At 44.6% G+C, this 123,426-nt stretch overlaps 3 protein-coding genes and 1 long non-coding RNA gene across 10 annotated transcripts; 3 read left to right on the top strand and 1 right to left on the bottom strand.

Annotated features, from left to right (window-relative positions):
- The first annotated feature begins 1,749 nt into the window (after positions 1-1,749).
- SLC35B1 (solute carrier family 35 member B1) lies at positions 1,750-9,799 on the top strand. 3 transcript variants are annotated; one of them, XM_036451713.2, is made up of 9 exons: positions 1,751-1,978; positions 2,695-2,798; positions 3,387-3,517; positions 3,804-3,834; positions 4,396-4,553; positions 5,676-5,802; positions 6,555-6,661; positions 6,802-6,955; positions 9,641-9,799. In XM_036451713.2, the coding sequence occupies exons 1-9, from the start codon at positions 1,773-1,775 to the stop codon at positions 9,691-9,693; spliced, it is 1,071 nt and encodes a 356-aa protein (XP_036307606.1). In that variant the 5' UTR covers positions 1,751-1,772; the 3' UTR covers positions 9,694-9,799. The 3 variants fall into 3 exon arrangements, with proteins under 3 accessions (XP_036307607.1, XP_036307606.1, XP_036307608.1); XM_036451715.2 differs by having other exon boundaries at positions 1,837-1,978; positions 3,412-3,517; XM_036451714.2 differs by lacking the exon at positions 2,695-2,798 and having other exon boundaries at positions 1,750-1,978; positions 3,412-3,517.
- A 9,590-nt stretch (positions 9,800-19,389) lies between these two features.
- Positions 19,390-26,985, top strand: LOC118726649. The gene is made up of 3 exons (XR_006742465.1): positions 19,390-20,991; positions 21,223-24,800; positions 25,254-26,985. It is a non-coding gene; the product is annotated as an uncharacterized LOC118726649 (long non-coding RNA).
- Positions 26,986-28,446: 1,461 nt separating this feature from the next.
- On the top strand, positions 28,447-98,767 carry LOC118726307 (speckle type BTB/POZ protein). Of its 5 annotated transcripts, XM_036450863.2 has the most exons (12): positions 28,449-28,709; positions 56,366-56,424; positions 66,759-66,810; positions 77,589-77,732; positions 78,449-78,570; positions 80,376-80,527; positions 80,650-80,777; positions 88,172-88,349; positions 91,355-91,410; positions 91,884-92,006; positions 95,828-95,970; positions 97,523-98,767. In XM_036450863.2, the coding sequence occupies exons 4-12, from the start codon at positions 77,655-77,657 to the stop codon at positions 97,665-97,667; spliced, it is 1,125 nt and encodes a 374-aa protein (XP_036306756.1). In that variant the 5' UTR covers positions 28,449-28,709; positions 56,366-56,424; positions 66,759-66,810; positions 77,589-77,654; the 3' UTR covers positions 97,668-98,767. The 5 variants fall into 5 exon arrangements, with proteins under 5 accessions (XP_036306760.1, XP_036306757.1, XP_036306756.1 ...); XM_036450864.2 differs by lacking the exon at positions 66,759-66,810 and having other exon boundaries at positions 28,448-28,709; XM_036450862.2 differs by lacking the exon at positions 56,366-56,424.
- Positions 98,768-117,387: 18,620 nt separating this feature from the next.
- On the bottom strand, positions 117,388-121,833 carry NXPH3 (neurexophilin 3). The gene is made up of 2 exons (XM_036451379.2): positions 121,389-121,833; positions 117,388-119,107 (listed from the first exon to the last, which is right to left on the bottom strand). Exons 1-2 carry the CDS (start codon positions 121,440-121,442, stop codon positions 118,403-118,405), a joined length of 759 nt encoding a protein of 252 aa, XP_036307272.1. The 5' UTR covers positions 121,443-121,833; the 3' UTR covers positions 117,388-118,402.
- Positions 121,834-123,426: the final 1,593 nt, after the last annotated feature.

Here is a 123,426-nt window from a genome sequence, read left to right as displayed (position 1 = left end):
TGTGATGAATCCCACTGTGCTCCTGAGGGAAGGATAGAAAGACTGAATACGTTTACCCCAAAGACGAAGAAGGAGACCATGTGGGATTGGGAACCAGATCATTTGAATCCAGTGCCCATGCTTCTAACCTCAGCACTGTCCCGCTTGTTATTCCATCCCTATTTATTTTAGGCGAGGAAAGGATTCAGTGGGCAAGGGAATTGTTTGAAATCCAGCTGGTGAAGAGGCAGAGATGGGAACTGGAACCTAGGTCTCTCCCAGCTGCTGCTCGGGGCCCTGTAATCACTGACTGATTCAGTGGGAAGACACAGTGCAAGGGCTAATGTATGGAGGTCTCTCCTCCCCTAGTAATATGAAGGAAAGAAAGGATTGAGGACAGACCCCATCTTCTCTCTCTTACCCCTCCCCCTTTTATTTGGCCTATTCCCTAAAGCCTGATTAGTCAGCCCGGCCTGGAGTGATGGGTGTGGTGCTGCCCCGAGTTTCCTTCCTTTGCCCGAGGCTGTGCCAAAGGAGCAGGCTGCTGAGAGGGGAGAAGGAGCCCAGCTGGCCAGGAGTGCAATGAAGTGGGAGTTGGGGGTGGGGAGTGGAAAGACCTGGGGTCAGTCTTGCCCTGGTTCTTGGTGCCAGCAGGTGGATGCCCCACACTTGGGTAAGGGAGGGGTCCAGCAAGGAGCTCATTAATAGGAGGACAGAGGATTTGCTCCATTGTTGGTAAGTTGTAAGACCCCAGAGAGAATGTACTTCAACAGCTTCCATCTCCACCTCCTGGTTGTGAGAAAATAAGATTGGGAGTGAGAAAGTAATTAATGCTTTCGCACAGCACACTTTACAATTTTTTAAAAATATATTTTATTGATTTTGTACAGAGAGGAAGGGAGAGAGAGTTAGAAACATCAATGAGAGAGTCATAGATCAGCTGCCTCTTGCACACCCCCTACTGTAGAAGCACATGCCCTTGACCGGAATTGAACCCAGAACCCTTCAGTCCCCAAGCCGACGCTCTATCCATTGAGCCAAACCGGTCCCGGCCACACTTTACAATTTATAAAACACTTTCACAAACCTCGGCTCATTTGATCCTCACTGCAGTCAAGAGGTGACAGGGTGCTTTTAGTAATTACCCCGAATCTACAGACAGAAAACTGTGGCACGAAATTAGGTGACATACGTAGGTTGCCCTGCCTTTGAGTGAAGGAGAGGGGACAAAAGCCCTGCCGCCCTCAGGCTGCCTGGTGAAGTGCCCTAGGAGGAGGCTGCCTGTCCTAAGCCGGCCTTGAACATTCTTCTGTAGAGTGGGGGTAGACGCTGGGCAACGGCTAGGGGGCGCTAAAAGCTCCACTAAGCATTTCAAGCGTTAGGACCCAGTAGAAGCCTGACGGCCGGCCGGGAAAAAGACTATTCGATTTGCCCAGTCGCCCGCCCCGCCTTCGCCCCGCCCACCTGTCAGTCTTTACACGGCACAGCCAATCGGCGACCTCCACATCCTTCTACATCATCACTCCGCGCCCGCATAATTTGTAGGTCTTCCCGTGGAGCTCGGGTTGTAGTTGTCCTCGGAGTTGCCTGATTGTAAAAATCTCAAGGGCAAGCCATTCACCTGGGGCAGCTGCCTCCCTGGCCTCTAGAGACGAAACCAAGATCCCAGGGTGTTTTGCTTTCCTTAATAGTGGTTTCTGGGTTCTGAGGAGTTTCCCCCTCGGCAGCCCTGAGCTGGCAGTTGTGGTGGTGGCTGTTGGGCCCTGCTGCGCGGGCTGTCGCATGCAGCTCCTATGAGGCCCCTGTCGCCGGTCGGCGATGTCCGGCTGGAGCTGTCGCCGCCGCTGCCGCAGCCGGCTGTGAGCGGGTCTCCAGTGGGGTCTTCTGAGCGTCTCATGGCCGCTAGCAACTCCCTGGTGCCCGACCGGCTGCGGCTGCCGATCTGCTTCCTCGGCGTCTTTGTCTGCTACTTCTACTATGGGATCCTGCAGGAAAAGATGTGAGCGGGTCCCCGGGTGGGGAAGCAGACATCCCCCGGTATCCTACCCCCCTTCCCGCAACCTGTGGTGGGGTTCGCGGTCCTCACGCCCCTGCCTTGGGTGTTCCCTCCCGCCCTCCCAGCACCCCAGCACCTTTGCAGCGCCGCTCAGCCGCCCCAGATTTCCAAAATGCGAAAGTTGGTCTTTGGATTCTGGGGACCTGGTGATTTTCCTTCCCTTGATTCCTTTTCCCCTATTGGTTCTAAGGGCTTGGGGTTTACTGGTTGGGATTTACTTCCATCCCCATCCCCATCTCACTCCCACCCCCATCCCCATCCCCAACAGGTTTTCGTGACCTGTGCCGGTTCCTCTTTGGAACTCCCAGATGCTGCAGACAGCTGACTCTTTCGCCCTCGGTCTTGCTGCTGTAGCCCAAAGCCCTTCTGCTGCCTGGGGTATCTCGTTTCACCATCTCATTTTCTACGTTTCTCCTAACTCCATCCTTTAAGGACATTCTTGTCCTAGGCTACAGGGTTCGCAGGCTGGGATGTCTTAATTTCTAAATCCAATAAGGTGGGCCCCTTTTGTAAATGAGCCCAGGGATCCTGAGCAAACTCTCCCCACCTCCAGCAAGGCAAGAGAACGTCAACATGTGAAGCACCTCTGGGCATACTAGATGACACTGAAGGAAACAGACTGATTCCTCCCCGTTCTTTTTCGTGTGTTTCATTCCTAGAACAAGAGGAAAGTATGGGGAGGGAGCCAAGCAGGAGACGTTCACTTTTGCCTTAACTTTGGTCTTCATCCAATGTGTGATCAATGCCCTGTTTGCCAAAATCTGTGAGTACCCAGATAGCATTCTGGTAGGTGCCCCCTCCCCTTTGTATCCGGGACGTTAGGCAGTGATCCAATCTTAAGGTCTAACTCTCAGGATCTCCCACCACCCCCTTAGCACTTACATGGCCTTTCTGTTGAGTCTAGAAAAATCGTGGCTTTGGAATGGAGTAAAACCCTGTTTCCCTAAGTTAGACCAACGGAGTCAGATGGGCAGAGAATGGGTCCTTTGTATCACAGATGCCCATTGAGAAAACTTAATTTTTCTTTGGCCCTTTGGTTTTCCTTTATGTGTCAACATAAAGCATGTTTCGAGCTTTCTCCCTGTTTCCTGAGGCTAACAGCAGACTAACTAGTCCCTTGGACGGAATGATTCAGTGCCCCACCTCTGCCCTGCATGTGGTCTTGTGTTAGGCTTAGGTGGGATTGGAGAGCTGGGTAATCTACAGGTATTTCCCAGCGCAAGAGGACAGAATTAGCATGTACTTGTTTTATTTGACAGACAAGGTTTTTTTTCATGTGGCTGCAACTTCTGCTCAGTGGTCCCTTCTAGGCCCACCGTCTTGCCTGTTTTCTTTTTTTGTCTTCTCCCAGTGATCCAGTTTTTTGACACTGCCAGGGTGGATCGTACCCGGAGTTGGCTCTATGCTGCCTGTTCTATCTCCTATCTGGGTGCCATGGTCTCCAGCAACTCAGCACTACAGTTTGTCAACTACCCAACTCAGGTGAAACCTCAGGATGGGATGAGGGTTGGGTCAGAAGTTATTTGAAAAGGACTAAGGATTTTTCCCCTCGGGTCTGTGACTTAAATAAAAAGCAAGTGTGTTTGAGGAAGTTAGAGTGCAAAGAGCCATAGACCTAAGGGTTAGTGGTGGTGGGTTGGCCTCCATAGGGCTGCTTTTTTGAGGCTGCAGTCTCTGATGCAGGCCCACACTCATCTTAATGCAGCGCTTAGCATGGTACCTGGCAAATCACAGATGCTCAGAAATTATCTGCTGAATTTAATTTCAGGTCCTTGGTAAATCCTGCAAACCAATTCCAGGTAAGGAGAAGAAGATGGTCTCCCATCTTCCATCCTCTCTTCCTATAATAAACCCTCACCTTCTCTGCGGGAGCTCTGAGTCTCTGCAGGCTTCAGCTTCCCATTATAGCTCTCTCCAGGCCTTCCCCCCCTCCTTCCCCCTGCCATCCTTCCTCTGTGTCACTGCCTTTGGTGTTGGATATATACATGAGCTGGGAGCTAGAGGCTCATGGTCAGTCATTTTGGTGTCCTATGTATTTCCATTGTCACCCTAACTTCCATTTTGACCATCAGTTACTTTCTCTCAACCTTTCACTCTTCTTCGCTGCACCCACCTTTGCCCTGTTCCTTCCTGGACCTTTCATTTGGTTATCTACCTTTCCCCTGCCTTATATCTGTGTTCAGCCCTGTTGCTCAGTCGGCTCTATCAAGGTGCCAACCTCATACCACACCCTCCTCTTATCCTCTGTAGGCCTTCCTTCACGGACATACTTTTCTCCCATGAGTCTGTTCTTGGCTCCTAGGAGGAGATTATCAGTGTCCTCGGGTTCCTGAATTTCCCGTTCTCTTTCTTCCCTGCAGTCATGCTCCTGGGAGTGACGCTCTTGAAGAAGAGGTACCCGAAGGCCAAGTACCTGTGTGTGCTGCTCATTGTGGCTGGCGTGGCCCTTTTCATGTACAAACCCAAGAAAGGAGTTGGGGTGGAAGAACACACAATTGGCTATGGAGAGCTGCTCCTGGTATGTGTTCCCGGTGGGAAAGGCGCCATTTTCAGTCATCTTAACCAAGGAAAACCCCCACCGAGCAGGCAAAAGGCCCGTTACAGGTCTTGAGAGAGGTTGTGGTGTTCCCTGCCTCCATTTTTGGTCTTTGTCTCTTGCTACATGACCCCTGGCTTTGCTAAGGCCATCGTAGGGAGTCTGAAATATTTAACGGCAGCTCAGCTCTCCTGGGAAAAGGATGACACTGAGGCTTATGTCTAAATGCTCCTGTGACTTGACAGAGATCTGAGAACAAAGAGTAAAGGTCTCTCACTGTGGCTTTCTGAGAAACCTGAAGCCAGAGTTAAAAATCTATAATAAAAGTATAATATGCTAATTAGAAAACACACACACACACACAGCCCAACGACCTTCTGGGTGCCAGAGGGAAACCTGTGCTGGCTGCCAGCAGCCGGGGAGAGGAAGGCCTAGTCTTGCACGAATTTCGTGCCTCGGGCCCCTAGTAATACTATAATAGCTATTGCTTGCTGTATATAGGCGCTGTTTCAGGTGTTTTACATACTAATTGATTAATTTCTACAATAACCTCATAACACAAATAGTATTATCTTCATTTTACAGATGAAGAAACTGAAAAAGGTTAAGTTACTTGCCCATGATCACATGGCTACTAAGTGGCAGTTAGTGGCTCACATTGCTCAGATTTCTAACCCAGGCTGTGTGACCACAGAACCCAGGCTCTCAAGTGCTGTCTTCCTTGCCAGCAGGCTGATGTGCTGGGAATAGAGTTCCTCTCTCTAGCGTTAATGGAAGAGTGTATGTGGCTCACCACAACCTGTCCTCCTCCTTGCACGCCGGGCTCCCTAGCAGTGTGTCAGAAAGTGGTAGGCTTCCTGCTCTGTCCTGATTACATTACAGCCATATGGCTCAGGTAGCCTGTCATTCCATGCCGGGGGGACGAGGGAGCTTGCATGGTGTCTCCCCATCCTCCACCCAGGACCAAATGGCAGCATTTTGTCTGAGGACTCTGTCTTAAGGCAGCAGCTTTCTGAGGAGTCTCAGAGGTGAGAGTCCTGTGTCCTGGGTCAGGGAGGGGCACTGTTAGCCGTCTCGCCGCAAAGTACAACCTTTCTTTTCCAGTTGTTATCTCTGACCCTGGATGGACTGACAGGTGTTTCCCAGGACCACATGCGGGCTCATTATCAAACAGGCTCCAACCACATGATGTTGAACATTAACCTCTGGTCGACATTGCTGTTGGGAGCTGGTAAGGAGCAGTTCTGCTGTTCTTTCTGTGTGTCACCAGAGGGCAGGCTGCCCTCACTCAGTCGATCTCTAGCTCAAATGACAGTTGCTCACTTTGCCCAAGCCAAAGTCCTACCTTGACTCTAAGATGCCCTGTGTCCAAGCCCCCGAGAATTGTCCTGGGTAAACCTTCACCGCACGCTCGGCTTGCTACTCGTTCCTGGCTCAGTCGGGGCACACTGTGCTAAGTAACATGGGGGAGCACAGCGATAGAATAAGGGGTGCTTAGGAACTCTCCCTCTTCTAAGGGAGGTAAGACACTGGCATGTGGTCTGTGTTGAATATAGTTTGAAAATGAATGTATTTGCTTGTAGGTCAGTACTTCATAATCTTCTCCAAATCTGGGCACATATAGAAAGTATATATATATTTTGTAGTATAACAAAGGAGGCTGCTGATGGCTGGCAGTAACCAGTGCTTGGGGCTGCCTTGAACTAGAGATGTGTGGATCAGTATCTCCACAACATCTGAGGATCTCTGCTTTCAACCGCTTTCGGCAGAAGTAACTCGTTCATTATCAAGCCTTTTTAGGAAGAGCCTTAGTTTCTCTAGTCAGAAAAATAGAAAACGGATGCCCGATGGGAAGATAAAGGTTCACTCCATGCATTTCCCACATCCTGTCCTCTCTCAGAGTACTTCATTGGGCCTTGTGCAGGTGTAGGCAAGGGTATGGCACCCAGGATGCACCCTTCACCTTTTGACATGTCTCCCTAGCAATCCTGTTCACCGGCGAGCTCTGGGAGTTCTTGAGCTTTGCTGAAAGGTACCCTGCCATCATCTATAACATCCTGCTCTTTGGCCTCACCAGTGCCCTGGGTCAGGTGAGTGCTTTGAGAGGGGGTGGTGTGGCTGGGAGAGGAGCGGTGGCAAGATTAACTCTAATATCCTGTTTCAGACTTCAGACCTTCTGGCAGATACCCAAGAACCAACCCAACCCTCCCTTCCTTCTGTCTTTCTCTAGAGCTTCATCTTCATGACGGTTGTGTATTTTGGTCCCTTGACCTGCTCTATCATCACTACAACTCGGAAGTTCTTCACCATTTTGGCCTCTGTGATCCTCTTTGCCAACCCCATCAGCTCCATGCAGTGGGTGGGCACTGTGCTTGTGTTCTTGGGTAAGTTCCATGCAGAGCAGGCATCTCTGAGCCATACAGAGAGGGACAGAGCTTTATTTTCCCTCTCTAAAACTTACTTGTGTAATTATAACATTTATTTAGTTATTATATAGAAAACTTAAAAATTTTAAATTCAAGTATAGTTGGCATACAATAGTGCATTCATTTCAGTTGTACAACATAGTGACTCAACATTTTTATACTTGATGATGTGATCACCACAATAAGTCTCATAACTGTCTGTCATCATGCCAAGTGATTACAATATTATTGCCTCTTTTCCCTATGCTGTACACTACATCTCTGTGGCTTATTTTATGACTGGAAGTTTGTACATCTTATTCCCCTTTACTTTTTTCACTCATCCTCTGTCCCCCATTCTCCCCTCCCCCCTTTGTTTACCATCAGTTTATTATTTGGTTCTATGAGTCTGTTTTCGTTTGTTTGTTTGATTTGTTTTTTTTAGATTTCTCATATAAGTGAAATCATATAGTCGTTGTCTTTCTCTGTCCGACTTGTTTCACTTAGCATAACACCCTCTGGGTCCATCCATGTTGTTGCAAATAGCAAGATTTCTTTCTTTTTTTATTATTAACATTCCTGTGTGTGTGTGTGTGTGTGTGTGTGTGTGTGTGTGACATTTTCTTTATCCATTCATCTACTGATGGACACCTATGTTGCATCCATGTCTTGGCTATTACAATGAATGTACAATTGATTTAGTGTTCTTATTTTCTTTGGATAAATATCCAGAAGTAGAATTCCTGGGTTGTAAGGAAACTTTTTAATCCAGTCTTTCTAATAAGCATTTAATTTTAGTGATTTTCTTCCAGTGACTCAGGTTTCCCCAGAAACTGAACAGGGTAAAATTATTATATTTATTCTGTATTTATGCTTTCTGTGGGTGAGTTGAGAGAATGAGCTTAGAAATTTTGACTGTTTCTTTCAGTCTTGCTGTAATACACACACAGAGTCATCAAGACAGCACTGTGAGAGTGTGTGTGTGTGTGTGTGTGTGTGTGTAATTACCTGTGTCTTGATGATTTTTTTTTTTTTCATTTGATGCCATTCTCTTTTCTCCGAGGGAGCTTTATAAAACCCATGTTTAGAAACTAGTTTTATTTAAAGCCCCAATTTTGGAGAATCAAGGCTGAACTTTTTTTTTTTTTTTTTGCATATTTTTTAAATTAAATTATTATCTGTGTACATATTTTAACATTGCTCCCCCTCCATACATACTCTCCCTCCCCAGAGTTTTGTGTCCATTAGTTGTACTTATATACATGTATACAAGTCCTTCTGTTGATCTCTTATCTCCCCCAGATCTCCCTACCCTTCCTGCTGTAATTTGACAGTCTGCTTGTTGCTTTATTGTCTCTATATCTATCTTTTGGTTCATCGGTTTATAATGTTCTTTATTATCCATAAATGAGTGAGGTCATGTGGTGTTTCTCTTTCATTGACTGGCTTATTTCACTCAGCATGATGTTCTCCAATTCTATCCAGGTTGCTGCAAATGATGAGAATTTTTTCTTTTTTATGGCAGAATAGTATTCCATTGTGTAGATGTACCATAGTTTTTTGATCCAATCATCTGCTGATGGGCACCTAGGCTGTTTCCAAATTCTAGCTATTGTAGATTGTGCTGCTATGAACAAAGGGGTGCATATATCCTTTCTGATTGGTGTTTTTAATTTCTTGGGATATAATCCTAGGAGTGGGATTACTGGGTTAAATGGGAGTTCCATTTTCAGTTTTTTGAGGAAGCTCCATACTGTTCTCCACAGTGGTTGCACCAGTCTGCATTCTCACCAAGAGTGCACGAGGGTTCCTTTTTCTCCGCAACCTCGCCAACACTTGTCGTTTGTTGATTTGTTGATGTTGGTTATTCTGACAGGTGTGAGATGGTACCGCATTGTCCTTTTGATTTGCATCTCTCGGATAATTAGTGACTTTGAGCATGTTTTCATGTGCCTCTTGGCCTTCCTTCTGTCTTCTTTTGAAAATATTCTATTTACGCCGAGACCGGTTTGGCTCAATGGATAGAGCGTCGGCTTGGGGATTGAAGGGTCCCGGGTTCGATTCCGGTCAAGGGCATGTACCTTGGTTGCGGGCATATCCCCAGTAGGGGGTGTGCAAGAGGCAGCTGATCGATGACTCTCTCTCATCGATGTTTCTAACTATCTCTCTCTCTTCCTCTCTGTACAAAATCAATAAAATATATTAAAATAAAGAAAAGAAAAAAGAAAAAGAAAATATTCTATTTAGGTCCATTGCCCATTTTTTAATTGGATCATTCATTTTCCTTTTATTTAGTTGTATAAGCTATCTATAGATGTTGGAGATTAAACCTTTATCAGTGATAACATTTGCAAATATGTTCTCCCATACAGTGGGCTTCCTTGTTGTTTTGTTGATGGTTTCTTTTGCTGTAAAAAAGCTTTTTATTTTGATGTAGTCCCATTTGTTTATTTTCTCTTTAGCTTCCATTGCCCTAGGGGCAGTATCAGTGAAGAAGTTCTTTTGGCATGTCTGAGATTTTGCTGCCTGTGGATGCCTCTATATTTTTATGGTTTCCCGTCTTATGTTTAAGTTCAAGGCTGAACTTTTCTCTCCCCCTCCCTAAGTCATTGGTAGGTTTTCTTTTCACCCACAATTCTCAGCTCATTTTCTCCCTTTCCACAGGTCTCGGTCTCGATGCCAAGTTTGGGAAAGGAGCCAAGAAGACATCCCACTAGGAAGAGGGACTACCTCCAGCGCAGGACTATTTAAGTTATTATTTCAAACAGTAATATCTCTTAGGAAAATGGACACAATAGGGATAAACGACTGGGTTTGTCTGTTTTTTGTGTTGTTTTTTTTTAAAGGAAGCAAAATCACATATTCTGAAAAGAAAGAAAAAAAAAGCCTTGGATTTTAACAAGTGTTGGCAGTTTCTGTTCTTGATGACCTGAGCACAGCCTAACATACAGAAAGAGGAGCATGTTACCCTTTTATTATTAAGATTGCTTCTGAAACAAGTATTATAGGCAAAACTCTTCCAAAAAAAAAAAAAAAAAAAAAAGAGCCCTGACTGGTGTGGCTCAGTGGATAGAGCGTCAGCCTGCAGATTGAAGGGTCCCAGGTTCAATTCCAGTCAGGAGCATGTACCTTGGTTGCGGACACATCCCCAGTGGGGGCCGTGCAAGAGACAGCTGATTGATGTTTCTCTCTCATCAGTGTTTCTAACTCCCTGTCCCTCTCCTTTCCTCTCTGTAAAAGAAGAAGAAAAAAGAGAGAGAGAGAAAGAGGGAAGAGGCAGACCTTGATGCCCATTCCCCTGCTTCCTATCAGGTGTGGTTACCTGGTTGGGTGGTTAATTCCTTCAAGAGCCTAACCATTATAGGGAGGAACTTTAATAGATTGCATCCTCCATCCCACAGGTGAGAGTCTCAATGTGCCAGGAGAGGTGGCTGGGATAGGGCCATAGAATGTAAAAAAACACTTTCTCCAAGAAAAAGAAATATTTCTTCTGGTGGGGAAATATTTCTTTAAAAACAACTATATATATTCTCGCCTGAGGAAACTTCTCTGGAGGTTGGGGTAAGCTGAGCCCAGAGCCTGAGAGTCTGCTGTTTTCCCGTTTTCCCACAGCCTCCCCTTCAGCCAGAGCTCACCGAGAGCGGAGACCCAAATGTGTGTCATGAACAGCTCTGGAAGGTCTGACTCCCCTCCATCTCTGTCTGAGTCCACCTGGTCCCCTCCTGGGGGGGCTGGATTAATCCTTCCTATCCTCCTGCCCCCTTCAGCTGCTAACGTACTGCAGTCCTCTGCCGTCCTGGCTGAGCCAAGGTGTCACCATGCTAGCTTCTGTCTGTTGCTGGTGGAAGGCATAGTGGCTGAGTCCTGGCACAGAGCCGCGGCTGAGTTTTCTGGGTGGCAATGGGGGGAGAAGGCGGAGCGTGGACCAGAGCCACCTGCCTACTGCTGCCTTCAGAGTTGGAAATCGCAGTCCCCCAGGGACCACATTTTACACATGAAAGTGCATTTCCACCAGCTGCAACTTTCCCTCCATCTGTTCAGCAGCCCCGGCCCTGGGCTCTCCAGATGGGAGCCCAGCCTCCTTCCCGAGCCCTGCCTTGCCACCCCCCGCCCAGCCTTTCAAGCCCGGCCTCGTTCACACTCATCCCCCTCTCTAGGGGCCTGGGTGTCCTGCAGCTCTGGCCCTAAGGCCCCCTCTCGTTTTGAACCTGAGAGGTACATCTACTGAAATGCCTTCGCCCCTTACCCTATATATATATTATATATCAAATATTTTTATTGATTTCAGAGAGAGGGAGAAAGAAACATCAGTGATGAGAGAAAATCATCAATCAGCTGCCTCCTGCATGCCCCTTACTGGGGATCGAGCCCACAACCCAGGCATGTGCCCTTGACCGGAATTGAACCTGGGAAAAACCCCCCCCCCTTTTCTTTTTTTAAAAAAATATATTTTATTGATTTTTTACAGAGAGGAAGGGAGAGAGAGAGCTAGAAACATTGATGAGAGAGAAACATCGACCAGCTGCCTCTTGCACACCCCCTACAGGGGATGTGCCCGCAACCAATGTACATGCCCCTGACCAGAATCGAACCCGGGACCCTTCAGTCCGCAGACCGACGCTCCACCACTGAGCCAAACCGGTTTCGGCGAACCTGGGACCCTTCAGTCTACAGGCCAATGCTCTATGCCCTGAGTGAAACCAGTTAGGGCCCCACTTTTTTTCATCCTAAAAGTTGCATTAATTGCTGATGATTCTTCCAAACTGTCTTCTCCTGTGAATCAGTTGGGTAGTATGTTACCAGGGGCAGAGGCCTACTGTTTAAACAACAGACATTTTCCCAGCTATCAACACTCCCCTACCTCTACCCTGCCATTTCCAACTAGCTGTCTCAGACATGCCTGATACTAGCCACCAAGAACAAGACCATTCTCAACAACCCAGCATGGCTCTCACCTGTTTCTAAAGCAAGCATGTCCTACCAACAGTGGGCTAGGAGACAGGTTCTGGTGTGTCCGTCCAATCCCCCGTCCACCTAACACTCCCTTTTGTGTGCCGCATACTGTGAAATGCTAGGAGCTCCAAAGCAGAGTAGGACCTGCACTTGCCCTTTAAGGGTTTATAGTCTAATAGGGAGATGGGTAAACAAATCGTTGCATCTCAAACACTCAGGAGTAGCAAGGAAGGGAGGTGTCTGGGCACGGTGAGGCTTGAGCTGCAGAGAGTGTGGGAAGATGAAAGGAGGGAGTGAGCTTTGGATCCACTGCCAAGCAGAGCAAAGGGCTTTAAGCTGCCTGGCTTCTCTCGTGCTTCTCCCTCCAATCGCTTCAAGTGAGAGCGCAGGCAGAAGGGTGGCTCTGCAGTGAGACATCTTCCAATCGAACCGGGAGACATTTGGAAATGTGTGAGCTGCCAGCTTGTTCGGGGTGGCGTACTTCCCTGCAGGCTCATGGGAACAGAGGGCCAGGTTAGACGAGTCGGTAACACTGTTAGGTCCAATAGGGCCAATACAAACGAAATGCCAGACGAGTTCAAACAAAAGTATGTTGATCCCTAACCTTGGGCGGCCCGACGCCTCGTGTTTCTAAAGATCAAAGGACTTGCGTGTGCAGTTAATTCTCGCTTTGTGTGGAAGGGAGGGAACCAGCACAGCTTTCCCCAGACACCGTTCTCCGAGTTTGAAGTGTATTGTACTCTGTCTATTTTGGTCAAACCATCAGATCCACCTCCTCAGCTGTTTGTCTTTGTTAATCCTCACCTGAGGATATTTTCCTATTGACTTTTAGGGAGAATGGAAGAGGGGGAAAGACAGAAACACCCATGTGAGAGAAACATATCGATTGGTTGCCTCCTGCACGAGTCCCGAGTAAGGCCCAGACCTGGGAGGAACCTGTAACCAAGGTATATGCCCTTGACTCGAATTGAACCGGGAACCTTTGGTCTGCAGGCCAACACTATCCACCGAGCCAAACCAGCCAGGGCAAGCAGTTTTTCCATGTCACGTACACCTTAGCCTCTGGCAAGGGGAGTGACCCACAAACGTGATTTGGGATAAAACCGTGGGGAAAGCTGTTCCAAAATTAAACTTGAGAAGAAACAAAAATTATACATGGTTTTCCAAAGGCCTTAAAGGGGCAGGATTTCAACACTGGCTAATCTCGAAAGAGGTATTTAGGAATGGATGGTGTGCTTTCTCACGGCCGTGTGACACCCTCCTGAAGAGGACAGCACTCATCTGCACCTGCAGAAAGGAAAAAACAAGTTAGGGGAGCTTGGGCAACCTGCGGGAGGGGCGTGTCCCTGAGAGGTCAGCTAGAACGTAAGATTCCCTGAGTTCAGTGTCTTGGACCTGCCCCCTTAGAGAAAGGTGACCAGATGTCCCGATTTTTAACAATTTGCCCCGTGTCCCACAGAGGGACTTTTTTAAAACGCTGAGGGACGAGGGGCAAATTGTTAAAAATCGGGCTGTCTGGTCACCTTAAAGAGAAGGGAGCAAAGCTCCTCAGGAGACACATTGCCTCTGCAGCCTGTCTGGTCCCACTTGCAGTTAGAACAGTCTGCACATTTGTGAGTGTGCCGGTCACTTCCCCCAGATGCCCTGGCGGAGCAGAGAAATTGTCCCAGGTCTCTGCGGGATCGTTGGGCCCTTCCCACTGAGAACACGCCAGCTGTCCTCAGGAGCAGCAATCTAGTGTATTTATTGAGCTCCTCCTCCCCCAAAGCTTTTTAGTCCGTGACATTTTATCCTTACAACACTCCTGGGGAGAGCCGGGGCTAGGAACAAGTCTCCCCACATTGGAAACTGCATTAACTGAAGGTCACCCGACTCTGGGGGAGGGCAGGGCCCCAGAGTGAGTCCGCTCACTGCAGGGCAGGTCAGCGAGCTGAGCCCAGCTGTTTGGATTTCCCGGTCTAGGAGAATTTCCGAATAACTTGATGCTGCTTTTTTAATCTTCCTAAGAACGTTCGAAACTAATATCACCATTATGGCTTAGGAAAGGACACTGATAACTCTTAAAATTATAGCCGGTTCAGTGCCATCCTGTGCACCAAAAGGTCGCTGTTGGTTCCTGGTCAGGGCACGTACCCAGGTTGTGGGTTTGATCCCCAGTCGGGTTGCATGTAGATAGTATAGATGTTTCTCTCCCTCCCCTCTCTAAAATAAATAAAAACATGTATTTTAAAATTAGGAAAAGCTACCCATTTCAGAATAACAGACCTTTCCTCCAGAGAAACGATGGTTGGAAATCACACTACCACACAGGAAAAAAGATAAATTATTTTTTTAATTGCAGAAAATGTTCAATGTCAAACATCCTATGGGACTACATGGTTGGGCATTTCATTATGATTGTTTGATACAACTAGGTCAACTTGGGTCTGTATTCCATAATGGAGTTCACTGGAACCGGAATGTTCCATAAGCATGCTGACAAAGATGGAAGCAACCTGCAAAGAGTTTTTGCATCATTTAGCACACACCGAGAGTGCAAACAGCACCCCCTGACCTAGCCCACTCCTGCCTTCCCTCTATAGGGCCAGGAGCAGGCTGTGGGGGCCACGGGGCTTCCAGGGTAGGGCAGTGAGAGGGAGACTCAGATCCTCTGCTCCAAAGTCTACACACACCCACCCCCACCCCCTGCCGAATGTTCAGGCCATGGTTTTGCTCACCCAGCTGAGAGTATCCAGAACTTAGTCTGGAAGGTTTCACCCACTAGTGAAAGCCAATTTCTGACAGGCACGGCTCTCACACTGGGAACCAGTGGGCTATGCCTGCCATGGCAAGGAGGATGGGAAGGGAAACCAAGAGAGTCTTGGAATGACAGGTGATTTCATTCAGTGCTTCCACCTGGCTGAGGCGCAAGTCCATGTGGGCTGGTGGGCCTTCTGTCCCCATACGCCTGCCCTGTTAGTGCTGGGGGAGGGAGGAGGTTCCAGGCATTTACCAAGGACCGAAATGGACTCTTCCTTCTGTGTTTCATCATGGCATGTGAGTGACCTGAGCTTTAGAAGCTCCGTGTTTCAGCTTAGGTCCCGAAGAGCACCATTTCCTCCTCCGGATCCGGAAGTGCCCCATTCATACCACATCCCTAGAAGGAGTGCATCCCTCTTACATGAGGGCTGGGAGCTCCCTGAGATTTCATATAAAAGCATGTGTGTATGAGCAGTGGCACAAGCGCTCACACATGTGTCGAGCTAACAGGTTCATTTCTCTAAAAAAAAGAATCCATGGCGCTCTTCAAATTCTCAAATATACAGGGTCCTGTACTAATGGGACTCATTTCATTACAAGTTATTTCCCAAATAGAGGTGGATCACGCACCACTGCAAAATATACTACCAGTAGTAAGAAAGCATCATCTCCTGTACTGCTTATATGGAGGGAGGGGGTTGAGGTTGCAGAGATACCCAAAGAGAGGAATGCATCCAATTTTATTTCTGCTTGTCTCCCAGCTCCTATACACATTTTATCTAGGATTGTCAGCGTTAGTAAAGAAAAATAAAGGATACCCAGCTAAATTTAAATTTTAGATAAACACAGTTTGTTAGACAAACTTATACTATAAATTGTTGTGTATTATTTGAGACATACCAAACGTTTTTGTGTTATCTGAAAATTCAAATTTAGGCAGCATTCTGTATTTATCTGGCAAGACTGTTTGTGGCGTTAGCCATTGTCACATACATCCTCACGGGCCACTTTTCCTAGGAGCAGGCGGCCCTCTGGACACACCACGACTCAGAATTGTGTGCGCAGGGCTTCCAGATGCTGTTTTTCAGGCCAAGCATCATTTCCCTTTTGGTCCCCAGAGGTGCAAGCCCAGACTTAGTCAGCAGGGGGCACCGTTTTCTTAAAGTAGATCCCCGTGTAGCGCAGGGGCCTTAGAAAGGTAATGGGGAGCTTCGACTTGAATTCTATTTGCAGCCTCTGTCTTTCTCTGGAGCTCACTTCTCTCCACCCACCACTCTGCCAGAGTTCTCTCTGTGAACCAAGCATCGGATCCTGTCACTTCACTCCTTAAGTCACTTTCCAGGTTTCCCGGGTACTTTCTTACCGCGGCACCCAAAGAGCTTCAGGAACCCACTGGTGTTTATTTTCTCTGCTCAGCTGCTGCTGCTTCTACCCTTCGTGATCCCACTCACCTCGCACTTCCGGCACCTCCATTCACAGGCACTATTTGCCGTTTCCCTGCGCACTATTTACTATCATGCCTTTGTGCCCGCAGTTCTCTCTGCTTGGAATTGCCTTTTCCACCTGGTGCTTCTCGTGACTCCATTCATTCAGCACATCTCACAAGTCTGCATTGAGACCAACTGCTGGGGATACTGTGAAGATGGCCTTCCCTTGTGCCTCTCACAAGGGGCGGGGGAAACAACAACTATTTAAATCAATGGAGTATTTGGACCTAGTTCAAGGGTTAACTCATCTGACTTCCTGAAGCAGAGATAATGTTTCTCTACTCTGGACCCTTTGATGCCTTTTCATTTTTAGGGCCATGTGTTCTCACACCTGCACAATCATTGCAGGGAGCATGAATGGATGAAGAGCAGTTGAATTAATGGTGAAGAGTGTGGGTGGGAGATGGGGGTATGTAGGCTGTGGCAAACTGAGAATACCTTTCCCATCTAAAGGGGATACTTTTGCCGAAGCCGGTTTGGCTCAGTGGTAGAGTGTCAGCCTGAGGACTGAAAGGTCTCAGGTTCGATTCCAGTCAAGGGCATGTACCTTGGTTGCGGGCACATCCCCGGTAGGGGGTGTGCAAGAGGCAGCTGGTCGATGTTTCTCTCTCATCGACGTTTCTAGCTCTCTATCTCTCTCCCTTCCTCCTCTCTGTGAAATATCAATAAAATATATTTTTTTAAAGAGGATACTTTTCCTGAAACCTGTTTGGCTCAGTGGATAGAGCGTCAGCCTGAGGACTGAAAGGTCCCAGGTTCGATTCCAGTCAGGGCATATACCTTGGTTGTGGGCACATCCTCAGTGTGTGTGGGGGAGGGGTGCAGGAGGCAGCTGATCGATGATTCTCTCTCATCAATATTTCTAACTCTCTATCCCTCTCTCTTCCTCTCTGTAAAAATCAATTTTATATATATATGACACGTTCACGTCCATCTAGTTGTTGTTAGACTTGTTTTGTGTTTTTGAAAATATATTTTTATTGACTTCAGAGAAGAAGGGATAGGGAGAGAGAGAGAAAAACATCAATAATGAAAGAGAATCATTGATTGGCTGCCTCCTGCATGCCCTACACGGGGCATCGAGCTCACAACCAGGGCATATACCCTGACCATGACCTCTTGGTTCATAGGTCGATGCTCAACCACTGAGCCACTCTGGCCAGGCCCAGATTTGTTATTTCAAAAGAAAATGGAAATACTTGTTTCAATGTGAACTTTTCCAATTTTAAAAAATTCCTTGTCAGCTACACTAAACATGCCTGCAGGTCAGATTTGGCCTGTGGCCACCATCATGTAACACTCTATTTTGTCTTGCATCTGATTAGTACTCATAAATACTTTCTTCCCTGAGACTGTGTCTTTCCCTCCCAACACAATGGCTGGCACATGGTAGGTGCCAGTCACACATCAATTCATGTCGGGGGAGGGGCTGAAAGAAGGGAGGAAGGAAGGAGACAAACTGGGAACAACAGTTTCATTGATGGGAGTTTTTATTACAACTGCTTTGGGTGTGGGGCACATGGAACAAGAAAACTCGGAACTATTTGAGTGTGCGTGTGTGCCTGTGTGAGTCCCCATGTGAGCAGGTGTGACAGCTGAAGCATGTGTCTCAGAGCCACTAGCTCCTTTCCTGACGGGCTCCCAAGCCATCCCTCCCCATTCTTGGCGGGCGAGGGGGAGAAGAATGCAGGCTCTGGTGGCCTCCTGGCTTCTGTCCAGAGCCTGCAGTCACTGGCACAGAGATCAGAAAGAGCTTATATGGGCTTTTGGCACCAACTGAGACATCCTTGGGGGAAGGTGTCTGGCAGCTGTTGCCACCCACTGCCTACCCGCTGGAGTGCCCACTGCATAGCAAGCAGTTGTGGGGATCAAAGTAAAATGCTTTCTCTTCTCACTTGTCCAAAGTGAGATTGTCGAAATGACCCTTCACCCTGCAGTGGGGATCAAAACTCCCAGATTAAAGGGAAGCTGGGATGGCTTAGACGGCCCATCACAGCGCAGAGACAGAGCAGGGGCTTGGCCCCTGGAGCAGCCTGCTGATGGTTGGTAATAGTATGCTGTCCATTTTTTGTTTGTTCTTTGATTCCTCACTCAAGGACTTTTTTTTTTTTTTTTTTTTTTTTTTTTTTTTTTTTAACATTGATTCCAGGAAGAGAGAGAGAAAAATCAATCTATTGCCTCATGCAGGTATCCTGACCCCCACCCAGGATTGAACCCTTAACCTAGGTATGTGTCCTGATTGGGAATTAATTGAACCCTAGACCCTACAGTGCTGATCTAAACACCGAGCCACACTGGCCAGGGTTGGCTGTGTGTGTGTGTGTGTGTGTGTGTGTGTGTGTGAAGAGAGGATGCTGCCTTGAGCACACACAGAGCATCCTGTATGTATTCTTGCTACCCCAATGAATATGGACTTATCTTTGGGAAATAGACACCTGAGATTTAGAAAGTATACTTGGTCTAATTTTCAGAAGTAACTAGGTCGTTTAGGAATCAGAGCCTGCATCTTGGCTCTGAACTCTCACGTGAGGCCTGGAAAATACAATTTTCTGAATCGGAGAGGATGGAGGGTATTGGCCAGCTTGAAGTACACTGGAAGCACTCATTAAGCTAGACTATGGAAATTTCTATCCCATGATGCTCTCTCTGGTGAGAGGTATCTTGAAAGCTAACACCGCCTCCAGCCTTCAGCGTGCCTCTTGCTTCCCACCAGCACTTGGCCAGCCAGAAGCTTTGAAGCAAGACTTTCCAGGAAGCAGTCTCCTATGGGCACCGCTGACTCAGCCCAGACTCCGAGCTCTAAGCCTGGTCCCTGTCCCAGAGTAGCAGGAAGGGGCAGTGGCACATAGGGGGCTGTGACCCTGGGCTGTATGTGCTGCTGGGAAAATGGGGGGAGGGGGGTCACAGAGAGAAATGGGGCATGGACCCAGAATTGTTTGAGACTCATAGTAGTTTGAGCCCCTGGCTGATGTAGCTCCATTGGCGCATCAGCCTGAGAACCGAAGGGTCCTGGGTTCATTTCTGGTCAAGGGTACATACCTGGATTGCAGATGCCCTGCCCCGGTTGGGGCTACTTGTGGGAGGCAACTGATTGATGTGCCTCTCTCACATCAATGAGTCTCTCCCACATCAATGTCTCTCTCTCTCTCTCTTCTCTCCCTCCCTGCTTCCTTCCACTCTAAAATCAATGGAAAGAATGTCCTCCAGTGTGTTTAACAAAAACAAGAACAAACACACACAAAAAAACAAACAGTGGCTTGAATCCAGTACCCTTGAATGAAATCTATCTTTCCTGAATTCCCAGAGGCAGGGTGGTAGCAAATTCAGTACCTTGAATCTGGGAGAGAGGACATCCTTTGATCTAGTCCCTGGCTCTCATTTCTGATCTGCTGTGGGGGGAGGAGATGACTATCTCTCTGGGGCCTCCACCTGACTCTCCAACCTCCTCTTTCCCCAAATGACTCCACTCGGATTAAAGGGAATTCATGCTCCCTCTCTCCTCTGCTTTCTCCGCAGACTACCTGATTCCTTCCATCTGCACTGCTGCTTCCTGCTTCCCTCCTGCCTCCCCTTCCTTCCTTCTAACCTTCACTGACATTTTCTGTTTCTCCACGATTTCTCTCCCCTCCCTCATCCCCTCCAACTCTGATGGTGAATTCTTTCCCTGGCACAGCCCTCCACTTGTTCGCCAGCCCTGCTGGGTTGCTTTCCTCATTTCTGTAGCTTCTGTCCAATTATTTCTTTAGCCAGGCTCATTGGGAGCCCTCTCCTCTGGCTACTCTGCCTCCTTTCTTCCTGCTGCTAGCCATGCTAACACCCAGGATTCGGATCCATTTGGGGAAGGGGTGGGAAGCTGGTTTGACTAAACTGGGGGATGTTTGGCGATTTGTTCTGTGTTCTGCTCTGAGGGCCCCAGCATAGTTAAGAGAATCTTAGGGGAGACGACACCATTTCATAGGCCATTAAGGCTGCAGGACCTGGTGTTCAAGAACGTGGCATCAATAGCCTTTTTACAGTCAGCCCATCCTTAAAAACAAGGGCCCCCTGATGGGAAGGAGTGGAGGCCCTTGCCATGGAAAACAAAGCTGTGACTCAGAGGCTTCGCGTAGATGCTTCCTCGCTCGTCCACGTTCCTGAGTTTAACGTCTTTGGCTTGGGAATTCACTTTGAAACTTTTCCAACAGAGACAAAAATAGAGCTCATAAATGCCATCACAGGCGCTTTTTAATAAGGTGGCCTTTTAAGGGAAGACTGGGCTCCCAGCACTGGGTGTGAGGCAAGGAGCCTCGTGAGCCAGTGCTCGGCGTTCTCAGGCTGCTGACCAGGCTGCCGACCAGCCTGTGGCCAAACAGGGGATGCAGGAAGAGGAAGCCGCTGGAGGTTTCTGTGCCTGAAACTACAGCAACCAAGTTCCTGAAAGGAATGTTTATTTTACTCATTCATCCATTTATTCATCGCACAAGCATTTCTCTGAATATTTATTATGTGCCAGGAATGCTGCTTGGTGCTGGAAATACCACAGACAAACAGAAAAAGGAATTCCTGTCTCCGAGGAACTCACTGTCTAGTGAAGGACACAGAGAGGGTATCAGGCAACCAAAATCAGGAGGTATTGCCATGGGAGGGGAATTTGGGGAGACATAGCTCAGAGTTAGGGGATGTGCACAGCTTCCTGGAGGAACAGATGGATACACGAAAGCCTGGAGAATCAGCAGAGAATTAACCTGGGGGAGGTGGGGGCAGGGGAAGGTATGGAGATGACTGTTCGGGGAAGAAGTAACAGCATGTGCAGAAAGGGAGAACTTGGTTTACTTGAAGAATTGAAAGTAGCTCTGTGTGTGACTGGAAACCATATTTTTAAAAATACATATTTTATTGATTTTTTTTTACAGAGGAAGGGAGAGGGATAGAGAAACATGAATGAGAGAGAAACATCGATCAGCTGCCTCCAGCACATCCCCTACTGGGGATGTGCCTGCAACCAAGATACATGCCTTTGACCGGAATCGAACCTGGGAACCTTCAGTTCGCAGGCCATCGTTCTATCCACTGAGCTAAACCAGTGAGGACTGACTGGAAACCATATTGCTAAGTGGCATTGGGAGAATAAGAGAGCCCCTAGAGACAAAGGCATGGTCACTGGTAAAGCCTTTCACTCCTGTCAAGGAGTGTGGACTTCATCTGGAGGGCAGTGGGAACCAGTGAAGGGTTGTATGCAAAGAAGTGACTCAGCCAGATTGGCATTTTAGCTGCAGAGCAGAGAATGAGCTAGAAGTGGGAAGGCAGGTGAGGAGGCTTCTGTGAAGACCTGTCAGGAAGATGGAAGTAGACAGGACTGGGAGATAGCTAAAGTATAGGATTGTCTGAACTTGGTGTTGAATTAAAAGTGGGCTTGAGAAGTCAGGAATAATTCCCAGTTCCCAGGCTGGAGCTACTGGGTGAGACAGAGAGCAATGGAGGAGAAACCAGTTTTAGATCTGCTGACTCTTCGTGTCTATGGGATATCCGACTGAAGATGTCAGGTTGGTAGTGGGGTGTGTAAATCTAGAGCTCTAGAGAAAGACCTGGCTCAAGATAGATTTGGAATGTTCTTCAGCAGATGGATGGCAGTGGAGCTGTGAGAGTGAATGAGCGATCTCGAGGCAAGTGAGGACAGTGTGAAGAGGAGAGGAAATGAACGGAGTCCAAGGAAAGCCGATATGCAAAGGATGGCCAATGGAAGCAGCCAAAGAGGCAGGAGGAAAAACCAGGGGCAATGGTCTTCTGTTGCTGGCCTCCAGCACTCATTTCCCGCTTTTTCTGCCAAGAGCGCTCTGACCTTCCTTTGGGGAATTCACTCCTCCCACATTCCCAATCCTGTGGTTTGGATCCTGGGGCAGAGAAGCTGGCTGGTTCTGCCTGACCCTCCTAACTCACTTCCTACAGCTTCCCACTTGTTCTCTATTCCAACCACATTAATATTCCTTGAGTTTTTTTTGTTTTGTTTTTAAACCTTGCTCTCTGACCTTAGAATCTTTATCTCTCTGGACTGCTTTCTTTCCTCATTCCCCTTCTCTATACCCTCTGTCTATTAACCTTCCCTCAGGGTTCATACCTGTGCTCAAGCCTTTTCTAACATTCCAGATAAGACCAGGACATTCATTCATGTGTTCATTCATTCACTCATTCATCTTTACTACTAGTAAGCACCTCTGTCCTTGTATTAGCACCGTGCTGAATGCTGGGACATTATGGAGAACAAAATAGACAAGGTCCTTAGGAGGCTGACAAATGAGTAAGGGAGACCAATAATAAACAAGTAAATACTCAAAACAATTACAAAATGTTGTTAGTTTTGTAAAGGAAGTAAACAGCGTACCTTGATAGAAAACAACAGAAGGTCCTTATCTTGGATTGGATGGATGGTCAGAGAAGGCTCTCTGCAGATGTGAAAATTAAACTGAGATCTGAGAGCAAAGGCAGAACCAGCCATGTGAAGAGCTAGGGAGAGTGTTTCGGGAATAAGGAACAGTGAATACGAAGGCCTATGGAGGGAAAGAACTTGATGGGCTCTAGCAGTTCTAGAAAAGTGAAGATGAAGAAAGTGACACAAGATGTGGTTGAATATGAGAATCTTGTGGACAGTGGTACAAAGTTTGGATTTTATTCTTGTTACAATGAGAAGACATTCAAAGGTGTGACTTAAGTTTTAGTTAGGTTGGCCTGGATGCTGAGTGAAGAAGGGATTGAGGGTTAAACAAAGAATTAGGAAGACTAATTAGGACCCTCTCATTGTGGTTCAGGTGAAAAAGGATTATGGCTAGTTGTTGGAAAGGACTAGGGAGATGGAGAAAGTGGGTGGATTTAAAACTAGAATATATGGGAACACCTAATGGATTAGATATGAGGTATCAGGAAAGAGGGGGCAAGGATGATGCTTAATTTCTGGCCTGAATGAGTGTAAAGAGAACCAGACTGGCTTGGCTTGATCTGCCCCAGCCCCCTTTGACTCCCCTTGGAGACTCTGGGACAAATCTACAGTAGCCCAGAGCTTGAGAAGCAAGAATCATTTGAACACCATTGGGATGGGGAATCTTTATGGTTCCTTCCAGTTTTGAATTTTATTTTTTATTTGAAACTGAAAACTCTCTGTGAATAGGGATAATATTTCTATTTCTTTTGACTTCTGTAGTTACATAGGTGGAGCTCTATCCAGGGAGCATTCAGTAAGTGCTAGTTGACTGTTCACTTTGGCACCGACCTTCTATAATTGAATTTTAGATTAAATTTCCTTTTTAAAATAGGATTCTAACGTAGAGTAAACTTTCAATTGAAATCAATTCATTTTGATATAGTAGAGCCATGGCAAAGATAATCCAAACTGTAAAATGTAAAGTAATTTCTATTTGAGTTGAGTCAGAGGAAAAAAAAAAATGTGTTTGTGCTAAACTAATTCTCTACATTTAGGTAAAGGTTATTTTAGGGCAAATGCCAACAGGTGGTGGACCAAACCCACTCAGAACAGGACCAAAAAACCCACGGAAAAGAATTCATAACAGTGAATATAATCTATATTTTTGGTAATATATTTTTTGTTGAAAACATATTAATTCACTAAAGATTTATTTTGAAGCAATGACTTCAGGCAATTTTTAGACCTGTTTTAAAGATGAATGAGACAGAGATGGAGCTGTGTTGTCAGTCGAAGACCAAAAATCAAAGAAAAGCTGAACTCAAGCTTACCATTTTCTTTTTGCTCTTTCCCACTGCTGTTTCTATGCAAAGTACTCCACTCTTCAGTATTCTGTTTCCTAGCCATCTTTCCAGGTTGAAAACTCAGAATGTCATTATCTCTAAGCACACCGATCAAATCCTCAGATAACTACACCATTCCAAGCCTTTTGTTTTATTAAAGAGGGAAGTAAAGTAACAGAATGCCTTTTATATGCCAAGCACTCTTGGACAAAGGTCGTGCTGTTCCATGCTGCGAATGACCCTGTAATGAATGTCCCATTTCACAGATGAGGATGGGAGGATTGGCAGTCCAACATCTGACCCACTTCCTGTGTGGGATGAATCTGCTGTTGTACTTAGGGTCCTTAAAAAGGAGTACTGGATATTACTCCGTGGCCACTGGGGCAGTGAGACCTTTCTTTGTTGCCCAATGTGGTAATCAGGTCTTGGCCAACAGGGTTCTGGGTTTGTAACATGGGGCACAAAGATGGCAGGAAAATTAGACATCCTTTCTAGTGGCAGAAGTTGTGGCCAAGAGCCTGGTGGCGACACTTTGGGACAGTGCCCAGCAGTTGAAATTCCTGGCCAGAATGTCCTGCTAAGGATTGTTCTTCCTCTACTAGACTTTGGTTTTCAGCCGAATTTCCAAGTCTGATTCTTCAGCTCCTGTCAATTCTGGATGCTGGAAATATTTGTTCGGTAAATTCCGGTTTGGGTTGGTACAGCCAGAGTTGGTGCGATTCTTACACCAGAAACCCTGACTGATCTGTGAGGAAACAGACTCCTCAGTCAAGGAGCTTGTTCAGGAAGCCGGCTAGCAAGTGGCAGTGTTCTGGCTGAGTAGTCCAGGTTGTTTCTTTGATTTCATGTTTCGAACAGAGAAAAGGAATGAGTATGATGCACAGATTAAAGGGGGGCTTGAAGACCAGAAGGTACTTTATGAAAACTTACCCTAAAAAACCCCCACCACATTCAGTATAAATAAGTGGGATCTACTTTTTACCAGGGACTGTGCTATGTTCAAATAGTATCTCAGTTAATCTTCACAACAATATATGTTGGGCATTGTTTTCTCCATTGTTTTGATGGAAAAACGGAGGCTCAGAGACATTTGTCCAAGTTTATATTATAGTAAGTGCCAATGCTGGGTTTGAACTTATGTCTCCAGATAAGGAGGCCAGATCTCATTCATGAAGCCACGCCTGCCTCACTATGAAATTTAATCAATCAATCAATCAATCAATCAATCAATCAATATTTTTCCATTGCTAATCTCTATTAACCCCATGGTGGTCCCAGAACAGCCTCCTCAATGTGTTCATGTTTCTTGGTGTGTGGTCTTACACCTGGGTCCCAGGCTTTGTCACCTGTCTTTGTTTCTTTAGACTGGAGACCCCCAGAGCACAGGACCGTGCCTCTGCTAACGATCTTCCTGTATATCCATCTCTAATGTCCACTCGGAGCTCCGCCATGGCAGGCCACTGGGCTGGGCGTTCAGTGACCAGTCAACTGAATAAGTACAGAGAGGAGAGGACTTCATTTTCCAGCAGCACTTACAACCAAAATGGGAGTTTGTACTCACCTGTTTCACCCTGTCTCCACCTCCCCTGTGCCTCCAGCACGCTTTTGCTTACTGGACTGTAAAATGGAGCCCAACTAAGGTTCTGGTTGGCAGAATAAATATCAGATTTCTCGGGGTCATTTGGGACACAGTCCTTGCCCAGACCTGGCTCCTGATAGCCCATGAACACTTTGTCTTTTGTGTTTTGGAATTAAGAAAACGAGTTCTGCGTGTTTCCTACCATCACAAGGAGCAGTGCATTGAATCGGTGCCATTGTAAGCTTGATTGTTGTTGCATAGATAAAAGCCTCATTAAGTCCCTCCTCAGGAGAGAAGAATCTTATTCTGAGGACAGAGTTTCTAGCGGTGGGGTGGGGGCTTAGGGGCTTCTTGCTTGTCATGGTTGCAACAACAGAACAGTAAATGCAAGAAATAATTAAATACCTGCACTTTCCCCCCTCAACACCCCTCCCCCTCCCCCACCCCACAGACCTCGTCAAGAGGCTGGGTGAGTTTTTAATTAATGCTGCATTTTCAATAAATCCGTATCTGAATGTGGTGCCGATTTTCCCTGGATAAGGAAAGATAATAATGAGAATCCTATTTTTTCAGTCCCACACTAAAGGGATGCCTAGTATATTTAATCATGCTGTAGAAATCCTGGCAGCTTTCTCTGAGCCCAGCCTCTGCTCTAATTACATTTCTAGATTTTAGTAAATTGAAAGAGAAAATGTAGGAACAAAATAATTAAAACCGAAGAGGAAGTGCATATTAAAAAGGAGAAGCTGTTTAAAATTCTTCCACACAGTGCTTCCAAGGACATCCACAGTCATTTAATCAGATCCACACCAAATCAAAGTCCTTTGTACAGAGGCTGGTGGTAGCACGTCGCAGGTGGGGGCGGTAGGTCCTTCCAGTAGCATTGCACCAGGCTACAGATGGGGATGGGACTCTTAGGTCCTTCCGGATCTCTGGGGATTCAGAGCCAGCCCAGACAAGCTGCGGGCAGACTCACTAGCACCGAGCGGCCCCCTCCCAGGCCCCAGGCAGAATATAACTAAACTGTAACGATTAGCCCAAATTAGGAGTGTATTGTCCTTGGCTCCAAGTTTTCTCTTTTTGTAGCCCCTTCCCCATCTCCATGCTCCTCCCTCCAAGGAATGAGTCCTCCTTTTCTTTCTTTGCTGCCATCCTATGACTTCTCAAGTCAACAACTGAGCAGCCTCAGGACACCAGGAGTCAGTCACGAGGAGCGGTTCCTGGGAGACCCGTGGGGCACTGTGGATTTTCACAAGGACCGAAAGAAACCCTTGCTGGCGTCAGCTCCAGGAATGTACGCTGATGATGATGTTAAGTGAGATCTCATGGAAAAGTTTCCCAGCACCAGCCTGGTAGGTGACAAAAGCTCTTTTTGTGTCACGAGGGCGGGCACGGTCACTACCACACCGTTGTCCAATGGAGGGTGTTCTCTTCGTGACCAGGGTAACTGAAATCAGGCTGGGCAAGCTCTAGGAGTTCCGTGTGCTGTGTCCGCGACTCCTAGAACCATGGTCAGCAAAATGGTGGCTCTCCAGCCACATGTGGCTCTTTGGCCGCTTGAGTGTGGCTCTTCGGCCGCTTGAGTGTGGCTCTTCCACAAAACACCACGGCCTGGGCGAGTCTATTTTGAAGAAGTGGCATTAGAAGAAGTTTAAGTTTTAAAAATGTGGCTCTCAAAAGAAATGTCAATGGTTGTCCTGTTGATATTTGGCTCTGTTGACTGAGTTTGCCGACCACTAGTGGGATGCCTGGGTCTGTGTGCATTATGGGAAAGTGGAAGGCAGCCTGGTGCTGTTAGGGGTTTCTTTCCAAACCACGGAGGCTTTGCTCGGACATCCGCCACCCGACGCCAGCACGCAGGTGGCAGGAGATGGGGAGCCCAGGCCCCCAGCAGCAGGGCTCCCGGAAGCTGCTCCCGAGGCGGGGCCCACAGGCCGACATCTCAGGATTCACAGGCTCATTCGGTTGTTCTTTTGAGCAGGGGCCTCCTCAGGCATCTGTGCGTTGTGTATATAATGATCTCATCTAAGTATTATGCAAAAGAGACAGTGCCTGCTCTGTATTATTTGGCTTGATTCAGTAAGAATGACTTTTTTTTTTTAAATATATTTTATTGATTTTTTACAGAGAGGAGGAGAGAGGGACAGAGAGCTAGAAACGTCGATGAGAGAGAAACATCGACCAGCTGCCTCTTGCACACCCCCTATCGGGGATGTGCCCGCAACCAAGGTACATGCCCTTGACCGGAATCGAACCTGGGACCTTTCAGTCCACAGACCGACGCTCTACCGCTGAGCCAAACCGGTTTGGCTAAGAATGACTTTTAAAGTTTAAGCTAAAGAAAAGAATTGTAGCAATGATGAATAAGACTGTCCATAAGACTGTAACGGGGAGATGACTTTTTTTTTTTTCTTTTCTTGCAGGACCAAGACACTCAGACTTTTTTCTTTCACTAAACACAGGAATCACTGATGATCCTGGGGAGCTAGGACATGAGGCCAACTGGTGCCCGGGACAGCACATTGTCACCCAATCAGCTTCCTTTCAGGTAAGCCACTTTGAGGGTCCCCCCCCCGCCCCAAAAGTGGTCCTTCTTAGTTTTGTTTCCAACTGCTAACGTTTAAGTTACTTACAAGCGTCTCTTAAGTCTGAAAAACATCCTGACAGTTGGTTAGGAAAAAAATTAGGCAGTGCAAGTAAAAGTCATCGGTAGTTCAGAAATTACTTGCAAACATAAGATTGCTGTTGCGAAGCGCCTTTATGGATACGCTGCCCACGCCGCCCTCCCCTCAGCGCGCCTCTAGTTGGTCCTCGCACCTCGGGGGCCCTGCTCGGAGTTCCCGCCTCTTCCTTCCGAGGCTCCTAATTCGCTCCTGACCTCCGCCCGGCGGGACCCCCGGGGCGCATGCGCGCAGGGGCGAGTGGGCGGAGCCTTGAGGGAGAGGGCGGGGGACGGGAGAACCCCGGGAGGGAGTAGAATGGAGAGGCCGCGCGGGGTGGGGCTCGGCGGGTGCGCGCTCGCTGCGTTGACGTGCTGACGCCACGACGCCCCGGCCGGTGTGTGTCCGGATTTGTGTGTGTGTGTGTGTGTGTATGTGTGTGTATGTGTGTGTGAGTGTGCGCGTTCCGAGTGTGTGTGTGTGTATTTGTGTATCGGCGGTCCCGCAGGTCCCGGATGTTGCGGACAGTATGAGGCGAGCGCAGGGGGACGGGGACCAGCAGCTGTCGCCGCCGCTCTGAGGTGAGTTGGGGGGGAGGAGAGTCGAGGGAGAGGGTTGTCGGAGTGGGGGGCGCCTCCCTTAAGAGGTGACTGACCCCAACTCCCCGCCCGCCCCCACCCCCCCCTCCCGCCACACATAATACTCTTCTCTGTCCCGTATCTCACATCCCGGGTTACGTGGCTTGTAAATGCCAGAGCCTCACCAACCGTTCCTTCTCCCAATTCGAAGCATCCAGGAGACACAAACGCGCCCCCTGCCTTCAGCCCCCCCACATAATCTCCCCAGTCCCATCCCATCCCCCTTGCCGAATGGAGAGCTGTCGCCTGCGGCGAGATGGGTGACTGCGCATGCGCGAGTGTGAGGAGCTCGGGGTGCTTGTTCGCTGCGCTCGGGGCGCATGCGCACCACTGGGTTGCAGGGACCTGCGGGATAAAAGAGCCCCTTGACCACGCGCCCGCCTCCTTCCCAGGCAGTGGGCTAGACTGGCTGCCGGATGGCGAGCCTGTTGCTCCTGTCCCAGGGGGAGGGTTGACGTTCTTTGAGGGGCTTGTGGACAAAGCACTGTTTGCATCCGGGGTTGCCCTAGAGACTCACAGGCTACAGACGCTTCCCAGAGCCAGCGTGCCCCGCGCTGACCCTTCCTTTGAAACTGTCACTACAACTTCTAGTTATAGCATTACTTTTCTTTACGCCCATGCTGTACCTTTAGCGCAGACATCCCCTACACGTTGGAGTAAGTAGGTGCCCAAACCCATTCAATTACTGTGGCAGGGGATTTTGGAAGGGCTTTCTGAGGAGGTCTAAGGGTCATAAAAAAGAAAGCAAGAGGGAGTTTCCTTTTAGCAAAACTCTTAATTATCTGCACAGAACTAGTTAAGGTATAGATCAAGAACACACAATCTAAGGCTTCGAGTAGTAGTTGTAAATCCAGATGTCAGTGTCCTCTCATCTCCAGCCCTCTTTTATTTGTGTGACCTATTTACCTCTTTCGGTGTCAAAGAAGATCTTCCTTAGCACTTTCGTTTTAGCTGTACATTATTGATGCCCTGGGAACGAACATCACATGAAAACAAAAGCAATCTGAAACCACTGGTGGATGGTATCTTAGTCAGTGCAGGTTTTAACTCTTGGGTAACGAGAGTGCGAGTAACAAACAGCAATTTAAAACTAGGAACTTTAAAGTACAGTAATATTTCAGTGATCGAGGCCCTGGGTTTCCTGTTGGCCGATTATCCATGGTCCTTTAATTTCCTCCCGTGTTGCTACTCTTTTGCATACTTTGCTGTTTCTTACCTATGTCATCAGAACAGGGTGAGGGAATGCTAAACTCTTAAAAATGGAAGGTGTGCTGAAAAGCACTGAAATGAATAACTCAATTGTTGGACACATGAGGATTGGGGAGGTGCGTATTTTTTGTGTGTTTTTCCCCCCCCAGTTATCTTTTGCCAACCACGTCATCTATGTGAATAATTGGGAATGGGATATATTAGTAAGCCTTATTTTATGTTCTTTTTCCTTTGTGTTCTTTCTTTGGTATTCTTTGCTCAAGGCTTTTTCAGCTGCCATTTTTAAATGTAGGACCTTATGTTCTTGGGCTTTAAAGTATATATTCCTTTTTCACTTCCTCATTTAACTCTGGCCTTTTGCATTGTTCAGCTGCCTTTTGTGCTGTTTTCTGTTGCCATATGGTTGCAGTGGAGCCAAGAGATGACACAGAGGAAGCATAGGAATTTGGGGGCATACGTTATCCTTGCCCTGGGAAAGAGGTGGAAACTCATCCATTTCCCCCTTAGGTAAATATGAGGAGTGCTACATCATTGTGACAACCCCCACTTAGGTATCCATTTGGTACTTCAGTGACTTCTCCTTTTAGAGCTCTTCATAATGGTTAGTTGGTACTTGAAGATGGTTAATGCTGTCTGTGTCCAGACTTTGCTCAGGCTCTGGGCTGAATGTCGAAGTGAAACTATTGAGGTAACCAGTGTCCATTTCTTTTCTCTGTAGGCTTCTGTCCTTTAGAATGCTTTGTTTTTATGTGGAAACATTTCATCTGGTTCAATGTGAAGCCCCTTTTAAAATTGTTATGATACGAAGGCATGATATGGTATTAGGATTAAGATGGGTATCATTAGATAATTCTTACTGGTGCAGAGCCATGTTTAACAAAATAACTCTTTAAAATGGGTAACACATGTACGTACTTATAAAACAAAATTTATAAGGTACTCAGAGAGAATGAAAAATCTTTTTTGTACTATCCTCCTTTCATCCATCTAGTTACCCTCCTCAAAGGAAATTGTTGTAACCTGTATCTTATTTACCCTTTCAGAGATAGTGCTTTTACAAGCACATACAACTACATATTCTTTGGTGCTTTGGTTAATTGTTGTTTTGTGCAAATGGTAAGAAATTATACCCATTTTTCTGTACTTTGCTTTTCTCATTTAATATATATCTTATTATGTACCTCTTTTTGAAAGCTGGTAGGTTTTCCATTGTATAGATATACCATAATTCATCCAGCTGTTTTTATTGGATACTTAGGTTATTTCCAGAGCCGCAATTAATTCCTTACTTGTAGTTTTTATGTACATGATGTCGGGTAAATTCATAGTGGAAGTGCTTTCCATAAAGGTTGTATGAATTTATATTCTTGCTAGCAGAGTATGAATCTGCCTCTTTCCTCACCAACACTGTATTGTCAAAATTTTTTAACTTTCCTTGGCCATTTGGCTCAGTTGGTTGGAGTGTCGTCCTGTACTTGGAAAGGTTGTGGGTTTGATTCCCTGTCAGGGCACATACCTAGGTTGTGGATCTAACCCCATATTTCTTTCTTTTCTTTTTTTTTTTTAAATATATTTTATTGATTTTTTTACAGAGAGGAAGGGAGGGAGATAGAGAGCTAGAAACATCGATGAGAGAGAATCATCCATCAGCTGCCTCTTGCACACCCCCCACCGGGGATGTGCCCGCAACCAATGTACATGCCCCTGACCAGAATTGAACCCGAGACCCTTCAGTCCACAGACCAACGCTCTACTGCTGAGCCAAACTGGTTTCAGCTTAACCCCATATTTTTTTCTCATTCCCCCACCCCCTCTTTTTCTCATCAACAAGCATGTGCTCAGGTGAGGATTTAAAATTGTAAAAATCTATGTGCAGTCTTTTATTTAAGATTTTAAAGTTAATTATATAGCTTGTTAAGCAACATCCAGGAGTTGAGGACAAATACTGTCTTTGCTTTGCAGATGGGGTGGTGGTGGTAGTATATTATTCAACTGAAGAATAATGTCATGGGAATAAAGTCATATGCCTGGATAACACAGCAAACCATGACAGTATTAGGAAGACAAGTAAAACCTGTATTCTAGTTTCTTTAACTTTTAGATGCCAGTTTTTCTATGTGAAGTTCTATAAGCCCGTAAGTGAGGTTTTATAATCTTTTGATAGCTGTGATTCAAAAACAGTTTATACAAGTGAATTGCCATTCTGTTGAGGAATTGAAAATGCTAACTCACTTAAGGTGCTTTACTGAGCTCCTATGCAGAATATTGGCACTAGTACTTTTTAAAAGACTGCTGATTGCAGAATACTTCACTATAAGCTGTGAAGAAATAGAAAATAATTAAAATATCTGTTCCTGAAGGAGCTTACAGTCTTGTTGGAAAACTAAATCTACTGAACATGAAATAATAAGGGAACATTAATTCACTGTGTTTTTGCTGAGAGGACTTTGTAAATAAGGGATTAAGGATTTACGAAGAGTTTCTTTGGGGTGTCTTCCTGGAAGAAGTGCATTTTGAGTCCCTATCCACTGCCTTTTTACTACTGTTTAAGTGAAAAATTTAAACATACAGAAAAATTGAAAGCTAATACAGTTATTCCCTAGGTTCAACACTTGTTCACATTTTCCTGTATTTGCTTTATATATGTGCATATATATTTATATAGTTATATTCCAGACATCATGACACCATAATACTTTAAAGATGTGAGATGCTTCTTTAAAAAAAAAAAATATTTTATTGATTTTTACAGAGAGGAAGGGAGAGGGATAAAGAGTTAGAAACATCAATCAGCTGCCTCCTTGCACACTCCCCACTGGGGATGTGTCCCCAACCAAGGTACATGGCCCTGACCGAAATCGAACCTGGGACCCTTGAGTCCATAGTCCAACACTCTATCCACTGAGCCAAACCGTTAGGGCGTGAGATGCTTCTTAAAAAACATTGTTTTACTCAATTGTTCTTACAATACACTGCCAATTGCCACAGTTTAGGCAATTAATGGTAATTTCCTAATACCATCTAATATTCAGTTCATATTCAGATTTTTTTCAGTTGTTTTGAAGATGAACTTTTTAGCTACTTGTATTTTTTTTTTCCTTGCAAACATGTCTTTAGTCTCTTTTAAAATCTAGAACAGTTTATATACAGGTATCCCCAAAAAATATATACATACTTTAACATACCATCATGTTCAGTTTTGAAAATGAAATGTACTCTGCCTTTATAATTAGTCAAAGTGAGTATATATATATTTTTGGACATCTATAGAAGCCACATGATAAGAATTACTTCATAGGTGTAGTTCTGTACTTCATATTGCATCACAATAAGAGAAATGTAATGTTGTCCCACTAGAGTAATGATGCTGAGTTTGTTTGATCATTTTTAAAGATGACAAACACCATGTGTCTCCATTGTAAAGACTTTTTTCTTAGTAATTAGCGAGTAATCTGTAGAGTAGTGACACTTTTGCACCATATTATCATATTTCTTCAGCAACCTTTCATCTAATGATGATGATCCTCTCCAGTTAATTTCTTTGGTTGTTGCAAAATGGTAATTTTCTAATTCTCATTCCCCCCCAATATCTTATAAGTTTCTTTAAGCAGATAGGAATAGATTATAATTTCTACTAAAAGGTTAAGGTAAATTCTTAACTTTCCCTTTAACAATTTTTTTTTAGTAAGGAGGTGATATAATAATCACTGCTAATGGTGGCGAATTACTTCTTTTTCTTGCTTTTTGTTTTAGAATTATTATAAACTTATGAATTTTAATTTACTCTATGCTTTACCCAAAATCTCACTTTTCTTTGATGCCCATGATGTCCCATGTTTGGCCATGGAGCTCTTTCAGCTGGTTTATGAGCACTTCCTTGCATTCTAGTGTAAGAAGTTACTGGCTCACTCTGTGTCTTCCTGTCCCAGATGTGGAACTCGTGTGTGTGTGTGTGTGTGTGTGTTTCACATTTTCTTCCCTTTTAATAAATTACGTTGTTCATCTCCCTATGGAGCTTCTGGAACCAAATTCTAAAAAATAAAGATGTCTTTATTTTAATATAATGCACTTAGTGTTTGCCTCATTTCAGTGCCACTGGCCTTGCTGGATTCTGGATCTTAGACCTCACAGATTCCTTGTCTTGAATACTCTCTGAAAGACAGGTAGTATCTCTAGTAGAACAGAGCATTGCTTGCTTACACTCCTCCCCATCCCCCACTCCCTGTGGCCTCCCCCTCTTATTCCCTCCCCCCCATACACGCGCGCCCCCCCCCCCCCCCCCCCCCCCGCCCGCCCTTAATATAAGCCTAGCTGTGGAAGAGACTGGGGAATTTCTTCTCTCCTGAGCAGCATTGCTTTTTTTCTGAGATGAAGCGTACACAAAATGAAATTTAGAGGCTGAAATTGTGTTTATAAGCTTTCTGAGACATGTGGAAGTTTGTTATATAAAAACATCTGTGTGTGTGTGTGTCTGTGTGTGCACAAGTATATATTTGTCTTTCCCCTTTTTGTTTACGTGCGTTTCTTCACACAGTTGGAGTGTTATGTATGATTATGCTGTAGTAGCATATTTTTTCATTATTATTATATTTTCATAATTAAAAAGGAGTGAGACAAAATGTTCTTAATTAGGGTAAATTTCCAGATAGGCCATGAACTATATCTAATATCTGGCCATCTTAACTCAAGGTCTGGAACAGTGCTGAATTCTATGGATTTCTACTGTGTACTGTAGACTCAGGAGAAATGTTGGTGCATTCACAGTGTTTTCTGGAACTCCAACACACGAATGAAGGCTAATACAAATGAAAGATAGACTGGAACTACATTCTAAAGCTGGTTTTAAGGGCTAGACTAATTCCTGCCTTAGCAGAAAATGTTTTATTGGACTCTTATGATGTAGTGGTATTTTGCGTAATCTTATTTAGTAAACTGATTTCAAATTACTCAAATGATAGTAACAGTATTCTGATATTTATCTGAAATTTATTTTTCTTTTAACCATCTTGTCATATTTACTTTCAGACTTTATAAGGTTATTCTTCACTGGTCTCATAAGACAACGCTGGCCCCATATTAAATTTTGGTTGTGTATTCAGAGAAGCACACCTGTTTCTTGTGTTGGTTTTCAGGCCTGGAGAATCACTCTGAAAGGCGATGCTGACACATTTGCTAAGATCCAGTAGTTTCTTTTACTTTCGTTTTCAATAAGCTCACATTATAGGTAAAAATATTCTAGAGTATAGCCTCTTTAGGAAATGCTTAGGCCTTCATGCCTACAGCTATGGTCATGTTTTCATAGAGCGGAAGTTGCCTACGTGCTTTGTGTGGCAAAGCTGGTCATGCCACTTTGAGAGAGTGGGGATTAAACATTCAGTCATTAGCCCTTATTTAACCATGAAGGCCTTTTTCTTGTCTGTTTCTTTCTAAGAAGCTCCTGTCATTAAACCTTGCTGTGGTACTAGCTGTATCAAAGAAGGACTTGCAGTCGTTTTCTGAAAGCCTCTAATTCCTTCTGTCTATATTTGTAAGAAAAAATGTATATGTAATCATCTCCTTGATTTGAGATTTATGTAATTCTTAATTGGTATTTAGGAACAGGTACTACTTTCTGTTTCTGTGATTTTGACTACTTTAGTTGCATCATAGGAGTGGAATCGTGCAGTATTTGTCCGATTGTATGTGGCTTCTTTCACTTAGCGTGATGTCCAAGTTATAGCATGTGTTAGAATTTCCTTACTTTTTAAACTGAATAATATTTCATTGTATGCATATACCACATTTTGTTTATCCATATGTCAATGGACACTTGGATTGCTTTCACCTTTTGGCTGTTGTGAATAATAAAGGTATAAACATATCTCTTTGAGACTCTGCTTTCAATTTTTTTGGATGTATACTCAGAAGTGGAAGTGCTGAATCATATGGTAATTCTCGTTTTAAATTTTTTTGAGGAACTGCCATACTGTTTAATGTAGTGGCTGCTTTATTTCACATCCCTACCAATAGAATACAAGGATTCCAGTTTCTCTACATCCTCACCAACATGTTATTTTCTGTGTTGTTGTTTTATAATAGTGGTCATCCTAATGGGTGTGTTTTAATTTGTTTTTAACTTTATTCTTTTAATGAAACTAAACTTTAATCTTTAACAGAGTCAGATTTATTATGTTTTTCTTTTTTTTAAATATATTTTATTGAGTTTTTACAGAGAGGAAGGGAGAGGGATAGAGAGTTAGAAACATCGACAAGAGAAACATCGATCAGCTGCCCCCTGCACTCCTACTGGGGATGTGCCTGCAACCAAGGTACATGCCCTTGACTGGAATCAAACCTGGGACCTTTCAGTCCGCAGGCCGATGCTCTATCCACTGAGCCAAACTGGCCAGGGCTGTTATGTTTTGTTTTTTTGTTGTTGTTTGTTTTTTGTCTGAATGTAGGACTCCTCCTCTATACTGAGGTAATAGTTACCTAACACATTTTCTTCTAAAAGCTATATAAAGTTTTGCCTCTCACATTTAGGTCTCTATTCCACCTAGAATTTATTTTGATATTTCGTGTGAAGTAGGGATCTAATTTCCCCCCCATAAGAATAAGCTTGAAGTTGGAATTTAGTTTTCTTTCCGTAAGGATAACCCGCTGCCCCAGCATCATTTATTAAACATTCATGTCTGTCCCTTACCATTTTATGTTTCCATAAAACATGAGGTTTTGTACCTATATTCTCTACCCTGTACCATGAGTCTGTTTGCATGTCCTAATTATCATAGCTTTGTAATAATGGTTCATATTGGGTAGGACAAGTCTCACTAAACTTGTTCTTTTTCTGTTTATCAACCTCCCTGAAAAACCCTGTCGGATTGGTATATTTTAATGAAGCCATATGCTGTCTAAGGTATCATGGTATAAGAATGGCTTTCTTCAGTAAAGAAATCAAGCCTCCCTCATCTAGCAGCTGATCATTAAGTTTGTCTCTTGTTGTGAATGAGCCTACAATTTCCATTTAATTTTTAGGTTTTTTTGGGAAATGATTTTCATTTGAGGGGATCTGATCGTTCAAATGGAGGTAAAGAAACTTATTTAAAATAACTCATATAAAAGATTTATCAAAAGGAAGTAGCTGTCATAGCATTTAAGGAAAAGCTAAACAACCAGCCTTCAGCAAGGGCTGGAACAAAATTCCGTGGACTTGAGCAGTCTAGTGTTCCACCATAAATAGATCTCAGTCTCTGTGAGGCTTAATTCAGATCCCTGAGTGATATCTGATTTGGTCAGTGTAAGGCTTGATTTCCCTTGGGCCAGCTATCTTTCCCAGGTTCAATTGTGGTTCAGGATGGGGGAAGGGAGATTTGGTATAAACAGCAATGTTGGGAGTGGCTTGAAAAAGAGGTAGATTATTTTAGAGCAGTGGTTCTCAAACTTTTTGATCTCAGGACTCTTTATGCTCTTAAAATTACTGAGGACCCCAAAGAACTATTTTCTAAAAATATATATATTTTATTGATTTTTTACAGAGAGGAAAGGAGAAGAATAGAGAGTTAGAAACATCGATGAGAGAGAAATATCGATCAGCTGCCTCTTGCACACCTCCTACTGGGAATGTGCCTGCAACCCAGGTACATGCCCTTGACCGGAATTGAACCCGGGACCCTTCAGTCCGCAGACTGACGCTCTATCACTGAGTCAAACTGGTTTCAGCAGAACTCTTTTTTTGTATAGTGTATGTCTGTTGATATTGACAAAATTAGAAATCAAAATGGTAAACATTTTAAAAAACACACCTATATCATATTAACATAAATAACATATTTTTATAAAGTAACTTTAAAAAAATTAGTGAGAAGAGTAGCATTTTTTTTAACATTTTTGCAAATCTAAATATCCACTTAATAGAAGACAACTAAGTTCTCATATCTACTTATATATTCAATCTGATATAATAGATTGTTTTGGTTAAAGTATATGAAGAAAATATGGCCTCAAAAGATGTAGTTGGACCCTGGCTGGGTGGCTCTGTTGGTTGGAGCATCATTACATACATCAAAGGGTTGTGGGTTGGATTCCTAGACAGGGCCCATTCCTACATTGCGGGCTTGATCCCCAGTTAAGTAGCTTATGGGAGGCAATGGATCGATGTTTCTCACATCCATGTTTTTCTCTTTCTCTCTCTCTCCCTCTTTCCCCCCCCCCCCCCTCTCTGTCCCTTCCCCACTTTTTCATCCTCTCTCTTTATTAATAAAAATATATATTCAGGTGAGGATTTAAAAAAAAAAAAAAAAAAAAGACCTGGCCAGTTTTGCACAATGATTAGAGTGTCAGCCTGTGGATGGAAGGGTAGTAGGTTTGATTCCCAGTCAAGGACAGAACTTCAGTTGCAGGTTGGATCCCCAGCCCTGGCCCTCCCTGGCCCCTGGGGAGCATGCGGGAGGCAACCAATCAATGAGTCTTTCTTTTCCCCTCCTCCCTCCTGCTCCACTCTCTCTAAAAATCAGTGGGAAAAATATCCTTGGGTGAGGGTTAAAAAAAGAATGAAAGAGGTAGTTGGAAAAAGGAGGAGTATTTTTAGACAATTGTGCATATTCTATGGTACTACAACAAATCTTGACAATTGGTAGTTTTTTAAACGTTGTAGAATGGAATCTGAACTAATATTGATGTTACTGTTACATTAAAATCCATTGTTCTGTCTTGCACTTTGAATGGATCTTTTACCTATACATGATTTTTTATTATCATGCATTGGTTGTTTGGAAAATACTGGTTCATTGAGTTAAGCAGATCTTTCAAATGACACATTTTATAGTGCCATATTAAAAAACACATTAGTTAATATCATCATCCTTCTCATGAGAAGTTATTGGAATCTGTCAAGCAGCTACACAATTTCCAAAATTCTAATTCTTGATTAAAGTTCTGATTTTATCATTGGCAACAAGTACTGTCAGTTTTTTTTTCAAGTGACAGACTTGCTTCATTTTCAAGAAAATGTCTGTTACATAGTCATGTCTGAATAACCACAGTTTGTGCTTTGTTCCAAGTAAAAGTAGTGTCTGTGAAAAAAGGAGTTCAACTTAAATAGAGTCACAAGTTGCTTTTCCTTGAGACAACCGTTATACTTGAGTATCCTGTAGAAGTGCTTTTTGCATACTCATTTCATCACACATAATTTTTAAGAGACCTATACGCAAGGTTTTAGAATTATAAAATAAATAATTTTTATTGCTTCATCAGGGACATTCTTAAGTAAAATAGACTTTTTATTTTTTGTTAAATATATTTTAATTGATTTCAGAGATGAAGGGAGAGGGAGATAGAAACATCAATGATGAGAATCATTGATCAGCTGTTTCCTGCACCTCCTCTACTGGGGATTGAGCCGGCAGCCTGGGCATGCGCTCTCAACTGGAATCAAACCCAGGACCCCTCAGTCCGCAGGCGACGTTCTATCCACTGAGCCAAAACAGCTAGAGCTGAAATTGACTGTTTTTTAAATTAATTTTTTTCTTTATTGATTAAGGTATTACATATGTGTCTTTATCCCCCTATTACCTCCTCTCTCACTCATGCCCTCACCCCTGGTGTCTGTGCCCATTGATTAGGCTTATATGCATGCATACAAGTCCTTTGGTTGATCTCTCCCTGAAATTGACTTTTTTAAATCATTGATAAGTAGAGGTAAAAGACACATGATTTTAGTACAGTTTGATGCCATTTTCTTTTTTTCTTTTTTTTCCCTTTTTTTAAATATATATTTTATTGATTTTGTACAGAGAGGAAGGGAGAGAGATAGAGAGTTAGAAACATCGATGAGAGAGAGTCATCGATCAGCTGCCTCTTGCACACCCCCCCTACTGGGGATATGCCTGCAACCAACGTACATGCCCTTGACCGGAATCGAACCCGGGACCCTTCAGTCCCTAAGCCGACGCTCTATCCATTGAGCCAAACCAGTCTCGGCTGATGCCATTTTCTTGATTAATGCTAAGGTATCAGCAGTTTTACTCATTATTGATTTTATACCACCAGTGGAAATGTCAACATAATGAAAAGACAAGCAGTGTCTTAGTATTATGAAAATAGTTTCGACTTCACCAACTCCTTGAAAGGGACCTTCATCTAGGGATATGGGGTCTACACTTTAGGAACTACAACCTTATGGTGGGTGGGTTACTTGAGGTATAACAAGTGTTTCATGGTAGAATTGTACTGGGTTAATAGGATGTTACTAAACGTCACTTAACATGATGTATAAATTAATGGGATTTCAAAAAATACCATAAAATGTTTCAGATTTTTTTTAAAAATATATTTTATTGATTTTTTACAGAGAGGAAGGAAGAGAGATAGAGAGCTAGAAACGTCGATGACAGAGAAACATCGACCAGTTGCCTCTTGCACACCCCCTACTGGGGATGTGCCCGCAACCAAGGTACATGCCCTTGACCGGAATCGAACCCGGGACCTTTCAGTCCGCAGACCGACTCTCTACCACTGAGCCAAACCGGTTTCGGCAAAATGTTTCAGATTTTTTATTGAACAGATATGTTCTTCTAATAATTATCGTTTTCAGACAGCAGAGTTTAAGGTATTCAGGTTTTCAGCCAGCTGTTCTTTCAAGTATGTGATAATCTTAGGGTATTCATTTTAATATAGCTTATGAAATTTATGTCATCATAGTAGCACATGGCAGCTTAACATTTTTTTAAAGCAGTTGACATCTGAGCTCCAAAAATTGCATTAAGAAAGATTTTGCCTTTTCAGAAAAAGCATAGGAGGGACGGCCATTTCAGCTTTGTATCTTTTAGTAATTATAGAGAACGCTCCTTCCTAATTTAAATATGTTTTATGACAGAGACAGGAGTAATGATGTTATCTGACTTCATTTCAATAAGAATCTATTAAGTGACTATACAGAAAAGATTTTGTGAAGGTGGGGGAGGGGTATGTTCTGAAAAAAATAGGTGGTTTAAACCAGTATTATATATTTTGATGTTTAGAAGAGGAAGAGATAATTAAGTTGGGGAAGTTGGGATGGGAGTCAGGACTGTCTTTGTGAAGGTTGCATTTGAGCTGGGTTTTGAAGGATAGGTATTTTGAAAACTGGAATTTTATTGGCAGAGATGGGAAGGGGATTCAGGCAGAAGGAATGTCCTGAACAAATATGTGGAGGTGGGAAATGCAGTGTTTGTTAGTATTGGGTGTGTACCAGAAATAATGAACAGGGTAGAATAGCCGAAGCAAAAGACACACGGGATAATGGGAAATAAGGCAAGAAAGTAGATTGGCTCAGAACATGGATGGTTTTCTACCAGATAAGTGATGGAGAGACTTTGAAAGTTTTTGATTGGAAAAAAATTACATATCCAGATGTGCTTTCAGAAAATGTATTGGACCTCATTAATTAATTAATTCATTGATTACTTTAAAAAAATTTTTTTATTGATTTCAGAGTGGAATGGAGAGGGAGAGAGAGAGAGAGAAACATCAATGATAAGAGAGAATCATTGATTGGCTGCCTCCTATACACCCCTTACTGGGAATTGGGCCCTCAACCCAGGCATGTGCCCTTGAGTGGAATCGAACCCAGGATCCTTCAGTCCTCGGGCCGATGCTCTATCCACTGAGCCAGACCAGCTAGGGCTATTGATTACTTTTTAAAACAGTTACTCTGTACCACGTAATCATAAGGAATGGTGTACACATACAATGTGAACCAAACAGAATATCCTTATTCTCATAGAATTTACAGGCTAGGAAAGGAGCTTCAACAAATAAACATAATTACAAATTACTGTAAATGTTATGAAGAAAAGGAATAAATTAGGATTAGGGGAATAATAGGGAAATTAAATTTAGTTGGGGGAATCTGAGAAGGCCTTGCTGTGGAATTAAATATTAATTATCTACCTTATTTCAGATGCTATTCTGGGTGCTAGGGATATAATTAAGGATCAAAACATAAAAATCCCTGCTCTCATGAAGTATATAAACAAGATAAAGTATATAGTATGTTAAAAAGTGGTAAGTCCCAAGGAGAAAAATAAAGCCGGAGAAAGAAAATGTTGGGATGGTGATGGGGTTGCAGATTTAGATACAACGGCCGGAAACCATCTCACTAAATCACTGTAATATTTGAGTAAATATCTATAGGAGGTGAAGGAGTGAATCAGAATTCCATTCAGAGGGCATAGCAAAGGCAAAAGCCATGAGGAATGTCGGTATGTGCCTTGCAAATTCAAGAGACCAGCAAGGAGGGCCAGTGTGGCTGGAGAAAGTGGTAGAAATTAGGTCAGAAAGGTTAGTGGGAGTCCAAAATCTATAGAGCAATGGTTCTCACCCTTAACGGCATGTTAAAATCACATGGGGAGCTTTTAAAATTTTTGATGCCTGGACTGCTGCTCCTATCACTTAAATAAGAATCTTTGCAGCCCCAGCTGGTTCAGCTCAGTGGAAAGAGTGTCAGTCTGCGGACTGAAGGGTCCCAGGTTCGAGTCTGGGCAGGGGCACATGCCGGGGCTGTGGGCTTGATCCCCAGTGGGTGGCATGCAGGAGGCAGCCAATCAGTGACTCTCTCTCATCGTTGGCATTGCTATGTCTCTCTCCCTCTCCTTTCCTCTCCAAAATCAACAAAAATATATTTAGAAAAAAGGAAAGAATTTGTGCAGGTCGGATCAATGGCAGAGGTGATGGAGAAAAGTAAATGGGTTTGAGAAGTGTGTTAAAGAAATAATTCATTTAATTATAGATTGAATGTGGGAGTTGAGGGAGAAGAAGGTGTCAAGAATGATTCCCAAGTTTCTGGCTCAAGCAATTGGATGGGTAGAGGTGCTACTTACTAAGATGGGAATGGAGATAGAGGAATAAGAGTAGGTGTGGGATTTGGAGGGAAGATCGGAAATTAGGAGTTCAGTTTTAGACATACTACATTTCAGATGTGAATGAAGCCAAGTATAAATATGTTAAGTATGATATGAGAGAAAAAAGTAGAAGAACCCTAACCCTAACCCTAACCCTAATGAGTGGAGCTTGAAGTTAGAATTCGAGTTAATAAATTTATATATTACCTGCTTATTGGTAGTCTTAAAAGTATCTAAATGATACCATATAGGGTAAATTTGATGGGAAAAGAACTGGTTAGACTATTCCAGTAATTTAAACATGAATTGGTGATAGTGTGGACAAGGATAGTGGCAAGGGGACTAAAATAGAAAAGGGTAGATTGGAGATTTGAGGACCCTTGGAGCCCATATCTAGTGGCAGTGGACATTAGGAAGTAATGAAAGTTAGCTTTGAGATATCAAGTCTGAATGAATGATCAGTCTGTTAGCAGATATAAAATAGGCAGGAGGAGCTGGTTTTGGAAAAAAGATAGTGTTAGACTTTGCCTGTATTGGCACTTAGGAGAGACTGGCTGGCAGTCAGGCTGTTGAATCTCTTGCACTGGGTTTTGGAAGAGCAGATGAGGTTTGATTTAGAATCGAACCCAGGACCCTTCAGTCCGCAGGCTGACGCTCTATCCACTGAGCCAAACCGGTTTTGGCTAGTGTGTCACTTTTTAAGTGGTGGTGATAATAGTAAATATGAGTAACGCACAATACACACAAATATTTAGAGTTGTGTGTAATTTCAAAATCTACAGGTTTTTTTTTTTTTTTTTCAGAATAAAGGATTGTTTTTATTTTGTAATGAAAAAATAGAAGAAAAAAAAGAAAAAAAATCCTATATAATAAAAGCCTAATGGGCAAATTGAGGCAATGGCAGGATTCCCATGACCCGTTGCTATGATGCACACTGACCACCAGGGGCAGATGCTCAATACAGGAGCTGCCCCCAGCCCGCAAGCCCCAGGCCAGCCCAGGGACCTAACAGAGCAGCCCAGATAGCCGGCTGGGCTTAGGGACCCTCCTCTGGCACGAATTTCATGCATCGGGCCTCTAGGTAAAATATAAAGAACTTTCATGTTACTAAAAAATAATGTTTTAAAGTAACTATGTAGAATTCTGTTGTATAGATGCATCATATTTTATTTGGCCAGTTCTCTACTAATGAACTTATAAATTATGCTATGATGAACTTCCTTATATATAAGTTATTACATACTGATCAGGAATTTCTGTGTTATGCAATGTTCTATGTTTTCCCAACTTTAAGTATTTTTATAGTTTAAAGGAAATTTAAACAGCATTAAAGGACATTTTAATAAAGGGGAAAAGAAATTTTATTCTCCTATCAGCTGTTCTGTTTTGTTTTTTAAGTACCTATTCCTAGGTCTCATTAGAACTACCAAAAGAAAATTTGGGGATAGACAAAGACATATACACTGGGCATCCTATGTTAATTATCAGATAAGGTATTCTAAGTAATATTATTAACTGCCAAGAAAGTAACAATACGTACTATAGGAGTTCAGAGTGAACTGGGTGATTAGGAAAAGCTCCAAGGCAATGTGGAACTTGACCTGGATCTCAAAGGGTGATATTCAAATAGGAGGTAGGAGAACATTTCTGGCTTTAGGAACGGTATGAACATATTTTAGGGAGACACATGGAAAAGATAAAAGTCGCATGGTTTTACATATGAGCTCACAAATAGTAGATTAATGCAAAAGGATAACGGTTGTTATGGTGTAGTGGAAAGAATGTACAGGATTAAAGTGATATACCAGAGGACCAATTTTATTATTCGGACATTTGAAGTTGTACAGTATGGATCTATAAAATAAAGCTGATATATAGATGTGGCCCAATCTAATTAAACGGAATACATTAAAGTCTTTATTTACACAAAATATAGATGGTTATTTATTTACGTGAATTATTTAAATAATGAACTTACTTTAGCCCTTAAAATTTTTCATCACAAGGAAAAAAAATTTTTTTTTTAAACTACGTGTGGTAACGGATGTTAACTAAGCCTATTCTAAGTAATATTATTTTTATTCTAAGTAAAAATTATTTTGCAATTTATTTACATATATCAAATCATATGTTATACACCTAAAACTAATATAGTGTTATATGTCAATTATATGAACTTCCCAATACTTAAATATTTATTTTAATTTGTAGTTTGACAGACATGTTGCAACTTTTATGGATCTCAGTTTCTTCTATAAAATCAAAGGATATTAGGTTGTCACTGAAATACTTTCTGGCACTGAAATTGTTACATAACCTTTAAAAAATGCCTTGATTTTATTTAATAAATTGGCCTGTAGTTAGGCTGATACTCACTTCTGGCTCTTTAGGCGCAATAATACATCTCCACATTTATGGGAACAAAAATCCTCAAGTGGATGATTCTCTCATGGCTTCCCAGGTCTAGATTGACTCACCTTTAAAAACTCAGTTCTCATAATTTATTTCTAAGTGACATTTAGAGATTTTTGTTTAAAAGAATTTCATAGCTAAGATTGAGCCTCAAGAGGATGCTGTGAGGTTGAGGGATTATATAATAATACTGTTTTAAATTATCATCATGTAAATTATCCATAGGAATTTATCTCATGCTGGCTTCCTTCTTTTGTGTTTAATTCACTCCCATGATGTTTTCAATGTATGGCCAAGCTATGTAAATACATTTTATTATTAGTTCAGCCCATATACAATTTGAATTATGCCATTTTTCACCTCCTTTAGTGTGGATAATTGAGAACTGACTAGTACTTTTTAAAACTCGGAGACTTTCTCTTTACACAACCATATTCAAATCTAATTAGTGGCATACTTTACGTATTTCCCTTGTAACATCACATTCTTTTCACTAAATTGTACTATATTTGACCAAATATTGCCCTTTAGAGAAAACATTAGGTAAAGTGTCGTAGGTGACCAGCTAGCTCTTCTACAAGCCCTCTCAGGATGCCGTCAACTTGATGAATGTGGTCTTCAAGATTCAGAATCCATTCCATTGTCACCAGAGTTGATTGGTCTTGTGGAAAGGTAGCTAACCAAACTGCAAGGGGCTGACAGATAAACAGAATATCACTTTTTCATGTACATGAGGGATGGTCTTTTCCATGACCAAGAAAACATGTGTCTGCTCAGTCCATTCCCCTCTTAGCACTGGGTATTATTAAAAAACTAATAACAGTGAGCACTTACTGCTCTGCTGCTACTGCTCTAATATTTTACATGTATTTAACTCACTTACTCTTCACAGTGACCTAATGGGGGAGGTATTTTTAAAAAAATATATTTTATTGATTTTTCACAGAGAGGAAGGGAGAGAGATAGAGAGCTAGAAATGTCAATAAGAGAAACATCGACCAACTGCCTCCTGCACACCCCCTACCGGGGATGTGCCTGCAACCAATGTACATGCCCTTGACTGGAATCGAACCTGGGACCTTTTAGTCCGCAGACCGACGCTCCACCATTGAGCCAAACCGGCTTCGGCATGGGGGAGGTATTCTTACATGTATTTTATAGGTAATGAGTTTGAGGCACAAGAGGTTTTTATTAACTTGCCTGCAATTATGCAACTACTGTGTTGGACTAAACCAGTGGTCGGCAAACTCATTAGTCATCATAGCCAAATATCAATGGTAACAATGATTGAAATTTCTTTTGAGAGCCAAATTTTTTAAACTTAAACTTCTCCTAATGCCACTTCTTCAAAATAGACTCACCCAGGCCGTGATATTTTGTGGAAGAGCTATACTCAAGGGGCCAAAAGAGCCGCATGTGGCTTTCAAGCCACAGTTTGCCAACCACGGGACTAAGCAAAAGATCACTTGATAAGCATAGATTTTTAGCAATGGGAAATCATTTTATCTAGGTCATGATACATACACATACTTATTTTTAAAAAATATATATTTTATTGATTTTACAGAGAGGAATTGAGAGGGACAGAGAGTTAGAAACGTCGATGAGAGATAAACATCGACCAGCTGCCTCTTGTACACCCCCCAGTGGGGATGTGCCCGCAACCAAGGTACATGCCCTTGACCGGAATCGAACCCGGGACCTTTCAGTCTGCAGGCCGACGCTCTATCCACTGAGCCAACCCGGTCCCGGCTTCATGTACTTATTTTTTACACATTTATTAAGAATTTACTATTTGCTGGACGATGCCTAGACACCAGGCTTACAAGGTGAATATAACACAGTTAAGTGCTCTCCTGGGACACTCAGTCTGGTGGAAAAGACAATAATTACAAAAGCAAAAGATTTACACATTGAGAGTGATGAGGAAGCATTTAATTTTACTTGGAGTGATTAGAGTAGATGTTTACAAAGATGAAAAAAAAGGCATTCTGGGTAGAGGAAACACTATATGCAAAGATGCTGAGGTGAAAAAAACAACAAAAAACCCAGCTTACTCTGCAGGAATGAAACAAGAAAGTTTTGCATTCATTAAGGTAATACTGCAGTATACTAATGTCCTGAACTGATTAAGCTGTTGTTAGTTGTGGGGATCAGGAGGAATGATTTATTGGGATGTTATTTCTGGGGTGAGATTGACAAGACATGATGATTGACCAAATTGGGGGGTAGGAAGTGGAGGTGTGGTGAGGGAGCGTGGAGAGTTAAGGCTAACTAAGGCTTCTAGTTTGAGTACCTGGTTGAACGGTAGGATTATGGAAGACAGGTTTTTGGGAGTGAGGAGAGATGGCTTCCATTTGGACTTGATGAGTTTGAGAGGCCTTTGAGATAGCCACGAGATGTGTCGGAAGTTAGTCTGTGGTACAGAAGAGTGACGCTTGTACATAGTAACTGATGCCATGGGAGTTAAAGAAATGGGGGTGATTGTAGTGATTTGGATTAGCTAGGAGGGAGGAGTTAAAGTAGTGACCAGTATTCCTCTATTTTCAATAAATTCTTGTTTAAATATTTAGGTCCTGTTTTATGTACTTGATAGAAATCTTTTCATGTAAGTTATTTATTTATTTATTTATTTAAAATCCTCACTGGAGGATATGTTTTTCCCATGGATTTTTAGAAAGAGTGAAAAGGAGGGAGAAGAGGAGAGAGAGAAATACCAATGTGAGGGAGACACATCGACTAGTTGCCTCCTGCACTGGCACTGACCTCAGCAACAAACTTGCAGCTGAGGTTATGTGCCTTTGATCTGGAATTAAACCTGAGACCCTTCAGTCTTGGGCCAGCATTCTAACCACTGAGTAAACAGGCCAGGGCTTGATATAAGCCCTGTAAATAACTCTTATTTGTGGTTATTGTCCTAAAATTAACACAAAAACTTTTATTGTTTTCATTGTGGTGGTGGTTACATGTGAACTTTGTCAAAATTCACACTCTAATTTTATATAAAATAAATTTTACAGTATATAAAAATTGTTTAAAAAATGCAGGCAGAGTTTATCTGGGAGTTTTGTGGGTGCTCTTCTCATGTAGTCTTTTAACATTATGATTAAAACTTTTCATAATGCTAAAACCTCATTTTAAGAAATTCTTCTCAACTTTATCACCAATTCTTTGATCAAGCTTACAAATAAGAGAGTGGGTGGGCTTAACTTTATTGTATTTCTACTTGGTTATCACTATTTGAAGACAGAGAGGCAACATAGGATCTGAAGAATCTACAAATTGAATAGTGAGCACTATGTTGACTCTAGTTTTTTCCCCTGCAATAAATTGTGAATGACTTCCCTGTAGATATCTACAGTATTTTAAAATTTTCTTTTGAAATAAGTTTTCGTCTTCGATTATGGTAGGAATTGAAATAAAAATCTTATTTTCATTCTAGAATAAAGAGATAACTATCACCTTTATTGCCAACATAATATAAAGATACTAGAGGCCCAAGGCGTGAAATCGTGCAAGACCCAGAGTCCCCCCTGGCGCTGTGGGACCCAGAGCAGAGTCCCGCTGCCAGTGCTGCAGGACCCATCAATGCACCTCCTGGTGATTCCGGTCGTTGGGCGTTATGGCCACAGGCCTTTTATAATATAGAGTTTGAATTAGCTAAATTAGCATCAGTTATGAAACTCAAAGTTTATAGGTGTGCAATATTTATAGAAGTGATTGGGTTAATTATAAATTATGTGGAACTTCCAAGGACATTGGACACTAAGTTTTAGTAGTTTTATGCAGCATTAGATTAAGACACATCCATCCTCTGGACTGTGCCTTGACTACTGTGTCTTGTATGGAGTATATGCTCATTAAAAACTCATACCAAAAAAACCCACAAAACTCATACAATGGAAAAAACACCCCAAAATACTTACTTTTGGAAGTTATTTGAATTACACGATTGGATTGAGTAAACTGTTGTGGCAATTATGGGCTGTAAGCCATAAATATACATCTTGGTTACCAGACTGTCTGCAGCCAATCATGAACCATTATTTTCTTTTATGTCATAGTAGTTTGCCATGTAACATGGGAACCCTACCAAATATTCCTTTAGTTTGTTTTTGACTTCTGTGCTAGCTCAGTGTTAAATTGGATGTTTTTAGATTTGATTTTTGCATTAATTTCAAGTAGTCGTTTATTTTCTCCTTCATCCATTGCCACTTAATATCAATCTCAAGTCCAAGAAACAGATTGTGTCTTGGAAACAGTGGATTGTATTGAAGGACGTAATTATTTCATTTTAGTCTGAGGCCTGTGATTGGAATATTTGTTTTTCTTTGATGTATAATTTTATTTGAAAACTCCTAACCTAAAATTTTTATCTACAAATCTGTGGAATTCAGTCTGGTAGGACATTGAACTGCATTCAGTAGAATTTGCTAGCACCTTGGATGACTTTTTCTTCAGTGCAATCAATCAATCTTAAAGGGCCCATTCAAGTCAGATGCCTACAGGTAAGGGTTTCTTCATTAATATTAGAATTTAGGGATCTTCCACATGATTTTTTTTCTTAATATATTTTATTGATTTTTAACAGAGAGAAAGGGAGAGAGATAGAGAGCTAGAAACGTTGATGAGAGAGAAACATTGACCAGCTGCCTCTTGCACACCCACTACCGGGGATGTGCCCGCAACCAATGTACATGCCCTTGACCGGAATCGAACCTGGGACCTTTCAGTCCGCAGACCAATGTTCTACCACCGAGCCAAACAGGCTTCGGCTCCCACATGATTTTTTTATAATGTCATAGGCTGGTAGAAGTAACCTTGCCAAGTAACCCCCCCCCCCATTTTTTTTTTTTTTTTTGTAAAGCATATTTCTTTATTGATTTCAGAGAGGAAGGAAGAAGGAGAGAGAGAGAGAGAGAAATGATGAGAGAGAATCATCAATCGGCTGCCTCCTGCACACCCCCTACTGGGGATCAAGCCCCCAACCCAGCCATGTGCCCTTGGCCGGAATCGAACCTAGGACCCTTCAGTCTGAAGACTGATGCTCTATCCACTGAACCAAACTGGCCAGGGTGCCAAGTAACCCTTTTATCTGACTTTGTGTCCCATTTAGTTCAATTCCCCACTCCTTTTCCCAGCCTTGTTGGAATTATGTGCTCTGAGTCCAGTGTTTGGCATTGGGTCCCATTGATCATTTGTGATGTAATCAGAACAAGAGTTGAGAAGACCACTTCATTTTATCTTTTAAAAAATTTTTAAATATATTTTTTTATCGATTTTTAGAGAGGAAGGGAGAGGAAGAAAGATAGAAACATCAGTGATGAAAGAATCATTGAATGGCTGCCTCCTGCACACTCCTACTGGGGATAGAGTCCACAACCTAGGCCTGTGTCCTTGACCGGAATTGAACCTGGGACCCTTCAGTCCACAGGCCGACACTCTATCCACTGAGCCAAGGCTAGGACAAGGCCAATTCATTTTAAAAGAGGTGCTTCTGGCCCTGGCCAGTAGCTATGTTGGTTAGAGCATCATCTCAGTACACCAAGGTTGTAGGTATGATCTCCAGCCAGGGCACATACAAGAGTCAATGAATGCATAAATAAATGGGACAAAAAAATCAGTGTTTCTATCTCTATTTCTCTCTATATCTCTAAGTCTCTCTCTATCTCTATCTAAAAAAAAAAAAAAAAAAAAAAAAAATCAATAAAAGAGATGCTCCTGGTCCTCAACATAGGACTTTCTGTGATTGGTTAGTTTTATGTATAGGTATATATTAGGTCTAGTAATAATTAATGTCATTTTCTAATACTTTTTAAAATTGAATTTATTTAAACAATACAACAAAATTTAATCAACAATATAGTTGCTGTTGTTTTCTACTACTTGTGCCCAACGCTCAGGAAGCATTTTAATCCCTCTGTTGTAAAATTCTTGTGATTTTGATGCAAAAAATTCGGTCAATGCATTTTTGAGGCATTCTTCATTATTAAATTTTTTTCCAAGAAGAAAGTTTTGCAAAGAACGAAACAAATGGTAATCGGAAGGGGCAATATCAGGAGAATATGCAGGTTGAGGGAGAACTTCCCATTCCAACTGGCGCAGTTTTTCAGCAGTGATTCTTGCAGTATGCAGTCGTGCGTTATCGTGGTGAAGAATTACGCCCTTCCGATTAATCAGCGCGAGTTCTTTTTCTCTTAAAGCTTGGGCTAACCTTTCCAATTGGGCACTATACACTGCACTTGTAATGGTTTGGTTAGATGGTAAAAGTTCATAATGAAGAATTCCTTTAAAATTCCACCAAACACACAACATCACTTTTTTCGCATGCAAGTCAGGTTTTGGCGTGGGCTGCGGAGCCTCATTTTTGTCCAACCATTGAGGCCGCCTTTTCAAATTAACATACAGCACCCATTGTCCATCTCCGGTAACAATTTGCTCTAAAAACGGCAAATGGTTTTGACGAGAGAGGAGCGAACTGCAAATTGTGACTCTTTGATTACGGTTGTTGTCGGTCAACTCATGAGGAACCCATTTTCCAAACTTTTGGACTTTGCCAAGTGCACGCAATTGATTGGAAGTTGTTTTTTGTGAACAATTTAAAGTTGTCGCAAGCTCTTGTTGGGTAATTTGAGGATTTTGCACCAAAAGAGCTTGAAGAGCTTCTTGATCAAAATTGGACACACGGCCTCGACCACTCTTGTCATCTAACGAAAAATTTCCCTCGCGAAATTTCTCAAACCAACGCTGGCATTTTCTGGCGCTAACTGCATCTTGACCAAGAGCACTATAGATGTTTTTTGCAGCCTCACTTGCTTTTCTTCCTAATTGGAACTCGTAAAGCATGCAGTGCCGAATATGCTCTTCATCCGCCATCTTCTTAGCCCTAGTTTTGCAACAAAAACCAAACCAAACACAAACTTTTTCAAGCAAAACTTGTTAATTGCACTTCACACGTTCTGTAGATACCACGTGTTTGAAGGTTATGTCAATACAAGTCAACGCCAAGCAAGATTTTAAACGAATGTTTTAAAACGACATTAATTATTACTAGACCCGATATAAAGATTGCCTTGATTCTTAGTGCTTCATATAGATGCTTAAAATTGTGAGTTTTTGAAATTGATCCTCTGATAATAGAAGAAATTGGGGTTTAGTTTTCTTAAGAGAATTAGTGCTGGGTATGGTTGGTTGGTTTATTTGGGTGAGGAGAAGATATAAATGTATTAGGAATAATCTCATATTGAGTGTTCCTAAATTGTATTTCCCCACTTTTCTTATAAAATTAGATGGAGCTTTTGCTGGAAACAAACATACTGCATTAAATATACTGCATTTCTCTGATTATAAATTAATTTTTTTTCACATTTTAGAGAAAGACCAAAGTATAATTTGGACTATAAACACAAAAAGTATACCTAATTTGGACTCTCCCTCCACAGTGTGATAACATACTACAACTGAAGAGATATAATAAATACTTATATAATTGACCATTGAACAGTGTGGCTTTAGGGGTACTGATCCCCACACAGTCAAAAATCCATACATAAGTTTGACTGCCCAAAAACTTAACTACATTCATCCCTCAGTATCTGTGGGGGATTGGTTTTCGGGACCCTCGTGGGTAGAAACCAAAATCTTAGGATGCTCAAGTTCCTTATATAAAATGGTGTAGAGCAATGGATAGACTTGGCTCTCCGCATTCACAGAATCTGGGGATGTGAAACATGGGGATACAGAGGGCCAACTGTATATTAATGAAAATGTTCTGCTTATAAGTAGACCCATGAGATTTAAAGCCATGTTATGCAAAGGTCAGCTGTAATAGCAAATTATAGGACAGTAAAATGAGAACGTTTGTCTATATTTTATTTTTAGAAACTTATGTATGTGTGTATGTATTCTCCTATACACACACATACATACTCAAGTTCATACACATACAGCTACATATATTCCTAAAGTTGCCTGATGTTCACATGGTCCTTTGCAAATACTTACTGTTAAATGAAGATGGTAATTTTCAGTATATGTGCTGCCGAAGCGAGCACTGAAGATGGTAATTTTCAAAGTGGATAATGTGAATAACTTAACAGTTACTTAGTACAGCATGCTAGGCATTATTCCAATTGTTAAATAAAAAACACTTTTAAAATATAGCAAGAGTTGCTTCCTATTTGCTTTATTATAACCTTTTATAACCTCTGGAATTAATTTTAGGGTAAAAGGCTGAATAGGAATCCTTTGCCAGTGATAAAGATAAGGAATTAAGTTGACTTTTTACTGTGCTGATAATCATCTCTGAATAAAAGTGGCCAGATTATATGTAGAGGAATTTATTCATACATGTTATTAATCCATATCATGATATAAGACAGAATTGAATCTTCTTGGAATTATAAAATCTGCAATACAAGTTGCTCATCTACTCTCCTTGTGTTTTCTCTCTATACCCCTCAAATTTATTCTCTATCAATATCATCTTTTACAAACACCTGAAGGAAACGGCTACCCATAAATCTTGTACCTAGATAAGTACCACATGTCATTTCTGGTATATTTTTGACTGGAGTTTTTCCACTTAATTAATGAAAGACAAATTTCTTTCTTTTTTTGTGATCTAGTCTCACTGGCTCTTCTGCCTAAAGGTTTGTTTATGTCTCTCTGTCTCTAATCATACTGGATGAAAAGTGTGTGCATCAAGATGGTAGATGCTCAAAAGTGTGGGAAATCAGGCACTTATGTGGGGAATATAAGTGTCATTGGATAACGTTTTGTAGTGCATTTTGGTAACATCTATCAAAATAAACAATGCACAAGTTCTTATATTTATATTTAGATATACCTGTTTGCTACATTACTTGCAGTAGGAAAATCCTGAAAACCACACATTACTGTACACTGGCATTCTTTGCAAACATTAGAAAAAATAAGGTGTATGTGTGCCTACAAGGGAATATAAGAGAGAGAGAGTTAGTTTGCTGGTACATGCCCCCTTTTTGGTTTTGTATGTTTCTGAGAATAGAAAAGAAAGTAGTGGTTATCTTTAGGCTTTGGAAAAGGGATTTCTTGTCTGGATTTGGGTGTCTATAATTTTGAATTATGTATACTATATGTATTGTTTTTAGTTTTTCAAAAGCATACATGAAGAGAGGTAGGTATAATTTTTTAACTGTTTCCAAAGGGACATAAAACTCTAGTTCTGGAAGGGACCTTAGAGATTCTTGGACAGTTTCCCTCAACTTAAGAATGAGAAAACTCAGCCTGGCCAGGCTGCTCGGTTGGTTGGAGCGTCATCCTGTGCACCAAAATGTTTTGGGTTTGATTCCGGTGAGGGCACGTACCTAGGTTGAAAGTTCAATCCTGTATAGTTGGGGCGTATACAGGAGGCAGGGGATTGATGTTTCTCTCTCACATCAATGTTTGTCTCCCTTCCGCTTTCTTTAAAGGTCAATAAATATGTATCCTCAGGTGAGGAAAGAAAGGAAAGGAGGAATGGAAAGAAAGCAATAAGGCAAGCTCAGATTTCGGAAAGTATCTACAAAGCTTGTGCTAGAGTTCAGGTCCTGAGGACTACAAAAGCTTAAGAATATATTGATTTGTTCTATTCTTAGTCTAACAGTTTATTTAAATGATGTCCGCTTCTTGTTGCAAAGAATTGATTTTGGAAGACCCAATAAAATGTTGACCTTTCTAAGTTCTTTTTTTTTTTTCTTTCTTTTTTTCAACATTTCTTCAAGTCACTATCTTCTCTGGCAATAAAGATAAAGTGGTAGTGGTAACTCTTACCCACTTATTGGACCTTTGAAGGCTCAATCCCCTAACAGTGAATTTATTTATGAGTTCTGTAAGTATTTAGAATTTGAAGTGATTTTGTGTTTAGAGTCCAAAGCTTCCCTTTTGTAAAATTGGCTTTACTGAGTTTTTGTTCATCTAATATTCATCTAATTTTTGTGACTTCAAAGTGAATTGCTATTTAAAGGCAAAACTTATTTTCTATCAATATCTTCTATAAAAGATGTTAGTATATTTTTTTAAAGGAGGAAAATTTATATATTGAGAATTTCTCAGTTCTTGAAAATATGAGCATTTTTTCTTTTAATTATAAGTTAAGTCTTTTCCTGGCTCTTTAATGCCAGAAACATTTTCTCTTTATTCAAATCAACTAATTGGAAAGTCATTCTAAAGAAATCTGTAGAAATGAGGCTGGTAGTTCAACATGGGATTGGACATCCACATTTCATTTAAAGAATATTTTTTATGGTTGATTGACTTTAGGGCTCAAGCAATAGAAACATTAATGTTAAGATTAGTTAGTTGTTGGACTTAGGATAAAAATCTATCTTTGCTTGTCCTTGCACTGGTATGGTGTGGTTGGAGCATCGTCCTATATACCAGACGGTGGTGGGTTCAATTCCTGGTCAGGGCACATACCCAGGTACAGGGTCGATCCTTGGTCAGGGTGCATATAGCAAGCATCTCACATTGATGTTTTTCTTCCTCTTTCTCTCAAATCAGTTTTTTAAAAAGTTTAAAAAATTACCTTTGCTTGTGAATCTACTATTTTAGAGATGGGGAATAAAATTTAATCTATAGGCCTCTATCAAAATGGATACTTTATAATAATAAAAGCATAATCTGCTAATTAGACTGCACATCCTAAGGACCTTCCGAATGACTTTCCAGACGACCTTCTGGACGAAGCCAGGGCTGCAAGGGCCAAGCACCTTGCATGAATTTCATGCATTGGTCCTCTAGTTTGGTAGTAATTTGATTAGGCTGATAAGATGAATCTTTGTTTATTGAAGGAAAAGGTTTTTAGGAAATAAAGAGACCTTTTCCCATCTTTAGGATCAGAGTAAATCATGTCTGTGCAGTTTTAATCAGTAACTTTTTTATTGAATTGAAAGGAAGAAAAGGTTATAGAGGGCCAAGAACAAATAGAGTGGCAAATTTGTGTTTGTAACCCTGTGTATTTAGGGATGAATCCAGTTTGTATAACCACTTTGCTTCTGTTGGAATTAGTTAGTTTGACAGTTGACTTAATTTGGTTAGGTAAGACTTTAAAGCTAGGTTGGAGGATGTCAGTGTTACATGTGTCTTCTGGTTTGTTTTCAGTATCCTTTCTGATAATGGAGAGAAGAATTTGGTTGGTCCATTTGGACTCTTCAAATTGAGTACCTATTGTGCCTCATCAAGTTCTTTTTCTTTTTTTTAACATTTCAAATCATTATAGAACTCAAATGTCCTTAATTACAGTTTGACTATTTTTCACTAATGCATTATCTTTCATTTACCCACATTGAAATTCTTGAGCCCAGCACCTGCATTTTTCAGTGTAACTATAGTGAGATAGTAGAATGCTTGGGTTTTGGTCTAAGCTCTGCTCTTGGCCTCCTGTGTATACTATATTACTTTGGGCAAGCCACTAAGCTGCTTTGGGATTCATTTTCCTAATCTGTAGAACAAAATCATTTGAGTATTCATTAAGTCTTTTTATATTTCTAGAATTATTTTACTGATTTCTTTTAAAATATATATTTATTGATTTTTTTTATGAGAGGAAGAGAGAGGGATAGAGAGTTAGAAACATCGATGAGAGAGAATCATCGATCACTTGCCTACTGGGGATGTGCCTGCAACCAAGGTACATGCCCTTGACCGGATTCGAACCCCGGACCTTTCAGTCTGCAGGCCGACGCTCTATCCACTGAGCCAAACTGGTTTCGGCGATTTTACTAATTTCTTTATTCACCAGATGTTTATGAACACCTTGTATGTGCTCTGAGTGCAAGTCCCTTGCCCTTAAAGAGTATTCAGACTAATAGCAAAGAAGTCCCTTCATTTTATTCATATCACTTCAGTCTTTTATTTTTGAAAAATTAAGTAGTATTAGCAAGTTTTCTTGATTTTTTTAATCACTCAATAGGGCATTTGTTAAAATTGTTGGTATTATTTACATCTCCATCTCCAAAAATGCCTTTATATCTACTTCTATTTTTCTATTTGTAAGCCAGTTTCTTATCTTAGAAAACAGATCCTGCATCCCCAGTCCCATTATGATGAGATGTTTTCTTTAATTGATAGATAGTAAGTTATGTATTATAGAGTAAAGCTTGGTGGTCAGAAAAACTGGTGATTTCTTTAAGGCAAATAAAAAATAATGACAGTCTAGAGACTTGATATTGTTTTTTAAAATAGAAGCATAAATAGATAAAATAGAAAAAATTAAAAAAAAATTAACAGTGGCTTTGTTTAAAAATTTTTATACCTAAAACAAAAAAGAAAATTTCTGCTCGTTGCTAAAAAGAAAAAGATCAGTGTGCAGCTTCTGACTTTGAATTGAGTATTATATTTACAGAACCCCCCACTGCCTACGTCCTGATTTTCAGCTTTCCAGGACCAGAATATCAGATTATAAATGCGCTCAGAAGAGATGATCAGGCTCTAGACTGGAAACAGTGTGGTGGATTAATTTACATAAAAATTCAAATAAAACAAATTCATAGAAGGTGTGGGTAGAACTACTTTTGACTGTAGTCAGAGTAAACTAGGTGACTTTTGAGCTAAGACCAAAATAACAAGAAGCAAGCAATGTATCTCGAAGGGTTTTCTAGGCTGAGGGAAAACAGTACAAAGGCCAGTGTGTTTGGAGTGAAGATGGTGGTGTAGAAGGGTAGGTAGTGGTGAATTTGGTATAGTGGGCAGCACTTATAGGGTCAGGGAAAGATATTGAATTTTATTCTAAGTGGTTAAAGGGAAGAGAGACATGATCTGATTTACTTTTTAAAAGTTCATTGTGGCTGTTATGTGGAGAATAGACTGCTACAGAGGAAGCTGGAAGATCAATTAGAAAACAGTTAACACTGGTTCAGGTAAGAGAAAATGGACAGAAATGGATAAAACTAAAATGGATAGATGTGTGGAATATATTAGGGAGCAGGAGAGCTGACAGGACTTGCTGATAGATCGGATATGAAAAGATAGGTTTTGGGCCCTGGCTGGGGGCTCAGTTGGAGCTTTGTCCCATACACTATCCCTGCTTCCTTTCTCTCTCTCAAAAAACAAACAAACAAACAAAAACCAAACAAAAAATCAGTCAAAAAACCATATGCTCGGATGAGGATTTTAAATAAAAATGGTTTGGGGTTGAGCAAATGGATAGAAGATGGTGTCACTCAGTATTTTAGTCATGTTAGATATCTGAAATGAGTATAGTTAAGTAATGATAGAAATTGTATTTTTAAAATCTGTACTCTTATGGCAAAAGAGAGAGATCTCTAGGGGGAAAAGAAAGACACTGGAGTCTCAGAATCTCAGACTAGAAAATTACTCTGGCATGTAAGAACAGAGCCATTTTATGTTTTTTAATTAATGATGATTAGGGACTAAAACATGGAAAAGAGTGCTAAAAGTATGAGGACCTGTGATTTGTGCCCAGGGCCCTGTCTTGAAAGCAGATAGGCAGGAGCCCGCCAACAGTGTGCCCAGGTCTCCGTTAATAACAGTGCATGGAATTCTTCAGAACAGAGAGCATGCTTTTCGACAGAATTGCCACTGGAAAATGAAATTGGAATTGGAAGCTGGGGTGTATGAATGTCTTCGTATCAGATATTTTTCAAATTCTGTATGTTGAGTAAAAGACTATCTGATCAAAGAATCACCTAGTCACATGAATTATAAAGTATTGGATTAGGAGTTGAAAGATTTAAGTTCTGATCTCAAACCCCTTAATAGCTGTGTGACCGTGACTGATTGTAACCTCTGAGCTTCTGTTTCCTTATTTGTAAAATACTTGCCCTGCATGCCTCACAGAGCTGTTTAAAATCCCAAATAAGATCATGAATGTCAAAGTACTGTGAAGACTGTGAAGCACTGAATACTGCTTGCTTGTGAGAGAATGCTTATATAGCTTAAAGCTTTTAACAAAAAGGACCTTGGATTTTTTTTTTTTTTTTAAAGAAGATCAGGAGGATGTGATGGGAGTGTATGGGTTGTACCTCTACTGTGACTCTTTTTAAAAATATATATATATTTTATTGATTTTTTACAGAGAGGAAGGGAGAGGGTTAGAGAGCCAGAAACATCGATGAGAGAGAAACATCGATCAGCCACCTCCTGTACACTCCCTACTGGGAATGTGCCCGCAACCAATGTACACGCACTTGACCGGAATCGAACCTGGGACCTTTCAGTCCACAGGTCAATGCTCTATCCACTGAGCCAAACCGGTTTCGGCACTACTGTGACTCCTGAGGTTATCTTTCTACCAGGCTATAGTACTCAACTGTACATACCTATTCTAAGAGGCTTTATTATTCTTAACCCAAGTGCCTTGTGAAACAGAGGACTCCAGATACACTTAAATGCTATAAAGATGATAAAATGTACAAGCGAGTTTGGTTTTGCTCTTCTATTAGGTAGTTAGAACTTTATCCCTAGCTATAATATCAAAATGAAAGGCAGGAAAATATGGTTAGTATTTTTACTTTAGCTTTTCCCCCTTTACTTGACCTTTGGGCTGTGGAGTGGGATTTTGTTTGGTTCACTTGGGAAGATCTTTTCCTTAATAAGTGAAATTTATCAACATGCCGGAGGCTTGCTAGCAGTTGAAGGCAACTGTTGGTCAGCAAGAGGATGGGAGGGGAAAAACAGGTTGGGGTAGGAAAAGTAAAGGAATAGGGAGGAAAAACGCATTTGAAAAAAGAGAAAAAGTTTAAATCACTTGAGAAAGTCTCAAGTTTTTTAAAAGATACGAATTAAAATTTGAGGTCATTAAAGAAGTAGGGATGGTCCTTAGAGAGGGGCATAAGTAAAATTAGGAAAAGATGGTGAACAAGTCCATAGGAGGTTAGAAGGTAGAATAGAACAGAGGTTCTCTAGATGTTAGAAGGTTAGAAAGCAAAGAGCAGGCACTCTGTGGAAACATGGTTCCTTATGAGGATTTACAGCTTCTCTGAAGATACGCTGGGCTACTATGGTAGTATTATTTTTATTTAAAATGTACATTTTTACTGAAGTATATGAAGTCAGTGTTTACTCACTCCCTTTTCAAGTAACCCTAGTGTTATGTAATTCCCATCAACCAGGAAAAATATTTTACCAACAAAAGCTGGACTTTTCATTATTGAGAAGATAAGGGCTGGATTCGTTGGCTTTTTTTGTTTGTTTGATTCCGATTGCAGTATTGTCTGTTTGAAATATTGCTCTGATGTCGATTTTTCAAAGCTTTCTAATTTACTTCTTCCTCTGAATTCATTGTTTTTGAAAAGCTTTTTCAAAAAACCAAACAAGTAGAGAGATTGTGACAAACACCTTCAGCTGAAGCCCGCCCCCCCCTTTTTTTTCACTTTCTCAGTTCTTTTTCCACCCTAGCTCCCCAGAGACAACCTGTTACCATAAATTCAGTGTGCACCCCTCCAGCGCAGTGTGTGTGAAATACATAAATAAATTCTATGGAAGTCATTTTTCCCCTTTATTCTTGTTTTTCAACATCTATTCATCTGAAGATATATAGATTGAGGTCCCTCATTTTAGCTGTTTTATTTTTATTTCACTGTATAACTGTTTCAGTTTCCCCAAATCCCTTTGATGCGTATATAAATTGTTTTCATTTTTTTTTGCCATTAAAAACAAAACTCTAGTGAATAAAAACCTCATACATATCCCTTATGGTTTTCTTCTCCCCTCCCCCTCCTTCCTTCTTTTGGTTGTTATTGCTTTGGTGTTTTGATTCTGTTCTAAGTATTTTTTTATTTCAATTCTTCCACTTGGTTTAGCACTTTGAGGAGAAGGAGGGATCATTTGAGGGAGAGGGAGTAATGAGGAGAATCTTCCACAACTTGGAATGCATATCTCTTTTAAAAATTAAATTTATTTGGGTGACATGGTTGATAGGATCATATAAGTTTCAGGTGTGGATTTCTATGTAGGAAGATCTGCATATTGCACTGTGTGCCCACCACCCAACAGTCTTCTTTTACTAGGGCCAGAGGCTCTGAAAATTTCATTTTGGAATATGATAAATTTGGCAACCCTTGCATGCTAATATTTTATGATTTTATTGTCTCATTAGTAGCACTATGCACGAATTCATGCACCAGTAGCTCAGTGACGCCCTTTTGTAGCTCTCTGCCCACTGCTCCACCCTCCTGTAAACCCCTCCCCCCCTTATAGCTTGATGCCCTGCCCCTTCCTGTAGCTCTTCACAAGCTGTTTGTAGCCAGTGGGTCACTGCTGCCCTCTTGTAGCTTCCCTTTCCCTTCCCTCCCCCCATAGCTTGCTAACCTGCCCCCTCCTATAATTCTTCGCACCAGTCCTCTGTACCTCACTGCCCACCCTCCTGCTGATCCGTGATCTGGTCTTGAGGCATTTGGTTAAAACACCTCAGGGCGTAATCGCTAATTAGCATATTCCTCTCCTATTATATAGGATATGCATTGGCTGTTTTTCATAGATGTCTATAATTACCATTTTCCCCTTTCCCCTCTGTTTTCTTTTACTATTTTTTTTTTAACTCCTACAATATTCCCTGCCCACTAGCTTCAATCCAGTTCATCCAATTCTTTTTTTTTTTAATATATATTTTTTTATTTCAGAGAGGAAAGGAGAGGGAAAGAAAGCTATAGAAACATTCATGATACGAAAGAATCATTGATTGGCTGCCTCCTGCATGCCCCCTACTAGAAATTGAGACCGCAACCTGGGTATGTGCCCTTGACTGGAATTGAACCTGGGACCCTTCAGTCTGCAGGCCGAATCTGTATCCACTCAGCCAAACCAGCTAGGGCAAGTTCATGCAATTCTTGTGTCACCTTATAAATTCAGCATAATCCAAACATAGTGATATTTATGAAGAGTTCTTAGAGCATTCTTAGCCAAATTAAGCATTTAAAAAATAGAAACCTTTACCTTAGATTAGAATTATTATAAGTAAATTTTAATCTGGGACCATATGTTTCTATGGCCAGTGTTTTTCATTTATAATTTTTTTCTGGAGACTTTAATCCACTATGCTTTTATTCATTATTGTGAGACTGAGTATATTTTTAATTTTTATATTTCATATTTCCCCTCCTACTTAAAGGTGGATTCTATTCAGAGCTCTGAGCAGTTGGAATGCTGAAGTGTTACAAATGAAAACTGTTACTCTTCTCTAATAATACACTCTGCCAGCTGCAAGTATTTGAGTAGGAATTCCTTAACTAGTTTGGGCAGCCACCTCATGAATGTATATTAATGATAGATTTACCTCATGAATATATCAACAATCTTAAGAATTTGAGAAAAATTTATGTGCTACATAGTTTTAAAAACAATGGATAAAACTTAAAATGGAAATCTTAGTAATAAATATAATTGTACAACATGAGATGGATATGTATTTTTTTCTAAGATTTATTATGCCTTAAGAGATGGTTCAGGAGACAAGTTATTCCAGTTGACTTGAAAGTAACCTTTGGATCTAGGCTTACTCGACTTTAACTTATCATCCTGTAGACTTTCTTTAGTGAATTGCCCTCCTTATACCATTGTAATCACTAAGTTTGAATGGAGTTCCTTACCTGCACTTCATCACATCAGTCCCACATGGTATGCTGTGTAGAAATGTTTCTATTTTAGATATTTCTTTAGGAAAAAAGTCATATTCTTGTATGGAATGCTAACACCAGAGTTTTGTTTTCCCTTCTACTCTGGAAACTCCATAAAAATTTAGTTCCTAACTCAAAAATAATTTTTTTTCTAACTATAGTTCCCTTCTTGGGCTATTTCATCCAGATATACAACAGGAGCCTTTATTGTTTCTGTGTTAGTAAATATATAATGTAAAGAACTTCTTGAAATTATATTTTATTTTTAAAACACCTGTTTTTCTGATTATAAAAGTAAAACATGCTTTTTTTAAGAACAGAAAAATAACAAAAGTATAGGTAAAAGGAGCAATCACTCAGTCTTCATGCTGTATCTTGTCAGGCAGCTCCCACAGTGATTATGCCATTGTGTAGCTGCACCAGCAAATCGGGGGAGTCGTTGTGTCTCTGGGCTCTCCCAGCATTGCTGTTAAAACAGGCACTGCACATTTGTTAGGGGAAATATAATTTCATTTATATCAACTTTATATAAATCTTACCTGTGACTCATTAATATTAATAAGAACACAAACCTGAAACTTGTTAGTAAAACAAACTTTATTAATTTTGACATATAGACAGAGGAAACTTTGTTTTTTGGAGTGTATGGAGTTAATGTTTAATTTTTCAAGGATAGAAATCCAAAAGAAAAGGAAATTAATTCAATCATTTATTAAATAAGTATTTATTTCTGCCTTCCATGTGCCAGACACTGACTGGTGCAGCAGCAAAATAGAGAGGAGTCTCCCTTCTTACATTCCAACTACAATAAGGTAGATGACTTATTGTGTGCTATAGAAAAAAGTAATGGAGGAGTACTGCTGGGCCTATAGGGAGGGGGATTACATTTTTCAGTGTGTCAGGGTAGGCCTCACATCTCTGTGACCATTACAAAAAGATCCAACAATGGTGAGGGTGTGTGTCAGGAGACTATCTCAGGGAAGAGTCGTAGAGAAAGGCCAAGCACAAAGCCCTGAGACGGGAACGAGCCTATTCTGTTGGAGGAACGAGAGCAAAGAAGGGCAGTGTGGCTGAAACGTAGCGAGCTCAGGAGAATGTAATTGGAGATGAGGCAGGAGAAGGTAATGACGTCCAGATTGTGCTGGGCCTTTAAGCCCTTGTCAGGATTTTGGCTTTTACTCGGAATGAGATGGGAAGTCATTGGAGGTTTCATCAGAGGCCACAATTAAACTAAAACGGTAATACCAAAATATACTTGTATCCTGGCTTTGCTCTTACAGAAGCATTTGTTTATTTTTTACAATACTTTGGGTATTCAGTAATGGCTTCTGATGGGTAGTCATACATACATAGATTTAAATGTTTGTGTCTGTATTGAAAATGTTCTTGAAATACAGATCTTAAGTGTTATTGGATATAAACTCAAAGAAAGCAAGTATAGTAAGAAAGCCTGTCTGTAGGTATTCATTTCTGAGTAGCCCTACTCTGTTATCCATTTATCATCCTAAATTGTCTTGGGGTAGGGGGAAGGAATCAAGGGTATATTGTGCAAGACATTTATTTACTCTTAGACATTGGAAGAAATAAATAGATATTATTTACAATAAGTATTAAATATATTTAGTAAGTAAATATGTAAATAAAATTTAAACACACACATAGTTGACCCTTAAACAATGCAGGGATTACAGGTACCAATTCCCCCATGCAGTTGAAAATCCATGTATAACTTTGACTCCCCCCAAATTGAACTATTAGGCTACTGTTGACTGGAAGCCTTACTGATAACAGCCAGTGGATATATATTTTGTATGTTATGTGTGTACTGTATTCTTACACTATAGTAAGCAAAAGAAAAAATGTCAAGAAAATCACAGAGGGGAAAAATACTGTAGTATTTTTGAAAAAAATGTTTGTAAGTGGACCCAAAAAGCATGTTTACTTTTATAGTCAGAAACATGAGATTCAAAACTGTGTTCTTCACTCTTAGATTATTTTAACATGTTTTGAACATTTTAATTATGAAACATAACAAATACACAAAAACATAATTGTATAAAGATTAATTATAAAAAACAAGTACCTATATAACCAATAATAGGACCTAGAAATATATCATTGCTACACCCTGAAGAAGCTTGCTGTGTGCCTCTCCTAGCTTATAACCCACACAAGTATGACTAGTCTGACATTCATGATAATTATATCCTTATTTTGTGATGTTACTGTCTAGGTTTCATTGCGAACCATATAGCTTAATTTTGTCTGCTTTTGAACTTTATATACATGGAATAATACTGTAAGTGTTTTTTTGTGTCTTCTTTAAGACCTAATAGTATGTTTGTAACTTTCATCCATGTTATTATATAGAACTGTAGTTTAATTTCATTGCCATATAGCATCATATTATTTGAATATATGTAGCCATTCTAGGGTTGATGATGTTTTTGGCCGTTATGAATAAAACTGCTATGAACTTTTTTTTACGTGTGCAGGAGGAGTTTCTCTGGGCCATATTTGAGAGTGAAATTTCTGGATCTTTAGTTTTATTTAGTTTAGTTAATAAACGGTTTTTCCAAAGTGGTTGTACTAATTTGTCCTACCAGGAGTGTGAGAGTGTCCCTGTTCCTCCTAGTCCTTACTAGTATTGTCAGACTCTAGATTTTGCTAATCCTTTGGGTCTAAAAATGTTCATTCTAGCAAATTAACTGAAAAACCAAAACCTTAAACTGAGAGAGAGAGAGAGAGAGAGAGAGAGAGAGAGAGAGAGAGAGAGAGAGAGAGAGAGAGAGAGAGAGAGAGAGAGAGAGGACTAAAGGTTTTGACTTTAAGAAACATAGATATTCAGAGCATTTTTATTTAAGTTTGATAACTTCTGCCTGAGGAGTAGTTACTTATAAGGTCTTAAAGACATGTTATCTGTCTATAAGATCAGGAACCTTGTCTATGTTTTTTTTGGGGGGATTAGTTGTTTTGAAACCACTGTATCTCAAATAATGCCTTGCACAGTAAGTGTTCAGTAAATATTAATTAAATGAATTCAGCCTGACTCTTGCTACTCTTAATTCTGGCCATGATTGTTCTATTTTAATATCAGTAGTTTAAGACAATTTTTGGTGAGGGGTCATTCCATTACTGTTAATAACAAGATTTGGTTTACCAAAATAAGAGAAATACATTTGTACCAGTGTAACAGTTAAAGATAATGTTTACATTTTCAGGAAAAGATGCCATTGTTAAGGAATTATCCTCAATATATGCAGCATTTCTTTTCCTGCAAAAGGGAAAATAGCACCAGAATTTTATGCCTAAATGAGGCTCCTGAAGCCTTGCACCCGCTCTTATTCCTGTTTCTATTTTGAGTCACTTTGTAGAATATGATAGATAATTAGGTGGAGCAGTGGTGGTGTTTAACCAAGTTATCTCACCAGTCTTCAATAGGAACCTCAGTGTTACAACTGTTTATCAAAACCATAGGAAACATGGCTTTGTTTAAATGATTCTTGTTTTGGTATAAGTGACCTAGGACATTTTTTTTTTTTTAAAGAGTATTTTACATAAAAACTTCATAGTAATTCTTTCAATATTTTGTGAGGGAGCTGGCAAAAGTGATCACTCCCCTCAGGTTATAGTGGGGCAAGCCACTTATTTCATTTTGCTGCATTCATAGGCCAGTTCATTAGAATAACTAGCTTTGGGTTTTCCTGACTTTAATTTCTAAGTATTATCCTTTTGAAAGATCATTAAAAAAAAATAGAGCACTCAGGACTACAGATAGAAGAATGGTAATTTGACTTGTAAATCCTAGCAAATGTACACCTGCTTTTGTAAGATTTCCCCATTGCAAAATAGCCAAAGTAAGGACTTATATGAGACTCAGAATCTAGTTAAGTCTAATTCATCATCTCTATTTCCAACAGAGATTTCCTGTTAGACAAGATAAATTGGTCTTCCTACTACTGACTTAACTTGGTAAGTTTTCACATGGTTTTATTTTAAATATAGTTTAAGATGAGGAAAAAAGAGGAATGAAATGCATAGAAATGTTTACTATGACTTTAAAAAATGCACATCTCTTTGTGAGTGACTTTAAATTTTTTTTCTACCATTCTGGCTAGCATCTTAAAACTTGTACTTTGTGGTATGAGATTCTTACCTCAAATGTGTAAGTATGTTTTTACAGTGTTTTACTGGGTAAAACAGGTACTATTGCTTGCTAATTGAATTCTGACACAAATCATTGGGAGGCAGGAAATTCTGTCTAACTTTCTCTTGTCTGCCTGTGTGGTTTTACTCTTTCCTTGTGTCATGAATTTTGGAATAAACATTTAAAGCTGAGAACTTCCTGCCCATTCTTTGTTCCATTTATTTTAGTTAGAACCTTACCATTTACATAGAAATGGACTTATTTTCATAACTTTAGAAGAAGAGAGAATTTATTTTCTGCCAATATTTGCTAGGCAAGGAGCATGGGTTCATGTAAACAGTCATCAGATTTCTTTAGTTAAGGCCATAGTTAAAGGAGAAGATGAAAGCATATGTGTGCCTCAGTCTCTTACAGTCAGAGGGAGGTCTAGGTGTCTCCTGAAGAGGTAGCTCCGGAAAATACTGAATTCCATTGAAGTGATTCTTTTTAAAACCAGATAGTATTACAGCAGTTAATGCTGAAGAAAATTGATTGCCCATGTAATAAATATTAAATCCTCTGGAGCATAGTGAGCTTTTTCAGCTTCTAAGCTAATGAACTTAGTCCAAATTGTATATCTTAAGACGAACTTAGCCTTTCTTCTTTGATATGCATTCTTTGGGCCCCTTTCTACAGCCAGATGGTGTTAGCAAGAAATGTTTTTAAATGGCTTGGCTAAAGTCTAGATGGCCAAAGAGAAGCACATGTTGAAGTTGGCTTCTATAAAGACTAGAGGAACCTGTGGGTTATGCAACCTCTCCTGTTTGTTTCATAAAAGGACTCTTGTTTTTGAGGTCCTTGCAGATTGACACACTTGAATTGTATTAGGGCCAAGCCTTTCATCTGTTTACTATTTGGATTTTATAAGGTTTCTCATAGTTGTAGTGGAAGGGAAAGGGTGAAAAGCATTTCAAATCTCAAAACAACTTTGGGAATATAATTATATAGAAATAAGATTTTCTTAGCCATAAGGTTTTCTCTCCCTCTCTCACTTCTCCCCCTCCTCTCTCTCCTTCCCCCTTCCCGCCCCTTCTTTCTTTTTAATAATTCTGTTCCAGTTCTTGTTTTAGAATAATTTTTCTCAACCTAGAGGAGAAATCTTTGATAACATGTGGGATGTGTTAAAATTTTCATCTTTCCTAACTTTGCTCTTTGTGGCCTTAGAGATTTTCACCCAGGCCATTCCGTTGAATTAACATGTTGTTATAATTTTTGAAAAGATTGGAGTTGCTGATTGTTTAGTTTTGCTTATCCAACTTCATTTCTAAAGGTGTTTTCCTTTGGAACTGAGATCCACTTTGAAGTGAAATAGCCCTGTTATAATCAGATTTGTTTGCTGATTTGGATTCATGTCGTTCTATTTCAGACATCTCCCAAGTGATGGATTTTGAAAGTAATGTGTGGAGAAGCTTAATCTGATGAACCCTCTCTGCCTTTTTAAAAAAGCAGTTGGGGGAGTTTTTCTTTTTCCTAGCAGGGTGCTAATTAAGAGCAGCACATCACCTGATGGTTTAAGCCAGGGAAATCTGTGGTGGTGGTAGCCATGGTTTATTCTGCCGTGTCCTCCACCCAAGTGGAGACAGGATTTCCCCCCTCCATTGTTTTGTAGATGTATTTAGCTCAAAAGTAATTTGTATTTAAATTAAAAGCAAAAATAAAACTCAAAAAGTCTTTTTAAGGTGTAAGGGGGCACAATTCTACAAGGCTATTGAGCCGAATCTGCCTGTCTCTTTCCAGGAGAGACCTCTGCACAAGGAGCAGAGTGTGCATTGCATCACCCATGGACGTATTTTTGGAGTAGAGAATTAGGCTGTTATGTCTATGTCAACAACGCGCACATAATGGATAGTTTTCAGGGGAAGGGAATGATTCCCCAGACCTTAACTTAAATTGGCAATACATTTTTCTGCTCTTTGGTTATTTTGCTACCTGGAAAAGTTGCATCCAAAGTGAAAATTATTCCATATTTTAACCTTTGAGATGGCTGCGAAGGTCTCCTTGGGGACAGGGACACTTTGTAGTTATTTATAACCTTAGAAAAGGGCAGTACGACTGGAAACAGCCAGCACACACTGAGGTTTGGGAGTCGGTGGGAGCATTTGTTGGTTATCTCACTACTTTCTATGAATTGAAATTCATGTACCTTCTTGTTCATTCTGACTTTGTCTAGATGAGCCTTACTAGCCAGGCTTGTCCATAAGACTCTATCTTATAACACTTAGAGTGAGGAGAAGAAGGAAAAATAACCATTTCAGGTACAAAAGCATATCAAATCCTCACAGCATTTTAGATTCTATGCTTGTCTAAAGATATCTGTAAACTGGGAAGATCTTAAAGGTATTGACATGCATACATAATACTATGCTTGTTTCTGAGTTTTTCTTATAGACAACAGTTGCAAGAGCAATTCAACTCTTAATTAGATAAATATTTGGCTGTGGCATAAAGTATGTTCTACATCTTAGTCTGGTATAGGAAAAACTTAATTACGTATCTAGATATGTTTTAAGGTATGTATTTGTGTGTGTGTGTGTGTATACATATATTTTTATATATATTTATATAATAAATAGAAGACAGATTTTTTTTTTAATCCAAGAAGAGTGTAGTTTTGGAATGTATTAATTCTTTAAAATTGGTGTGAGGTCAAATAATAATTTTCTTTGTTTAATGTTCTATTGTTTTAAAAGTATGCCTGGGTTCCTATGCTGTTATTCATTCAGCAACTCCCAAACTTTAACATTTTAATTAGAGCTCGTTAAGGAAAAGTTAGGATTTCAAGGTAGTGAGTCTAGTTATTCAACAATAATTTTATTAACAAATATTTACTTTTTAATACATTTTTATTGATTTTAGAGAGAGGGAAAGGGAAATGGAGAGAGAGATAGAAACATTGATGAAAGCGATGATCGGCTGCTTTCTGCACAACCCCCACCCAGGACAGAGCCTGCAACCTAGGCATGTGCCCTGAACAGGAATCGAACTGGGGATCTCTCAGTGCATGGGTTGATGCTCAACCATTGAGCCACACTTGCCAGGAACAAATATTTATTGAGTGCCTGCTATACCGTTAGGCACAGGGAGGATGCTCTTCTCTTATCTTCTAGTGGGGAAGACAATAGACAAGTAAAAAAATTAAAACGATAATTTCAGTGGTGTTAATAAAGAAGAAAATAAAATAGGGTAATATGAAGAAAGGAATGGACTAGAAGTGGGCTTTAGATTAGATGGTCAGAGAAGACCTCTCTGAGGATATTACATTTGATAGAATATCTGAAGGACAAGAGGGAGCCAGCTATGAAAAGAACCGAGGGAAGAAAGAGCTTTTCAGGTAGAGGAAAGAGCCTGATGTGTTCACCAAATCGAATTAAGGGCCTGAGTGGCTGGCATGGTGCTTGAGAAGGCTGTGTTAGGTGAGGCCTTGGCTGTGATGACAGAAGGTACATTTTACTCGGATTGCAGGGGAAGCCACCGAAGAATTCCTGTCTTGTCTCTCATAGAGTCAGATTTAGAAGTCATCTCATAACTTAGAAAAATTATTTGTAAATGCTGCTTATTCCTTTAAAATTTTTTACTTATTAATTGAAAAGTTAATATAGTCACATAGTTAAAAATTCAGAAAGTACAAAAGGGAATACAATGGAAATTCTCCTTCCCAACCAAGTACCCAGTTTCTTTCCTTGAAAGTAACCAATGTCTCTAGCTTTACATATATATACTGTATATATCTTTTAAAAATATATGTTAAAACAGATAGCTTTGCCCGTTTAAATAAAAAGAGCTTCCTCCTTCCTTTTTAAAAATTTTTAAATTTTTTTGTTAATCCTTACCTGAGGATATTTTTTCCATTGATTTTTAGAGAGAGTGGAAGGGAAGGGGAGAGACAAAGAGAGAAACATCAATGGGTTGCCTCCTACACACACCCCAACCAGGCCCAGCCATCAAGCTTGAAACCCAGGTACATGCTCTTGAGTGGAATCAAAGCCGGACCCTTCAGTCTAAGGGCCAATGCTCTGTCCACTGAGCCAAACCAGCTAGGGCCCTCATTCTTTTTTATTAAAAACAGATGCTTATTACATTGCCTATCTGTATCATAATTTAATTTAATCCCCTGTTCATAGACTTTTAGGTTATTTCTATTATTTTGTGATTACAAATAGTGCTATAGTGAGAAACATTTTATATTTATCATATTTATCATTTAATAGGGTAAATTTCTAGAAGTGTAATTGCTGGATCAAAGAGTATATGCATTTTTTATTTATTCAGATATTCATTTTTCTTCATGGAGATTGTAATAATTTATGTTCTAATCAGAAATGTTCTTCTTACCCTGGGCAAGTATTATCAAACATTTTGATCTTTGCCAACTCACTGGGTGAATCAATGTGCAGTTTAATTTGCATTTGTGTTATTATGAATGAGAGTTGAACATATTTTCACATATTTAAAAACCATTGATATTTACATTTCTATTCTTTGTCCATTTTTCTTTTAGGCTGTTGACATTTTGCTCATTGACCTTTAGATTCATTTAATACTAAATACCTCTTAAAGATTCAAAAACAAACATAGTGTTATATGTCAGTTTATATCTCAATTAAAAAAAAAAGCAGTTATCTTTAACTTATAAATTTTGTTGTTGTTAATCCTCACTTTAGGATGTGCTTTAGATAGAATAGAAGAGGGAAAGAAGGAGGGAAGGAGAGAGAAAGTAACATTAATGTGAGAGAGGTACATTGATTGGTTTGCCTCCTGAACGTGCCAGACCAAGGCAGGGATTGAACCTGCAATCCAGATACATGTCCTTGACTGAGAATTGAACCCGTGACCTTTCCATGCACAGGCCAATGCTCTAACCACTGAGCACACCAGCCAGGGATAAGTTACAGATTTTATTAAGGGACATAAGAGAAACCAGATCGTTCCTTTGCTGATTGAGTTCTCTCTTTGATGACTCTTAGTTTTATTTTAAGAAATATCTCTAAATTTTTTAAAAAGTGCATTTAGTATTTGGTTATACTAGATTGAACTATTTATTAGAGTTTACCTATAATAAATATTCAGAAGTCATTCAAACATTGCAACAGAGAAAGTCAGTATGACCTATAATAATCTGTCCTTTGGGTAATGAGAAAGAAGTTACTACCTCCTGGGCTGGATATGATTGAAGAGACTATAACAGAAGAAACACAAACCCTCCTTTGAAGTCACATCAGTTTTGCAAAAATGAGTATACCCAAATCTTTCTATAGTTTAGTTTCTTCTCTCTCTCCCTCTCCCTTTCTCTCTCCTACCCTTAATTGTCAACAATCTTTTTGGCTTCTTCTGTTTGGAAAATGCAAACGTCTCTCAGGTTTAAAATAGTTATGACATTGGGATTTTTCCTTACTTGGAAACTGTACAAGTCTTTAAACCAAAAGAAAAAGTGACAGGCTTTTAAAAAGCCCCTAATAAACCATTCTTTGACAAGAAGCTATGTTCCCAGCCATCTAACTTGTGCATGTTTGTGTAATATGTTGAACCACATGACATTGCCCATATTTGGCTATTTTCAGCCCACTGAACAATTACATGGATCAATCTACTATATCCACCATCTTATTCCTGTAATTTTAAGGCTGATAGATAGAAGGCTAATGCATAGATATCATGTGTGGATTATGCCTGTTTTAGTTGTTGGTTAAAAAAATTCTCTGAATGATTAGATTGAAGATGGAAGAATGCTTGTAGAGAATAAAAGAAAGATAAAAATAACTGTATAAATTGTCTATGTCAGTGTTTTTCAACCTTTTTTGGGCAAAGGCACACTTGTTTCATGAAAAAAATCACGAGGCACACCACCATTAGAAAATGTTAAAAAATTTAACTCTGTGCCTATATTGACTATATATAAAGTAATTCTCTTGAATAGGAATCAAATAAACACAAAGAAAGTATTTTATAATTACTTTATTATGAAATATTAAGTAAACAAAATAGTGAAAAATTATAAAATTCTTGTCTTGTCTGCACCTACGGCACACCAGGCAACATCTCCGGCACACTAGTGTGCCGCGGAACAGCGGTTGAAAAACGCTGGTCTATGTAACACATATCAGAGACTGTGTTAGCCTAGCTCTGTATATACTGCAGGTTAAACTATTGCAACACTTCCCCCTGTTGTATCCTGAAAGACTCCTGGTTATGTAAGAGTTTAGTTCAAATTACTGATTTTTGTCTTCAGAATGAAAGAAATTATAGCCAATCTTTTTCTCCATGTAGAATGAAGATATACTTAATACTGGATGAAAAATTCACTTTTCCAGGGCTGGAACTTGAGAGTGCCAGGCTAGGAGTTTTTGGCTTTGTTTATAACTCATTCAAAAGAACAAATTAATTATTTTCATTACATTGCAAATCTAATATACTCAGCACTTTTCAAAGGGCTTTTAGAGATATGTGAAAGAAACAAACAGAAAAAAAAGTTAATAGACTTCAGTGCAATTGGATAAATGTTTTAGCCATCAAAGTATTTTTGCTGAATGCCTTGTTCCAGGCAGGCTGCTAGGTGGTGAAGGGGATATAAGAAATAATTGCAAGTTCCTTTTAAAGAACTTAAAGTCTACTAGAGGCCACAGAAGTGTTCATGAGTGTAAAGGAAGGCAGAAAAAAGTGCACTGGTAGGTTCAGTGAAAGTATCATAATACCTGCTAGGAAACATTTTATTCTGTTAAAGATTGTTATTAGTTGCTATCTGATATTACCTTCATTGGAATTTTGAGCAGTATTGCAGTTGACAGGTATTTTAAGTATATTTCTTGGTCTACTCAGAAGAGGTGTAACCTCACAGGTCAGGATTTAATAGAGTGAACAGGAAAGTAAGTGGTGGTATATAACAGATATGTTCAGCCTCAGAATTGTCAACATACTGGGAAGTTTTGCTAAGCTTTGGAGAATAAAGTTCTCATTTGAGAACTTGACAGTTTGTCCTAACTTGTTGGAAGCCGGGAACAATATATTTTGGTGCTAGTTGTCTCCTACGCAGGTTCTCAAACCATGACCCTCAAATAGACCTCCTCTTTTCTAAAATTGTTTTTCTGCTGGGTATCTGCCAAGGTATGCGTAAAGTGCTAGAGAGTTCATGTAACACCAGACTGCTTTGCTGATCAACACTTCGCCCATGGTGCCTGCTATGAGTGAAATTAATTAGACTTGTGCTATCCTAATCAATTTCCCTCTCAGCAGGTTGTGTGGTTAGAGCTCCTCAAAATCTAAGGCTGATTCTGCAGTTCTTTTAGCTACCAGATTGGACATTTTTTTAAATTGGAAGAAAGGCGATATTATTAAAAAACACACAACAACAATAAAAACTTGGCTACAAAATGAGTAAGAAGCAAAAAAGAAAAGAAAAATGGCCAAGACTAAATTAGTATTTTTTTTCCTTCTGGTTGTAATAATGGACTATATAGTTCAATAGGAACAATTAAGCCATTAAAATAAACAGGTTTTTAAATTTGTTCTTACCTAGAGAATTCTTAAGTTGTTAATTATTAGATAAATTTGAAGTATTTTTAAAACTTGAAGATAAACTCAAATTAGTATGTTATGATTGCTCAGGATAGAGCTGAGCCTGCACCCCACACCTCCAGAGCCAAATTTTATGCACTTAACTAACATGTAATTTCACATCTTTTAAGATTTTGAAATTTTATTCTGGCCTCTATTGGCAGTAATGGTAACTGGGATTTGTAAAACTGCTTTATGGTGATTTACTCATTCCTAGACAAACAGCCCTGTGAGAATGTGTTTTCCCTCCAGTGTAAGCCTACCTTGATCATAGGTGATCCCGTGTAGCATTTGGTCTCTCTCTCTTTTTAAAAAAATATATTTTATTGATTTTTACAAAGAAGAGGGATAGAGAGCTAGAAACATCGATGAGAGAAACATCGACCAGCTGCCTCCTGCACACCCCCAACCTGGGGTGTGCCTGCAACCAATGTACATGCCCTTGACTGGAATCGAACCTGGGACCTTTCAGTCCACAGACCAATGCTCTATCCACTGAGCCAAACCGATTTTAGCTGGTCTCTTTTCTTGGAAACTGCCTCAAAACATTTGGAGAAATACAATAGTTATAAATGAATTACAAAAAAATACTCAACTCATACATAGTCACTAACACTTATGTAATAACTAGAGGCCTCCCTCATGCAAGAGTAGACCTCCCTTCCCCTGTCTGCTGGCACCGGCTTCCCTCCAGCATGCGGGACCTGGTTACTTCCCTCCTCCGGCAACCCGCAGGCACCAGGAACTTGGGCTGGCTTCCCTCTGGCCCTGGCTTCATCAGGAAGGACGTCTGGAATGACATCCGGTCTAATTAGCATATTACCCTTTTATTATTATAGAAGATCATGGAGGGGAAGTAATTACCCTCACAGAGTAATACCATTGGTCTGACCAGAGTCACCACTGGTTTTAAACACTATTCTACAATCATTTACAAATAAAGCATCCCATATAATCAGAGATGGAGTTAACAATCTTAAACATGATGTGCTATTTCACTTAAGTTAGCAAACTGAGCATTGCATTGGCATTTGAGCCTCCTTGGCTGGTGCAATTCCAGGCTCACTTTGCTCTAGTGTCTAGGAAATTCGTCTGCCACCAGAAGTATGATTCCCAGCATTCCTGGTGCTCTCCGCACTCCTGAGGCTGCTACCAGGACTACTACTCCCAGAATTCCTTGTACTCCCTGTGCTCTGAGTTTTTCCTTCCTGCTCTGTCTCTGTCCCATGGCCTCCCGCTCTGCCAAGTCCTCCAAACAGCCAGCTCTCCCTCTCTGCTCTCCATCTGGTGGTTTGGGGAGCCAAGTTCTCCAAGCCACTCCATTCTCAGCTGGCTCTCCCGTTCTGCTCTCTGCCCAGTGTCTGTGTATACAAATTAGCCTGCCATCTTTGTCATGTTAATTTACATGCTCGCTCCTGATTGGCTGGTGAGCATAGCAGAGGTATGGCCAATTTACATGTTTCTCTTTTATTATATTGGAGATATATATATATATATATATATAAATTTATATATATATATAAATTTATATATATATATATATAAATTTATATATATATATATATATATATATATAAATTTAGATATCCTTTGAATGGATTTTCAGTTTGCTTCTAGTTTTTTCATTGTTATAAACAATGTGACATTGAATATGCTAATCTATGTGTTCTAGTGTCCATGTGCAATTTCTCTAGGGCAGTGATTCTCAAAATGTGGTTCCAGGACCAGTATATCAAAATCATGTGGGAACATGCGTTGGTGGTATAGTGGTGAGCATAGCTGCCTTCCAAAATCATGTGGGAACTTTATTAGAAATGTAAATTTAGAGGCTCATTCCAAACCTCTGAATCAGAAACTCTGAAGGTGAGGCTCAGTAACCAGTTTTTATAAGGTAGATGGCCTTTTTCTTAATGATATTATAGAAACAATTTACATACTACCAATTTATATATTAATGAAATTATTTCTTTGTCATGCATTGCAAGGAGTCCCCCCACCCCCAGTTTGGCTTTGTTAATAATACTTAAAAAATTGTAACCTAATTCACCCATTTTTTGAGTGGCATTGGAGGGGAGAATTTTGAATTGAATTTGATTTACTGCTGGGACACCCTGCTAAGATGTATAGCAGTTATTTGAAATGGTCTGAGGTTTATGACAGAGGTCAAAGTTAGAGAGAGATTTGGGGGGAATATTTTTATAAAGGCAGAAATTTGACACTGTTGGGATGGATAAAATTTGCATGAAAGAGAATGTTGGGAAAATTGAGAAAATGACTGAGGATTAAACCATAGGGAGCAATAGTGGAGGAAGAATATCCAACAAAAGAGATTGAAGAATGTTCATAGAACAGAGAGCACATGAGCAAGGAGAAGAATCTGGAAAATTGAATAGTGATGGGGTGTAAGTGAGGAGAAATCTCTGCTGCAGAGAAAGTGACACATGTAAGAAAAGGGTACATGTTGCCCTTCAAGAGAGCAGCTAGCAATGGGCTGAGGAATAGAAACCTACTCTTCATTAGTTTGTACCAAAGTATAAGAGAAGACGAGACAGTGGTTAGAGAGGTAACAAGATCAGTGTCCCCTCAGGAGTAGAGTATTTGTGTCTCAGGTGAAGGAGCTGGTGGCATAGTGTGTGTGGTGTTCACTGTGCTGTCTCCTCTTCAAGCAGCCTTTCCATAGATGTACTTCATATGCCCGTTGATTCATTCAGTAAGATGTACTTCATATGCCCATTGAGTAAATTCATTCAGTAAGATAATGTTAAGTATTGTGCAGAGGGTTAAAATAAGGTGCTGTAATTGTTATTAGTAGACTATATTAGATTAGGCAATCTTCTCCGAGGTTAACACTTAAGTTTGGGATCGGACTTCTAAGTAGCTATTTGAATAATAAGAGCAGAGAATTTTAGGCAGGAGACAAAGTTTCCAGTCTTTGTCTAGACTAGAAGGTCAAACAGAAATAATAGGATCATGTGCCATTGATCTAAAACATCCTTTTGCTTCTTGTGCCAACCAGGGTGAAAAGAAAACAGAAATCTTTGTCCTCTGATTTTGGAAATCTTGTTTAACCTTCAAACTGGCGATGTCAAGGGTTCCAAGTCCTCCACCTCCGGCAGAAATGTCGAGTGGCCCTGTAGCTGAGAGCTGGTGCTACACACAGGTAAGTTATGTTTTCACCCTGTAAATCTTGGCATATTGGGAGGATTTGATGGGCGAAAGGAATAAGATTTCTTTCTGCATTGGGTTTCTGCTTTCTCAGGGACATAACTGCCAAATAGTAGATAGATAAGATATTTGTCAGCTTTCCATTTCTTGGTTCTCCAAGTGGAATCTGAATACCCTAGGCCATGGTCTTTCACTGGAGATTAGAGGGGGGACTCTGAAATTAGATCCACTTACATCCTCCTTGATGGAAATGTGTTCCTGTGTTGGGCGACTCAAAAGGAAACTAGGTTTGAGATTTTCGACCCCAGGTAGTGGAATAAATATCTCAATCTTTGTCATCTGCTTTCCCACTCCTGTCCATGTTTTTCCCACTTTCCATTCAGTATCCCTGCTGGCGTGACTCATGTGGCACTTGCCCAGGTTTCAGGCTCAATCTCCTATGGGGGTGGGGGGTACAGGAGGCAGCTGATTGATATTTTTCTCTCATCGATGTTTTATCTCTATTTCTCTCCCTTCCTTTCTCTTTCTGAAAATCAGTAAAAACATGTATTTTAAAAACGTGGGTGAGAGAAAAGCTGAGCCTCCATGCTGGCCAAATAGTGCTATCTTCCTCTGGGATCGTGAGGGAGGGAGGGGAAACAATGATCTGATCTTCAGCCTGTGTTTTAAGTCACCCACTTATTTAATTACTTCCTGGTTTTCTATCAACAGATCAAGGTAGTGAAATTCTCCTACATGTGGACCATCAATAACTTTAGTTTTTGCCGGGAGGAAATGGGTGAAGTCATTAAAAGCTCAACCTTTTCATCAGGAGCCAATGATAAACTGAAATGGTGAGGAAGAATACATCTAGCTATAAAATTTTTCTAAAAGTTGCCTGTTTTGCTTGGTTTTATGGGGAGATTGACTAGAACATAAGGTCCTTGGAAAAAAGAACTTTGTACTTAAAATTCCCCAGTGTCTACGGCTGTGCCTGATACACATAGGTGCTTGCTATGTAATTGTTGAATTAATTTAATGAGTATATCAGGAATCTGCAAGTTCAAATGGCTGTAGGGTAATGTAAATGAGTAAAGAGGGCCAGTGTTGTAAAAGATAATCCATATTTGGTGTAAGTGTTGACTATTAGGCAAACCAGCTAGTGTCCTTCTAAAAGGGGCAGTGGTCACTGAGATCCAGCTGACTGTAGCTATATATGAATAAGGGCTGACCATTGCCATACTTTCTGATTAAGAAAAGCAAGAAATCTAGATTTTTAACATAAAGTCTCTTGACTTTTAAATTGCCTGTTTTTAAAAAATAAAGATTTATTTGCTTATGTAACGAATGCACAGGGTGTAGGATGGTTTGAAGCTTAGTTTAATCCAGCATTCCAGTGTTTAGGTTAAGGCCCCATTTCTCTCTGCTCGGTCCTGCTCTCCATGCTGTTGGAGATCTCAAGTCTAATTTCCCTTGTGGTTGAAGGAGCACTTGCATTAGTAATGGGCATAACCCACCACCATCCAACAGAAGTCTTTGAACTTCCTCTGAACCACCTGTGTGGCCAGGAATATATCATGCATATATTGATTGATTTAGGTCTGGATTCCACCAATTAATTCCTGTTGTAAGAAGATCAGTACCATCTAAACCAAAGTGTCCTCTTGAGGAGGAGCAGGCAGTTAAGAATGTAATCATATGCTCACTCCAAAGACCAGAACAGTGAACCACCAGTTTTGACTTCTGATAACCCACTGGAAGTTAAATAGCTCCCCATTTAGTGTTTGTTGGCTGTATACATTAAGCAGTGTACTACCAAGTGTTGAGAGAGAATGCTTATTCGTAGGCATCGTATTTAAATCTGTATCTTTAACACAATGTATAGTGATATAAGTGGCATATGCCCTCCCTAGGGAGGCATTGAATTGAACCACCTGTTTGTGAGAGGTGTCGTGACACTGGCGAGGCCTTAGGATGCATATGGCCTCTCTGGCAGAAGCAGTATCTGAACCACATGCAGTTCAACTGACATTTACAACTTAACTCAGTTGAACCTATTAAATTCTGTCTGAATTTTGTTTTGATTCATTGGTAACAGATTGGCATCTCTGACTATATAGCTTGGAACTATACCCTCAGAGTTAACTTTTATCTATGCTCTCTCCATGCTGCCTCTTTTATTTTAATCTTATAATATTATTGCCAGATTGATAAAGTGTCTGTAAAAGATTGGGTACTATTCATATATTTCTCTCAAATACTTTTTCTTTCCCAAGGTGATATTTAAGGGCTTGTTGACATTTTTGTCATGGTTTCACCATAGTTCCAACAAAATTAGGGGCTGCCTCTCCTGAGATTGAGGATTAGGATAGCCTGACTTTTAAAATATTTTAGGGGGTAAAAGTGATTTGGGAGATTATGAGGAAAGAGGCAGAGATGTGTTTTCAGATTCTAGTTGACTCAGGTTGCTCTAAAAAAGTAGCTCCAAAGTAGTGATTCTATTAAGTCAAAATTTAATAGAGTGGTTATGGGGCCTGAGCTTGTTTATATTTTAAACATCTTCCTCTCTTGATTCTGATGTTCTAGTTCTCTCCTCTCATTTCATCAGCCTATAAGCATGAATGTTTTCAACATTTTCCCCCCTGTCTGTTTTGGGCAGGTGTTTGAGAGTAAACCCAAAAGGTTTAGATGAAGAAAGCAAAGATTACCTGTCACTTTACCTATTACTGGTCAGCTGTCCAAAGAGTGAAGTTCGGGCAAAATTCAAATTCTCCATCCTGAATGCCAAGGGAGAAGAAACCAAAGCTATGGGTAAATGTTCTCTTTTTTGTTCAATCCTTTATTTTCACATCCAGCAACTTCATACACTGACAAGTTGTAGATTTGATCTGGTTTTTTGAGTAACCCTAAATATAACTTTTTTTTCACCTCAGAGAGTCAACGGGCATATAGGTTTGTGCAAGGCAAAGACTGGGGATTCAAAAAATTCATCCGTAGAGATTTTCTCTTGGATGAAGCCAACGGGCTTCTCCCTGATGACAAGCTTACCCTCTTCTGTGAGGTGAGTGCTTCCTCCCCCTGTGAGACTAGCAGTCCCCAGGCCTGATCAGGAGTGGCAGATTTAATTGTATTGTATCAGGGATGGAGAATGGGAAGAACCCCCAAGAGGAATGGTGTTGCACAAACGTTATTGATGTGACTGATTGAAAACTGCCATGATTTCAAGGTTGTTGGGCATCTCAGCTTTCCACTTGTTACTGTTCTTAAAAACAAAGATTGTGTACAATCTTGGTATTTATGATTTTTGAATTGCTTGGGCCAGGATTCTGGCTTTTTCTTTACAGGGTTTTTCAGCTAGCATTTGGAAGGACTGTTACTTTAAGCTGAGGAGAATGGCCAGCAAATATATTTGTTTATTTGTTCCTTAAATTTTATGGCTTCTCCTTGAGTAGGAAGCCCACATATGTTTGACTGTAGATCACCTTTCTTTTCTACTCTTTGAACTGGATGACTTAGCAGGAGTTGAATGTCTCTGGTGTGTCTTGCTAGAGTAATTGTGAAATAGGAAGGTGAGAATCCTCCATTCTAGATTGCAGGTCATATAAAGCTCTCTAACTCATAATAGCTGAGAGTTATCTGTAGTCTGCTAGGCAAGTCCTTCTCACCAACAACTTAAAAGCCTTTTTCTTAGGTTTACAGGAGAAGTCTTGAAGTAAAATTCCCAAACTGAGAGTGAGTTGGAAAGTGGTTTCTTTAATGAGTATATACTAAGAAGTCGTTTCATGCTGTTATCAACACATTTATAAATATTCATAAGCTCACAGTGTGATAAACAAATAAAACCTCTAGTCAACTTAGGTGGCAGTGTTTCCTATACATTGTATGGTCAAGAAGCCATTTCCTCAGCAGCAGCGCTTGATGAGAATGACCACTGTATTTTCCTGGGTAGGGTGCAGGCAAGTTCCGTACAGTTGTTCTGTCAAATAACAGGCGCGCACTGTGCGTTAATGACAGTCCCAAAGCACGTCACCACCGGTGCAGCCGGGGAGGGTGTCCCGCAGGAATCTTGTCCTTTTGTAGAAGAGGACTGGCCAGTGGTAGCTGGCTTCTTTTCTGAGTCACAGCTCATTATTTCCACAGAATAGAACCTCGTGGTTAGGAAAATTTGCAAGTATTAAGATACCACACTGAATACGTAAAATGCAGTTTGTGTAATAGCTGCCTTATCTCCTTTTTAAAATCTAAATAAAAGAAGGAAATACTAACATGGTGACATCTAGGTAAATAGAAATTGTAGCAGTTGTTTTTTTGTCTGATGAACGTTAAATTTGAATTCCATGTAAATCTAACTAGTTACATACTCAGTTGCCCAAATAAGAAATGAATACAATTAGGTGGTTTTGTATGAACTTAAATATTATATGAACAGACCATCAATTTAATCTTGACCTATCTTAAAGACCTAAATTTCAGAAAAATGTAAATATAGTGGAAAATTCTACTTTCTCTTGGAAATGAAAGCCAATCTTAACTGTTTTCTGAAGAAAAATATCTCCTCTAAATATTGCACCTGGTATTTTAGGCAGTGCCATGATCTTTATTGCATTATTTTTAAGTCCACAGTAGGTCCAGCCTTTTCTCATATGCTTCCCCTTTCACTCCCAAATCTGTTCCACCTTCTGTATGGACATTGTTGATTTGGAGATCAATCGTCTTGCCCTCACTTGGCAACCTCTCATCCTGTGGTTAAGACTGAGGCGCTCTCTCCCCCTTTGCTTCCCCATATAAAATTCTCTTAGGAGAAATCCTGTGGTTAAGTTTAGATTTGCCTTACTGACTTAGAAGGGAAGTGAGATGACACTTTGGAAGTGAGGAGATGTTGAACAGGGAAACGTCTGCTGGGTTCTGCTGATGCCATCAGTTTCTTACCATCGGACCAGGTATGCCATCTGTTCTCCTCACACTTCTGTGTTGGCCACAGGTGCTGAGTGTTACTTATCATATTTGGGCTTGTGCCTAGTGAGACTCGTTTCTGTTCCAAGGCTCTCTGTGGACTTAGTAGCATTCAGCATTGCAAGACAGTTGCGTGGGGGTGTGTGTTGGATGTGAGGGTTTTAAAAATATATACAGCTAATCTGAGATCTTAGCGCTTTACAAAGCTAGATTATTCTTCAGTGTAAGTTCAGTGTAAGTCCTATCTCTTTGACCTGTTGCTTCCTTTTATCAATGGGACACACACACACACACACACACACAAAAGTTTATTTTAGTTCATATTCATATTTTATTTATTATTGGGTTAGATAGTATTTTGTTATTACTTAGAGGCTTTTGTTAAGTTGATGCCCTCATACAAATTTAGATTATGAATACTTCACTGTTCCATTCCTCACTCAGTCTTTGGCCCAGACACATGTCTGTCCTTTTGTGATGCAATAAGTATAGTTTCATTAATTTTAACATATTTTTTTATATACCCAGAGGTTGTAGGAGGGAATTCATCCTAAGGTGCAAGACTAAGAATCACACATTTGTATGTTTGGGCTTTATTTTAGTAATATTACTGTTAATGAATATTTAAATGAAATTAGATTGCAAACTCTGAAAATGCCGGATGGGTGGTGGTGTTTATAATGTGCCACACTGGGTTCACATTCAGTTTTCAGTGATTTTTTTGTCTGACTATTAGGATATGTGGCAATTTCTTCCAAGTTGATATTGCTTAGCTAATGTATTTGGAAGCATTTTCAAAGCATTCCTTGAATTGTCTCTTTTCACAATCCTATGAGCTAGGTTAGTTCTATTATCTTCATTTCATGTTGTTGGGGAGAGAAGCGGTGCCTGGGGAGGCCAGGTAATTTTTTCCTAACATTGTGCAGCAAATTAGTGTCAGCTCTCCATTTTCTCTCTCTAGGCTGCTGTGCCGTGCTAAGTGGAGCTAAATGCCATTTACCCAGGGAAACATGGGCTTTACCAGGTTTTCTTAACAGAGAGTATTTATTTTGGTAATGAAACAGAATCATGAAAGCTTTACACTTTTAATAATTTGGACCATGGAGAATCTACTTGAAAAATCTACTTGAAAATCTACTTTTAGCTTCTGTTGACCTTTCTCTCCTTTTCTTATATTGAAAACAAGTAGCTGTTAGCTATAAAGATGCACATGTTCCACCTTTATTGTATATGCTTTTGATAGGTAGATGATTTCAGTGTTTCTTAGTAATTGCTTAGTAGTTGCAATTAAAGTTGAAATATGAAATACCATAGGAAATATAAAATATCTAAATGCTACTAAACTCTTTTTAAAATACATACTTTTTTATCGATTTCAGAGAGGAAAGGAGAAGGGGAGAGAGAGAAACATCAATGATGACAGAGATGCATTGATTGGCTGCCTCCTACATGCCCCCCACTGGGGATCAAGCCACAACCCAGGCATGTGCCCTGACTGGGAATCAAACTGTGACCTCCTGGTTCATAGGTTGATGCTCAACCACTGAACCATGCAAGCCAGGAGAAACTACTTAACTCTTAAAACATTTATTTCCTGCCGAGACTGGTTTGGCTCAATGGATAGAGCGTCGGCTTGGGGACTGAGGGGACCCGGGTTTGATTCCGGTCAAGGGCATGTACCTTGGTTGCGGGCATATCCCCAGTAGGGGGTGTGCAAGAGGCAACTGATCGATGACTCTCTCTCTTCGATGTTTCTGGCTCTCTATCTCTCTCCCTTCCTCTCTGTACAAAATCAATAAAATATATTTAAAAAAAAACAAAACAAAAAAACATTTATTTCCTTCTCAAATATAGAATATCCCTTCATAACCTGGGAATATGATTTTTGCCAAATTTAAATGTGTGGGTCTATAAATATTTCTCTCTTTTTGCATCCAGCTGGGCTCGAGAGTAGTCTGGTTCCTGAGTAGGGGCAGCTGGGGATTGAGAAAATGAAAGGAAGAGACAGACACAGAGATAGAAGGAAAAAGCTGGGGCGGGGTGGGACAGCTGTCCTCTGATAGAGAGACAGAGACCCAGAGCAGTGTATTTTACTGTCAGATAATAATAAGATTAACATGTGTACAAATGTTCTTGTTTTGGCAACACTTGCTGCACCTCCCACAGCCCATTAGCTACTTAGGAAGGAATGAGGGAGGGCTACAAGGTCAGGCTTAACAATGCTAGGAGAGCTGTGCCCTCCAGGCTGGGACTTGTTTGCGGCCCTGCCATAGGTCAGCCCAAGGCTTGACCCTAGAGCCACTCCCTACAAGGATCTATTCATTTCTTTCCTTTATATTAATGAATTATTTGGATATTTTAGTTAAACTGTATCAAAATGCCAATATTTTATTGTTTTTGTCCTATAAAAATAATGATTTAATATGTAACATTATTATCCTATATAATAAAAGGTTAACATGTAAATTGTCCCCTCAACTGGGAGTTTAACTGGGAGTTCAACCAGGAGGACGGGGCTAGCCGGCCAGAAGCCCATAGATCCTCCCCTGGCCGGCCTTGTCACTGATTGCCCCCACCCCAATCAAGGTCAGGGGCAGCCAGCCAACCACCCTGAGCCCCTCCCCACAACCAGCCAGGACCCACCCGTGCACAAATTTGTGCACCATGCCTCTAGTAGATTATAAAATATGATAATGTAGTAAACTACAGCCAACCCAGCAGTAGCTTGGAATTAACTTATATGTTTCTCCCCTATTCCTTAAACCTATTATCTTCCTCCCTCAGGATATACTATTTGATTTATATGTTATCATCCCCTCATTTATTATTTGTAGCCTGAATAATATATTGTTTACATTTAATTGGCTTTGAGCATTAGAAAGTATGTAGTCATCTAGGACTTGCTTTTTTTACATTATGCTTCTAAAATTGATATTGTGGATGTAACTACAATTCATTGGTTGCCCCACTCATTACCAATTCATTTTACTCAGACTAGTAAATTGCTGTATAATATTTGTGTGAACATGTAACAGTTTATTTATTCTCTTGTTGATGGGCATTTAGGTTTTTGCTAGTCTTTTGATTAGAAACAATGCTGCTGCTATAAACAGTCTATATGCAGTCTTCCCCCCCTCAATTGTTTTAATGATATAGAAGTTAAAAAATATATTTCCATTGGTTTTATTTTTTATGTTTAAGTAAAATATTCAAGAATTGGCACAATCTTTAGTCTTTTATGAAATTTTATTTTTTAAGAAAAGTAATTGACTGTAAAAGTGAGGCCCTTTTACAGCTTGAAATTTAGAGGGTTATACAGCCTTCCTGAGACATTTTCATGCAGTCATTTGTAAGACGGCATAAATGTCACAGTCACGTCATCTTCGCAGCTGTAATTCTGAATGAGTCTCCATAGTCAACTTTATAGGCATTAAAAAAATCTTTAGTTTTTCTCAAAATGGTTTCATTTTAGCAGCATCATTTGCAGAGAAAAACAATCCCTTTCTAAGTTAAAAGTTTGGGCTCTGAAGACTCATTTGTGAATGCCATTTAAAATTTATTTTTAATTAAGCGTATTTAATGTTGGTGAGAGGTGCCAGACATTCAGAGCTCTGGAGACTCCAGGCATCCATATTATCTACAGAACAAGTCTGGCTCAGACAGTAAAGGTACATTCTCCTTCCTGCTGCATTCCTATTTGTGTCTAGAGAGAGGAATTGTCCCTGCAAGAGGAGTCACAGTTTTGGGTGCCCCACTCATGACCAAGCATGCATCTAACCAGCAGAGGGTCTGTGGTAACTATAGTTTGAAATCACTTTGTCTCTTGCCAATTCATTTTACTTAGACTAGTGAATTGTCATCAAGTGTTAATAACTTTGGGCTCCTCTGAGCCTGGTTTAATTCAGGCTTAGGACATAGTGCCAAAAGTATTCTTCATTCCCTTCATTGGTCATCCCAAGAGAGTCGTGCCTTTCTCTATGAGGAAGTTGAATTTACTTGGTCTTTTCCTTTAAAAAAAAAAAAATTAATCAGCGGTATTTTTAAGCTATTACTGGAAATTGGCATCTTCTTCTTGGATATTAATATTATATCAAAGAAATAAGAGTGTTAATATGAGAGAATGGCTGACCCAAATTAGAGATCTTACACAGGACAGGAGAGAATCTGAGCAGTAGTTTGTGCTGGGTCTCAGGCTATTAAAATAATGTTATAATCTGGCTCTGATAAATGTGCTGCTAATGCTGAGCACATTCATAATTGATTAACTTGGCTGCTTCATTGCTCAAGACTATAACAGCTCGTTTTAAACAAATGAATAAATTTCTTGACCTGGTAATAAATATCTTGCTCCTGCACAGAAGGGACTGCGGGCCATTTGGATGGGGCATTAACTTTGCCTCGGGGTTTATGACTACATGTAAGGGATGGCTTCTGTCTTGAAGGTTAAAAGAAATTTGGGTCATTTAGGATGTCCTAAGCTGCCTTTCTCAACTAACTTACCAGAATAGCAAAATGGGGGAGCTGATTCTCAAAGCTTATGAATTCTTTGATTTTAACATTTCTAACGTATTACGATGTAGGAGATGAAGTATAGCAGTGGTTGCTAGGCGGAAGACTGATCTGCTTCAGTTTGGTAACTTAAATTTATTTTGTAATGTTATATGATTTACAAATTCTTGTGTTTGGTATACTAACAAACTTACTTGACTTTCACTGACCCATCTAGAAATTACCTTGTTTTGTTTTAAATGTAAATTGAACTCTTAATTCAATGGGCGAAAACCTGTTGCTGAAGCCATGTGGCAAGTTAGATCCCTCTTTAAACCTGTTCTCATCATTCCATTCCAAAGCTCTGAGTGCAAGTCTAGCAGAAGCCAGCCATCTTGTATTTCATTGTCACAAATGATTGAGTACTGGTATAGGTGGTGTGGGATACCCATACAATTATCTCTACCAGAAACATCTTCCAAGCCTAGTCCTGTTCACTACATTAACACTTGCAGGGAAGTGTCAGTTATTTACCAGGCCCTGTGGAAGTCGCATTTTATTTTCCTGTTCCAGACCTAACTAAAGTAAGTGAGGTGTACTAGATTTTTCTCTCTAAAGAGTTTAATTTAAATGGCAGTTTCTATAGGAGTTCTTTGTATTTAACCTTAAGGCAGAATAAGATAAATACTCGAGATTTAACATTTGTTTCTTTTAGTTTTTCCTTCTGATGGTTTTGCCCAGGTTTTCAGGGAAGGGGAGGTGAGGCTTATAAGAAGTTGGAGGAGAAGGAGATTTGTGGGCCTCTCTCCCTATTTCCTGAGATGGCGTAGATTAAGTATAATTGTGATAGATTGAAAATTACGTGATCCAGAGGATAAAGCCTTGATTTGTAGAGGAGGTTTCAAGAGAATATGGCTAACATTAGTATCTGAATGAGGTAAAAATCGTCTCTCTTTCTGCTGGGGAGAAAATTCCTGATAACAAAAGCTTTGGACTGTTTCCTTGTCTTTACAGGTGAGTGTGGTGCAAGATTCCGTCAACATTTCTGGCCAGAACACCATGAATATGGTGAAGGTTCCCGAGTGCCGGTTGGCAGATGAGTTAGGAGGACTTTGGGAGAATTCCAGGTTCACAGACTGTTGTTTGTGTGTTGCTGGCCAGGAATTCCAGGCTCACAAAGCAATCTTAGCAGGTTAGTATCTATTCGTGGGAGCGTTTGTTTTGGTGAAACAAGGCAAACCAGTGGCTGCATCATGACCTTTTGAATAACTTCAGCCTTTTGAACTGGTGGAAAAAAATTGCAACTAACTATATTTTTATATTGTGGTGATATTAGTTGTCATAATAAAAAAAGGCAACTCTGCATCAAAATGGTATTTTTGTTCCTCTCTGTAGTGGTCTTAGGCCACCATTTTCAAGGAATGAATGATGATATGTATTGAATGCCTTTGCACCTAGAGAACAGATGTCAAAACACTGCTTAGGATCAAGTATTAGTCCCTAGACAGGGACTTAGGATATAACAGAGAGGATTCTGGACTCCGGATAAACTGTGTGTTAGTTAAGTCCCCCGCCCTGGAGATCTTAGCCCTCTCTTCCATATAAACATATTAGAAGGATAAGAATGTTGCCAGTGACATGGAGGATCAGGTCTTATTCTAATAATAGGCGCTTTGTCTTTGAGACCAGAAAGACTGACACAGGGAAACTGATAAGGCAGGCTGACTTGACCTCATGTGAAAGCATAGCAGTTAGCCACAAACTTCTGTTCAGGCCCTAAGACATAAAAGGAAATAGCATGAACCTTCAGCAACAGATTTCTTACCAAGATTCTCAGTTCTATTCTAAAATACACACCTGGCAAAACCTCACTCTTTCTCAATCTAACCATCTTTCTGTTCCCTCTCTGAACTAGATGTTACCGTGTACTGCTAAAGGAAGTCATCAACTCTTAGGTTGGCGCTCCATACTCAAGCCCTCAGCACTGCCAAGAACTCTTCCTACATTTAGTCAGCTCCCTTTCTTTTTCTCAACAACAGCTACTTCAAAACTTTACTACTCTCCTTTAATCTCCAACTCCTAAAAGAGGGCTTGCTACTTCTTCCAAGAGAAAATTGAGGCTCTGTCCCTTAGCTCTTGCCTCTCTCTCACCTTACCTGCATTTTCCCTGCATTCTCCATGGAAGGGTGCTCTTCCTTGTGTCCAAAGCACTGTACTTTCTACTTCTGTTCTTTCATATCCCATACTGCCTTCTTCTTCTTTTTTTTTTTTTAATATATTTTATTTTTTACAGATAGGGATAGAGAGTTAGAAACATCGATGAGAGAGAATCATTGATCAGCTGCCTCTTGCACACCCCCCACTGGGGATGTGCCCGCAACCAAGGTACATGCCCTTGACCAGAATTGAACCTGGGACCCCTCAGTCTGCAGGCCGACGCTCTATCCATTGAGCTAAACCGGTTTCGGCTGCCTTCTTCTTACTCTGCCACTTACACCTTTGTTATCTGGTATCTTCATCAACTGTCTTTCTCCTATTGCCTGTTTACCCTCAGTCTATAAACAGGCTCAGGCTTCTCCGTCTAGTTTCTCTCTCTCTCTCTCTCTCTTTCTCTGTGTGTGTGTGTGTGTGTGTGTGTGTGTGTGTCTGTCTGTCTCTCTGTCTCAGAACTGAATTTCTTAATTTAGCCAGTATATTTACTGTCTCAACTTCTCTCCTCCCATTCTCTTCAGTTCATCTACATGCAATGAAAGCAGTTTTCCAAAGTAATATGGCTGGCTAGTTCCTATATTTAAGGGATTCTCGTTCATATATTAGTTGGCTCCTTTATTCTAGTTTTCTTCTGATTCTCTGGCTACCTCTGATGTGTGGCCTTCCTCTTCTTCATGCATCCTTTTAAACATTGGTGTTCCCTCAGTTCTCTTTTCATTCTATTTATTCTCTCTGGGTAATTTTATTATTCTCATAACCTCAGCGTCTGTCTAGCCAATGATGACCCTCTTAGCAAATCACTGCTTTGGTCCTTTCCCTCTTTATGAAAAGCACCAGCCCTTTAGTCTTCAATTTCTATAATGTATCTACTTAGTACCTTTTAGTCTGTACCCTTCTGAGACAAGAACAAGGAGAATTAATACCCTTTGGAATAGATTAAAACATTGAGGCTCAGAGGGTTTAATGATTTGCCCAAGATTGTGTGGTTAAAAAATGGCAGATCTAAAATTAGTCCTTTTTCTAACATAAACTATAGGTCTAAGTTCCAGTTACTTGTTAGCTCCAAGTCCTATATATATTCCATTTATTCTTCCTCTCTCAGATAGAGATTGGTAGTCTTCACTTTCACCAAATCCCTGATTTGTTGGACAACATAAAATTTGAGTTCTTAGGCATTTTATTACTTTCATGGTTGAAATTAAGGTTACTTATTATTTATAGTGTTCATTAGACTAGAATTGGGCATGACTTAGAACACTGTTTCTTAACCTTTTTTTTGTTATTCCCATTCCTAAGGAAAAAATTAAATTATCTCCAATGAGAGACATTAAATACTAAGGAATAAGATTTTGTTAGGTAGGGTTGAGCTTTTTTTAAAATCTTTTATTTTTTATTAGGGTTGAGCTTTGAAGGGCTACAAATGATGTAATCCCTAAGATTTCTTTTTCTTGCATCTTTGGGAAGTTACCATCTCTGTTGAGAATGCAAGGCCGGAAGGACCAGAAAACCTGACGTAAATGAGCATGCATCTCATCTAGTGGATGCTGTTGAGCCTTGTTCTGGGCCTCCTTGCTGGGTGGTCCCTGGAAGTGGGGAAAGTAGGTGTCTTTTTTCCAGGCACAAATGTAGATATCAAGACATCCTGCCTAGGACCCTACAGGACCTTCCATTTGAACCCCCAATCTACCCAGAGAATATCATTGTCATCCAACATATAGATAAATTTGAGTAATTTCCTTAAAATATGGATGTTTGGAATCTAGCTAATAAATTATTTTGAAAGTAGCAATTTCCTTTTTTTAACTATGTATTGTAATTACTAACTTATTGGTATAATATAAAGAGAAATGAATTTTATAATTTGAGGCTAAGTCCCTTTCCTGTACCAGTGCGACAGGAAGGAAAATGACCTCTTCTACATAACAGAAGAGCCACGCGATTACAATGTGATAACCACATCTGTCTCTGTTGCCATTCACTTTCTAGCTCGTTCTCCAGTTTTTAGTGCCATGTTTGAACATGAAATGGAGGAGAGCAAAAAGGTATGTATCAGGATAAAAGTACGTCTTCTAGCTAGGTGACTAGACTCAGATGGGTTTTCCAATTTGGCCGCAGATTTATTTTCCTAATTATCTTATTGTGGTACTGAAATGGAGTACAAATTCCCTGAAGAGACACTGTGAGAGTGGAGAGAGGTGGTCCAGAGGATTCTAGGTAAAGGAGACTCACTCTCTCTCAGGCAGATCATCCAAAGGATTTGGGGTGAGGATATTAGATATGTGTTTCTACTCAAGAAAAGAAAGATTAAAAAAATGAAAGCTATCGTTGTCTTTGAAAACAAAGGTGGTACATATGAAGGAGAATATTAAAATCAAATATGGCAAAGAGCAATTTTCCATTCATGTTAGGTTTTAAATGATAAAAGCTTCTCTCCTCACCAGAGCTTAACATCATGAAAATTGTTTAGGGAATTTGTTTTGCTGGAATGTTTCTGACTTCAGTCTTTCTGGCATAGAATCGGGTTGAAATCAATGATGTGGAGCCTGAAGTTTTTAAGGAAATGATGTGCTTCATTTACACGGGGAAAGCTCCAAACCTGGACAAAATGGCTGATGATTTGCTGGCAGCTGCTGACAAGGTGAGATAGGAATAGAAAAATAATCACAAAACTAGGAGTTTCTGTAACTTCTTGAGTTTCGTGGCAAGGCTTCTGTGCTGCATTGGTAAATAAGATGAGCACCTGTCTTAGTTTGGCTGGACAGTCCTGTTTTATACTTGTGCTGCAGGCCAATTATCGATAGCACCCTTTTTCATTTCAGAAGCATCCTGCTTCGAATGGTAAGTTATATATGGTCACTCTACCTATGGAAAATAAGAAGTCTGCTAAATCATCTCCAGATTTAACCATAGTGATATTTAAGACTGACATTTGAATTTATGACTTGACTTTATAATTTATAAAATGTTCTTGGGTTTATTAACTTTTATTTAAACGTTTTCCATAGGAGGATAATTTCCCCCCCAGTGTCCTGGTTGGCATTTTTAACTTTCCCCTAAGTAGTTTTTGAAATATTCAAAATTGTGAGATGATTAATTAGCTCTTCGGGAAATGAGAGCTACTACTACAGCAAATGTATACTTTGATTGTAAGATACATTTTGATTTGAGAAATGTTAAAGGGTGGAAATGAAAATGTGGATCTTAGCAAGGAAATGTGATTATCTAAAATAGCAGACCAGTGGTTCCCAAAATAAGCTTAGGGTGGGGGGAAAGGTATGTATCTCAATTGCAGGCTCAATCCCAATGAAACACTGAGTTTAACCAATGAAATGTGAGGTTTTGTGTATTGTTGCTATTTTATTGCAGGATTTCTCAGAACCTTTAGTATGTTCATGTTCACTATCATAGCATTTCTCCAATTTAGTTAATTCTGGAATTCTTTTCCTGAAAGATCACCCCTGGATTAGTGTTCCCCAAAGCACACTTTGGGAAACTGACTTTCATTGTATAAATACATTAAAAAAAAGAGAGCTCAGTGACTTGTCTGTCCTCCAAGCCCTGTAGTCCTGACAAGTGTGTGTGTGTGTGTGTGTGTGTGTGTGTGTGTGTGATTACTGTTTATCCTGTGGGAGCTTTCTTGTGTTGGGAAGGGGGTTGCGGTAAGAATGTCAAAGGACTTACCCCATCCAGTAGTTGACCCTCTGAGAAAGATGGCTCTCTGCTGGAAGCGTCTCTTCTTTCTGCCAGGATGCTGCAGTGCCATCTGAGGCTCTGGCTCGGACGTAAAGGCACTAGAGCCTTTTCAGGATTTTGCTCGTGGGACTAGTCTCCTTCCATCTTCCTGTGCACCCCTGAGGACAGAGGAAAGTATCTGTATTTACAGAGGAGGCTTTGTCTTTATTGATCAGCGTTTTGGACTGTTAGTAGAGGATAAGGCATGTAAACCCAATCAATGCTGCAGATGAAAAGGATTGAATAATACTGTATCCTGCATATTACATTTTAAGACTGAATCAGTACCGCTAAGCAATGCGAACATCCCATACCCTTTCAGTCTGGCTCAGCCCTGACCAGAAGAAACTTGCTTCCAGTGGAGACAGTAAGGAAATATACATTGTGAGCTCGGAGGAAGTTGAAGGCACACAGCCCAATACCTGCTGTTTTTTTTTCTGTTGTTGTTGTTAATCCTCACCTGAGGATATTTTTTCCATTGATATTTAGAGAGCGTGTAAGGGAGGGGGAGAGACAGAGAGAGAGAGAAGTATCGATGTGTCTCACACATTGATTGGTTGCCTCCTGCACTCACCCACACCAAGCTAGGGATTGAGCCTACAACTAAGGTACATGCCCTTGACCGGAATTGAACCTTTCATCCTTAAGTCTGAGTGCCCACACTCTATCCACTGAGCCAAACTGGCTAGCGCCCAATACTTGCTTTTTATAAATACGAATTTTATAGTGATTCTGACTCATCTGCCTGCTAATTTTCAATGAAGTAGTCACTTGGTGCTTATACACAGGCATTTATCTCCCTCTCATCTTCTAGTTCCCATAAGGATGAGTAATATCCAAAGGCCCACTTTTTAGACAGAAATACTAAGGTTCAGGGTTGTATATTCTTAGAGCCAGGATTAGACATATGTGTCCCTGGGTTTTCATTTCTGCTCCTCAACCAGAGAACTTACTGGGAACCTGCTATTATCAGAGTTCAGCCCGAAGGATATTCCAAGGGTGGTATTTTTGGTACAATGTGTTAACTTGGGATTTTAAAAGCTAAAGCAGTTGAGTCACAGTAATACTTTAAATTTATGAATGAGAAATAACTGAAGGGTGTGTTTTCAAATTCCATTCAGAATTTCCCATTAGACACTGTTTGCTCCAAGCTTATTTGAAAATATTCTTACATTTATACCTCCTTGTAAGCTTCAGGAAAACAGAATAAAAAATCTTTCATGGAAGGATCTAAACATGTAGAATTTACCCAAGAGGCTGCAACAGCTTCTTCTGAGCTTTTCCAGTCTCCTGGGGACATGTGTAATTAGACCAAAAACAAAACAAAACACGTTGGCCAGGCCGGGAGACACAATTTCAATCTCTCGGGTAAGTACTGCCATTAGGCAGGTTTTTCAGAAGTATAATTAAGAAAAAAACTTTGTCTCCCAAGGGACAGCAGTGGCTACTTTTGTCTAATTATGCAGTAGGGATCAGAGCTATTCACAGTAAAAGTCCTTTTAAAAGAATGTATTGAGAAAGGATAAAAGGAATATTCTGTGCAGCACTGTGTAAAAACTGAACATTTACCAAACCTTTTCCAGCCTTTTAAAACAAAAACCTAATTTCTTGCTTGTCTAGTGTCATTCCTCTTTTCCATGGAAACTGTTTTCCAGTTACTCAAATGTAAAAATTAAAGCTGCACCAAAACCAATAAAATTTTCTTTTTGCTGCAGGAGATCATAGTGCCAGCAGATATGCCTCCTCACCCAGAATTCATAAAAATAAAATTGGCCTGGCTTGATTGCCATGATTCAGCTTAGAGGAATATTGTGCCATTGAGTTCTAAGGCCCCTTAAGATGGGACCTACAGCGGGACTGGAGACCCTCAACCAAACCCCTTTCCTGTAAACTGATGAATGACATTTTATTTTGTGCCTCCTTTTACGCCTTCCTCCTCCTCATCCTTGAAGTTCCTTAGTAAGTTCATAATCTCAAATTTGAGAGCAAGGAGTACAGTTGCGTCAAAACAAATCAACTAAATGAAATGTGCCCAATATTAACCTAGACTTTCATTTATAAAACATTTATACCCTTTGCTTGGGAGAAGTTTTAGACTGAAACTGGATCCCAGGGTCTTTGTTGCTTTGTTTTTCTACCCTGAGAATCTTAACCTCAACCCCAATAAAATAGGACTCCATTTACCCTCTAGCTGAAAGAGGCTGGGATTGACCCTCCTTCAGGAACAACTGGTGGCAGAGATGCTGGTGAAGTCACCTCAGGCTCCTTTCCGCCGCCTGTCCAGGGGCCCAGTCGGATATCCTGCCCTGCGGTGACTGGGCTTCACCCTGTGCGGCTCTGAATGAAAGGATTGCAGACGCTGAGCATGTCATGTCCCTGGTGACCCGAAGCAGGGTGATCCGTCCTTGTTCGGGTGGGGAGTGATGGTTTAAGAAACACTTGAATAATATCAGGACAGGTAAACACTTGAATAATATCAGGACAGGCAAAATTTCATAATTGCCATTTTTCTCCAAGGTATACTGTAGAACTGAAATGGTAGGTATACGCGTTATGTTAGCTGTCTTCAACTCAGCATTTGGAGTATGGTTGTGTTTTATAATTGCAGTATTAGCCTTCTCACAGTCTGCACAGTTCTGTTCAGGTATCCGTGACATGATGGTACAGCTTCAGCAGCAGCCAGCCCAGAGCTATTCCTGCGCTGACAGCAGTGCTTGTGTTTTACAGTACGCCCTGGAGCGCTTAAAGGTCATGTGTGAGGACGCCCTCTGCAGTAACCTCTCTGTGGAGAACGCCGCAGAGATTCTCATCTTGGCTGACCTCCACAGCGCAGATCAATTGAAAACGCAGGCAGTGGATTTCATCAACTAGTGAGTTGGCATCTTCAAAGTTCTTCTTTCAGGGTAGTCGGGGTAGCTAGAGAAGTGAAAAGACTTTGAATTAGTGAATAAAATAGACGAGAAGCTTCATTAACTCCTAGTAGTAAATATAGTTTTCATCTTTCCCTTCATCTTGACAGTGTGGAACATGGTTTTGCTTTCATGGGTCTAATTTGATTGCTGAGTGAGGTGTTTTACTTCCTTGTAGTGATCAGATTGATGAACATGATAATGTGCTGGCTGGGAAAAGCTGTGTTCCCCAAATGATAGCATTTTTACTTCACATGCACTGGCCTGATGAAAGGCATGCAGATCTCTGGGTGAAAAGAGTGTGTTTTTATGAGTTAGTAAAATATATCTAATGGTCCATTGTGGAACGGGGAAAAGAGAAGGGGTCATCCGTAGATGAGGTTGTTAAATACTGTTTTGAGAAAGAAATGTTCATTCTAGTAGATCTCTTCCTTCAACCTTAAATGACAAATGCCCTGGCCATATTACTTTCTGAAGTAATTCTCAGTGGGGCATGTTCTACTCCCTTGCCTGAGGGGGAATAGCAATTAGAGAAAACCTAAAAGAGAGCAGCAGGCTTCACAACACCCTCAGAACAACAGTTCTCACCACAACCTCAGAGATGGGTCTAAGACAGTGTCGCCAGCCGGTGTCCGCCAATCACTGGTGGTCCGTGAGACCTGAAAGGTTGGCGACCGCTGGTCTAAGAGGTGGCCAGGCAAAAAGTGAACGTTATTCATCTCAGAAAATGCCCCAAATCAGGAAACAATGCCCTCTAAGGCTGTTTGTAAGATTGTTCCGAAAGAGTTACCGATTGAGGAAAAAGAGGAGACCACCCAGTGATGGTCCCAGTGAGTGCTCAGTCTGAGGTGGACAGTTCCTGGTGCTTTGTAGATTGAACCATTCAAGGAAGTGCGGTTAGTATCCCCTCCTTTTCATTCAGACAGACCCCAGGCCCTGCCCTGCTCTGTGGCTAGGGCACTAGGAAACGGCAGAGCCAGGTGGAAGCTCCGAGCTGTCTCTTGTCTCATTAGCAACATAAAGAGCACTGAGCGCCCTGGCAGGTGTGGCTCGGTTGGTTGGAGCATCATCCCGGCACGGAAAGGTTGCAGGTTCGAGCCCCTGTGCAAGTGAACGGGAGGCAACCAGTCGTTTGTTCTCTCTAACACTGATGTTTCTCGCCCCATCCCCCTTCCCCTCTCACTGAAATCAGTAAATCATATCCTGGGGTGAGGATTTTAAAACTGCAAAGAGCTTTGACAGTGTAGAGACTAGCCTGAGGGACATTTCACGTTGTAGTTAGTAATATAGTAGCTCTAAGTCCTGGTTTTCAGAGTCACAACAGCCACAATCTGGTCAGCGGTCTGCATACCCTCTATCAAGCAAAGTCTCATGCATACTAAGGGTTTTCTGTCTGAGTGTTTCCTGCATTGACGCCCTTTACAGCAAACTCTGGGAAATTAGGCTGTCTAGGCGGCTGTGTAACCATCCTTCACTCCCTCGTTTGGTAACCCATCTCTCACGTTTCTCCTAGTCACGCCTCGGATGTCTTGGAGACCTCAGGGTGGAAGGCGATGGTGGTGTCACATCCCCACTTGGTGGCTGAGGCGTACCGCTCCCTGGCTTCAGCACAGTGCCCCTTTCTGGGACCCCCACGCAAGCGCCTGAAGCAGTCCTAAGGCCTGCCTGTTGTAAGACTCCGTTCATTTTCCAGAAGCAGCAGCCTCTGCTGCTGCCATTGACCACCAGGTAGACAGCGCGATCTGTGGAGCTTTGACTGCTGTGGGGGAAGACTGCATCTCGGCCGCAGACTTTTAAAACAGCACTAAATAAACTTGGGGGGAGTGGGGGGAGGGAAGGGCCGGGGACTCGGGGCTGTTCGACCCAATGAAAACCCTGTTGCTGCGTCACTGTGTTCCCTTTGGCCTGGCCGAGTCTGACCCTGTGGGGATTCGGTCGGGTGCTGGCCCTGAGGACAGCCCTACGGTGGTACTTGGAGAAACCTGTCTGCATCTGACTGAGCAGAACAAATCGTCAGGTGCCTGGAGCAAAAAGGAAAAATAAAGGAAGGACAGTTAGTTTTAAGAGAAGGGGAAAGAAAAGGAAACAAGAAAAGATTTTTGCAGAATTTCTCAAAGATCAGTTTGTGGATTCCAGTACTATTTATATTGAGAGAAATTTTAATCCATCTAACTGTGCTAAAACTTGGATATTTGTGAAAACTTCTCACCGCCATGTAAGTATCAGAAGAGCTCTCTGGTTGTTAGCACTTACTGTTTGCAAGAACAGAATACAGCCTTTTATCCCTTTATGAAAAACGGCAAGTGAAGGCGAAAGGGGAAGGAGGTTATTTGATCTGGAAGATGAGTGTTCTGATGTGGTGGCTTTTGCAAAAAATCTTTATTGGTGTTGAAAACTGGAAAAAAATAATTCACCCAGAATTCATACTGTCTTGACAAGAACTATAGCTGTTTTTAGATATTGTGGAAAATGTTTTCTTGGCATTTTTCTCTGATTTTATTTCTCCTTCCTCCCCTCTTTTCTAAAAAACAAAAACAAAAAACAAACAACACAAACATAAAAAGAAGTGGAAAGAAAAGGAAATTTTATTGTTAACGCTGTGTGAAAAAAAATTCCAGCCCCGGTTGCTCAGCTGTTCGTACCTGCGCCTGCATAGGAGCCAGTCCTGTTCCTTCCAATTCACTCCTCTTCCTACAGGGGAGAACTTCCAAATGTTAATTTTTTTCTTTTTGAAAATATAAATAATGACTATTTTGTACTGTGTGGTATCTCTGGTCTTTTGTTTCACTCATCTGACTGGTGTTGGGGTCTGCGTTCCGTAAGGGATTTTGAAGGCCTGCTTTGATCCTGCAGTGTGCAGAGAGAAGGCTGGAAAGGTCTGAGCAGTGGGGTTTATTACATCTCCCCGATCGCAGGTTCCTTGGTGAGCTACCAGCATCTGCCAGTCTCTTGTCCTGGAGGATCTGACAATCCATATCCTACGGGGGATCAGGCTCCTGCCTCTACCGAGACAAGCAATGGAAATGGGCTTTCTGCCCCCTCCCCGTTCTAAAACCTGCTCTCAGTGTCCTCCCGGTGACATATAAAAAAATCCAGGGTACATGAATGTGGACATTAAATAAAGGGAAGTAATTTTCTCTGATTGGTTCTGTCACTGACTTGATATGATGTCTGGGTTCCCCGCAAGCTCACAGGAATGCTCTGAGCTCCTCTTCGGCCTTGGCCATAGCAGTGCGGCCCGGAAGGTGGGATACCCTGGGACACACATTGGCCATGTGGCCAGGGTATGTGTTATTTGACCTTAGATGGAAACTCGACATATTTCACCTTCCAATTCCCTCCAGTGACTTTAGCCTTTGCAGATATTCTAATTTTCATTTATCTTGCCACCCTTGAAATGAAGTAAATAAGATCTATTATCAACATAATCAAAGACAGGACTTGCTTATTGGACACCGACCAATGCATTGCACTCTTCATTGTCCTTCTAAGCATCACCTATGTGAGCAGCCACTCAGTTCTCCGAGTTCTGGCTGCTGTCCCTGTGCCTCCCGGGTCCTCACTTCCCAGATCAGCACACAGTTCCGGGGATCAGGGCGTGCAGAGTCTCCTGCACCCACATTGTCCCTCGGTGACTGCATTTGCTCAGCAATTCTCAAGTTTTCAGCGAACCTCCCGTGCACAGTATCTCATCGGAACTTCCCAACAGCCTGATGTTCGGTAAGACAAGTGATAGCATCTTCCCATTTTATAGATGAGCGATGTGGAAACCCAGAGAAGTCACGTGACACGCTAAGATCACAGAACTGTTGAGTGACAGTTGTAATGTAGAGCCCTGAGAAGATTGTCAGTAACTGTAGGAAGTGCCTTTTCTGAAGTGTTCATGGACTCCAGGTAAAGCTCCTTCCTGTGGGAACAGCGAGAACAAAGCTCTGGGAAGGTGCCTTTGCTGCTTGCTCTCCAGAGGCTCCCGGAAGACAAACCAGACTTGAGATTTGCTTTCTTCCTCACTCACAGAGAGCAATGGGCCTGGGGCTGGCGAGTTCCAGGAATATGTCCTCGGGGAGGGGATAGCAATCCTGGCACCAGGTTTATGGCAGGACGAAGATCTCTTCTAGGATTTTTCAATCTCTAAGGGATTTCTAACGTGGACTTGACTGAGGGCACAAAGCTGTTAGGATTTCGGGTCCTGGTGAAGCTACTCCGCGCTTCTCCTGTCATTATTACATTACTTCTGGACGTGTTTGTTTTTGTTTAAATGATACAGTCGAAGCCATCTGGTTGTGACAACATCAGAGCCCCAGCATACTGTTCGTAACCCTCCCACTGCCACCACCCCCTCCCTCGGCTCCCCCACGTCTGAAATTTAATTCAAGTTAACTCCACAATCTGGGGCATGTGCTGTCACTGCAGAGATGTCCGTGCCAGTGGAACAGTTGGAGATTTCAATTCCACAAGGATATGGCTTATTTATCAAAACAATATTTCAGGCAAGCGGTTCCACAGCACCTTTGGCGTCGCCGTTTCCGGTCCAAATAGAGTTTTCTGGCATCGCTTTCTAGCTTCCCCCTCCCCTGTCGCCAGCCCCCCTGTATCTGGACACGGAGACAGTGAGCCATCCATGGAGAATCGTTCCCATTCCCTGTGTGGAGATTAAACCTCTCTGTTGTCACTGGGCATCTCAAACGCCTATGGGTTTTAACAATTTAGGGAACAGATGCCTCTTCTCCTTATCGCTGGCAAGTCAGTTGGCTTGTAGGCCTTTGAAGAGATTCTTCTTTTAAAAAATACTCCAGCCGGGGACATTGAGATCTTTTCTTAGGCCCAAAGATCTCCGGCTTGACCACCACTCTGCGCATTTATTTATAAATCTGGTCTAAACCTATTATGGATTCTCCATATTGCATGAGCCCTGTGCAGAAGAAAGAAAATAGCTTGTATGTTTATGAACAGAACAAAAAACAGAGGGGGAGTTGAGCTGCACTTTGAAACTGACTGTTGCTTTGTTCTGGCTCTTCAACTCCTATAAAAGAACAGCCGAATTCCCCCAACATGACTGTATTGGATCCTTCGGTTTATCTTTGTCAAAAGCAAATTCTTAAACACACACACACACACACACACACACTGGGCTGGAGCCCAATCTTATTTTATTTATTTTTTTTTTTTGGTGGGGGTGGTGGTTAGAGATACTTTTATAAAACCATAACAATCACCCTAGCTAGTTTGACTCAGTGGACAGAGCATCGGCCTGCAGACTGAAGGACCCAAGGTTTCATTCCAGTCCAGGGCACATGCCCAGGTTGCAGGTTCTATTCCCCGGTAGGGGGCATACAGGAGGCAGCCACCGATCAATGGTTTTCATCAATTCTATCTCTCCCTCTCCCTTCCTCTCTGAAATCAATAAAAATATTTAAAAAACAAAAAACCATAACAATCATATTTTGGATACAATTTTAATTTTATTTGAATTTCACAAAAGAAAATAGTTGATAGAACTGCTGAATTCATATAAATATTTCCTCTATACAAGAGATACTTTCCCCTAAAATATCCCTTCAAGATTAAAAAAAAAAAAAAGAAACCGAGTACATTAAAGGTTGAGGTCATTTTTTCCAACGACATATTTTCATTTTTGTTGTCTTCTTGCTATCAAAGAGTTTGTTGGCCCAGCCACACTGGCATGAACACGCAGTTCTGAAAATACTAAAGCCCTTCTGTACCAGTTAGTGACTATCAGCCACTGGACTCTCCCTCTCTCCTGGACACCCCATCCATCACCAGCACTAACCCCATCTCCCCCAGGACTGAGAGCTACAGGGGAGAGGACTCTGGTCCCCTCTCCCAAGTGCCTTCAACACCCACCACTTTGCCTCAAGCAGCTCAGTTTTCCTCTGTTTTATATAATGGCCCTCAGGTAAGGCTTTGTTTGCAGAAAGTATTCACTGTGAAAATCCCTGCTCAAGGTCAGCCCTCAGGCCCACGCAAGTTTGTACAGTCAGGGATTTCAAGAATGGGGAGACCTTTCTCCCAAACACACTACCTCCTTATAAGGTCAAGTGCATGTCTGCATCCGGGTGCAATTCCCTTGCATCCAAATGGGCAACAGACACAGGCGGGTATGGAGATGACCCCTGAGCCGGCTCCAATCCAGATGAGGCAGAAGGTGCTGGAGCCCAGGCTCAAGTGGAGGCGGAAAGAAGGGAGTGAGTGGGCTTTGCTGTGTGCCCAGCCCTGGGCCAGGTGCTCAGCATCCAGATCCTTTCCAATCCCATGAGAGGTGTTTGTTTGCTCCCTTCCCTTCCTCCTGGAATTACTGAGCACCTTCTGTGTCAGGGGCTGGGGCACAAAGGCAAAGCTAGCATCCCCAAGACCTCACAGCCCCATGAGGGCATCATCAAGAACACAGCTGTGAGTGGCATGGGTGCAGGATGCAGGGGGAGCCCCAAGTGACTCAGGGAAGGTCCCCCAGTGGAGTTAAAGCTGAGCTGGGATTGGGAGGATGAGGAAGGGCATTCGAGGTGGAGGGAACTGCAGGTGCGAAGGCAGGGAGGCAGGAAGCAGCCCGCCTGGTCTGGGAACTGTGGGAGGGCGTGGAGCCCAGGCCCAGGAAATCTGCTGGGTGACGTTGGGGACCCTCTGCCTCCTTGACCTTTGCTCCTGGCTGCCTGGCCAGGAAGAGTCCCCGCTTACCTGCATAAAAGGAGGCTTTGAAGCTGGAGAGAGGAAGTGAGGAAGCTGGTGTGTTTTTTGAATTGTTTCTCAGAAATCTCCTACTCCTCTAACACCATGGCAACCAGGCAGCAGCTGGGGTAGTGCTGAGGGGAAGGAGGGTTGAGGGTAGGGACCTCTGCTCCCGCTCTCTGAGCATCAGTGTTGGCATCTATTGTAGAATATGGACATCACAACCCAATTGCTGGCTCTTGTCAACCCAGGTGTTCCAAGAAGCAGAGCCCCAGGCTGCACTCATTAGCGTGTAGGCCCAGGTGGTAAGGGCAGGGCTGGGGAGTATCCTGCATCACCCCCCAGCTGGGGTTGGGGGATAGAGGATGGGTAAGGGGAGGAGTCCCTGAGCCACCTAGCCTGCCCTGGTGTGCCCACTGCACTGTCACTGCCAAGGAGCCCTCGGAGCAGCGAGAGACCAGGCTGAGCCCCCACAGCGAGCAACAGACACAGAGGTCTAAGGGGTCTCCTGTGCCAGGGCACAGGGCTCAGCTGTTCCCAGAACCCAAAAGGAGGGGCAAGGAGGTGTGCGTTTCCTGAGACTGCTGCTCCCATGACTACAGACTGCCCGAGACAAATAGGACCGTGTGCTCTCCCTGCTCTGGGCCAGAATGTGAAACCAGCGTTTCGGGGCTGTGGTCCCTCGAAGGGCTCCAGGGAGGGTCCTTCCTGCCTCTTCAGCTGCTGGGGGCTCCTGGCCGCATCCCTCAGTCTTCCTGTGGCCCAGGCGTCTTCAAACTACGGCCCGCGGGCCACATGCGGCCCCCGGAGGAGTCTGATCCGGCCCGCCAGGTTTTCTGGGCAGTGAGCGCAGCCGAGGTGTTACAGTAAGAATTAGTAGTTCATATAGTCCGGCCCTCCAGCTCTCTGAGGGACCGTGATCTGGCCCCCACTTTAAAAAGTTTGAGGACCCCTGCCAGTGTGGCCCCTCCTCGTGTGACTATTTGTGCTTGAACATGTGGCCCCACTCCCTTGTTCAAGTGCCCTCTTCTGGTTGATCGCAGCCCCCTTGAGACCTTGCACGGTCTCTATTTCCCGGTGCCCCCTCCCAGGTTGGCTGTCGGCTCCTGCCTCACACCTGTCAACAGTCCCTTTTCCAAAGTCCTTCCAGAAAACCGTTTGTGCGTGCCCTCTCTTTCCTCCTGGGACTGAGGCAGCTGGGATTGCAAAAGAGACAGGAGAGCAGTGGCCCGTCCAGAGCCCATGCAGGAGTCCAGAGGGGCCTGTGCCCTCCCTGGAAGGCCCTTCTGAAGGGCAACCAGGCCCCATCTTATTTTTACAGCTAATTATCGTTTTAATCAGCCTGGGCCCAGTGTGTTCCTTTATCCCATGACTTCTCACTGAACTCTGCCCTCCGTCATTTAGATTCATTCCTGATGGCTTGCTGACTAATCTAACATTCCGGTGAGGGCGGCTGGACTGCGCTTTGTGTGTGTGATGCCCAAGGTGGATGTGTTTTTCCCCTTTTAGTTTCAGAGGTGACTGCGGCACGGTGGGGCCTTTGACCCAATAGGCAGACGCCTCGTGCAGACAGCGAGCAAGAAAGCCAGAGCAGGACGGCCAGTGATTTGGATAATGAGCTGGGCACACCAGACGCTTTGACCTCCAGCTGAGAGTGGAAACTGGAATGTGTTGACTGATGGGATCTCTGTGCCACCAAGCCATCAGCGAGGTGATCCCTCCCCTCTGCAAACCGCGTAGTGCCGGCGTGGGAACTGGCCTGTGGAACACAGTTTGGTCCTGATTCCTGCAACTCTACGGAAGAAGAAGAAGCTTAGATTTGAGGGGATCCAATGCATGCAACAGAAATGCTTAACGAGTGGAAGGGGAGCGACTCAAGGGGAGAAACTTTATGAAGACATAAAAGGCGTAACTCAAGGATGGCCATGTGGCCCCACCGAGGGCAGAGCTCACTGGGGTTTTGAACACTTGTGGGCATGTCTTGTGCAGCCCCCCTTCATCCCGGCCGCATAGCTTGGGAATGTGATCGGGCAATGCCCTCAAGGTCACTCAACCTGGCTGTAAGCCAAGAAGCAACAGAAGGCAAAGGAATAGTTTTGGGGCACGGGACCAAGGGCCAAAGAGAACTCGAAAATCCAGGAGTTTGCCTGGCAGCAAAGGGGACATGCCTGCTCCTTTTGCTCAGGTGAAGTGGGGAGAGTTCCGACCCCCTCAAGACCCTATAAGGTGAGCTCTTAACAAACCGAAGGGAAAAGGGGGTCCCCACACACAGTTCACCTTCCTTTCACGCCTGAGAAAACAGACATCCAGAAAAGGGAGATGACAGACTCAAGGTCACAGACGTGAAAACTCGGGCCACTGGTTCTGCAAACAAGAAGGCGCCAAACGTGGGGTGAGGCTGGAGCTGAGGTGGAGGGGAGGGTTTCTGCTCTAATTCAGTCTGGTGGAAGAGGCAGGGGGATGGCACAGAGCAGGGCGGGGTCATAGCATTGAAGTCGGTCATGGCCGTAAGGAGGTCAGTGGTTGCATTACAGCAGTTTCTGGCCAGTGATGGAGGCAGAAGCCAAGGCGGCGGAGAAGGTAAGCAAACAGACTGAGTCTGACTCCTGTTTCCCGGAGTCGGGCCAGGAGAGAGAAAGGGAATCTCTGCCGCCCACTCTTAAGAACTTACGTCTCAATGTAGTCAACACGTTTATTTTTGTCTAGAAGTCATGGCATACAGGTTGTTCCATAAAGGTACAGACGCTTTCATAACTGGTATTTGTAATAAAAGCCATGTTTACAGGATAATTATAGCTTCAAATCGAGAAAGAAAACAAGCACCTTCGACCCTGACACAATTTTGAGAGTGGTTTCCTAAAGACAGACACACGTTCCTCTGCTTCTTCATCCTCGCCATCTTCCGAGAAAACGTTTGCTCCGTGTTTACTACAAACCTTTCACAGCCTGTCTTCCTGGGCCAGTGGCTTGGCTCAGGGGGGCATGGTAAAGGTATAGCATCCATTTTCCCAGTTTGGTACCAGGCCCTGATTGGTGACATTTGACCGTTCCCATGGCCCATTTCAAACTTCCAAGGTGACGCTAGTGGGCACGTGTTGGAAAGGGGTTGCCATTATCTCCTATTTCCGCTCGGCAGATAAATAGATGTATAGAACCCCAAGAGCACAGATAACAGTAGAGTAGGGGTGTCGAACTCAATCAGAGAAGGGGCCAAAATCTAAAATCCAGCCTAAATCGCGGGCCGAATGGTTTACTGAACAATTATAAACTGTCATTGTGATGGAAACGCAGCGGAGTGCAGTGATGACAGCGCGGTGCGGGCCACATTGCAAGGCCTGGCGGGACGGATTTAGCCCGCGGGCCTTGTGTTTGACACATGTGCAGTAGAGTGTAAAATAACTAGAAAGAGATGAATTTGGAGTATTACCTCTGCTGTTCGTTGTATGTTAATGCAATTTGGTGTTTAATGGGCAGCTCCACGGCCAGCTCTCGGAATTCCTGAAAATGTAACAGTTGGCTCTAGAGAGCCGGTGTGAACGAGCACTGACACATCTCTCACGGATGTGGCGTCAAGTGCATCCTCCGACATCTGTGCGCCTCGTCGTTTTCTGTCATCCCTCAACACTGTACAATGCACGTGCCCCATCGCATGCCTTCTTAGGACCTATAGATAAATCAGCACTGATACGGTAACCAATAGTCATATTACACAGATTTAATCTCGCCAGTGAAACGTTTTTCTCTCTCTTACAGTATGGGAAGTATGTATGTTATTGAAACACTGATGAGAAGTGGGCATACCCCCTGGTACATATTATAATTACATAATCCCCATGTAATCTTCAGTCATTGAGGGGGTTGTGGTCTCCGTAGTGCAGCCTTCCTGCTGCCTTTCCCTCTGTACAAAACGTAAAGAGGAAGACAAAGACAGATCCGGGCACGTGAGAGTGGGCAGCATACGAGTGGGCGACCCCTGGGGTCTTCTCTGCCACCAGCGTTTTTAACAACTGAGCCTCGGTTTGGCCTTTTAAGAATGAATTCTTAGAACTTTTTCCTTTGCTAGTTCTTTCTCTACACGTTTGACCTACGATGTGCCGGGGAATGTGCTAGTTTCTGTGGTGAGTAACACTGCCCCCTGCCCTCACGGGAGCTCAGCAGCTAATGGGGAGAGAGTGTCCCCCAGAGACATAAGGTGCAGCCATGCTGAGTGCATGGGGCACGGGGAGAGCCTGGGAGAGGGGCATTCATCTCTTCAGGGAGATCCAGGAAGGCTTCGGAAGAGAGCAGCCTCTGAGAGTGAGAGCTGAAGGATGAGGAGCTGTCAGCTGGTGATGTTGGAGAGGCGTGTTCCTCGCAGGAGAAATCGCATACATTAAGGCCTGAGTCAAGGGGGAGCCCGGAGCTCAGCGAGGCCTGAGAGCAAGTTAGAAGCCAGCCCGTGCCTCGGTCCTAGTTAGACTTGATGGGCCTGGTACTGAGAACAGTGGGAAATGGTTGGATTTTAAGCAAGAGGGGGTGACAAGAATTTCATTTTAATAACATCTTTCTCTAGAATACATAAAAGTCGATGTTGGGAGCAGGCATGGAGGAAAGGCAAGAGATAGTGCAGCTTGAACAAGGAAGGGGCAGAGGTGGAAACGCGCGGGTATATGTGAGAGATTTAGGGGCAAATTTGGCAGAACTTGATGACGATCGGAGAGAGTAAGGATGAAGAGCTGACTAGGATGGATTCTCCAAAACACAGACCAATGGGAATATAGACAGGCTTAAAGGAGATTAGAGCATTTGTTTTACTTCACTTTTGAAATATATATATATAATTGATTTCAGAGAGGAAGGGAGAGAGAGGTAGAAACATCAATGATGAGAGAGATCATTGATCAGCTGCCTCCTGCACGTCCCACAATGAGATTAAGCCCACAACCCAGGCATGTACCCTTAACTGGAATCAAACCTGGGTCCCTTCAGTCCGCAGGCTGGCACTCTATCCACTGATCCGAACCAGCCAGGGCAAGGAATTCTTACATTTCAAGGCCAGTAACGGAAGATAAGCCACAAAGGAGGAGAAGTGGCCAAAGATCAGAAGAAAACATGTAAGTGAAGAGAACCAATAAAGAATTGTTCAAAGTCTCCAATGGGGTAGAATTAAAAAAAGGAATTTTAAAAAGCCCTTTGGAGCTAGCATCATGAAAGCCATCGGTGGCTTTAGCCAGAGCCATTTCAGGGAAGGGACCCCTGTGGGGATGAGATGAGGAGTGAGTGGGCGGTGAGGAAGAAGGCAGGGAGTCCCAGCAAGTCTTTGAAGTGTGGCTGTGAAGGGAGGGGCCAAGTTGGGGCAGTACCTGGAGGAGGGAAATGAGGGAAGTGTTTTCGTTTTTTTCCTGTAGAATGAAAGTGATGCCCAGGTGCACAGCATCTGGGGTCCAGGAACCTGGCTCTGACCTCCCGCTACATTCATGATCCTGGCCAAAGCACTTACTTGCCTGTGGAAGCCTTAGTTTTCTCATCTGCAAAGTGGGCTTTACAGAGTTCTGGGAAACTCACCGAAACCAGTTTGGCTCAGTGGCAGAGCCTCGATCTGCAGACTGAAAGGTCCCAGGTTCGATTCCAGTCAAGGGCATGTACATTGGTTGCAGGCACATCCCCAATACGGGGTGTGCAAGAGGCAGCTGGGCGATGTTTCTCTCTCATTGACGTTTCTAGCTCTCTATCTCTCTCCCTTCCTCCTCTCTGTAAAATAGCAATAAAATATATTTTAAAAAAAACACACAGAGTTCTGGGAAACTCATGAGAAAGTGCATGTCAAGCGCTCAGCACAGGGTCTGCCATGGAACAAGGGCCCGGGAAGGTGAACGGACGGGAATGTTGTTATTGCTACTTCGTTCTCCTCGGCCCTCACCTGAGCCCTGTGTGATCTCCTGAGTCCATTTCCTTTTAGGATTTCTTGGAATGGAATCTAAACATTGGAGGAGACACTGAGCGGGCCCCCTGGGGCGGGTGGGAATCCTGGAGCCGGTGACCTGTGGAGGAGGCATCCGGGGAGCCGTGAGGGGGAGGCCACAGAAGCCTCCGGAAAGTGCCGGCCTGCGCCCAATCTCTCCGTCCCCCGGAACAGCTCTTTCATCCTTCTTTTCTGACCATCGCTGTCATCTTAGCGTCTCCGAAGGCTCCGAGTGCTTGACCCCGGGCACGCAGAGGGAGGTGAGGGGCAGGGCAGCAGCCCGCAGCTGGCAGGCGGGAACGTGGGGCCTGGGATGCTGGCGGAAGTCACCTGGGCCCAGGAGCCCTGTTCCTCTGGCTGTTGCTGCCTCCAAGGGGCCAGGAAAGATGGGTGGCGCCTCCCTGCTCCAGCAAGCACCTCTTTTCTTCTTCAGCTTCTTTTCCCTTCCTTCCCCTTCCGCTTCTGATCTTCCCTCCTGCTGGAGCACGGAAGCTTCCGTGTGCTCCTCTCCTGTTTTCCTAGACATTTCCCTCCCCACCTCCAGTCCTGCTCACTAGAGGGACTGACATCTTGAGCCTGATCCTGCTGCATTTAAAAAAAAAAAAAAAAAAAAAGCCCTCGGTGCTGATCTCCGCTGAGATGTGGCAGATGGCAGAGCCTGGCTGGCAGGCCCCACCCCTCCCGGGCCCGGTAGCTGCCAAGACTCAGAAATGGGGCCTCGTCTACTTTTCCTCTCTCCCATGTCCCTCTCCCACCCCGGCCTCTCCGCACCAGCACCTTCCCACCCATGGCAGCCGCTCCGGCCTGTGTGTGTCCCCCTGGCCCCGTCCTCGGGGAAGGCACCTGCGAATGAGCTGGATTCAGAGCCCACCCACGGGGCCAGGCTCCGGCCAGGCCCTCTGCGCACCCCGAGCTCTCAGGAAGAAGTGGGTCACGCACGGCCAGGGCCTCGCTCTCGGGCACAGTCCAAGCGGGTGCTTTTCACACTCCCCAATCCCCGGGGTGCCCGCGCGGCCTGCAGGCGGAGGAGACACTGTCCTATCGGCAGAGGTGGCCGGGAGGCGGGGCAGGGGACAGATGAGGTGTGTGGGCCGGGGCGATGGGCCAGGGCTGGCTGCTCTGGGCGTTGGACTCTGTGATCCCACACGGAGACCCTGGCTGCCTGCGCTCTCTGATCGTCCGTGATGTTCCCGGGAGGGTTCCCGGGGGCGCTGTGCACACGCACCCCAGGGTGCCAGGGGGCTCCCAGGGAGCAGAGGGGAGTCTGGGCCCAGCAGCAGTGGGAATGCAACCAAGGGCCCAGCCCCTTAGCCAGAATGAAGGGAAACAAAGTAAGTGCCTTTCTGTAGGTGCCGTCTCTGTCGGCTGGACAGACTCCAACCCTCCCCGTGGGGTTTCCCGGCTCATTCTTCCTGCGGCAAGGACGGACGGAGTGCCCGGGCCAGGACGGAGTGCCCGGGGCCAGACGGAGAGCCTGGGACAGGTCCCTGCTGCCCGGCCCAGGCACGGCAGGAGCCGGGTGGGGTGGGGGGCACTGCCCAACGCAGTTCCAGATGCTCACGCGGCCCCACTCACCACGGCCCTCTGGCAGGCAAGATGGTCCTTCTTTACAGACAGGGAGACTGAGGCACAAAGGTGTCAGTCCCTGGCCCGAGGCCAACCTGGCTCCGGAACCCGGGTTCTCAGCCGCTGAGCTCACAGCCCACCCTGAATAGAGAGAAGCCAGCCTCTCCCCTCCCAGGAGGCCCGGCGTGCTGAGCCCGGAAGTGGGGGGGAGGGGGCCCTGATGGCATTGGCCCCACATGACGTGATGCCACGTTCGCAGGCCAGTTTGCTCCTCAGTCACGGGGAGCAGGTGCAGGGAACACCGCCATCCAAGACCTGGGGCGAGGTGATTAGTCGAGATCCCATAACAACAAAGACTCCAGCCAGCGCCCTCACAGGCATCCCAGCTGGGTGTGGTCTTGCTTCGACCCCAGGGCAGGGGGCCCAGGCTGCTTGGGGCTGAGCAGGGCCCTCATCCCCCGGTGGGGCCACCCCGCCAGCCGTTAGCACGACGTGGGGCCAGGTCTGACAGGAAGAGCAGCTGCGGGTGAGCCAGGCCCCCCCCACACTGTGCCCCAGGAGCTCACCGGGGTTTCTTCTGGCCCGAGGACTGGCATGTGGGGGTGCAAACGGTGCAGCAGCCTGTCCCCCTGCGGTCCCCTCGTCTCCCAAGGTGACAAGGCCTATTGGGGGGTCAGGACGCCCGGCCCAGGTAGCTCACCAGCTGCAACTCAGAGGAAGGGCCTCCTGCCCCTGGGGAGCCCCCAGGCCCCCTGGACTGGGGCGCGTGGCCCCTGCCCTCACGAGCCTCCCACCTGAGGGGCAGACAGCTCTTGTGTCAGCTTCCAATTAGCCGAGGGGGCGGGGGGACCCCTCCACATCTCCCACTGTCCCCGAGTTGGCAGGTACATGGCGCTCCAGACACAACCTGAGTCAGAGACGGCAGCAGGCTCTCTGGAGGGGCCGTGGGTGTTAGGGGACCACGGAGGAAGCAAGAGGGGTGCAGGGCTGCAGCCCGACGCTGGCAGAGAGGATGGGGTGGGAAGCGGGGAGCAAACGGCTGGGGACTGGGGGAGGGGGCGTGTTCAAACACGGAGGCTTCGGCTCCTGGGAACCTTTGGGCTGGGGTGACGGGGCCTCGGGCCTCCTCCTCTGCCCCCGTTTCTCCTTCCTCTGGGGCGTCCTCCTGGCCTCCGGCCACTGAGGTCACTCAGCCCAGCAGAGCGTGTCATTTTGGGCAGCGGCTCACATGGGGACCAGAACCCCTTCCCCGGGCCCCTGGCGCCGGAGGCAGCTGGACCTCAGAGGCTTCGGTAAACAATCGCTGAATGAAGAGCATCAGAGAGCAGAAGGGGATTAGCGTGTGACGTCCACAGGCCCAGAGAGCCCAGCCCAAGCGGCTGGCTTTCAGAAGCCGCCCCTGCTCAGCCCTGGCGACCTCTGAGCCGGCCTGGCTCCTTCCTGACAGACCCTCCCTTCTGTCACTTCCTTCTGCCCTGTGGGGAGCCTGTCGAAGCCCAGCACAAAGAGGGGTGTCCTTCCACTTCTGTTGTGGGCAGGACAGTCCCGATTTTTAACAATTTGTCCCGAGTCCCGCGGCGTTTTAACAAAGTCCCAGGACGCGGGACAAATTGTTAAAAATCACTCGGAACTTTTTTTTTAAAACACATTTTTATTGATTTTTCATAGAGAGGAATAGAGAGGGATAGAGAGAAACATGGATGAGAGAGAATCATCCATCAGCTGCCTCTTGCACACCCCCCACCGGGGATGTGCCCGCAACTAATGTACGTGCCCTTGACCGGAATCGAACCCTGGACCTTTCAGTCCACAGGCCAACGCTCTATCCACTGAGCCAAACCAGTTTCGGCTCAATCGGGACTTTTTTAAAACGCCTCAGGATGCAGGACAAATTGTCAAAAATCGGGATGTCTGGTCACCTTATCTTAACTCCCAGGAAACGACGTGGCCCCTCAAAAGCATCATTCCCACTGGTCCCTACTCTCCGGCGGGTGCCACCTGGAGGATGGTCCCCGGGTGCAGGGGCCTGGCTCTCCTTTGCTGGGAGCAGAGATCCCTGTTTCCGACAATTCGGGCGGCACCAGAACCAGGCCTGCAGCCACGCAGGGTCCTCCTGGGCCGGGGTCTCGGGAGAGCTCGGATCCGTGCTTAACCAGCTGTGTGGGCTCCGTGCAAACACAAAGCCAACGCTGGCAGCTTCTCGCTCAAGAGCCCAGAGGCTGGCCCTCTGCTCCCCAAGGCCCGGTCCGCCCCGCTCCCCGCTTGGCTGTGGACCAAGCCCAGGGCACCGGCCGTGCTGGCTGGTGCGGGCACCTGTGCCCACCGACCCCGGGTCCCCCCACCGACGAGAGGGCGGCCGGCGCTCCGCCCTGCCAACCACCCCCGCCCGCCCCAGGCCCCTTCCGCATCGGACTTCCAAGGCTGTGTTGTCGCAGGTAATTAAAGGGTTTTAATTAAATTAGGATCCCATCTGGCTGGGATCAGTCAGGCCCTTAACGAGGATTGTGTGTCAGCAACATCAGAATGTGGATGGGGAGGCAGACGTGTGGGGGCTGGAGGTGGTTCCGCATCCCAGAATGGAGGCCGAGTGCCCTGATGGCGGGGAGAGGGCTGAGACACGCGCTTCCCCCTGTTTGTTCTTGTCCGTGAGTCTGCAAACCTCTGAGATGTGAGCATGGACGATCTCAGTTCCACAAGTGAGGAAACGGGGGTCCACAGGAGTGGGGTGCTCAGACACACACATCCAATCAGGTGGAGCGGGACTTCCGTGCTAGATGGAGATAAGATGGAAGCTTGGTAGAAGGAGTAAGACGGAAATTTGCGTTTTCTATAGCGGAAGAGGCTGGAGGTGGGCAGCAGAGGGCTGGCACCATGTTTCTATCCCTCCACGTTTTCAGGGAACAAGGCGTGGCCAGTCATTCCCAGGCTCCGGTTTCTGTCCTCGTGGCCCAAGACGGCAGCCGGAGCTCCAGCCCTCACACACGTGTTCCAGGCCGAGGGAGGGAAGATGGAGCAGAGAAGAAGGTGGAAGTTGCCAAATAACTTGGCGATGTTTCTGCTCATAGCTTAGTCCCATGGCTGCATCTTGGTGCAAGGGAGGCAAAGAGACGTGTTTATTTCAGGCAGCACGTGCCCAGCTAAAACGGAGGCTCTCGTTACCATGGAGAAAGGGGGAATGGAGATGAGGAAACAGTGAGCGGTCTCTGCCACACGGAGCAGAACCAGGCCTGCCACCTCCGGCCCAAGCCCTCTCCCCGCCCCGCCCGGAGCAAGGCTGCAGTGACCCTCCACTCACCTCCCCAGGCAAAGAGGAGGAAGCAGCCTTTGTGAAGCGGCTCATGGAATCTTCCCGGCAATGCTGCGAGGGAGGTCGGAGCTAGCTTTTCACAGGGGGACAGGGGTCTGGGAGGTCCTATCCTTTGTCCAAGTCCCCCTACCCCGCCCCCACCCCCCGATATAAACTCCAGACCCAGGGCGGGACCCCGATAGGTCTTCCCACAGCACTCAGGCTGCCAGCTCCCGGGAACTGCCAGCTTGTCCCCTGGGGCCATCCGGCAGGGTGGCCCCGAGACCCTGAGCTGGGAGACTCGGCCAGGCTCCCTCCGCTTGGATCGCTATGAGGTCAGCCTTTGACCCCGGCAGGCCAGCAGGAAGCAGCGTCCCCCACTGCTGAGCGCCCGGTCTCCTCTGGCATCTGGGCCTCTGCGGGGAGCGGCGACAGCGCTTGGACAGGTACAAGGCTCAGACTAACGAGAGGGCACGGTCCTCTCGTAACAGAGCCACGCGCAGGACCCAGCGTGGAGGGCAAAGCCCTCCCAGCACTAGGGCAGCCAAAGGCTAGCGCTGTGAGCTTGACCTGAGTGTCCGAACCTGTGGGCCCAGGTGGCCGGGTGAGGCGGGCGGCGGGAGGTGCAGCAAGTGCTGCCAGAACAGAGCTTGCTAGAGTTCAGGTGCATGTAATGGAGGGGATTCAAAACCCGCGAGAACCTCTTGTCCACGCCCTTCCTTTGCCTCGAGGAATCTGGCTATAAAACAAAGACTCGGCCTGCAGGCTGTGGCGCTGTCTCTCCATCAGAGAGCGGCGTCCCACCTCGCCCCAGCTTTATTCTCTCGTCTGTCTTCTTTAATCCTTCCCTGCCCCGCCCCCCCCTTCAGGTTCCCCCTCCCGACGGTGCTGAGCACAGCACGTGCCTCAGTGACGGGGCGGCAGCTTCACAAGCGTGTCAAACACGCGTCCCACAGGCCACAGGCCTTGTTTATTTGGCCCGTGTTAGCCTTGGAGTTTGACCCGGGGACGCTGGCAGGTGCCGCCCCCACCTGATCTTGCCTCTGCCCCGTGGGCTGGTGGTGCCTTCCTCGCCCATCCCAGCCCCCGGTTCTCACCCCAGCACCATAGACTCGGAGTCTTAAGAAGTCTCTCTCTCCCACTCCCAGCCATGACATTGGATCTCTTTCCAACACAGAGCAACTGGTTCTGTGACCCCCACAACCCCCTGTACCTACCCTGTTTCCCCAAAAACAAGACAGCATCTTATATTAATTTTTTCTCCCAAAGTTGCGCTAGGTCTTATTTCCAGGGGATGTCTTATCTTTCCATGCGCTAGGTCTTATTTTCGGAGGGTGTCTTATTTCCGGAGAAACACGGTATCACTGGATAATCCAGGCCCCTGGTTTACCCACGACCTTTGGCTGCCTCTACCTCCCCACCCCCTTCTCGGAGCTTCCCTACCCTCACTGCCTTGAGCATCTCTGAGCAATGGGCCTCGCCAAAGGAGAGCCCAGGCAAGGTCGCCGCCATTCCTGCCAAGGAGGGGGCGGGGGGGGGGGGGAGTGGTGGTGGTGTGTGTGACTCAGTTCCCACTTGCTCATCCCAGGAAAGGAGAAAGGGGGGGAGGGAAGGGCGAGGGAGGAGGGCCTCGGGCGCCCGTCCGCCTTTGCCTGCAGCTTCTCAGGAGGAAGACGGCTTGCTGCTGGGTGACCTGATGCGGATTCCCTCCAATTAGCTTTACGGGCTGCTGGGGAGACTCACCCCGTTAGAGATCGGAATGCTGAGGCCCGCCAGCGCCGGTGCCAAGTCCGAAGGGCACAGACGCTCCCCAGGTGCCCGGCGCCCGGAAAAGAACTGGCTCACTGCAGCTCCTGCCCACAGGGACGCTCCATTCTGAGGAGGACAGCACGGCGCCCGGCCCCTGGGGCTCCCCAGTCTGATGCCCAGATACCAAGCCATGACCTCAAAGAGCCCCACCTGGTGGGCTGTCCTAGGATGGAGGAGGCGAGGACCTGGCATGTCCCTTCACCAGAAGGTCATGGGACTGAGATGATAGAACGCCCCCCCCCCCCCCCCCGTCTGAGCAGTGGAGGGCAGGGCCAGGACCAGCAGCCTGGCCACTGCAGGGCAGTGGTGGGGGAGGATAAAGGGTGGGGGCGAGGGCAGGGCCCAGAGCTGCTCCTGGGAGAGGAGCCGAGCTCCCTCCAGAGGAGCCTGCTCCCCTGTGGGTGCTTGACCTGCTTGACCTGAAGAGGGTCCCTCTCAGGGTCTGGGACACCCCCCAGGGGGACGCCTGGATGGTGCTCACGCAGGGGGCAGAGGCTGGCGCCTTCGCAGCCAGAGGCGGTGGGATGGACCCTCCCCCTGGTGAGGACCAGCGGGCTCCAGAGTGTGGTGATGGAGAGGAGCGAGGCCCAGCGGCTGGTTCCCAAAGAATTCCTTTTCTGGAGGAATTCTGTCGGCGAGACCTAGCTGAGCGCCCGGTGACGGGGAGAGGAGGACGGGCGGCGAGCGTGCATGCTGGAGAGATGGAGTTATTAACATGAACCCACCCGCTGCGCGGGCAGATGTGTGCCAGGCAGGCCGGCCCTCCAGCTGTCGGCAGCATCTGGCTCTCCACTGGAGGAAGGAGCCGGGGGCTGGGGGTCAGCGTGCCCCGGTCCTGCTGTAGGTCAGCCAGGCCCCGCGAAGGAGGGCCGGGACCACCACCTGCTGCTGCCCACTCTGTCCTCAGCACCCGCAGGGCCTTGGGCAGGGTGCTGGCTGGTGTCCGGAGGGTGGGCACCCGCAGGTGAGACAGCAGCCCTGAGTCCCCTGCAGCAGGCCTGGGCCCGGGGCCTCTCTGAACACTGAGTGCCCGTCCCCCGGGCGGGAGGGAGGCAGGGGCGTGGGGCAGTGGGGTGTCACGTGCCCTTTCGGGGTCATGTCATATGAGGCGGCTTCTAAGGCCCAGTCCAGGCTCTGCTTGCACTACGAGGGCACTGGCCCCTGCTGGGCAGGGAGACGGGCTGAGGTGGCCAGGCCATCTGCCCCTCATGCCAGGACTTTCCTAACCGGGGCTGCACGGCCAAAGGGACCCAAGAGAGCAGAGCTAGGATGACCAGAGAGGACACTGCCATCTTGGTAGCGAGGGCCCAGCCTTCCCCCTCACCGAGCCCCGAGGGCCCAGCCACCTCCCAGATGGGGTGCCCGGCAGCCATCGTCCCGGGGTCTCCTGTGGACGGCGGCAGGGGCATGGCTGCTTCCAGGTCCCCATGTGCCCTGATCCACCCTGGCCTGTTCCTTCACCAGCAGGCCCTGGGGCTGAGAACCCAGCCCCCGGTTCTCTGAAAGGCCCCTTCCCCGGAGCAGCAGGGGGAGGCACAGCTGGGAGAGGGCTCAGAGGCGTCGCCGAGTCCCGGAGCCGAGCCGGGAAGGACCCCCGAGGTCCTCCGGGCGGTCCTCCGAGGGCAGCCCCTGTGCCAGGAGCCGGGGCGTCTCCCTGGCCACAGTCAGGAGGGCCCGTTCTCGCGCCCCACCCAAACCCCCGTGGGACTGAAGCCCAGAAATCTGTTTAACCAGCCGCCTGGGTGGTTCAAGGCCCCTCCGATTCCGAGAACCTCTGGGCTGGGCCCGCGTCTCATTTTAGAGAAAAGAAACGAGTGCGTGGACTTGCCCGAGGCCACAGAGCCAAGAACTGCCGGCTCTGGCTCCCCACGGGGCCAGCCAGAGGGCCACCGAGCAGGTGACAGGGAGCACCTGCGATGGCCCATCCGCCCCCCAGTTCCCCGCCCCCCCCTGGCCCCCCAGCTGCGTTTGCAGATGCCACCCCATCAGCTCCGGCCGCTGACCAGCCCTGCAGCGCTGGCTCCAGCGAAGGGCCCGCCACCCTCTGAGGAGCGCGCTGGCGCCGAGTCCCCTCCCTGACCAGGATGCAGTGCCGGGAAAGCTTTATTCCTGCTCCACGAACACGACTCTGCACACGGAAGCTGACAATCAGGCGGTTTCACAAGGACCCCCCCCCCCCGCCCCCCACAGACAGACACCACGGAACACGCCCGGCACCCCCTCCGCCGTCCGGCTCCCCAGCCCCACAGCCCAGGGGGAGGCAGCAGCCCATCGAGCTCGGGTGCCGGCCAGACTATGGGAGGCTGGTTCCCGGACAGGGTGCTCCCGAGGAGCCACAGGGGGTGGGCGGAGAGGGGCTCCCGCCATCGGCCTCGGAGCTGGGAGGGCCACGCTCGCCCTCCGTCTCAGCTGGAGGAAGGACAACCGGTGGGCACGAGGAGGGTGGAGAGCGAGGGCGGGAGAGGGGTGTGGGAAAGGGGAGGCCTGGCTGGAGGCAGAGGATCTGTTTGCCACCACGTCCAAGACTCCAAAGCCACCGCTCCAGCCTCCAGCCGAGCTCGGTCCGCTGTCCGGGACGAGGGGCTCGGGGCTGCCCCCGGAGAGGGCCTGGGGCACTCCTCTCGCCCCCGCGCCCGGGGACTGGCTCCCAGGAGGCCCCCCATCACCCCCTCCTGGCGCCCACGCTGACGGAGCGCCCCTCTGCTTGTTGCTGTCCCGTCTCCGCGTGGTGGGGAGCCAGCCACGGTTTGAGGCTCATTTCCGTGACTTGATGGGGGCCTCACTGGTCTGCCGGCCCCAGGGGCCTCCTGGGCACAGCACCCGCCTGTCGCTCAGCGGGGACCCCCGTGCAGTTGCGCGGGGACCCTCTCCGCCCCCAGGGCTCCGGGGTCCTAGGGGCTCTCCCTCCACAGCCTCAGGTTAGAGGCCAGCACGCGGGGACCCCTCCCGGAACACGTGGGCCTCGGCCCCAGGCCCCCCTGGCCCCTCCTCCTCTCCACCCACTTCCTGCCCGAGGCCCCGCCCCTGCCCTGCCCTGCCCTGCCCTGCCCAGCGTCCAGCGGGCAGGCCTGTCCTTCCAGCGCCGGCCGGCTGTGCGGCCCCCGGAGTCAGCCGGAGGGGTAGTAGGGGGTGTCGCTGTGGTGGTTGTAGTCGGGGCACACCTTCTGCACCAGCCGGTAGTCCGTGCTGTAGAAGGCGATGTAGACGCAGACCACCTTGAAGGGCTGCGCGCAGCTCCAGGTGGCCGAGCTCTGGGCGTGGTCGCGGGAGCAGGTCTTGGCGGGGTCGTGGGTGCAGAGCGAGGTCCGGCGGCCGCGCTCCACCTTCTCCCACTCCACGCGGCAGTTGAAGCTCTTGGAGGCCTTGGCCTCGATGTAGATCTGCTGCTCCTGGTGGAACTCCACGGCCTTGCCGGGCGGCACGAGGCTGATGGAGATGTTGCCCTGGCCGGTGGCGTTGTGCCGGAAGTGGACGCTGAAGGTCCCGTTGCCGTGGTCCACGATCTTGCCCGTGACCAGCAGGTTCAGGGCGACCGTCTTGATGTTGGAGTAGAAGTCGCCCCAGCCGAAGATCTTCTTCACCTTGGCGGAAGGAGGGGGGCTGTGCTTTGGGTGGCTGGGGGGCTGCCCGAGGAACCCCCAGGCCTCCCCGGGGGGAGCCAGCAGCCCGAGGAGCGTCGAGTTGGTCATGGGGCGGGACCTCGGGGAGAGGTGGCCCCGCTTCCGAGGCACGCGGGGCCGGGGCTGGCTCTCGGGCTCATCGTGCTCGGGGTCCTCCGCACCCGGGGGGCCGTCGTCCTGGCCGCAGATGACCTGTGGGAGGAGGCGTGATGGGTGTGAGGACGCGATCCCCGGAGGACCCACCAGGTCTAGCCCTTTGCTCCCCACGGCCAGCATCACCTCTCTCCCTGCCTCTCCCACTGACTGGGTGCTGAGGGGCCCTGCACTGCCCACTGATGCCGGGGGCTGGGTGTATACGCTGACCGGTGTCACGTCCCACCTCCTCCCCGCCTCCTCCTCTCCCCACCTGCTTGCCTCTGTCCATTCTGTAAAGCCTAAAAGGATGGAGGGGGATTCTCTCCAGTGGACCACGGCTCCAGAGATGCAGGGTCCCTAACCCTAGGCGTGCCCTGTCTGAGTGGGGGGGGGAGGACCTCACACAGACCTGCTGGTGAGGGCACCAGCACACCCCTGTGCCCCCAGAGCCCCGGGCAGAGGAGAGGGAGTGAAATCCCCGGCTGATGGCGGAGGCACCGGCTCTGCCCTCAGAAAGCCCCCGCTCAGACAGCGGAGCTCCCCTCCTGTGCTGGGAGAGCCCCCGCTGGACCTGCCTCCTGGGACTCCCTGGTCTGCGGGAAGAGGGACACCATCCTCTCCTGGGGCAGCCTCTACCCTCGGAGGCAGGGGGAACCCGCAGACAGTGGAGTGAGAAAACGGAGCCAGGGACACTCTCAGTCTAAATCAGCAGGCCTGGGGGAGACCTGGAGTGACTCTCACCCCGAGGATGGCCACGGGCGTGGAAAGCCGAACTGCCCCTGGGGCCGCTGGGGACGGCAGGCCCGGGCCTGGCCTGCACTGTGAGGTCGGCATTACTATTCCCATTCCACAGATGAGGACAGCAGCGCTCAAAGGTTACATCGCCAGGAGGCTGTCTCAGGGCCAGCCTCTCACTTCACTACACTCCCAGTCCTTTACCAGGGGTTTGACCCAAGCCCTATCCCCACCCCGAATCTCCTGTAAAACCGCCAAGGCTCCGCGGGACCAGCTCTGGCAGCCGGAGACACCAGGCAGCAGGCAGCGTCCTGGAGGAGCTGGGGGGGAGGGGGGAGGCAGCAGGGCGGCCTGACCGAGCTGCTCTGCTCGGGACAGCTCTGGAGGGCATCCAGGAGCCCGGGTTTCCTGAGGGCAGCCGCCTGGCGCGTCTGCTCAGCTTCGGACCAGAGCGCTCACCCCGTGTCTGTGACCAGCACCAGGGGCGCCGCTCACAGCTGGGGGGACCTGGGTTTGCTGGCGTCCCTGGGGATGAGGATGGGGATGCTGAGGGCTCAGGTCTGGGGGGCTCCAGAGGGGTTTGGGGGTCTTCATGGCCCTCGTCTGGCTCTGGTCCTGCCGGTGGATGTGTGCAGGGACCCTGCCCGCCAGGCCCCAGGGGTGGGTGGGGCAGCAGAAGGGGAGGCTCGGGCGGGCGTTTGGACCAAAGGCTGCAGATCTGTGTGCGCTTGGCCCAGGGGTCTCAGGGGAACGGGTGGAGGGTGGGGAGGAGGGCCGCAGGTGGAATGGGAGCGGGCAGGGTGCCTCCACACCGCGCGTGGCCAGGGGGCTGCTGCTCTGAGCAAAGGGGCAGGCAGCTCCAGATGTGGGGCTGAGGCTTCTCCACGGCAGGAAGGGGGTGGGGCGCGGGCGGCGGGCGCTGGGTCGGAGGGAGTTAAGCCCCACGCTGGGGCCTGGGGTGGGGTTCCCGGGGGTGGGGGGGTGGGAGGCAGCACGGGGAGCAGCTCTGGGCGCCGGCTCCGCTGCCGCGAGCGCCGGGGCGGGAGCGCCTGCCCAGGTCCTGTGGGGCTCGGGCTGCGCGCAGCCGGAGGAGAGGAAAACAACAGGCGGGGAGGGCGGCGCGGGAGCGGCGGGAGCCAGGGACGCGGGGCCAAGCCCGCCTGGACCGGCTCCGGGCGCTGGGGGACCCGCAGCCCGAGCCCCTCTGGGTCCCCGAGACCAGGAGCGAGCCCGAGCCCCCTGGACCCGGCGGGTCCCCAGCTCCCAACTCACCCCCGCTCCCCCTCCGAGCCGCCCGGGCTCCGGGAAGGGGTCGGGTCACCCCGGGCGACCCGGCGGCCGGCCTTTGCGCCGCTGCAGGTCGCAGCTCCCGCCACCCGCGGCCGATGGGTGGGCCGGCCGGGCCTCGGCTCCCCGCCCCTATTAACCCGTTCCGCACCTCCTCCGGCCTCGGACCCGCCCTCTCCCCCGGCCTCCGGGCGCTCCCTGCATCCCGGGGATGCGGGGGGCAGGGAGAAAGTTTCCGGGCTCCGAAGCTTCCCGCGCTCTGCCCCCCACCGTCCCCCGAGCCCCAGCCGCCGGCCGCCCCCCGCCGGCCGCTCACCAGGTAGAGGCTGCCCTGCACGAGGAACACGAAGCAGCAGCGCGTCAGTTGCATCCTCCTCCGTGGCTCCCGCGCCCCTGTCTCTGCTCTTCTCCGCTCGGGGTCCCGGCCCGGCCTCACCCCTGCCCGCGCTCTTCAGGCGGCGCGCCGTCCCATGCTCCGCGGCCGGCGGCCCGCGGCCCTGGCTCCCGCCCGTCGCCCGGGACCGACCCCGCCCCCTTCGGTCCAGCTGTGCCGCCGCCGCCGCCCCCTTTCCCCGGCCCCGCCGAGCGCCGCGCGGCCCCCCCCGCAGGTCCCAGCCGTGCGCCCCGAGGGGTCCCAGGCGCGCGTGGCTCTGCCGCTCCGGATCCGCGCGCCGCGGCCCCGGGGTGCCGGCGGCGCCGCTCTCTCCGCCCAGATGTGCTGCTGGGGGCCCGCGCGCGCGCCCGTCCCCAGTGCCAATCCCCCGGCCCAGACGGCCCCTCCCGCCCCGTCGCGGCGCGCCCCCTGGCGGACGCCCCTGGGCGCGCCGAGCCCCGCCGCCGCCGCTCCCGGCGCTGCGGCCGCCAGACTGGAGCGCTCCCGGCGCCCCGGCGGCTCCCGCTGCCTCGTCCCTCCTCCAGGCGGCGGCGGCTGCGGCTGCGGCGGCAGGTACCGAGCTCCCCCCGCCCCCCCCCGCCCCCCGCCTCGTACCTCCGGCGTTAACTCCTGCCCTGCCGGCCGGGCCCGCAGCCTGGGACTCAGGACAGAGGGGGCAGGACTCGGAGGAGGAGAGATTCTTGGTGACCCAGGAGAGGGACCCTACCTTCTCCATCCCTTAGGCACCTGCTGCTCTACCCTCAACCCCAGAAGACCTGGAATTTGGAAAGATCATTTTCCCCAAACCCATAACAATAACAACAAACAACTTCCTTATCGCCATCTCTCCCCACAGTCCAAAGTTCACTGTCTGTCTGCAAGACTTGCTGCGGTGCTGAGGGAAGTTCTTCTGGGCGTCTAGCCTGTCCTCCTTTTGCTATGTCAGTTCCTTTCCTCTTCCACTTTACACAGTTATTTGGTATAACTGTTCTCTCCTCCCTTCCCCCCCCCCCAACACATTCTCATTCTCGCGCGCTCGCGCTCTCTCTCTCTCTCTCTCTCTCTCTCTCTCTCTCTCTCTCTCTCTCTCTCTCTCTCCTTTGACTAAAGCCCTGTGCGGGAATGGCCGCTAGGGGTTAAGCTGGGTTCTGGGGCTGGGGGCAGGGGGAAGCCTCCTGAGAAGCTGGGTAGAGAAGTGGGTAAGGACCCCAATGGCTGTTCCTCTATTCTTCACTGTGTCTACCTGTGACCCAGGCAGTCATTAGGCTGGGGCGTGGGCCTCCTATGCCAGCGGGGCCCCTGCTTATCTCTAGTTTCTGTGAACTTCCAGGGCAAGGAGGAAGAACAGGACCCCGATATGAGATTCCCAAAGGTGGGATCCCCCCCTCCCACACACACACACACACACACACACACACAAATCTTCACATCTCCTCCTGGAACTTAGGGCCCCTTTAATCCTTAGGAAAAGCAGAGGCCAGGTCCTGGCACCCTGTGAAGGCTGTGAGGGTGAGGAAGTACCCAGCATTTGGGTGGACACTCTGCTCTGTGGCCCTAGCAGGTCTCCGGCTGCAGGCCACCCCCCCCCCCCCCCCGCAGGCACCCAGCCTCCTCCCCCACCATCTGCCAGGCGGTGCGCTGAGAATGCAGATGAATCCTAACACCAGCCTGGGCCAAGGCGAGGAGGGAGACAGCTTCTGCAGAACCCAACAGCATCACAGGGCCCCTGCCTCCCCGGGCGGCCTGGGCGGCGCCAGGCAGCAGCCCTTCCCTAATGATGCCGCTGGTGGGCGTGGGAGTGTCTGGCTGAGGACCCCGAAGGCCAGGGGAGGGAGGAACAGCCAAATCCTGTGGGCCTCCGGTCCGGCTGGGAGGAAGAAGCTGCGGGCCTGAGCGTGGGCAGCTGGTTCCGGCGCTCGGCTAGGCAGAGGCAGCGCTGGGCCCGCTCCCTGCACATCTCCAGACGGCCCTGCCCCCAGGA

The sequence above is a fragment of the Pipistrellus kuhlii genome, unplaced genomic scaffold (genome assembly GCF_014108245.1).
Source record: "Pipistrellus kuhlii isolate mPipKuh1 unplaced genomic scaffold, mPipKuh1.p scaffold_m20_p_22, whole genome shotgun sequence".
Classification (NCBI taxonomy): domain Eukaryota; kingdom Metazoa; phylum Chordata; class Mammalia; order Chiroptera; family Vespertilionidae; genus Pipistrellus; species Pipistrellus kuhlii.
This window is presented reverse-complemented; position numbering and strand designations above follow the sequence as displayed.

Excerpts from the sequence above, each read along its gene's own strand:
- SLC35B1 (XM_036451713.2), top strand. The coding sequence starts at position 1,773 with ATGAGGCCCCTGTCGCCGGTCGGCGATGTCCGGCTGGAGCTGTCGCCG. Across the intron at positions 3,518-3,803 it reads TTGTCAACTACCCAACTCAG|GTCCTTGGTAAATCCTGCAA; the intron begins GTGAAACCTCAG and ends ATTTAATTTCAG. Across the intron at positions 5,803-6,554 it reads GACATTGCTGTTGGGAGCTG|CAATCCTGTTCACCGGCGAG; the intron begins GTAAGGAGCAGT and ends ATGTCTCCCTAG.
- LOC118726307 (XM_036450867.2), top strand. The coding sequence starts at position 77,655 with ATGTCAAGGGTTCCAAGTCCTCCACCTCCGGCAGAAATGTCGAGTGGC. Across the intron at positions 77,733-78,448 it reads AGAGCTGGTGCTACACACAG|ATCAAGGTAGTGAAATTCTC; the intron begins GTAAGTTATGTT and ends TTCTATCAACAG. Across the intron at positions 78,571-80,375 it reads GCCAATGATAAACTGAAATG|GTGTTTGAGAGTAAACCCAA; the intron begins GTGAGGAAGAAT and ends TGTTTTGGGCAG.
- NXPH3 (XM_036451379.2), bottom strand. The coding sequence starts at position 121,442 with ATGCAACTGACGCGCTGCTGCTTCGTGTTCCTCGTGCAGGGCAGCCTC. Across the intron at positions 119,108-121,388 it reads TGCAGGGCAGCCTCTACCTG|GTCATCTGCGGCCAGGACGA; the intron begins GTGAGCGGCCGG and ends CTCCTCCCACAG.